Source organism: Capra hircus, chromosome 15, assembly GCF_001704415.2.
Source record: "Capra hircus breed San Clemente chromosome 15, ASM170441v1, whole genome shotgun sequence".
Lineage (NCBI taxonomy): Eukaryota > Metazoa > Chordata > Mammalia > Artiodactyla > Bovidae > Capra > Capra hircus.
Genome location: NC_030822.1, coordinates 28,456,523 through 28,591,069, shown reverse-complemented (window position 1 = coordinate 28,591,069; position 134,547 = coordinate 28,456,523). Strand labels below are relative to the sequence as shown.

Sequence of the window (134,547 nt, the reverse complement as noted above, 5' to 3'; positions counted from 1 at the left end):
ACTGGAGCTTATACAACTTGGGAAGTTCTCTTTAAGCAAAAGAATACAAAATTAGATAAGAAGGTGAATATTTACTTAGAATTAAAAAGAAGTCAAAACAATGTATCTCACAATTCAGAAAAATAGCCTAAGATTTTTTTACTATCTGCTGTGCACACTTCCAAAAATTTCCCCCTAATGACTGGAAATATTTTCTACAGACTAGCTTCTGGTTCTGTAGATTTCAAAACTGTTTCTCCTCTATTGTCCATATACTTCAGGGCAAGGCAGCAGAAAACACATTCATGTCACCAGATGACCTCTGAATATGACAGTTTGATGTCACAATGCCAAATGAGTTGGACTGTGGATAGGAAGATTCCTAGAAGCCATTCTTTATACAGAGGTAGCTAGCAATGATTTATCTCTTCATGGAGGTGATTGATAACCACATAAAGATATTCCAATAAGCCCAAATTAAATTGATCTCCAACTCCACTCCCCCTTAGCCATATTCCCGAAATGCCCATGCCAACGACCTTACATAAAGGGAAGCTGGGATACAAGGGAAATTGGAGTGGAAAGAACTAGCAATCTTGACCCATTGTGGTGAAAGTGTCAACCTTTGCAAATTTCCTGAGAACTTGACAACGTGGATGTATTGCAGAGGCCTCTCCCTGGGCCTGGGTAGAGGCCCTGATGCTCAAGCAGCCTTAGCTTCATGCTGAGTCCACCTCTGGGTTGAGCTGAGATTCAAAGAAGCTGAGGTGCTTAAAATCATCTAGGCTGGTCAGTATGAGGAGACTCTAAGAGTAAATCACAAGAGATACGTGGGGCTGCGAGCCAGGGGTGGAACACCTAAGGGCCAGCGGACTTCCCAGATACAGGGAGCAGCCCTCTTCCCTGACAAGGCTTCTGGCCAATGAGAAGCCATGAGCAGTTGCACCTGTTAGCCCCCTTTCTTCTCACCCTGTCCCTGGGAGTTGGAGGAGAAGGTGTAGAGTCTCCTGCTAGATTCTATGGTGGTAAAACCAGCTGAGAACAGAACTGGAACCAGACTGGACATCCTGATTCCTGGCCGGGAGCTCCTTTGGGCTGCAGACCCATCCTGAGAAACTGCAGGGCAGGCAGATCGCCCTCAGAAGCCACGACTGGAGCACAAATAAACAAGGACAAGAAGCTACGGCACTCTTGCCATTCTTTGGATGTGCTGAATTCTTTCCCCCTAGAACCCCTACATGTGCTCTTCCCTCTATCCATCTGGCCTTGTTCACATCCCACTCCATTGTTAGTCTCTCAGTCTCACTTCATGAAGTCCTGCCCAAACTTCCAACTCAAAGGCCACCACCTCCAGGGACAGAGCATCATATAAGCAATGGGAGGGGGTGACTACCACCTTAGGGAATCAGATAAAAGATATAGATGCCCCATTAAAGATGCTCAGAGACTTATACACAATTGTGCATCTGATTTCAGAGGTTGGGGATCATCTAAAGCCTGGCTGTAGACCTCCAGCAGAGTGGAGAAAAAAGAACAGAATTTTAAAGTCAGTTCAAATCTGGACTCGGCCACTGACTTATGGTGTGACCCTGAGCAAGACTTAACTTCTCTGCCTGAGTTTCTTCACCTGTAAAGTGAGGTTGATCATTCCTACTTCCTGTACCCTAAAAAAGTATGAAGACAAAATAATGATAATATACCCATTCACAGACAGTACACCTGATGATCAGTGTTTGCAAGTTTCCCCCCACTTCTCCTGTCCCTGAAAGAATTTAGGGAGCACACGGGGGTGCAAGAGGACAGTGAAGACAGAGGGAGGAGGCACCAATGGGGGGAGACACGTTCCCTCTGCCCTGCCCTGGCTGCCGCTCTGCCTGTCCCCTAATCTCTCTTCCCCTGTCAGCCAGGGCTCAGCCAGCCCAGTCTTATCTCTCCCCACAGCCAGCCTGGGACAGCTTTTCTCAACTAGATTTACATTTTTATTGATTTTCTCCCTTCCAGCAGTCCCAGCAGCCCCTTCCTTCTGCTTCCCCTTTCGCTATAAAATGGGCTAATGCTGGAAACAGCTCGGGCGCTGGCCAAGAAGTGATGGTTCCGGACTGGATCCGTTGACCATTCACTCATTCATTTATTCGACCACCCACCCAACCAGCAATTTATATGGCTGCTCTTCACCCCTGTCCTGGCCCTGCTGGGGATGCCGCCTTGGGGCCAGGATGGGAAACTCCCAGTATAAGCAGATAAGTTGACAAATAGTAACAAAAGCATGAGTAGTCACTTTGGAGAGAGGAGAAGGGCATGCTATGGATTCTCCCTGGAGCCACCATGGAAGGCTTCCCAGAAAAAGTTAAGTCAGAGCTGGCCTTGAAGATTAGGCAGGAAATCCCCAGGTAGAGGATCTGTGAATGGGCATGAGAAACAGTGGGAAGAGCAAAGATAGGAAGGAACAAAAGAGCAAGGTGTGGGCTTCCCTGGTGGCTCAGGGGTAAAGAAAAAACTGCAGGCGGCACAGGTTCCACCCCTGGTCTGGGAAGATGCCACGTGTCTCGGAGCAACTAAGCCCGGGAACCACCCCGACTGAGCTTGTGCTCTAGCGTAGGTGAGCCACAACCGAGTCCATGTGCCGCAACCACTGAACCCGTGAGCCTAGAGCCTGTGCTGTGCAACAAGAGGATCCCATGGACTGAAATGAAGAGTAGCCCCTGCTCCCAGCGACTAGAGAAAAGGCCACATAGCAATGAAGACCCGGCACAACAGCAATAAATAAAAATCACATTTTTATAAAAAAAAAAAAAAGAGAAAGAGCAAAGTGTGTCTGAGATACGGTACGAGTGATGTGGTTGGGATGTACTACATGTGCAGGGCCACCAGGAGAGAGAGGAGAGCCGAAGCTGGAGATACCTGTGGGGACCAAGCCTTGATTTCCAGCTGAAGGCTTTGGACGTCTTCCTGAGGGCACAGAGGAGCCCTTGAAGCACTGATTGATGGATCAGTCAATTGACTGGTTATTTTAAGCAGGGAGTGACATGACAAGATTTGTGCTTTAGAAAGACTGCAGGCTGCATCATGGGGGCTTTGGAAGGAAACAAGAAGCTGGATGCCAAGAGCTCAGGCAGGAGACTGGTGTTCTAGTGAAGAGGAGATGCAGGAAGCCTTGAACCAGGTCAGCAGCAGCATCCTATAAGTTTGGACATCTAGGATGAATCTTAAAAGATGAGTAGGAACATACCAGGTGGAGAAGTTGGGGGACAGTGTCCAGGGACAAGAAACTACACAGATAAAAGCTCAAAATACAGAGAGTTCCTATCAAGCTTGGGAAATTTCCACTAGTTCAGCAGGACTACAGTGTAGTCTAAGAGAGATCATAGTGAGGGATGATGCTGGAGCAGTTGGTTGGGACCCTCAATTGCTCTCAGTATTCTCTGTCTCCTGAACCTAGAGTCAGGTGGAAGAAGAGAGGGCGCGCTGGCCTTGTGTACAGAGGTGACCTTGTGGGGCTGTCTCCCCTGCAGACTGTGAGAGCCTTTCCACAGTCTGCGAGAGCCTCTCACAGCGCTACACAGCATTACACTTTACAAAGTCCCTTCACACTGATTCTCAGAGCTGCCTGGGAGGAATGTAGAACAAAAACTATTATCTCCACACAATGGCTACAGAAACTGAGGCAGGAACTTGTCCAAGGTCGCTCAGGTATCCCCCTTTTAAACACCAGTGTTTTTACTAATAAATGTACTTGTCCCCGACTCACACACACACAACAGATGTAGTAGCTGCTAACTGATGTGACTGGAACCTTCACCTTGAAGCTGGAGACATTCCAGCTGGGAAAACAGAACCAAGTTCCCTCTGGTTTGGAATCCAGTAGACATGAGGATAAATCCCAGCTCCTCACTTTCCAGGTGTGGGAAGTCAGCTGCATTCATCTCATCCTTGGTTTTCTCATCAGAAAATTGGGAGAAAAAAGTCCTATGTTTCAAAGACTTTGATGAGGGTTTAATGTGATAACGTAGCCCTGTAGCAGTTAACTATTGCTGAGTAACAATTTATCCCTGAAGTTAGCAGCTTAAAGCAACAAATATTTATTATCTCACAAAATTTCTGAAAGAGGAAATGGCAACCCACTTCAGTGTTCTTGCCTAGAAAATTCCATGGGCAGAGGAGCCTAGCGGGCTACAGTTCATGGGGCTACAAAGAGTCAGACAGGACTGAGTGACTGAGCAGAGTGCAACATACAATTTCTGAGGATCAAGAACTCAAGAGTTGAGAGATTCTGGCTCAGAATGTCTCATGGGGTTGCAGTCAAGTGTCAGCCAGGGGTGCAGTCATCAGAAAGCTCAACCAGGGTTGGAAGATCCACTTCCAAGCTCCCTCTGTGATTGTTGTCCGGTCTCCATCCTTTGCTGGCAGTTGGTCAAAAGTTTCAGTTCTGTTTTACACAAGAGGCTCCATGAGACTGCTCATGACCAGGGGCTAACTTTCACTAAATGAATGAGCCAAGAAAGAGAATCTCCTAAGATGGAAGCCACAGTATCCTTTATAATCTAATCTTGGAAGTGACATACCATTACTTTTATCATACTCTTTTGGTCACATAGACTAAACTTGGCACAGCGTGGGACAGGAACACACACAGGTGTGGATACCAGGAGGTGTGGATCTTTGGGAGCTGTTGGAAACAAGCTACCACAAGTGTCAAAACAGGGCCTGGCACCCAATAGGTACTTATTCATTAGTAGCTGCTATTATTCTCCCAATGCTCACAGGCTAGCCAAAGAGACAAGATTTGGACATGAAAAGATGAAAAGCTTGGCAGAGTAGACTGTGAATTGAACTGGGCAATGTTCAATTACATGATGGAAGAGAATCCGCAGGACAAAGGGGTGGAAATAAAGAAAAGCCACCTGGAGGAGGTGGAGCTGAGAAGGGAGGCTTCAGAGAAGAGACAGAGGGTGAGTGTGGCGTGCACTGTTGGTTGCCTTCCAACAGCCAATCCCCTTTTCCTCTTTCCAATAGCAAGGTGCCCAGCCACAGGATGATCCAAGTCATTCATGGAGATGCCTTCCTCTTTGCCAGTGAGTAGTCTAAGAATGAACATGTGACTTTATTTTGGTCAGTGAGATTTGAGGGGATGGTCTTCTTGGAAAGCGCCCCTCTTGGATAAGAGAGAGGCATGAGAGAAGATCCTTTTCATTTCCATGCCCTTTCTTCCTGCTTGGGAGGTCAGGATACTTGGTGCCACATCAGCCACTTTGTGATCACAAGGAGAACCTCTCTCTCAAGGCTTAGAATGGAAAAAGCGTGGGTCATCAGAGACATGGTTGAATAGCCAGACCAACCCTGGCTCCACATCCCTCTGGCTTCCTTGTTAAGGAAATAAAAAGTTTAAGCCATCAGTTTTGGGGTTTTTTTGGGGGGGAGGGGGGCAGTTCTGGGTTTTTGCTGCTTTGCACATGGGCTTCCTCTAGTCGCGGTGAGTGGGGGCTACTCTTTGTCGTGGTGCTTGGGCTTCTCATTGAGGTGGCTTCTCTTGTGGAGCACAGGCTCAGTAGTCGTGGCACATGAGCTTAGTTGCTCTGTGGCATGTGGGATCGTCACAGCCCAGGGATCAAAGTGGTGTCCCCTGCATTGGCAGGCAGATTCTTATCCATTGCACCACCAGGGAAGTCCCCACACCAGTCGTTTTTTGTTTGTTTTTGAGGTCATGTGCTCTGTGTGCTCAGCTGTGTCCAACTCTCTTTGGCCCGCCAGGCTCCTCTTTCCATGGAATTTTCCAGGCAAGAATACTGGAGCAAGTTGCCATTTCCTACTCCAGGAGATCTTCCCATCCTAGGGACTGAACCCACGTCTCTTGCATCTCCTTCACTGGCAGGGGGATTCTTTACCACTAGCGCCACCTGAGAAGCCCTTTTGAGGTTGGAGGAAAATATATTTAAATTGTGAAAAATGTGTAAGAACTAAAAGAGAATTTTAAACTAACTGGAGTCCCTACTGTGTGGAGACAGGGGTGTGATAGGAGATTGGAATTGGTGTCACAAGAAAACCTAAGACATCGTCTTATCTGGGAAAGGAATTTTGAGAGATATGAGAAAGAAAGGAATAAATACATCAGAGGGGGAGGGTGGCTGGTTACATGATACCTGAGTGACATTTCTGACAAAGCAATACAATGAAAATATTTAAATTTCCAGTTGGGCTGATGTGCTGTCCAGTAGAGTGGGGAATGCATGTTTTGAACTCTTCAGCTAAGACTCATGTGATCAATAATGTGGGGACTGAGGTGTGTTATTGTGATGGCCTCTGTTACCTGGAGGAGTGCACACAGGCTTAGAAGGTATGGTCAAGTGAGGATGGACAGAAAGTTAGAGGAGCTTGATAATAAAACAGTACAAAGAATACTTAAAGGAGACACAATACCTTGCGCTGACCTCCATGCTCATTTATGGATTTGATAGTTACCCCAACAGAGAAAGTTTCAAATATACATTCGTTTCAACATATGTCTCAGTATTTCCAAAAGTGTAGTAAGCCTAGTCATGGGAGCACTCAGAATAATTTTAGGTGGTGTGCCATAAACATTTGGCTTTTTGGTGTTGTTTTTAGATTTTATTTATTTCTTTATTTTTGGCTGTGCTAGGCCTTCATGACTGCAAGTGGGCTTTTCCTAGTTGCAATGAGAGGGGGCTGGTCCTAGTTGTGGTGTGTGGGCTTATTTTGCAGTGGCTTCTCTCGTCGCAGAGCATGGGCTCCAGGGCACACAGGCTTCAGTAGTTGTGGCCCTCATAAGCCACCAGGCTTTCTCTTACTTGCATTCTAACTGAGAGCAAAGAATTCCAGTCCCCTCTGAGTTTCCTTTTCCCCAGGAAGGTAGAGTGAAACTGTAGTACATGTAAGGGTCCTTAGCTGGGAGGCAGGAGTCCTTGGTCTAACCCCAGTTCTGTCTCTGAGTTGTTCTGTGATCTTGAGCAAATCCCTGCTCCTATGGGCCTCCAATAATCATAGCTAATATTTATTGACTGCTTGCTGTGTGCTAAGCATTCTGCTAAGAGCGTCCCTTGCATTATCTCATTCAATCCTCCCATCAACTGTGCTATGTCAATATTATTATTGTCTTTATTTTTTAGATAAGGAGACTGAGGCTCAGGGATTTTAGGTAACTTGCCCAAGGTTACAGAGCAAGTTAGTGCTGGATCTTTGGATTCTGAATTCAGGCTCATCTCTCTTCTCAAAAGACCTGGCTCCTAAACATAATGCTATATTGCTTTGCAGTAAAAGGAAGTCTCTGGACAAGATGACCTCTAAGGGCCTTTCTAGCTCAAATATTCTTTGACTTGCTGTCCCATTTCTAGCTACATGATGAACAAACCAGCTTATCCTAGAGAAGAAAGAAATAAGGACTGTCTTTAGCCATCTGAAAATCTGTCATGTGAGTGGAAGATTAGACCTAGTGTATCTCAGAGGACATGAACTGGACTGATGTGTGGACACTACAGGGAGGCAGCTTATATAATGGAGAGCTTCTTAGCTTCCATTCAGCTGGGGGGTGGGGTATGCAGAGAGACAATGACGCCCCTGTCACGAAATTGACCCAAGGCTGTGCTTGATAAACATTTGCCAGAAGTACTGCATTGAGTAGGAATGGAGTAGAATGGCTTAAAACCTGGGGTAGGAATTAAATGGGGTCAAATACTCTAGTATATTCTAATACTCCCAGCACCATAACTGATACAAATAGAGTCAATAAATTGCAGTTTCTATTCCTTTTTGACACTGAGATTCTTGGATTTTAAGATGCTCTAATATGGATTGTTGGCCATTTGGCTTTAATATGCCACAGTTCTATCATTTTAACACACTGTAATTCTGCCCGGCTAACATGCTATGATTTTAATATTCTAACTTGCCATGATTGTGTGACTCTAGAAGCTGCACAGTCTATGATTTTGTAATTTAATAGTCTCTAGCTTTAACAATCCCAGATTCAATAAAATGTCTCTTACCAGCCCCAAAAGCGTGAAGGAGTTGCTCTGCATGTAGTGCTTCCCTGGCTTGGACACACATTGGGCTACCTCTCTGCTCATGCTATCATCCCACTGCTGCCCCCCACCCAGCCTTGGGCTCTCTGTTCCAACCGACCCTCCTCCCTGATTCCTACCTCAGCCTCACTCTGCAGTCTCCACACCCACAAAGCAGGTATATTCACTCTCTATCTTCTGGTGATTGTTCATTAAATAAGAACCTTCTCTGTGCCCAGGCTTATTCTTATTCCAAAAGGAATATAAGAGAATGAAAAGGCATGATTGTAATACTAAGGGCTCAAGTTCCTTGCTTTTAGTTTCAACTCAAACTCACCTCTACCAGAAAGCCTTATTTGATTGATACTGAATATCTAGCACCAAAAACCTTAATCACAAATGTGAAGATCTGACATCTTTGGTTGATTCTAGAGCATATTTTAATTTATCTGTTATCTTGTCTCTCTAATTATAATTCAGGCTCCTCCATAAATGGAGTGTCTCTTCAACCAAACAGAGTTTTCTAGAGGAAGACAATGTCTTCCCTATCAGACTGGAGGCTCCATATAGGCATGGTCTATGCCTCTCTTATATCATACTTGAGCTTGAGTTAAAGGCAGAATCTGGTTTCTCCACCAGATTAATAAATTCCCAAAGATAAGTTCATTTCTCTGTCATAGACTGAGGACTTTATAAAAGCAGAAGATACATCTCCCCTTAATATGGGGAATCTGCAAAGATCAAGGACTGGGCTTTTGCCCTCACACTGGGGGCAACTTCCTGAAATCAAGGGGTTCAGGGTGCTCCCTTCTCTATTTCTTTAACCCCAGTTCAGGGCTCTAGTCTTAAGAGATATTTTCTCTAAATCAGATAGACAAATGAAGAAGAGAAGATTAGAAACTCAAACCTTTCCCCCAACATGTTCAGACCTTTTCTTGCTCTATCCTGGGCCATCTCCTAAGAGCTGCCGTCCCTCTGCCCAGATTGGGCCCCTCCCAGCAACTCAGAACAGTAAGTGAAGATGTCAGCACCTTGGACAGCGCCCAACCCATTACAGGACTCGGAGCCAGCGGAAGCCAAGCTCTTCAACTTCCCCTAGCCTCTGGGTGATGGATTTCCTCGTTTCTCAATTTGATTAAAGCCCAGTAGATAACCAGAGCGCCTTGTTCCTTTCTCTTCTCTCTTCCTGATGAACATAATTAACTCCGTCAGGCTGGGAATACTTGCTCTTAAATACTGCCTGCCCAGCTCCCACCTAGACATGAATCAGGAGCACATAGCCAGAACAACTGAAAGACTCACATTTTTTTCTTGGAGAATGGAGGTGGGAGAGGAAGCTCTCCCTGAAATGTATAGCGGGCTGTGGCTGGAGATGAAGTGTTGTGGTTGGGTAAAGAGAATCCCAAACTGAAAGTCAGGAAATCTGAAGCTTAGTTCTGACTTTGCTACTAATCTAGATAGGATCTACAGCAAGTGGCATGCCCTTTATGAGACTGTTTGTTTGTTTTTTTTTTCATTTTTAAGATGAGGATGTTGGATTAGGCAATCTCAAACGTTGTGTTCAGTGCTAAAATTATTTAAAACAGACAGGGGAAGAGATTTGCCCAAGGCCATGTAGCAAGCTGATGGCAAAGGTGGTTCTGAATTCATGGCTCCTGGTTTCTACTTCAGTGATATTTCCCTTGCATAGAACTCCCCACTTTGTCCACATCACAGACTTTTTGCCTGGGAACAGGGCTGAAGAAGTCAAGGACAGGAGGGATTGAGTTCATTTGTACCAACAAAAGGAAATAAAATTCAAGATATGTGGAAAGGCTAATCTCTCTTCAGAAAGCATGATAAAAATAACTAAGATTGGGGGAAAGGAACACCTGACAGACAGAAATTCAGCCCTAAACTTAGAGAAATCCAGAGACGTTTTGTGTTTTGCCCAAGGCCATCAGCAAGGCAACTGTAGAATCCTCTTAAACAGAAAGAGCGAACTCTTATCCTGATCAAGTGTTGGGGGTGTCCCCATCAGAGGAGAAAAAAATATCAATCAGGAAGTATGTATTAGGTTACTAAAATGTGCCCAGATCTGCACTAGCATCTTTGGCAGGAACATACAAAATGGGACATGAATTCTGCTTTCTATACCTTTGATGTGCTGCTTCTACTTGGAATTACTTTCAATACATCTGTGTATGCTCCAATACTACTGTCCCATCAAGGCTCAAACCAAAGTTTCCCCTGTTGGGAAAGCATCCATAATCTTATCCAGATGCCACTTCTCTCTCCTTTGAACCTCCAACACATTTTCTTTCTTCCTGTTTTATCATACTCAGCATCTTCTGTCTTATCTGCTCCCATCCCCTCCCCTAAGACAACAGAGAGCTTGCATTTTATTCAGCTTTGAAGCACTCAGAATACTCAACACAAGATCTGAGATGTCATAGAATCTCAGAAAGTATTGGATGGATGGATAGATGGATGGATGATGAATATTGATGTATGGGTGACTGAAAAAGAGAGTAGATGAAGGGATGGATGTGTGGATGGGTAAGTGGGTGTATGGGTGGATGGTGGATAAATTTATGGGTGTACAGATAAGTACAAAATATAGGTGGGGAAAAGGTAATCAGGTTGGTCGGTAGGTGGGAAGATGGAAGGTGAATAAGTACATGAGTGATTCTATGCACAGCTAAACAAAGGGTATGTAGGTGGACAGTGTGGTTGGTGAGTGGATAGATTATTACATAGTTAGATAGTTGTGTGGGCGAATGATGTATAATTACATGATTATATGGTAAGATAAATGTCAGGTTATATGGAAAGAATAATTATGGGAAACATGGAGACATTCTTAAATATCATAAAGATCATCATCAGTTCAGTGCAGTTCAGTTCAGTCGCTCAGTCGTGTCTGACTCTTTGTGACCCCATGAATTGCAGCACGCCAGGCCTCGCTGTCCATCACCATCTCCCGGAGTTCACTCAGACTCACGTCCATTGAGTCCGTGATGCCATCCAGCCATCTCATCCTGGGTCGTCCCCTTCTCCTCCTGCCCCCAATCCCTCCCAGCATCAGAGTCTTTTCCAACGAGTCAACTCTTCGCATGAGGTGGCCAAAGTACTGGAGCTTCAGCTTTAGCATCATTCCTTCCAAAGAAATCCCAGGGCTGATCTCCTTCAGAATGGACTGGTTGGATCTCCCTGCAGTCCAAGGGACTCTCAAGAGTCTGCTCCAACACCACAGTTCAAAAGCATCAATTCTTCGGTGCTCAGCCTTCTTCACAGTCCAACTCTCACATCCATACGTGACCACAGGAAAAACCATAGCCTTGACTAGGAGGACCTTAGTTGGCAAAGTAATGTCTCTGCTTTTGAATATACTATCTAGGTTGGTCATAACTTTCCTTCCAAGGAGTAAGAGTCTTTTAATTTCATGGCTGCAATCACCATCTGCAGTGATTTTGGAGCCCCCAAAAATAAAGTCTGACACTGTTTCTACTGTTTCCCCATCTATTTCCCATGAAGTGATGGGACCGGATGCCATGATCTTCGTTTTCTGAATGTTGAGCTTTAAGCCAACTTTTTCACTCTCCTCTTTCACTTTCATCAAGAGGTTTTTAGCTCCTCTTCACTTTCTGCCATAAGGGTGGTGTCATCTGCATATCTGAGGTTATTGATATTTCTCCTGGCAATCTTGATTCCAGCTTGTGTTTCTTCCAGTCCAGTGTTTCTCATGATGTACTCTGCATATAAGTTAAATAAGCAGGGTGACAATATACAGCCTTGACGTACTCCTTTTCCTATTTGAAACCAGTCTGTTGTTCCATGTCCACTTCTAACTGTTGCTTCCTGACCTGCATACAGATTTCTCAAGAGGAAGGTTAGGTGGTCTGGTATTCCCATCTCTTGAAGAATTTTTCACAGTTTATTGTGATCCACACAGTCAAAGACTTTGACATAGTCAATAAAGCAGAAATAGATGTTTTTCTGGAACTCTCTTGCTTTTTCCGTGATCCAGCAGATGTTGGCAATCATGGAGACTTTCTATTGCTAACATCAGAAAAATGACCATGGGGGTAAGCTGACTCTATCCTTAAATTGAGTCAAAAGTGTGCTAAGACCCCAAAAGATCTCAGGCTGATATCAGTGAAAGTCTAATAACATGATCAAAAAAGGTAGTGGTCTTTTTCCCGGGCTTGTGTTGTGCTCTGTTCATCAGGAGGGATGATGACATCCGTGTCTTATCCACATAGTAGATACAGTGAGGAGTAATCTGTCAAGTCTACCAAATGAGGAACTGGTGAAAGAACCAGGAGTATTCAGCCTGGAGAAAAATCAGGGTTGATAATCCGTGAGCCGGCTCCCAGCCGCCTGCGCTTAGTGAGCCGGCTCGCAGCCACCTGTGCTGTGACACCCGGTGTCTGAGGTCAGGGCAGCGGCCAGGAGGAGCTACCCCGAGTCCGAGGCCAGTGGCAGCCGGGAGGAGACACTCCCCGTCCGAGATCAGGGGCGGCCAGGAGAAGCCACCTCGGGCCCAAGGCCAGGGGCGGTGACCTTGAGGAGCCACCCCGAGCCGGAGGCCAGGGGCGGCAGCTGGGAGGAGCCACCCACGTCGAGGCCAGGGACGGCGGCTGGGAGGAGCAACCGGAGGAGTGGTTACTGTGCAGGTGCAGGAGGGCCTAGAGGAGCTATCCCACGTTGAAGGTCAGGAACAGTGGCGGTAAGGAGATACCCCTCCTCCAAGGTAAGGAACAGCGGCTGTGCCTTGCTGGAGCAGCCGTGAAGAGATATCCCACGCCAAGGTAAGAGAAATCCAAGTAAGATGGTAAGTGTTGCAAGAGGGCATCAGAGGGCAGACACACTGAAACCATACTCACAGAAAACTAGTCAATCTAATCACACTAGGACCACAGCCTTGTCTACCTCAATGAAACCAAGCCATGCTTGTGGGGCAACCCAAGACAGGCGGGTCATGGTGGAGAGGCCTAACAGAATGTGGTCCACTGGAAAAGGGAATGACAAGCCATTTCAGTATTCTTGCCCTGAGAACCCCATGAACAGTAGGAAAAGGCAAAATGATAGGACACCAAAAGAGGAACTCCCCAGGTCATTAGGTGCCCAATATGCTACTGGAGATCAGTGGACAAATAACTCCAGAAAGAATGAAGGGATGGAGCCAAAGCAAAAACAATACCCAGCTGTGGATGTGACTGGTGATAGAAGCAAGATCCGATGCTGTAAAGAGCAATATTGCATAGGAACCTGGAATGTCAGGTCCATGAATCAAGGTAAATTGGAAGTGGTCAAACAAGAGATGGCAAGGGTGAACGTCGACATTCTAGGAATCAGTGAACTAAAATGGACTGGAATGGGTGAATTTAACTCAGATGGCCATTACATCTACTACTGCGGGCAGGAATCCCTCAGAAGAAATGGAGTAGCTATCAAGGTCAACAAAAGAGTCCAAAATGCAGTACTTGGATGCAATCTCAAAAACGACAGAATGATCTCTGTTCGTCTCCAAGCAAACCATTCAATATCACAGTTATCCAAGTCTATGCTCCAACCAGTAATGCTGAAGAAACTGAAGTTGAACGGTTTTATGAAGACCTACAAGATCTTTTAGAACTAACACCCAAAAAAGATGTCCTTTTCATTATAGGGGACTGGAATGCAAAAGTAGGAAGTCAAGAAACACCTGGAGTAACAGGCAAATTTGGCCTTGGAATGTGGAATGAAGCAGGGCAAAGACTAATAGAGTTTTGCCAAGAAAATGCACTGGTCATAGCAAACACCCTCTTCCAACAACACAAGAGAAGACTCTACACATGGACAAAACCAGATGGTCAACACCGAAATCAGATTGATTATATTCTTTGCAGCCAAAGATGGAGAAACTCTATACAGTCAACAAAAACAAGACTGGGAGCTGACTGTGGCTCAGATCATGAACTCCTTATTGCCAAATTCAGACTGAAACTGAAGAAAGTAGGGAAAACCGCTAGACCATTCAGGTATGACCTAAATCAAATCCCTTATGATTATACAGTGGAAGTGAGAAATAGATTTAAAGGTCTAGATCTGATAGATAGAGTGCCTGAGGAACTATGGACTGAGGTTCGTGACATTGTACAGGAGACAGGGATCAAGACCATCCCCATGGAAAAGAAATGCAAAAAAGCAAAATGGCTGTCTGGGGAGGACTCGCAAATAGCTGTGAAAAGAAGAGAGGTGAAAAGCAAAGGAGAAAAGGAAAGATATAAGCATCTGAATGCAGAGTTCCAGAGAACTCTGGAAGCAAGAAGAGATAAGAAAGCCTTCTTCAGCGATCAATGCAAAGAAATAGAGGAAAAGAACAGAATGGGAAAGACTAGAGATCTCTTCAAGAAAATTAGAGATACCAAGAGAACATTTCATGCAAAGATGGGCTCGATAAAGGACAGAAATGGTCTGGACCTAACAGAAGCAGAAGATATTAAGAAGAGGTGGCAAGAATACACGGAAGAACTGTACAAAAAACATCTTCACAACCCGGATAATCATGATGATGTGATCACTAATCTAGAGCCAGACATCTTAGAATGTGAAGTCAAGTGGGCCTTAGAAAGCATCACTACAAACAAAGCTAGTGGAGGTGATGGAATTCCAGTGGAGCTGTTTCAAATCCTGAAAGACGATGCTGTGAAAGTGCTGCACTCAATAGGCCAGCAAATTTGGAAAACTCAGCAGTGGCCACGGGACTGGAAAAGGTCAGTTTTCATTCCAATTCCAAAGAAAGGCAATGCCAAAGAATGCTCAAACTACTGCACAATTGCACTCATCTCACACGCTAGTAAAGTAATGCTCAAAATTCTCCAAGCCAGACTTCAGCAATATATGAACCATTAACTCCCTGATGTTCAAGCTGGTTTTAGAAAAGGCAGAGGAACCAGAGATCAAATTGCCAACATCTGCTGGATCATGGAAAAAGCAAGAGAGTTCCAGAAACACATCTATTTCTGCTTTATTGACTATGTCAAAGCCTTTGACTATGTAGATCACAATAAACTGTGAAAAATTCTTCAAGAGATGGGAATACCAGACCACCTAACCTTCCTCTTGAGAAATCTGTATGCAGGTCAGGAAGCAACAGTTAGAAGTGGACATGGAACAACAGACTGGTTTCAAATAGGAAAAGGAGTACGTCAAGGCTGTATATTGTCACCCTGCTTATTTAACTTATATGCAGAGTACATCATGAGAAACACTGGACTGGAAGAAACACAAGCTGGAATCAAGATTGCCAGGAGAAATATCAATAACCTCAGATATGCAGATGACACCACCCTTATGGCAGAAAGTGAAGAGGAGCTAAAAACCTCTTGATGAAAGTGAAAGAGGAGAGTGAAAAAGTTGGCTTAAAGCTCAACATTCAGAAAACGAAGATCATGGCATCCGGTCCCATCACTTCATGGGAAATAGATGGGGAAACAGTAGAAACAGTGTCAGACTTTATTTTTGGGGGCTCCAAAATCACTGCAGATGGTGATTGCAGCCATGAAATTAAAAGACTCTTACTCCTTGGAAGGAAAGTTATGACCAACCTAGATAGTATATTCAAAAGCAGAGACATTACTTTGCCAACTAAGGTCCTCCTAGTCAAGGCTATGGTTTTTCCTGTGGTCACGTATGGATGTGAGAGTTGGACTGTGAAGAAGGCTGAGCACCGAAGAATTGATGCTTTTGAACTGTGGTGTTGGAGCAGACTCTTGAGAGTCCCTTGGACTGCAGGGAGATCCAACCAGTCCATTCTGAAGGAGATCAGCCCTGGGATTTCTTTGGAAGGAATGATGCTAAAGCTGAAGCTCCAGTACTTTGGCCACCTCATGCGAAGAGTTGACTCGTTGGAAAAGACTTTGATGCTGGGAGGGATTGGGGGCAGGAGGAGAAGGGGACGACCCAGGATGAGATGGCTGGATGGCATCACGGACTCAATGGACGTGTTTCTGAGTGAACTCTGGGAGATGGTGATGGACAGGGAGGCCTGGCGTGCTGCAATTCATGGGGTCACAAAGAGTCGGACACAACTGAGCGACTGAACTGAACTGAACTAAACTGATGGCTCAGGAACTGGCTGGCTGTCCTGGGGCATGCCCTATGGCCCCAGAGGCAAAGCTAACTCCCAGAGGAAGTCACAAGACTGAGGTCTCGGCCTCATGGGAGAAAGGACATCATACAATGAGAAGAACTTTCTTGGGAGAGTGAGACTTCCATCTCTAGGGCTGCACAAGGACATCCTCTAGCAGAGAAGCTACAAACTGGAGACGTGCTTCGTGTGGAAAGCAAATAAAGGCAACTCTACAGTCTCTTCCCACCCCCAAATTAAATCATCTGCTTCTCTCTTCAATCCTCAACAATTAGGTTTAGCTGTGTCTTGTGTTCACATTAAAATGTGGGGAATTTCCATCTAGCACTGAGGGTTTGGGGAGATATGAGAGACAGAAATAGGATCTAATGGAACCCTTAACATTCTGTTTGGGTCTGGGGTATGAGGAATGAGGAGAAACTGAAAATGTCCTTTCAGAGGCCCAAATGACAAGGGAGGGGGAGAATCAGAGCCACCCAGAGCCAATCCATGACCTAGATTCTCTGTAATTAATGAGCCTACGTCACGGACGTGTTGGCTTCTGATCAACACTGTCTCCCCAACCCCGCCCAGCTCTCCTGTATGAGAAGATTAAATCAATTAGGAGGAGGAGGAGATCTGGCTGGCGCTGGTTAGGAACAGTGGATAATTCACTTACATAACAGGGGATTGAGGTTTAGACTTGGCCCCTCAGTAGTGGGTGTGGATACCAGACCCCAAGCTTTTGGGAAGAGACCTCAGGGGTTGTGAGTAAAAGCAGAGGGGGAAAAGAGGGGCTGCAGGGCAAAGGGCAGCCATGAGCCCAGATGGAGGCCCATATTCCATCTTCCTGCTGAGAACTAACTCCCTGTCCTCTGGTCTGAGAGAGGGACAAATTGAAAAAATGACCCCCAAATGAGGGTGTTCCAGCCACCAGGATTTTTCAAAAATGAAAATCTGACCAAGCCTTTCTCCTTAGCCTGGCATTCAAAGCCCTGCAAATTTGCCAGCTGCATCTCCTGTCTCCAAGGGGTGGGGGTGGGTAGAGAGGCAAAAACTACCTCCTAGTTTTTCCCTCTCTGCCTGGTCCTGGCTAGGCACTGGAGGTACAGAGAGAAACAGACCGAGAAGTATGGCCTAGGGGAGGGGACGTAGACCTACAACGTTCTATGCCAAGTGGTACAACACAGGCCCGCATGGGCAGGACCCAGAGAGGTCACGATGTGGAAGACTTCCTGGGGCCAGTTCCAGAAGGCTCCCCAGGGAAGGCAGTAATTGCACTCACTGAGCCTTAAAGGAAGGATGGATTAGTGGGAGTTCACTGCGCTGACCTGGTTGAGGGAGGGCCTTGGGTGGAGGGAACGGCATGTACAAAGGCATGGCAGTGAAACAGCTTGGCACACATTCAGGGAACTAGTTGGTTGTCTGGAGTCTACAGCAGGACGTAGGAATGGGGGAGATGAGCCAGAAGAGGTAGCTGGTCCCAGTCTCGCTTCTGATGGCATGCCAAGAAGGGACAGAGGCAAGGACCCCAGAGTCTCTCTGATCAACCCTCGCTTCCTGAGCACTGACAGTGTACCAGGCCCAATGCTGGGACTGGGAGCAGATGGGAGTGGGGATAAAGAGACGAATGAGAACCAGGTCTTGTCCTCCAGGAGTTCTAGAAGTGCACACAAATATTTCCCCTTACCAACCTCATAGTCCCAGCTTGGCTCTAGGTAGGACTCAGGCCTGGCTGATGTCTCTGGAGCTCTGCTTGTTGGCTGGATCTGCCTGCAACCCCTTGCCCAAGGACTGAGATATCCAGGCAAGCAGTCTTGCTGGTCAAAAGTGACCTGGCCTCTGGAGGCCTGCTCCTGACACTTAACTCCTGAGGACCAGTCCTGTGGCAAATAAGGTCCCCATGAGCAAATTCAGATAAGATAGGGGAGAGTGACCAGCTGAGCTGGTGTCCTAGGGAGGGAGGCAAGGCATGGATCAAGAAACGTAAAAGAGTTAGACTCGAAGGGTTTCAGGAGACACTCGGGTTGTTATCTTGGGTCATGCCATCCTATGGGAAACAGGAGGATGTAAGCTCAGGAGCTGCAACAGTTTCAAGCTCCTCAATTACAGGATTCACTGGGTGGTGGCCCATGGAACCTTAGGAATTCAAGTGGCCCACACACAAGCGGTCTGTAGGAAGTGGCTGGTGGAAATCCTTCCCTTCCCTGTTCTCTCCCTTCCTTCAGTCTTTCCTTCACCAGCTCTCAGTACCTCTTCTCTTCAAGCAGGCTCTGGGTTGAACAATGAGGCACAGACCTAAGGTCATCCTATTCTTTGTCCAAATGACCAGCATTAAGCACAACATTTCAGCACATCCAGGACTTGTCTGCATTTAAAATGCTGGCTGGGAATTGAAGCTAGGGCCTGAAATTTATTCTACTTTTAAAAGATTTAGGAAGTAACCTTTGTGATTGCAAGCAAAAGAAACTTACTGAAACTAAGCAAAACAGAAAAAAAGAAAAAAAGATTAGCAGTTCCACTGGGCAGCTAAGAATGGTTGAGAAAGCTGGAGAACCAAATGAGCATGCAGCTGAACTCATAGCCAGGGTTATATAATACCACAGGAGCAAATGGCCCCAGCACTTCCACCAGCCTGCCCTTTGAACATCACCACCGTACTGCGACCCAGACATGGCACTGCTACGTGATGTAAGCACAAATGAATGCCAACGAATCTTCTTGCCAGCCTCACTAATTGTCACACCAAAGCTCTGAGACAGGTACAAACTGGCAGGAAGTGGGAGTGGGAGAGAATCTGGCTCCTTTTGACTTTGAAATTGAAGATTGGGTCCTAGTTTCCACAAGGACTCACCTAGTGGGAGATACACTCAAAATATAATACAAAGCAATGGATTGGCCTTAGGCAGCAGAAAATGTGACAAATGCACACTACACCTTTACTGAGGAGTCACCAAATGCTGGGTGTGTTCCACGAGTTCTACACAAGCAACTCTGCAAAGCGAACTCTCTTTCAATAGGACATTGGTTGATCCCATTTTATAGCTGAGGAAATTGAGATTTTGGAAGTGAACTAACATTCATTCATCTGGTAAGTGACGGAACCAGGATTCCAATACAAGTGGATGGTTTCGTTGTTATAAATATATTATGCTGTCTCCAAAGTTGTAACTACAGAGAATTTGTGTTTATAATTCTTAATGGGAAATAGATGGGGAAACAGTAGAAACAGTGTCAGACTTTATTTTGGGGGGCTCCAAAATCACTGCAGATGGTGATTGCAGCCATGAAATTAAAAGACGCTTACTCCTTGGAAGGAAAGTTATGACCAACCTAGATAGCATATTCAAAAGCAGAGACATTACTTTGCCAACTAAGGTCTGTCTAGTCAAGGATATGGTTTTTCCAGTAGTCATGTACGGATTTGAGAGTTGCGCTGTGAAGAAAGCTGAGCACTGAAGAATTGATGCTTTTGAACTGTGGTGTTGGAGAAGACTCTTAAAAGTCCCTTGGACTGCAAGGAGATCCAACCAGTCCATTGTAAAGGAGATCAGTCCTGGGTGTTCTTTGGAAGGAGTGATGCTAAAGCTGAAACTCCAGTATTTTGTCCACCTCATGCGAAGAGTTGACTCATTGGAAAAGACTCTGATGCTGGGAGGGACTGGGGGCAGGAGGAGAAGGGGACGACCCAGGATGAGATGGCTGGATGGCATCACCGACTCGATGAACGTGAGTTCGAGTGAACTCTGGGAGTTGGTGATGGACAGGGAGGCCTGGCATGCTGTGATTCATGGGGTCACAAAGAGTCAGACATGACTGAGTGACTGAACTGAACTGCACTAAATGTTTTTGTTTTTTTTTTTTTTAAAGCATGGGGCAAATAAAAATGACTAGAAGTAAATGCTCCAATATCTTCACACAATGATTGATGGGCTAATAAAATTATGAATAATTTTTCCCCGCTTTTTAATGTTTTTCTATACTTTCTTTTTTAAAAAAAGTATAATTACTCTAATAATTATAAGACAAAATAAAATGACAATAGTTTAAAAGATTCTACCAGTATTAACAGAACCATGGAGAAACCATGCATAGAAAAAAGACTGGAAGGAAATTTGTCCAAAAAGTCTCTAGATAGTGGGATATGGGTCTGCTTTCTTTCAACTTCCATTTTTCAAATTTTTTATAGTGAGCACACTCTGAAACAAACAGTAAAGTAAGTTTTATTTTAAAACAGTGTAAAAATGGTATTAGCTAAGAGATGGTACAACCCCGTCTTAGTCCTTTCAAGTTCCCAAGTGTATGTTAGTCACTCAATAGTGTCCAACATTTTGTGACCCCAAGGACTGTAGTCCGCCAGGCTCCCCTGTCCATGGAATTTCCCAGGCAAGAATACTGGAGTGGGTTGCCATTTCCTTCTCCAGGGGATCTTCTCCACCCAGGGATCAAACCTGGGTCTCCTGCATTGTAGTCAGATTCTTTATCATCTGAGCCACCAGGGAAACCCTTCAAGTTCCCATAGTCATGTCCTATAGTGGTTGAAAGCTAAGTTGGTTCTGGGTTTTCTGGAGCAGCCTGGCAGTCCCTTGCAGTGTTTGCTACCAGAGTTGGCACAGCTGGCATGCATCACAGTCACCAATTATCTCAGGCTGAACGCTCTGAGCCATCATGGGAATAACCCAGCATTCCCACCTCTTGTTACAATGTACATGTTATCAGGCTCTACTAACCTCTGAGGATTTAGCTCAGGGGGCTGGGCTCTTCCTCTCTGCTGGTTTTCTCTCTCTTTTCCCAGGCTTCAGGGTTCACCTTTCTTCCTATGAATGGGGTGGGGATGCTCAGTCGTGGGAAGTTTAGGTCCATCAAAGGTGCCATCTGTGTCTCCTGGTCTGAGTTGCAGGTCCCCTATCCCCTCTCCTCTCTGCACTACCCCAATGCCAAGTGAGGTTTGGTCCTGTCTGGCCCCTGTCTGGTGGCAGAGTCAGTCTTCCAACCTCAGGGAGACTCTAGACTATTCCTTGCCTTAGGAATGTCCCAATCAGGGCTTCCCAGGTGGCTCAGTGGGTAAAGAATCCACCTGCAATGCAGGAGGAATGTCCCAATCAGACGGAAGAGGCAGTGTTTTTCCACTAATGGGGAGTGGAATGGGGAGACAAGACAGGAGAGAGTAGGAGTTTATTCATACAGGAAGTAATCAGTCTCAGCCAAGCTTGATTCCTAAAGTTTCTGCCAGGACCCCACTACCTCCTTACCCCCTCCTCCAGGTTGGACAGTCCCAGTCATAGCCTCCTGGGCCCTCTGCTCCCTCCCCTCCCCCACCTCCCCAAGCACACAGGGGTTTCTTGTGCCCTGTGTATCATCCCCGGCATCCTCCGGTAAGTCACACACACCACTACCCCCCACTTCTACTTCCCCCTTCCTGCTCCCCTGGGCAAAGAGAGGGAGCTAGATCATCGGACAGGTCCTCCATCTCAGTGGGGACATTCTTATCTCACTGCCCCTTCCTGGACCTCTCCCCTTCCACCTTCCTTCTCAGTTTCTTCACCAATCCGCTCCCTCTTTTTCTCCCTCCTTGCCCACACTCTTCTTGCCGAGCCCCCAGAATCTCCAGGTGGAGGCCCACTTGGCTCCTGCAGGGGCCAAGCTGCCGCAGTAAGGGATGCAATAGGGTAGAGTAGAGGTGGCTGGGGAAGGGAGAAGGGCCCAGGCCAAGGCAGAGGCTGCTGAGGCTGGGCAGGGCGGGCAGCCAGCCTGAGAAGCCTCGGCCAAAGCTGCCTCAGCAGCTCCTGCTAAACTCCAGCAAGGCATCTACGTTCACTGCTCACTCCGCTCGGGTGGCCACTCCAGAGCTGAGAGGCTCTGGGGGAGGGAAGCATCTGCTGAGGTCAGCACAGCCTCCAGAAACCTCTTCAGCAGAGGAGGAGGCCCCAGAGAGTCCCAGCCCCACCTCTGGACCGAGGGATAAGAGGAAATGACACTTCCTCCTCCTTAGGGAGTGTGACTTGTGACTTAGTTTCTGGCAATCTAGAATCCAGGGCTGAGAGGGTCCCCAAACAACACCTGCTCGATATAGGAATCTCTTCTACTCCCCAGTGGCTGCAGAGCATTCCCAATGTGCCTTCTGGGGTGGGAAGTACCTTCCCTCCTACAGCAGCCCAATCCACTGGGAAATTGTCCACGCTCAGTTATCAAACTGCCACCAGTGTCTCCTCTGTGCCAGGACCTGGGCTGGGCCCTAGGGATGCAAGGATGAACATGGCCCCTGCCCTCAAGGAGCTCTCCATCTAAGGAAGGAGACAGACATTGAGCACTCACAGTGCTGGGGAAGCTGTGGGAACCCAGAGGTGGCCCAGCAAGGTAGAGTTCAGGAACTGCTTCCCAGGGCAGGCAGTGGATCCCAGGGCAGACAATGGATCCCAGGGGACCTTGAATAACCAAGTAGCTTCAATTACTACTAAATGCCAACAACTCCCAGCCTTGCAGGTCCAGCCTTGACATGGCTCCCGAATACCAGGCTTAACTATCCAACTGCCCATTCAGCATCTCCACTTGGATGTCTTGGCATCTCTAACATATCAGGATCAAGGCCAAGTTCACCTTCTCTGCCACCCCACACCTGGCCTTCCCTCTCTCAGTGCATGATCGCATCGTCCACAAGCTGGACACCCCAGAGCCATCCCTCCCTCAGCCCCATACCCAGTCTGTCACCAGGCACCAAGTGACAAACCCTTTGCTACTCCCACCCCCACCACCCAGCCCAAGCACTAGCATCTTCCACCTGCATGCCCCCAAGAATATCTTCAGTTGTTTTCTCACACTTTCCCCCCTTGTCCTGAGGCGACAGTGGTCTTTCCGAACAGCACATAAAATTGTCACCTTTCTGCTTAAAAGCCTTCAGTGGCTTCTTGCATTTGGGAGAAAGGTTAACATCTTGAACAAGGCCTGCAAGGCCCACAAGGCCTGGCCTTTGCAGACCTCGCCAACTGTATCTCAGCAACCCTCTCCTCCGTCTCTTGATCTCTTGTCTCTGCCCCACCGCCAGCCTGGGGGCCCCACCTCAGAGACCTTTGTACATGTCATTCACACTGCCTCCCCCTTGGGCACAAAGACGTGGTGTACCATCCTTTCCTTTGCCAAATTGACTCCATGGATGTCTGTTCTTTGCATGTTCACCATCGCTGAATGCCAGTCTCTGGCCCTTCTCACTTGAAGGAATAGATTAAGGACACAGCCAATGGTCACAGAGTAACTGGCAGATTTGCTACCCAAGGTCTCAGAACCTCTCAGCATTCCCAGAGGCACAGCCCCGACTCTGGCTTCCAGGTGCCTTCCAGAACTCCCACTTTTACTCTGCTTTCTCCCTCCATTTCTGGACTGGGGGCTGGGAGTGGAGGGTGGGCAAATCTCACCATCCCCTCAGCCCAGACACTTTCTGAGCCTTACAGTGAGCCCAGAGGGGCAGAAATGTAGTGCCCAAGTTGGTGCCCTCTGCCTGGGCTTGCAACCCTGGGCTCCCTGGGCTCCCAGACCAGCCAGCCATCCTCAGACCTCAGGCCAAGTACTGCCTTCTCTGTACAGTTTTCCAGGACTCCCTGGGGCAGGAGAGCTGTCTTCCCCAGGCTCCCACAGCACTCAGTATGCCCAGAACTGCCAATTTGCCTGTGGTTGTGTTGGTTTCTCTGATCAGCTTACTCGGGTGCTAGGTATATCATCTCTGCACCCTGAGTCTGGCTTCAGGGTGATCTCAAAAGAGAATCTCACCTAAACAGACATTTCTCCAAAGAAGGCATACAGATGGCTAACAAACACACGAAATGATGCTCAACATTGCTCATTATTAGAGAAATGCAAATCAAAACTACAATGAGATATCACCTCACACCGGTCAGAATGTCCATCATCAAAAAGCCTACAAACAATACATGCTGGAGAGGGTGCGGAGAAAAGGGAGTCCTCTTGCACTGTTGGTGGGAATGTATTTGATACAGACACTGTGGAAGATGGTATGGAGATTCCTTAAAAAGCTAGGAATAAAACCATATGACCCAGCAATCCCACTCCTAGGCATATACCCCGAGGAAACCAAAACTGAAAAATTCACAGTACCCCACTGTTCATTGGAGTATTATTTACAAATGCATGAATGTGGAAGCATCCTAGATGTCCATCGACAGATGAATGGGTAAATAAGCTGTGGTATACATACGCAAAGGAATATTACTCAGCCATGTAAAGGAATGCATTTGAATCAGTTCTAATGAGTTGGATGAACCTAGAGCCTATTATACAGAGTGAAGTAAATCAGAAACAGCAAGATATAGAATGCTAACGCATATATACAGAATCTAGAAAGACAGTACTGATGAATTTATTTGCAGGCTAGCAATGGAGAAAGAGAAAAAGAGAACAGCCTTATGGACATGGGGAGAGGGGAGGAGAGGGTGAGATGTATGGAGAGAGTAACATGGAAACTTACATTACCATATGTAAAATAGATAGCCAATGGGAGTTTGCGGTATGACTTAGGAAACTCAAACAGGGGCTCTGTATCAACCTAGGAGGGTGGGATGGGAAGGAAATGGGAGGGAGGTTCAACAGAGAGGGTATATATGTACACCAAAGGCTGATTCATGTTGATGTTTGACAGAAAACAACAAAATTCTGTAAAGCAATTATCCTTCAACTAAAAAATAAATTTTAAAAAAAGAAATAAGAGAGAGTCTCAGAAAAGCCTCAGCTCTAGAATTTGGGACTAACATCTCATAAATGTGGACTTTTGTCTTTTCGCATCAAGTGCTGTTAAGTGAGAAGGTGGAGTCTGACCAGCCTTAGTTTTGATAGGGACTAGGCATTTACCTGGATGAACCTGAACCTACAGTCATCACCTATAGGCCAAGTCAATTCAGATCATTTTGAAACCTAGTCTGGCCATCTGACATCGTCACACTCCCACCCACAGACTAGATACACATTTTATTTGGCCTCATCCAAGTCCTTCAAAAATACATCAGACCCACAAGTCAACCTGGGGGATGGAGCCTGAGCAGGGCTCTAGTCTGCCCTCCAGGCTGCCATTGATCTGCTAATCAGTACTCCTTCACCAGCTAGCCAGGCAGCTAGGGATTCCCCTGGAGTGTCAGTCACTATGTGATCCTGCCCCTCATCTTGCCATAAAAATACCTTGGGAGATGTTCCAAATGCCTTTTGGGTTTTTTTTTTTTTCATGATTATCGTTGACTTCCAGTGTTGTGTTAATTTCTGCAGTACAGCAAAGTGATTCAGTTAAACATATATATTCTTTTTTTATATACTCTTTTCCATATGGTTTATCAGGGTACTGAATATAGTTCTCTGTGCTATGCAATGGGACCTTGCTGTTTATCAGCTCTCTATATAAAAGCTTGCATCTGCTAACCCCAACCTTGCACTCCATCCCTCCCCCAAACTCCTCCCTCTTGGAACCACCAACCACAGAACCACCAGTCTGTTCTTTATGTCTGTAATTCTGCTTTTGTTTCACAAATAGGTTCATTTGCGTCATATTTTAGATTCCACACGTAAGTGATATCATATGGTCAAATGCCTTTTGAAATCAAGATTTTGTCAAGACTCTGATAGACCCACTGATCTCAGGTTCTCCCAAAGGAGGAGATGGGAGATTAGTCTGAAAGTAAGTCTATGCTGGGTCCTGATGACCACTGCATTTTCTTCTTCTTTTGAATGATATAAAGCATTCTGTTTCTGCTCTCTCTGTTAGTGTTGTGAAATCTGAAGAATTTTTAGTCCTCAGTGAAAAGTTACACTTAGAAATGAGCAAATCAACCCAGGCTACTCGCTTACAACAGTTGACTAGTGGCTGAAAACAGCTCAAAACACTTAAATTAAAACCTCCCTCAACCACAGGAAATTTGCTTTCTGGATGAATGAAGGTTTTCTATAGGCAGGTAAATTTCTGTCCTGCTGTTCTGACTCACGATAAATGTGAAATGGTAAAATTCAAATAATCGCTGTCTACTTATAATACTGAGTCAAACATTCACTTGTTAAACTACACTGTGCCTTCACAAAAGCTGAGCTGTATATTTTAAGAGCTAGCGAATAAGCTGGGCCGATTATGATTTTCAAAGTTTTGTAAGATTATTGAGAACACAAAAAGCCAGTACAAGTGGGAGAATAATGAAATCCAGCAGGAATAATTTGTAATTAGAAAACCCCATGCAATTCTTCAGCCAAGGATAATGGTGATCCATCTTAAAAACACACGTGTCCCATGCTGGGCACTGATGAGGCTAATCAGACACACTCTACTGATGTTTTTCACAATACTGAGGGCCCCTAATTGCTGGTGGGTGCAGACAGGCAAGCTTCTCACTGCTCTTCTCAGGAGAGCATGATGATTAAGAGCAGGCCTGGAGCCAAAGAGCCTGGGGTGGAATCCCAGCCCTCCTCCTACTCTGTGACCTTAGGCAACTTACTTGCTCCCTCTGTGCCTGTTTCCTCAACTTTAACATCGAACTCGAGAACCACTATGTTTCAGAGTGGTGATTGTGAAGACTGAACCAGGCTTTGAAGTCAGCCTGACCCAAAATAGATCTCTCCTATTCTCCAGTTGCTACCGGGGTGCTCATAAGACAGGGCCAAAGGAAGCTCCTCCCCTTCCCCACCCTACTGGCTCTCTCCTATGTGAGGGGCATTCGGCACCTCCTGGAAGAAGCAGCCTGCGTGGAGGGGTGCTGCACCCACAGGGGTCCTGCCCTGATGCCCAGTGTTCCTCCCCTCTGCAATGCTCCCCCTGCCACTTTGGAGCACGGCCTGGCCCTGGCCCAGCTGGCCTGCTGGTGATCTGCCCAGGCTAAGCGGGGGTGGCTCAGCTCCAGCAAGAGCTAAAGGCTCCTCATTTTGTCTCTGCTTCAGCTTAACCATCTGGGGTGGGCTGGGGGGTAGGAGGAGCAGCAAAACGGGGAGAAGAAATGTACCTCTTCCTCATCTCCCCCCTTGGCTGGGACAGGCCGTGTTCAGTCCAGCACTGTCCTCAGCCCAAGGGAAACCCCACCCCGAGGGCCCTCTGCATGGTGTTCCCGGGCATGGGGGTGATCTGCCTGTCTTGGTGGAGCCTCCACTGTCCCTCCATCTGTCCTCCTCTCTAAGTCCTTCCCCGGTTCAGCCTGTCCTGCCTGTTGAGTCCAACAGCTCTTCTCAGCACTTGCCACGTGCCTGCCCCTCCCCAGGCTGGGCGCTGGGGGCACAGAGGTGACGTAGACCAGGGCTCTGCCCTCTGAGTGCTCATTTTATAGCACCCGAGCACGGGTTGCAAAGCCCACAGCCTGAACTGGACTCCCCACTGGGCCCCTTTTAAGCTGTGTGGTCTTGGGTCAACTACTTAACCTGAGTGTTCACTTCTTTATTTAAAAATTGGGGCCAAAGTACCTCCATTTCAGGGCCACTGTGAGCATTAAACACAACTATGTATGTAAAGCGCTGAACTCAGTGCAGTCGGCCTTCCCTCCCTCCCTCCCTCCTCCCTAGAGCCAGCTGCCTCTTCCAGAGGAGAGGGCCACGACTGCTGTGGATGGATGTGATGCCCTTCCCCAGCTGGCGGGGCGAAGAGTTCGGGGTCGGATGGGCCCATACACAGCCCTGTGCTGGGAGGTGCCGAGCACAAATCAGGCACGGCTCTGCCTGCCAGGCGCTTTCTTTCAGAAGTAGACTCAGCCCTCTGACCTCCTTTTTTTCTCTCTCAGTGGCTAATTAGGGCCAATTGTGGGCTCCTTTTTAGCCTTTCTTTTTCTGAACTTCCAACTGGCTTCTCTTTTCCTTCCCCAGGGCAGGGCAGGGGACACACTGGCAGAGTCAAGCTGCAGCCGCCACCACAGTCAGGCCCTGCACTGAGGAGGGAGAGCTGTCTGTCACAGGGCTGCTGAGTGCCGGGTGGCTCAGTAGAAAACTGCTTCTTGACTGTGTGGGCTGCTGCCTATTTTCTGCCCCGAGGTTCCTGTCCTAAGTCCAGGAACATGTGGGGCAGCCAATAATCAATGTTCTGGCAAGGCTTCAATGTCTTGCTACCCATCTGCAGCCTTCCATAAAGTGATGAACTCAGAGAGATGCCCAGGAAATCAGGCTCTTATTAGGGTTGAGAAAAGCTACCCCTACCACACCTAAGGTTGAATGCTTTCTCTACCATTTTGGGATATAGTTGGGAAAATCTAGGGACCTAGAATATGACCCACTGGGGGAAGCCAGCACTAAGTTGTCATGGTAAATGGTCAACATGCATCTGGGAAAGTAGCAGAGGCTCTGGGATGGCAGGAAACCACCAAGGCTAGGCTAGTGTGGCGATAGATGGTCTGTCTGCACATAGCGGGGCTCCCTGGGGGCTGTTCCATGAGCTGGGAGTTCCAGCACTCCAGTGGTGGGAAATGAGTCAGCCCCAAAGGGGGCTTAGCCCGCTTTGGGGCTCAGCCCCCTTTGGGGCTCAAACATCTTCCATCATGAAGAAAGAACTGAAACTACAGTGAAGTAAAGCTGCTCCAGCTAGGTATAGGGGGAGGGTGGCAGCGGCTGGAGCTAGGCAGGGCTGTCACTTACCAAGAAGCACAGATCAATGGAAAGGGTAGGCAGGTCAGGGCGATGTCACATAGGAGCTCTGAGCAGAAGCAGAGAAAGACTCAGTGGGGTGATGGGGGTGGGGGCAGTGAAGTCATCAGGATGCCTTCTGAGGAAAAGAATGTCACCATGAAATTCAGGAAATCTGGTTCAAGAGGTAAACTGGAGGTGGGCTCACCCACAATCTTGAGCGTGAAGGCCTGTGCTGCAGTTACCTCCACATTCCAAGTGGGTGCTGGGGGAGTGATGCTGTAACCACCCAGGCCAAGGTGTCCTCCAGGATCCAGCTCCAGCTGGCGGGAGGCTGCCACATGTTCACATCACGCCTCCTCACCTGGAGCTGGAGCCTGCTGCCTGATGGCTCCTCTGCTAATGGCCTCCAGGTGTGTCCTTGGGCCCCTGGGGGGAGACATCCTGGAGGACACACCCCCTCCTACCCAATTCCCACCCCACCTGGTCACCTTCAGCCACAGAACCTGGGCTGGCCTGGGGCAGGCCACGGTGCAATGGTACAATCCCTCCCCAGGTGGGAGGCGTATCAAAGGTCAGACTGCTTCCTTTTCTGATTGGCTACTGATCTATGAGCCCCCTCTTCAATGTCACTTCTGGCTCCCTGGTGTCTTCAGGACTTCAGCCTCCAGGACCCAGGGGTGACTTGTAAGTTGTCCTATGGAATAAGATGGCTGGATGGCCTGCATCTCATTGGGGAGAGGGGCTATCCTGATGCCTCTTTGTTAGACTAAGTGCATCTGAGCCTATGGGTCTCCATGACAATGGGCCTGTTTCTGTATATCTGTAATTCTCTCTGCATGTCTATCTTTGTAACCATTTGTCTTATGTTGGAGGCTATGTGTCTATGTGTGTCTCTGTACATTTCACAGCAAAGATTTCCTTGAGTGAAACAACAAATTCCATCAATGTTTATTGTCTAATAAATGGAAGCCCATTATCACCCTTCCTGCTTTACCTCCCTAAGGCCTTAAATTTTCATTCCAGGGTTATTTCCAGCCTAAGTGGGGTGTGGGAGGGATCTGATTCATGCTCTTCTGGACTCAGGAAGGTGAGAGGCCCATGGCTGATGAACTGCAAAGCAGCAGGGGTGCCAGAAATCACTCTCCTGTGGCTTGGAGCCGGCCCCGAGCTCCAGACACCTTGTAGTCACTGGGTCTATCTTCTGGGTATTCTCCTGGTCCAGGCTCTGCTCCTGGACATGAGCTTATATTGACCACCAGCTTTATCATCACCTCCACCACTATCATCACCACCACCACCACCACCACCACCACAAGCACTGCTGTTACCATCAACATAAGTAGTATGCCATAGTCACGGTCACCATCAGCAGCACTATTTCATCACTAATGTCAGAGATTTCTAGTTACTTTTCAATAACTACTTCTCCTCCTTCCTCAATAATAAGGACCACAACTTTTTGCTGGAAAAATTGCCTCCTCCCCCCCCGACCTAGTTAAGACTAAAGTTCCCAAGCCCCTTGAAACTAGTTAGATGTGCCCATGCCAGTGAATGTGTTGGATGAAATTATGAGAAGTAACCATAAAAGGAAAGGGCACCTTTATTTATCTTTTGCCTCCGTCTTCTACCGGATGTGATGGCTGGTGCCCTAGGAGCCATTTTGTACCACAAGAATGAGGACTACACCCTAGGGCAAGCCGAGTGGGAGGCTGGAAGAAGTACTGATTTCTCATAACCATAGAGAAACCATTCAGACTCTGAACTGCTACATCTAGACTTCCTTTTATGAAGGGAAAAAACCCTCCTATTTCCATATCATTTTAGAGATTGTTGTTTTGTGCATTCTGATGCCTACAGCTAAATCTAATCCTAATCAGTATACATCGCCTCATATTAGTTTGCATTAAATAGTTCAGGCCAGTGATCTGAATATGAAGGATGGGGCAAGGTGAGGAAGACAGGACATGAGGGGTGATGCAAAGAGAGATAGGGAAATAAGGAGGGAGACTGAGTGAATTCCAGGACATGGGAGAGACTTCTTCCCTTGGGAAGTAGCCATTCTGAGGCAGATAGAAGCAAGGATAGGCATTCAGCACCATGGACAGATCACAGAACTCAGTAAGGTGGGATAGGGCAGAAAAGATGAGAAAAGCTTTGTGGTGGTTGTTTTTCCTCAAGGTATGTTCATTAACCCTCACTCTGTACCAGGCACTGTGCCAGGAATTGGGATAAATATTACAACAAATTTCCACCATGTCCACATTTAGTTCCTAAGACCAGAGCAAGCAGATCAGCATGGGAAGGTTCTCTAAGAATTAAGAACTGAGAAACCAACTGAGGAGTGGAACAAGAAGACTCTGTGACATGATGGACAGATACTGAAGAATCAGGGACCCTTGAGCAGGGGGCTCCAGGTTGGAAGAGAGTGAGTGGATCAGTTGCTCTGTGAATTAGAGGGCAGCACTGAGCCAGAGTTAAATGAGTTCTCAGGACCCTTCTATTCTTCAGGTACTGCATCAAAGAATCTCCGATACTATGATTGTAGGGGTACGTGGAATCGGTGACTAAGATTCTACAAATTTAATGCTAAGGCTCTGAATCAGTTATCTACTGCTGTGTAACAAACCACCCCCAAAACTTAAAAGCTTAAAACAGAAATCACTTTATCTGTTCACAATTCTGTGAGTCAGCAATTTGGGCTCAGGTCAGCTGGGTGGTTCTCTTGGTCTTATCTAGGGTCATGCAGGCAGCTGGCATCAGCTGGAAGATCATCTGGGAGCTGGTTGGTCTAGAGGGCTTCAGCAGAATGGCTCACTGCTGGTCTCTTCCCCTAAGAGGCTTACTGGGGTTTCTATGCCTGAAGATCTCAGCGGAGCAAGAAGAGGGGAGGCCTCAGGGACAAGCACCTTTTAATCCTCTGCTTGCATCACATTTTCTGATGTCTCAATTGCCAAAGAAATTCACATGGCCAAACCAAACTCCGTGAAGGGACAGCATTAAAGTATGGATACAGAAAGACAGGTTTCATTGAGGAATATTAATATAACAACCTACCACAAGCTCTAAGTGCTTCACCACCATTCGTACTACCAGCAGCATAAGAGTCTTATGTTCTGATTGAAACAGACCATGGTTCTATGGCTCCCAGAGTCTGTGGTTCTTAAAATTCAGTGTTTTGATTCTAAAATTATGTAATTTTAGAAGCAGAAGCTTTGGTAGGGCTTCCCTGTGGCTCAGACAGTAAAGAATCTGCCTGCAATGTAAAGAATCTCCTCTGCAAAGACCAGAGGATAGCCAGCTTTGATCCCTGGGTTGGGAAGATCCCCTGGAGAAGGGAAAGGCTACCCATTCCAGTATTCTGGCCTGGAGAATTCCATGGACAGAGGAGCCTGGCAAGCTACAGTTGATGGGGTTGCAAAGAGTCAGACATGACTGAGCAACTAACACATACATACACACACACACAGAAGGCCTGCGGAGCTCAGGAGGATCATGAAGACCCAAGAGGACGCAAGGGAAGTAAAACAAAGCAAGGTCACTCCCAGATTAAGTGGGAACCCACTTGCCTCTTCCATTCCCATCCCTTGGCCCCCAGTTTCCTTCTAGAGCAGGCTGGGATGAGCTGGGAATCAAAAACCCTAGACTATATGCCCTCTTCCATCATTAGGGTCACCTCATCATGAGGTGACCCAAAGCACAGCTCTTAATCTTCCAGTGTTCCCATATAACCAATGCAGATATCAATCCCTGTCTTCCAAATGACATAGAACAGAGGTGAAGCCAGGAGAACCGGGCCCGCTAACTTTCATTATCAGGACCTTGATCCTGACACAACTTAGGAAGAGGGTTCTGCTCCCACCTTCTCAAATTATATCTACAGCCGCTGAGAGCCTTAGTCTTAAAGAAGCCAAAATTCAAGTACTATTGCCCTTGGTCTGTCCTGACCTCCACCTCCAGAAGAAAGGAAGGGGAGTGGGGAGGAAGGGACAAAAGAATCCAACTCTGCTCTTTTCCCTTCCCCCCACCCACTCCTGTCTCTGACTTCCACTGGAATCCTAGCGCCAGACCCTGCATGGCCTTGAGCCTCAGTCTGCTCTGGCCTTTAGCCTTCCCCCAGGGAGAGTATGGAGGCAAAAAGTAGCTCCATGAGAAGAGACCTAGACCAGGGCACCAATTCATGAAACATAATAGCTAGAGGGACCAGTGGCAACCCACGGGTTGAACCACCATGAAGCACAGGTGAGGAGACAGAAGCTCAGAGAGGGACAGGGACCTGCTCAAAGTCACACAGCCAGCCAGCAGCAGACCAAGACTTAAAGTCAGATGGGGTCAGTCCCCTTTTCTAAACTTCAGTTTCCAGTTCCAAACTTGTGATAACAAACCAAGTCCGGGGCACCACTTAGAAACTCTAAAAGTGAAAGTGAAGTCACTCAGTCTTGTCCGACCCTTTGTGACCCCAAGCCTACCAGGCTCCTCCCTCCATGGGATTCTCCAGGCAAGAGTACTGAAGAGTACTAAGAGTACTGGGTTGCCTAAAGCACTGTGCAAAGCTGATAAGGAATCAGGTTTTCCTCCATGGCCTGGCAGCCTGAGTGGGGGAGGGTGGGCTGAGATGTGGGCAGGAGCACTTATGACTTTCAGAGGATTCATCCAATTTTATTCTAGGCTTTCCCCAGAGGCCCTGGCCACAGAGTGGAGGAGGAGGGTATTAAATATCTGAGTTATTTAAAAGCCGGTTGCCAGTCCCTCAGAAGCAGAGTGTGGCCTCTGCTGACTCAATGGAGAAAATGGATCTTGGGTCTATGGATTTTCCTGTGTCTCGTGGCAGTGGGGCGAGGGGGCGGGGGGAGTGAGAAATGGGAACAGTAAAGCCTGCAGTGGAGTTTTCCCCTCCCCACCAGTGCTGGAGCTACAGGAGAGAACCTGGGGCCTCCTCCACTACCTAATGACTGAGCTTCATCATGTCAGGCCTGCCGGGCTGCTCCTCCACTTGCCTCGGAGGAAGGGGGAGCAGAGGGAAAGGCAGGCAGCATGAGGGTGGGAAAAGCGGGAGCCTGGGTTACTACTACTACAGCATGGGACTCTGGAGGAGCTGCAGGCCATTCTAGCGCACTTTATAATTAAAGGTGGGGCCAGCTTCAAGGTCACATATTGAAAAGATGGGGGCACCAACTTGGGCAGCTCCAGGACCCTCATCCCTAAAAGGCCATGGGGCACAGTACTTAAAAGCCTTCCAAGACCATCCCCTGCACACACACATACACCTTTGCAAACAGGGAAACAGAGCTGGAAAGACAGACTTGCCCATAGGTTCCAGTAACACTGAGTCTCCCCTAAGGGACAAAATGGAGCTGGACAAAATGGATGGGTAAGAGCTACCTGCTGGGTGACCTTGGGGAAGTTGAACACCTCTCCAGTTTCCCTATAAAGGCTTAGTGGAGCATACAGAGGGTAGGGCCTTTGCAGGGAGAAGAGGATGTAGGAACTGGGGCTTAGGGGACGGACAGCTTCTTAGAAGCCTGAGGGGGGCTCTGGGACCTAGTGGGGTAACAAATTCAAGAATTCAGGTCCCTCAAGGCTGCCATGGGTGATTCACAACCTGGCGCATGGCAGACGTGATCATTCTGCCTGGGTGGAGCTGGGGTGATCTGTTTGCTGAGTCCTAAGGAAACCCTGAGGGCCTGAGCTCTTTGCCCACAGGTTCCCCTGGGATCTGACCCAGTCACATTCCCTAGAGAGAGAACCTAGGATGGGGAGGGCTGCGGCAGAGAAGATGAGCAGGAAACCTGAGCTCCTGTCAGGCGCGGGTTCCAGTTAGCTGTGCAACCTTGAGGAAAGCACTTAACCTTTCTGCGCAGCTGTCTCCTGGTGTAAAGCAGAGGTGAAGGATCCTCACCTAGCCTGCTTCACAGGGGTGGACAGAGCCAGAGATTTTTTAATCATTATTTCACTTAGTAAATGTTCGTTGGTGCCCTTTCCATGCTGAGTTCTAAGCTGTGTGCTGACAACGCAAGATATTAGACTTGTCGTGAGCTCCAGCTGCTGACAGTCAGGGGGCTCAGGACAGCTCTAGCCCTCTGATCACTCAGTGAAATTCAAAGGAGAGAGAAGGAAGCCAGGAAGGCTTCTTGGAGGAGACAGAACTCAAGTAGAGCCCTGAGGGACAGTAGGCTAAACTGGAGGAAAAGAATCAAGGGGAGAGAGCACCCCACGAGAGTTAAACAGTGAGCAATCCACTGGATGCCTCAGGGAATAAACACACAGCCTCAAGATGCATTTACTGAATGCGTTTATTGAACACCTACTACATACCAAACACTGATACTCCCAAGACGCAGAAGGCTGTTCCTCCAGAGAACAGAGACCCCCCAAATGGCTCACAGACTTGGTTCTAAGGGAAACTGGACAGAGCTAAGGAACACCTGCAGAAAGAGGGGAGACAGGGGAGAAGGCAGGGTAGAGGCATAGAGAGAGACAGCAAGTGGAGACTCATTCCTTCTACTATCTGCCATGAATTTGAGGTGTTGGGGGATGAAGGGAGATGGAACAGAGCCAAACAGCATGGGAACTAATTAGTCCCAGAAAAGGGCAATGCCTCATCCAGAGTCATGTGGGTGCTAGGTGCCTAGACCCTAATATGGCTTTTCTTGTTTCAAAACATTTTCCCTTCACATTATCACAATTGCTCTAAAAGGGCCAGAAATGACAAATTCAGAAGCCCACCTACTCTGCAGAAATAGAAGCTGACAGCCCAGAGGTGGAGAGAGGTCCAAGGTCACACCAGACCTTACTTGCCATCTGTTCTTGGCCTCAGATCCCTGGGGTCAGGAAGAGATTTTTCTGCGGTGCTGGCCACTCAGACACACCTACTACCTTGGACAGGGCCCTGGGCCAGGTGCTGGGGTCTGGTTTCCAGGCAAAGGCCTGAGGACCACAAGTTTTTTTGACAAATCCCTGGCCTCTGGCCTCACCATCCCATTTATAAAACACAGTCATTGTCTTGTTTTCTGTCCTTTGATGGTCCTAGGTTCTCTCTGGGCCTCCTTTCCTCAACTGAGGTGTCTAGCAAATGCACACACATCCCCACCCCCATCACCAAAGCTGTTGGCTCCCCTGCAGGGCTTCCCTTGGAGGCCATCAGCCAATCAGAAACCAGCCACTATGGGGCCTGAGAAGGGAGAGCGGGCCTTGACGGCTGGCCTGTGATGTCTTAGTGGCTGGAGCCTGAAGGGGCACAGCAGGACAGGAAACCAAAAACCTTTTCATTCACTCATTCATTTACAAACACTTCCTGCACAGTCTCTTGCGCTAGTCAGTGTGCCAGAAACACAACAATGAGGAAGAGCCAGTGCCTCCCATTGGGGAAGATGTCAGAGCTGGGGCTTGGAGCTGACATGGGCCAGGGCTGGGGTGAATGCAACAGCTGAGGGCCCAGCATCCATGGCATGCTTGAGCTCTTGTGCCATATAAGAAAAGACAACACACCCTGTTAACTCCATGGACCAGGGGTGTGGTGGAGGGCAGGAGTGGGCTCAGTGCGTTGGCCGACCTCTGGATGCATGTGCTTGCATAAGTCTGTTAAGCTTGTCCCTCTGAGAACACACCCAGGCACCTGCATGGGCCCAGAAGTATGAACGTTCAAATATGTACATGCTTATGAATCTATGGACACATACTAGAATGCACTCAAATCTATGTTCACATGTACACACGTATGAATGCTTCCGCAAGTACGTGTAAGAAGCACATCTGAGCCTGCCTGGAACTGTGCACAAGCTTATGCAAGCCTTCCTGTGCATGTGTAGGCACACACAAGTGAGCATGAGTGTGTGTATGTGCTCACATGTGGACACACCTAGGCCTGCTTACGTGTTAAGTTGGCTTCTACACATACATGTGAGTATACAACCCCACTTCTGAAAAGACATGTCCAATATGCATGTGCAAGTTGCTATTCTCATCTGCCAAACCTTGGGAGTGACAGTAGGGACAGGGGAGAGAGTGGGAAGGAGGAGAGGTCTTCCTCCCACCCCCAGCATCAATAGCCCTGGACTTCAGTATTGAACCCTGTCTCAGACCCAGGCCTCTCCTTAGGTGGTATTGATCTGTCAGTTGATCAGTTAAATGTACTTTCAGGGAAGGAGTGAACCCAGCAATCCCTAATTTCAGGAGAAACAGACTGCTTCTTAGGTTGGGGGGAGCCTTTATCCCAACCAGCTCTGCTCATACCAGAAGGGCCTGAGGATCAAATGTCAACTGCTACAGCCTGAATAATTCATGCCAAGGCCAGGAGAGCTCCCTTCTCAGGAGCCTGTCTCTTTAAATCAGGCCTGGAGCTTCCCTGGAGGGGTGGTGGGGGAGGGCGGGAATCCAGAACAAAACAAAGCTATAAACAGCTCAGCCTTGGTCCCTTCTGAGACCCCCTACTCCAACAGTGCAAAATCTGCTTCTGGTCTCCCCACATCTGGAGCCCCAAACCCTCCTACCCATTCACAGGTGGGGTACCCTGGAGAGGAGAAGGGGCAGCTGATGTCATCCAACAACCCTAAGGTCCTGAGACCCAGGACAATCAAGCAGGGGTCCAAGGTGCTGGGGCAAGGAGGGGGGCAGCAAAGAGCTTAATCACCACGCCCACCAGGTCCCAGGGCCTAGGAGAGTGCTTGGGGGAGGAGTCCAGCCTGGTGGAGAAAACCAGATGGAAGAAATCCTGGCGGAGCAGCCAGTGACTTGGGGGGAGGAGGGGTGGAAGGAAGAGGGGGGTTGTCTTGATTTCCTCGGGTAGATGGGGTGGGGTGGAAAAGATGGAGGTCTCCTGGAACGTGGAGGGATGCTGACAGAGCCAGATCAGATGAAACTGGGGTCGCAGAAGAGGGGGCTGAGGCTGGGGATTTTCCTCTCCTAGCACGCCCTCTCCTTGATCACAGGAATTAGGAAGCAGCTGAAAAACGAGGAACTTTCCCAGCTGACCCCTCATCCCTGCCTGCACTTGGAGGAAGAACTCTAAAACCCTGCCCCTAAATTCTCCCTTGGAGACGCTGACCCACCTGCCAGCTCTCCCCAGCCCGGTCCCACCCCGCCCCACACGTGCCTGAGAGGTAAGAGGAAGGAGCCAGCTTCAACGCGGAGGGCGGGGGAGATGAGAGGGAACTAAGTCAGAACCTCGGACAGTCAAACTTCACAGCAGTCCGGGAGCCGAAAGGTGAGGGGACAAGAGCAGCAGCCCACAGCCCTGGTTCTCGGGAGCCTTCCACCCCGCCTCTCCGCTAGGAGGGCGCGGAGACACCGCTGGGGGCGGAGGAGGCGGCTGGGAGGCGGGGAGGGGGGAGGCAAACCCTGCCCACTCGGCTCTGAGCCCAGAGCGGCCGCGGAACTCGGAGGCCGGTGCGCAGGGCGAAGAGGGCACCGGGGGCGGGGGGGCTCCGCTCCCTGCCTGTCCCCTCTCGCCCCAACCAGGAAAGTGAAGGCTCCTCGGACTCTAGAGCCAGCGGACGGAAGGACCACGACCGCCGGGCGCTCGGGCTCAAGGACTTGCCCCACCCGCCCCCCTCCCCGCCCCCAAGGCGCTCCGCACTCACTGGTGAGCGCCGCGACCCGGGCGCTGGATGTGGGGGCAGCTGCGATGGCCCCGCGCGCGGGACAGCCGGAGCACAGGGGCCCGCTGCTGCCGGGGCTGCTGCTCGTGGCGGCGGCGCTGAGCCGACCCGCCGCGCCCTGTCCCTTCCAGTGCTACTGCTTCGGCGGCCCCAAGCTGATGTTGCGCTGCGCGTCCGGCGCCGAGCTCCGGCAGCCGCCGCGGGACGTGCCGCCCGACGCGCGCAACCTCACCATCGTGGGCGCCAACCTGACGGTGCTGCGCGCGGCCGCCTTCGCCGGCGGGGACGCGGACGGGGAGGAGGCGGCGGAGGGCGGCGTGCGCCTGCCGCACCTGACCGCCCTGCGCCTCACGCACAACAACATCGAGGTGGTGGAGGACGGCGCCTTCGACGGGCTACCCAGCCTGACGGCGCTCGACCTGAGCCACAACCCGCTGCGCACCCTGGGCGGCGGCGCCTTCCGCGGGCTGCCCGCGCTGCGCTCGCTGCAGCTCAACCACGCGCTGGCGCGGGGCGGCCCCGCACTGCTGGCCGCGCTGGACGCCGCGCTCGCTCCGCTCGACGAGCTGCGCCTCCTGGGCCTGGCGGGCAACGCGCTTAGCCGCCTGCCGCCCGCCGCTCTGCGCCGGCCGCGCCTGGAGCAGCTGGATGTGCACCTCAACGCCCTGGCCGGCCTGGACCCCGACGAGCTGCGGGCGCTAGAACGCGATGGCGGCCTCCCGGCTCCGCGCTTGCTGCTCGCGGACAACCCCCTGCGCTGCGGCTGCGCCGCGCGCCCCCTGCTGGCCTGGCTACACAACGCCACGGAGCGCGTACCCGACGCGCGGCGCCTGCGCTGCGCCGCCCCGCGGGCGCTGCACAACCGGCCTTTCCTGGACTTGGACGAGACGCAGCTGCGCTGCGCCGACGGCGATGCCGACGGTCGCGGGGATGAAGTGGAAGTCGCCGGCCCCGAGCTGGAAGCCTCCTACGTCTTCTTCGGGCTGGTTCTGGCGCTCATCGGTCTCATCTTCCTTATGGTGCTCTACCTAAACCGCCGCGGCATACAGCGCTGGATGCGCAACTTGCGCGAGGCGTGCCGGGACCAGATGGAAGGCTACCACTACCGCTACGAGCAGGACGCCGACCCGCGCCGCGCGCCCGCCCCGGCCGCGCCCACCGGCTCACGCGCCACTTCCCCGGGTTCGGGCCTCTGAGCTTCGGCTGTTCTGACTTGGGGACTGCCCCTGCCAGCTGATGACCTTACTGAGGCCACCTCGCCCGAGACCGTGGGTATGGGGCACCCGCGAGCTTGAGGCTTTGAGACCTGCCCCTGCCCTGAGACCTTTGGATTATGGCATCTCCCCCACCCAGAGGCCTGGAGCTGTACCCCTTCTCCCCAGCTTCTGAGAGCTGTCACCATCGAAGACCCAGAGACACCCTCTTCTGATTCCAAAACCACCCCCATCCACTCATCCCAGGCTCTGAAAGCCCTCCTGAACCACCCGAAGCCCCTTCCCCCTTTCAGGACTCACTCGGAGACCCTGTCCTTCTATCCCAAGCCCCTGAGACTGCTTCCACCACCCTGTGCGTTGAACCCAGACCTCTCAGCAGGAAACACCCCCCCCCCCGAAACTACACTCCATCTTGCAGCCCTCAGCTCCCTTCTAGTGCTCAGGGGCCCTCACATCCCATTCTAGTCTCAGAATCAGAGCACCCCCTTCAGAAGGTTTTTGTGGACTTTGAGCCTTTTTTCTTTTACCCGCTTATCCTGCATACAGACCTACATCTGGGGGCTCTGAGGGCTGGGCACCCTCCCCCTATCTGGAGATGTATTTCATACCACCCACCACCTCAGCTCTAGCTCAAGCCCCTCCTTGGCCCAGGCTTGGCACTCAGCTCCTAACTCTGCCGTCACAGGGACAAGGACACCTCGTTAAACCCTTAGTGTGGAGCCGATCCTCAGCGTTTCCCACTTTGGGTTCTCATACCCCAATACTCAGTCCTTGTTCCCAATTTGAGACTCTCAGCTCTTTACCCCGATCTGAGTTAAATCCCTTTACCCAAGTTTTGGGCTCTCAGTTCTCTCTACACCCATCGCTTGCACTCAGTACCCACACCTGCCACTCACTGGGTCAGGTCCAGTGAGGACTCCATCCCTGGGAGATGCCCACCCCCCTTTCCTCTTAGGATGAGCTCTCTAGCCTTGAAAAACAGGCAGGTGCCAAGCACCGCTCCCCCCCAGCCATGCTAGCAGATCCTCATGAGAGATCCTGGAGGAGAGAGTCCTGGGGGTGCAAAGTAGATGGGCTGGCCTTAGAACCTGGGTCAGCTCACCTTTGTGCCCACAGAGAGGGGTGGAAGAGGAGGCTCTGAAGGGCTGGGAGCTGTCGGCCACGTCCTCTTTCCCACCCATGTGACTCTTCTCCCCTGAAGTTTCCTTGCTGCCACCTCACCATCCTTGCCCATCCCCTGCCCCATATGACTTCTGGAAGAGGAAGGGGGCCTCTCCTCCTGTCTCAGGCACAAGCCCTCCTGTCCAGGGTCAGAGCCTCAGCACCCTGCCTTCTGCATGATCCCAAAGCACAATTGGTGAGTGGGAGGGGGCTGCCTCTCCCTGACTCCCACCCCTAGGTCAAGCAGAATGGCTGGCCTGTGCTGCCTCTGCACACAGGAAGTCACCCTCCTCCAACATACTGGCTTGAGGCCTCTCCCCCTAGAAATCTGGATCTCCTTCGGGCAGTTTTCTATAAAGTCTGCAATAACCTCAGATACTCTGCTCTTGGAAGTGGTGCCGTGTCATTCTTGCTGACCTTGGTCACTGAAGGCGGGGAGGGGACACTCAGAGCATTTTGAACCTTCCTGAGATGAAGCAGTGACTCTTGATGTCTTTTCTCAGACTGGGGGCCGGGGGGAAGCGGGCTCTGACGGCACATCGTAGGATTGGGGCTAGACATATGGAGGGACTTCCCATTGGGATGGCATGGCTCTCCAAACCAGTTTTGCTTTTCATCCTGAGGTAGAGTTATCCACAGCCAGGGTGGGACCCTATGCTTCCTCTTCATTCTCTTACCCTTCGACTCCTCAACACTCGGTGGAATGGGGGGTCATGGGGGTGGTGTCGTTAGACTGACAAATTAACTAGCGTCAGATGAGTCTGTCAAGGGATGAAGTCCAGCTACAGAGAATCAGAAGCAGTTGATTCAGGCAGGCAAGAGGAGGAGGATGTGTGATCTGCTGCTTTGGCATCATCTCCTTTGTTGAATTGGGCTTCCCTGGTGGCTCAGACGGTAAAGAATCAGCCTGCAATGCAGGAGACCTGGGTTTGATCCCTGGGTTGGACAGATCCCTTGGAGGAGGGCATAGCAACCCATTCTAGTATTCTTGCCAGTGGAGCGTGGCAGGCTACAGTCCATGGAGTCTCAAAGAGTCGGACACCACTGAGCGACTAAACACAGCACTTCTGTTGAATTACTTGATCCTCCCTTATGTCCTGTGTCATGCCATGCTCTCGTGGCTACAGGGCTAAGACCTGCACCTTGAGTATATGAGAGGCTGAGGGGAGGCAGCCTAGCAGTGTATGTGTGTGTGTGTAAAATAGCCCCTTGAAATATGTGGACGAGAAGATAGGTGGGTTCTAGGCCAGTGGGGTTAGGGCAAGAGGCTGTCGCCTCCTCAAGGTCCCCAGGCTGGATTATTTTACATTCAGGGTCTCAGAACCCTGGAACTGCATGGCGAATATCTAGAATTCTGGCATTTTAGAATCTTGAAGTTCTAGAATATGTGTCTTCTAAACATTGAAAGGGACCTCCAAGGTGATGTGGGAAACCTGGTAAACTGTGTCAGCAAGGAGCACCCTCTCTCTGGGAAGAGCCCAATCCCTCCCTTCCACTTTAGGGCCAGAGAAAGCAGCCTGGGACTCCTTGACAGTCCCAGCTTTGCTGTGAGGCCAGGAACACTCCCCGCCCCAGCTGGCTTTTCACCAAGTGAAAAGAGTCATGAGTCTCCTTATATTCTCCCAGCAAATTTCCTACCCCTCTTCTCAGTCATCCCTCTTGAGAAAGGGTTAAATTATTTGGAAGCATTTCCATCCATCTGTCAGTGGCCTTCAAAGAATGCTCTGCCAGTCCTGCAGGACAAAATAGTAATGGGTTTCTAACAAGGTTAGAGAACTATGTCTCTAACAGGTCACCCCTACCCTCAGTTCCAAAGACATGTCCTCTGGCACTGTAACCTAAGACTGCAGTAAATCCTGGCATATAAAACATGCTACTAGCTGTGGCTCACTGTCAGCAAAAATCTTGGAGGGTTTTAGATGAGAGCTGATGCTAAGCTAAACATCAAATCAATAGCTGTCAAAAATCAACAAATTGAGTACCTAAGTTATGCCAGTTGACATTTAACCTTAGTGTCATTCACTGATTCCCATTAAATGTTGTCTCTGAGCTGCTTCCCTTCTTGCAGTCTTGCACTGGCCTTGGGCTTTATGGGACAATCAGCAGGTTCCCAGGGGCCCCAGCCTCTTCTGCAGATCCAGCCATTTGCTAACTCTCTACTGAATACAACTTTGCAGTCCTAGAAAAGCTAATGACCCAGGGGAGAAATTATATTCAATCAAATTCTAGAGAAACGAAGTCACAGGAAACTGTGTGCTCAGAGTAGAGGCCCCTGTACCCAGCCTAAGGAAACTTCTTAAAGTCACATTTGAACAGGGTTTTGAAGGATGAATAGGAGTTTGCTGAACAAAGACAGATCAAAAGAATCAGCTTCTGCAAGGGTGTGGAGGCAGGAAGATCTATTAGTCTGAGAATTCAAAAAAAAATGTTTATGGCTGGGATAGACAGGAAGATGTTTGTGGGTAAGATGGTTCTGTGCTCCCCTCGCTCTCCACTGCACTAGAGGGACTTCCGCCCTCAGAGGAGAACTCAGGGAAGCAGGGAGATGCGATATGTGGGCGAAGAGAACTGCATGCTTCTCTCGCTTGTTCCTTCCTTCTTTTTGTGCCCATCCTTTTTGTGGCAAGCCTCACGCTGAGCACAGGAGACATAGGAATCAGCTAAGCTGTGCCCACAGGAGGCCAGACGGGCATGGGGGTAAGGCAAGGGGCTGCAAAGAGTCCTTGCAGGAAAAGGTGAGATGGAGGGGTCTGGCTAGTTCTCCCCTGACACCCTGATGCACCCCCTCACTGCAGACCCTCTCAGCAGCACCAAGGACCCCCCGAATGGCCAGCCTCCCCCTCTAATCAGATGCTGCGAATGCTGCTGGAAGTTTGAGGTAGGCAGGGGACTACAGGGCCCAAGTGCTGGGGGTAAGCTTCATCCAGGATGTGCCCTTAAACAGCGGGTAGGGTAAAGCCTTCCCTGGTGGTCCACTGCATAAGATTTCATGCTCCCAATGCAGGGGACTGGGATTCCATCCCTGGTCAGGGAACTAGGTCCCACTAGTTCTGCAACTAAAACTCAGCACAGCCAAATAAATTTTTTTTTTTTAAAGAGCAGGTAGGATAGAGAGCAGGGAGAAAGGGAGAAAAAAAAAGATGTGTGACTGTCAGAAATGTGACAGACATGAGGCGGCTCTGAGGCAAGAAACCTGTCAGACTTCCTGGGGTTCGGTGACCCTGTAAAACCTGAAATTTCCTCTCAAAAACAGAGGAGAGCCACGATCACCATCTCCTTGAGAAGGCATTTACTTCTGCGCCCCCATTCCTACCCAGGCCCCTCAGTTCTGGGATGAGGGCCCAGCTGGAGTCCAGAGGGCTGGGGTTCAGTCTGAGCTCAGCATGATTTGCCATGTCATCTGGTTCCCTGGTCAGTCAGAAACAGAGGTTAGGCCCCATTGTGTGCTTGGGTGCTGGGGATTCAGCAATGAACACCTAAGAGCCAGCTTTTACCTATTTGGTTTGTTCCACCCCTGACCATGGACACCCCCTGCCCTTCCCTGGCTCCAGGTTCCTTCTGTCCAGACTGGGGCTGGACCTGTGACCTCCAGAGGCACTGTCTGCTCTCACTGAGGCCCATCTCCTTCTTCATTAAGTCTGCCTGGCAGACTCATGGCCCTAATTTATGGGCATGGCCTTTCCCGGACTGGGAGAGGTGACCGGGGCAGTTATTATTCCTTGGGTAATGCGCTTGGCTGCCTCCAGAGTCCCTTCTTGTCTCCCTCACCCCTCTCCTGCCGCCTCTACCCTCTTCCTTCAGCACTGCTTCGTGTGACTTGCTCGGGGGTGGCCGCTCCTCTGGAGTCCACCTCAGCTAACCCTCCTGTGTACTGACGGGGAAGTTGAGGCTCAGCGAGTGCAGGAGCCCATCCAGGTCACGCCGGTTGCTAGAAGCAGAGCAGACCCACAGCTCCGGACGCCCCCTGGGGTCTTCCCTTGCCCTGCTGTGGGTCTGAGTATCTGGCAGGGCTTCCCAAACTCCTGACTCTGTATCTGTGCCTCTGAGGTCATTGCTTCCTGTGGCCAGGCCTGTGGCGACCTGGAGATAAAAAGCCAACAAAGAAGGGATGGGGAGCTCTCTTTAACCTCTACCAGCAGCTTCCTGCAGGCCTCAGAAACCCCCTCCAGCCCCCTACCAGCAGAAACCTCCTGAGGGCTCCCTCTCAAAAGAAGGGACATCTCTTCCCATCTCTGAGAGGGAAAAGGGGTTTGCTCTGGACCCCCAGGCTCCAAGGTCCCCCCTGCCTGAAAATCATCCTTTCTGAGCCTCTCATCTCTGCTAGCACCTGCTGAAATGGGCCACATCCTGTGCTTGGTAAAGACAGGGTCACTGGGATAGTGGAGGCAAGGGGGGGTAAGTCCTAACTGAGGTGACTGTCCAAACTAGGAAATCTTGGACAGCAGAAGGGACCTCTATTAATAATTATGCTGGGACAAGAAGTTAGGACAGTACCAGGCTGCTGGCCCTGGACTCCAGTGGCTAAGACCTGGAGGGGCAAAGAAGTGCTAGACTGCCAGTCTGCAGCACCGGACTCACTCCCTGTCTTGTGTCCTCGACCCTGTCCTCCAGTCATGCTAGACGACTTCTTGAATGCCATTCTCCAGCCATACCAGGCTACTCCGATTTTTAGTACAAGAATCTAGCTATTCCAGGCCCCCCACACCTTTGTTCGCACAGTACCCTCTGCCCAGGATCCTTACCCCCAACAGAGAGCAGCAGGACGTTTCAAGAGTCCCCTCTGCTTTCCTGACCTGTCTTCCTCCTGTCGACAGACCCCCAGACCTCCGTGTGGGCTGATTTGTTTTCTGGCCCATTGTCTGCACCAGACTAGACGCCCCTACCCCAGGGGCTGGGCTCGGTTCCCTTTTGGGTGCCTGATCCTGGTGCACCTAAATACGTGAGCACTGCCTCTGCACCACAGAAATCCGAAGCACGGAGGAAAAGCCATTACATGGGGCTCGTGGCCTCCCTCTGCTGCGTGTCAGATGTCCACACCCTCTAACTCCCACAACCTCTCACCTCATTGAACTGGGGCTGCAGTTACAGAAGATGCCTGTGCGGCCAGCTCCTTTTACTAGTCAATAAAGTGAGAAAACAGAAAACGGGGCTTTAGAATCTATATGTAACACATAATTTAGCTTTAGTTTCTAGACTTTGACTTTTTAATACGATTATCGCTTTCTGGTCCTCCGTTTGGGATTCTTGAGCGTCCTATCTGGGCAACATCTGCCTCTGGCTCTGGCTTGGTTCCTTGACCCAGGGAGCAACAGGGACATCTATTGGCTGATTTGTGTAAGAGCCGAACCAGTTTTTAAAAATGTTTTCCATACATGTGCCATCTGCTGGTGGACATGGGAATATGCCTTCTTTCATTTGGTAAAATCTTGCCTGGAGAATCCCAGGGACGGGGGAGCCTGGTGGGCACAGAGTCGGACACGACTGAAGCGACTTTGCTGCAGCAGCAGTTCAGCAACTATTTTATAAAGTGCCTACTATGTGCCAAGCACTATGTTCGACAGAAGCTAGGAGTTTTTCTAGGCACTTTACGTATATTACCCCATTTTAGCCTGATGACAGTTCTATGAAGTAGCTATTATTTGTTTTTGGCTGTGCCAGCTTTCTCTAGCTGCGGGGAGAGGGGGCTGCTCTTTGTTGCAGCGTGTGGCTCCTCATCGCGGTGGCTTCTCTGGTTGCACAGCACATGCTCTATGCACTCGGGCTTCAGTAGTTGCGGCACGTGGGCTTGGTCATCCTGCAGCATGGAATCCTCCAGACCAGGGACTGAACTATGTCTCCTGCATTGGCAGACTGCTTCTTAACCACTAGACCACCATGGAAGTCCCTATGAATTATTATTATTCCTACTTCACAAATGAAGAAACTATGGCAACTGAAGGAGAATTTGCTAAAGGTCACAGTGTTGATAGGGGTCAAGGTAGGCTAAGAACTCAGAGCCCATGTGCTTGGACCATAAACAAGTAAACAAACAAGATACTTTTTATGAGGAAAATAGAGTGATGTAGGAGTGATGGGCAAGGGTGTCCTTTGAATGGGGTAGTCAGGCAGGCCTCTCTGAGAAGGTCTTACTTACCCTGAAGAACGGGAAGGAAGGAGCTCTGCAAAGAGCCTGGGAAAGATGAATCCAGGCAGGAGAAACCGAGTGCAAAGGTGCTGAGACTGAATATTAAATATTGAGTGGGAAGCCGGTTCTGGCCATTCTACCCCTAAATACCTTGCCAATCAGTTCTTCCCTACCTGGTCACAGCCTCTGCATCTCTAAGCCAGATCCCTTTCCCAGCTTCCTCCCTGATCCCTCTGCCTCTGGCCTTCCCATCCTCTGCAATACAGCCAAAGTGACCCTAAAAATGCATAAATCTGATCCATCACACTGTCCTACTTAAAACCTGTCCCACTACCCACCTTCTGAATAAAAACAACAACCAGCCCTTTGGGCTAATTATCTGTAACCTTCCTCTCCATGGCTGTGTTTGGTCCCATCTCCCGTTAGCTCTTCTGGTTCCCTTCATTCTAGCCACATCGAAGTCCTTACAATTCCCTGAAGGTCTGTTTTTCTCACCCCTGAGGCTTCCCATGTGCCACCTCTTCTATTTGGAATGCCCGTAGCTTCTCCTCACTTGCTTAACTGCTTCTCATCCTTCAAAAGTCAGTTGAAGGAATGCCTTCCCTAGGAAGCTTGCCTTATTTCCTACCCTACCCACCCCTCCTTAGTGCTCCATGGCATGACATGAGTGCGTGTCAGCCCCCATCCCCAATATCCCTCAACATCAAGTCCAAATCTTTGTCGTCATGCCTTATATTCTTGTGAATTTGTGAGCTCCTTGAAGGATTATCTTACTTATCTTTTTGTCCTCAGGATCCAGCATTAGCCCCAGCAACTGGTACAAGCCCTATAAATATTGTTTGTAGTTTGTGAGCTATAAATTGTTTAGTTTACTTTTTTTTGCTTTTTATTGAGATACATATTTGCATAGAGTAAAAATACACTCTTTTCTGGCATACAGTTGATTTTGACAATCAAAATATGAAACAGTTCCATCACCCTCCAAAGTACTTCCTGCTGCCCCTATGTAGCCAACCCTTCAGATCAAACTCCAGCCACTGGCTACTAGTGGTCTGTTTTCCATCCCCATAGTCTTGCCTTTTCCAGAATGTCATATAAATAGATGCATATATATTTGTCCTTTTAAGTCTAGCTTCTTTCACTAGCATGATGCTTTTGAGACTCATCCTTATTGTATGTATCACTCATTTGTTCATTTTTATTGCTGAGTAGTATTCCATTGTGTAACTATACAATAGTGTATCCATTCACACTAGCTTGAGCATTTGGGATGTTTTAGGCTATGTGTACATCCATTATTTACGTTCACATACAGATTTTTGCAGGGACAGAACTTTTTATTCTGGGAGTGGAACTTCTAAGTCTTATAATAAGTATCTTTAATAGTGGTAAAGAACCTGCGTGCCAGTGCAGAAGACCTAAGAGTCACAGGTTCAGTTCCTGGGTTGGGAAGATCCCCTGGAGGAGGAAATGACAATTTACTCCAGTATTCTTGCCTGGAGAGTCCCATAGAAAGAGGAGCCTGGCGGGGGACAGTCCATTAGATCGCAGTGTTCAACACAACTGAAGCAGCTTAGCACACAAGCAGACTTATCACTGCCAAATTGTTCTCCGAAGCATCTGTACCATTCTGTATCCCTACCAGCAGTGTTCCAGTTCCTTCACAGCCTCACCAGCTCTATTTATGGGAAAGAACAATTAGATAGCCTTTGCACCTTTTTGGAAAATCAGTTGATATGTGCTGGCCTATTTCTGGATTCTGGAGTTCATTTCATTGATGTGTCTGTTTTTTTCACCAGAACCACCCTGTCTTAATTACTGTAGCTTCACAGTTAAGTCTTGAGATCAGGGAGTAAAAAACTCTAGTTGTTCTTCCTTTTAAAAATTGCCTGGCTAGTCTAGTTCCTTTATTTTTCCATATAAATTTTAGGATTACCTTGTCTATGTCTGTAAAAAAAAAAGATCCTGCAGAGATCTTGGATTGCATTGAATCTATAGTCAGTTTGGAAAGAATTGCTACCTTAACAATATTGAGTTTTCTAATCCATGAACATAGTACATGCCTCAATCTGTTTCAGTCTTCTTTCTTTCATCAATATTTGCTGGTTTAGAGATGTACACGGAGTCTGTGCACATATTTTGCTATACTTACACCTAAGTATTTCCATTTTGGTGCTATTGTAGGTGGTATTATCTTTTTATTTGGCATCATCTTTTAAATTTCAAGATCCAGTTGTTTAATGTTACTATACAGAATTACAATTGATACTTGTATATTGAGCATGAATCCTCACTGAAGGCTTCCCGGGCAGTGCAGTGGTAAAGAATTTGCCTGCCAATGCAGGAGACTCAAGAGATGTGGGTTCGATCCCTGGGTTGGGAAGATCCCCTGGAAGAGGAAATAGCAACCTGTTCGAGTATTCTTGCCTGGAAAATCCCATGGATAGATGAGTCTGGTGGGCTATAGTCCAGGGGGTTGCAAAGAGTCAAACACGACTGAGCTACTGAGCACAGCATGTCCTCATTGGTCATTCATCCTCTTTTTCTGGTTCTTTGTAGGGTGAGTAATTTCAGATTGTATCCTGGATTCTGTGAATGTTATATGGTGTAGACTCTGGGTTAATGTTGGGTTTTGTTGTTGCTGTTGTTTTAAGAAGAAATCAACTAATTTAGTTTCAGACCCAAAGTTGTGTCTCACCTTCTGTTGGTGGTGGTTCTAATTTCAACACAAATCCACAAAAGAAGAGAGAAATAAAAGGGAAATTTAAACCACACAGATTACTTTTCCAAAGTTTTGCTCCTCTGGACCACCTGCCTGCTTTTGTTTGATTTTCAGCGTCATTAGGTAGTTGTGTTGTGTATTTTTGTCCAGAGTTTTTATGTAATCGGTAGGAGGAGAGACAGGTTCTAGTGGACTTTGTCTCGATCAGAATTTGAAACACCTATGCTGAAATTTTTAAAAAACTAAGAGAAATGAAGTCTCAAAATACCATGAAGACAGTGACAGAAGGAGAAAAGCTCAAAACTAAAGAGACAGTAGTAAACCCCTCTTCCTGCTCAGGTGTCAGGGCTCCTAAATGGTGGTATCCAGGCCAATAGGATTATTTCTGTTTTTTTGATGAGAGATTTAAAGAGCTGGTCATTTGTCTATTTGGTCTCAGGTCTAATCTCCTGATTTTCCCCTGTTCTATATTGTAAGGCATTGACCATTGCAGGCAACATTTCCCCAATTCTGTGAATATTAGCTTCTAATTAAGAGTCTGCCAATAGGAGTGCAGGAGAGAAGAAATCAGAGTATTTCTCCTACTCTCTCTGCTTTGGAAGCATCCCCCGCCCCCCTCCTCCCCCCACCCCCACCCCCCCAAGGAACAGAGGTCTTCCTTCTATGGTCTGGATTCACCAGATACCCTCTCCCTCCACATCCCTGCTGGGCCTCCTTGGTCCTTGGCTCAGTAACACCACCTCCTCTCCCTGTCCTTCCACCCTACAGGCGGTAGTCATTTCCTATTGTACCTGGGTTGCCCTTTTCAACTCTTGCAACATTTTTATAACCAGTTTCTTTGTAAATACTGGCATAGACTTTGTTTATCTGGACTTGGACTGACACAGTCCAAGAGGGAGGGCAGAATCAAAGCTCTAGCTCCTGTCTCCTGACTCACACGTCAGCCTTTCCACCACCCTTCTCTAGCTGGAAGAGAGAGTCAGAGGAAATAGACCAGCTTCTGGCCAACCAGGAGGGCAATGCACTGATCTAAACTACACATTATTTTACAGGAGTGTAAAAAAATATTGTTTCACATATATGACCAATTTCCTAGAATTATCATCTTGTAATCCAGCAGCACCTTCCTTTCATATGAATACACTATCCTGTCATTTAGGACTCTGAATCTTCCTCACCTGTACCACCACTCCTCCAGGAGTTCTTTTGAAACAGGCAGTGGGGAAGTCATACAAAATCCAAGTGACTTTGGGAAGATCCAACAGAGCAGGAGAAGAGACCTCAACGAGAACCAGGCTGGGACTGGGGCAGGACTCCAGCTGAAGAGGCCAGAAATGCCGAAGAGAAGACAGGATGGCTTTATCCTAGGAGCAAAGCAGGAGTCACGGGATCCAGTGGTGTCTGAGACGGGTCAGCTCACCAGGCCCTAAGGCTGCTACGTGGCAGTGAGGGGAGGAGAAGCCGTGAGGAGCCCAGTTCGAGTAGGAGCTAACACCAGACCCAGCCAGTCCAGGGCGGCCGAACAGCATTTTCTGGCCTATGTCCTGCCGTGGGCTTATGAGACAGAAATAAAAGCACAGTCGGCATCTGTCACAAAAGACCTTTAATGGTCTCCTACTTATGGTTCTTTTGTTCGTTTGTCCTGTTAAGAGTCCATAAACTGTAATAACTTATCTGACATAATAAGGAATGCCACAGGTACAACAGATGAACCTGGAAGATGGCCCAGAAATAAGGGTATCATGAAAGAATCACTTAACAGAAGGACCACAGACCTGGAGACCAGTCTCAGTCAGTTGTCACTCCCCACGCCCCAGCTGAGCACCGGTTCCCACTGGGAAGGAAGAGGCAGCCCCCTCCCCCAGTAACTGTGGCTGGACCCCAACACTGAGCAGAAATGCTCCAGGAAGATGTCATCCTACACGGATCCCAAGTGCTCTTCGATCTGCAGAGCAGGCCATGATGCATCCTGAGTTTGTGAGTCCCCCTCCGTACCCACCTCTCCCATGACCCTTGCAGGAATCCCTCTGAGGCGGGCAAAGCCTGACACTATCTCCACCTTACACAAGCGGGAACTGACGTCAGGACCTCAAGGGCACACTTGGACTGAACACAGAATAGCACTTGGCACTTTTCCTCCCATGCCACGTGGCTTGCTGTGTCCTAAGTCTCACATTTTCACCTGGGATTCCCTGGGGGGGGGGGGGCCAGGCAGGATTCTGTGTCAAGGGCTGGTCCAGGTCTCCCTAAAGTGCCCCCCTCTCAGTCAGCCCTGGTGAGGGACCTGGGCAGAGGGGCAGGCCAGCAAGAAGAGAATTCAGGGGATGGCAGGTGGGGGGACCAGCCTCTCTTCAGGGACCCGCCTGTAGCCCACACACTCAGTTGATTGCAAATGTGGGAACAAATCCTATTAGAATTGCTTCAGGGAGATTTGCTGCTTAAAGGGCATCTGGAGGAATCCTGCCTTCATAGGAGGGACTTTGGTCATAAAGTCATCCCTCAGCATTTCTTTTTTGAAATCTGGACTTTCCTCCATCTGGCTGTGTATCAAAGAGGAACCCAACTCTATTTTCTCTTCCTATCACACTGCTCCTCTCTCATCTCATGGGCCCAGGTCAGGAAAGTCAGGTGTCACACTGGGGCACAGACACAAGTCCTGGGGTGGGACTGGGCCTCTTTGCTTCATTCACGGTCCCCCACACTGCCTGGGAAAATATCAGGGACAAGACCCATCCTCACAGCACCAGGCCCCCGCCCAAGTCAAACCCAGGCCAGAGCTTCAGTGGGGGTGAGCTACAAAACCATCAAATGTTTGCATGTTTTTTACATGTGTGTACGTGTATGTCTGTGTGTGTGAATAAGCAAATGCTTGGGCCTGGGTCTGTGATGCAAGTTCCAATACGAAGATACTTTGAAAAGCAAGAATAGAACCTGTGCTTGCTGGTCTAGGATCAAACCTCAGAATGGTGGTTTGAAGTTTTTTTTTCAAGAGAAGTTTGAAGGTGAAACCTTGATAGGCAAGACAGATGAAAGAAGAGTTGTTCTGGTGGAAGTAGGAATGAGGGGGTGGGGAGGGCTGGAGACATAGCCTTTGCCTCCACCCCATCTTCCCACCTTAGCAGCCCCTGACAGAGCTCTGTGGAATACAGGGGTTCCACAGCACTTGGTTAGAAAACAAGTGCTTCAGAGTCTATGGATCATGGGTCCCGGGGACCTGTGCTTTGACTTCCCTTTTGGGGTGAAGAGTTGGAAGAGAGTGATGGGTGGTGGAGGGAGAGGATGCTCCCCCTTCAATGGGCCTCTCCCTGGAGCCACTGTGCAGTGGGCCTGCAGGGGAGTGGTAGAGGTGGGGATCCTGCTCCACAGTTAGGCCCCTTCAGTCCTGGAAGGAGGACAAGTGGTGGAGCTGCCTGGGCCAGGATAACAAACTGCCAGGCCCAAGGCAGGCTTCCGCGTGAGGGTGGGGAGAGTCTGTTTTGGTCCATGTTGACTTTAAAAACATCAGAACGATTATAGGCCTATGTCCAAAGGACCCTAGGAGAGTTCAAGACTGGGGCCTAATGCCTTCCTCCAGGATGGGTGGAGGATGCTCAGTCCCCAGTCGCTGGCAGGAGGGAAGCTGCCTCTGTGGGCTGCTGAAACCACCAGGGATGAGTCAGCTGGGACTCAGATCTCAGAGTTAAGAGGCCTGGGCTTTCCTTGAGCCCAAATCCCTCCCATGTGTCACCAAGAAGTGACAATTGGCAGCTCTGGTTGATCCTGGAGGGAGCCTGACACTTTGAAGGGGCAGGCAATTTCTATTCCACCTCACCCTTGGGGTTCTTCAGCAGGGTAGTGGGGGGTTCAGCCCCGCTAGGTCTGGGGGCCGGAGGCTCTTCCTAACCTGGGATCTGATCCAAGCCTTCCTGGCCTCTGAAACCAAGATGTACCCAGCTCCCCAATCACTGACACTACCCATGTCTCTCTGTTTTGGTTGCTGGGATCACAGCCTGGGGGGCAGGCATTCCTGAACAGTGTCTGAATTTCTTTCTCAGCTGGGTCATCAAAGCCAAACTGGCCTCCTCTCATTCTGGTTGACCTCTGCCTAAGTGAGACGGGAGCAAGAGATGGAGGGGGTAGGTGGGAGGGCTCAACTGGCACCACACTTCTTGTGTGACCCACGGCCTGAGCAGCCATTTGCAGATTACAGAGCTGATTTTCATCTCCTTTGGGCCTCACAAGTCCCTTGAGTTGGGTGGGAAAGAAATGACAGTCCCATTTTACAGTTACAGAAACCAAGCCGAGGGGGTTGAATGAGACATTCAAGGCTCCTCGGCTGCGTAGCGACAGCCAGTGGGAAGAGGCATCGTGGACTTCTGGGCCAGGGTACTCTTCACTGCACCATATGGTACCAGCTTGTCAGTAATCCCCCAGCGAACCAAGACCCAAGTGAGCTCACCTTGCTGGTCTGGGCTCTGAGACTGAGGAGGCCGGTGTAGTCCAGCCAAAGAACTCAGTCCTTATCTTCACAAGGACTGCACTCCTCTCTTGGTTGGGAAGGTGAGGAAGTCCAGCTGACTCTCTGCCTGTAGACTTTCACTCAGGTCATGCTCTTTCTTCCTGCCCAGACTGCTATCTACATGCCACCCACTGCAAAATCTCAGTGTGGAGAGATGTGGTCAGCACAGGTCACAAATGTGTGGACAGAGCGCGCCAGGACTGTGGGCTGGTGCCTGGAGCTGAGTGGGGCTCCCCACCCCGTTTCACTCCAGGGGTTCACCGGGACAGGCTGACTCCAGATGGAGAGGGGCCCTGCAGAGAAGGGGCTGCAGCATTGGGTGGGGTATGGAGCCAACCAGAGGCTTGGAAAGATAATCTGGGCCTTTCTCAGGAAGAAGCCTGAGTGTTCACTGTGCTATGCATGGGTATGCAGGTGGGCACTCAGCTCAGGGACGTGTGGGGCTGAACTCCAGCCTGCGACCACTTGGGAAGCTGCGCATTCCTAAGGGGGTTGAATCCACCTGGAAGAGGCACTGTTTCTAACTCACATCAAGGCACCGTACGGGCTAGCAGCAACCATGGAGCCCTGAAGGCAATGGCCCCTCATTACTTCCCCTGTAACTTCCCCTTGACCACTTTCTGAGGACAGGGGCTGGGACTGACCCAACTGCGTCTCCAGTGCTTAGCACCAAGTGGAGAAGTTGTCAACCAAGCATGGTTAAGCCAAGTGAACTTGACCACTGCTCTTCTGTAGTCCTGGGCCCAAAGAGGAAATAAAAGGTTAAGTAGGCCCATGATGCTTTTTGCAGCTGGAAAATTTCAGTTCAGCACTGTGATAAACCCAAAATGGTCAGTGTGATTTTGAGGTGGAAGGAGATTAAGAAACCAGCCTGACAAAGCTTTTGTGTGACTGCGTTAGGGACATGGAGAAAGGTCTATTTGTAGGTAAGTGATCACCACACATCCTAAAGGGTCTTGTACCAGCCCCAAAGGTTCCAGAAGGCAACCCTGAAGAGCGTATGCTTGCCACACCTTGTTCCAACAGTTCATGAACTCTCCAGCTGCCCAATGAGGTACAAACTGTCCAGCAAGCTCTGGGAGGGACTGGATGCAGCTGGGACCCTAGGATTGACTGGGGGAGTGCGACTGTCCCAAGCTGGCTTGTTTCTGACCTGGAGTGGGGGTCCCTGGAGTGAGATTCAGCAGGGAAGGGCGGGGGTGCAGTGCCAGGCATATGAACTGGGTAATTTCACCACGGAAAAGGGTTGCAAAGTCCATCCCAGGAGGGGCTGAACTGAAGAGCTGAGATCCAGCTTATATAATAAAACTTGGCCATCTCCCTTTTCACAAGTATGGGACACAGACAGAAAGGAGGAAGAGATCCCCTTGCCCTGCTAATCAATACATCTGCTTGGGTATGAGGCAAACTTCAGGACATCCAAAGAGGGTGTGAAGTAGTACCGTGTCTATCGCAAGTTCTCCTCCCCTCCCCCTGCCACGCCTCAGCAAATACAATACCTTCTGTAATACTTGGTCCCTAGGGCCAAGCGGCTCATGCTAACTACAGCCACAGCTTGACATCAGGCAACCCCTCACCCTGGCCCGGTCTAGGGACCTTAGAAGGGCCCTTCTTCAGCCTGGAGTGGGTGTAGGGTGGTGGTGCTAGGTGCCCTCTATTGCCCCGCCACCCCTCGGGTTCAGTGAATCCTCACTGGTGGCAGACAGACCAGAATCAGTGGTTCTGGCTCCACCCACCAGACCAGAAACTCTAATGTTCACAAATTCTTGGCGGCAGAGCTGGGAGGGCCCCTTGTGATCATCTGCTCGAACCCCTTGGTTTTCTAGGTGAAGTACTGGGGCCCAGAGATGGAAGGGAATTTGCCCAAAGTCACACAGCAGTGAGCATCAAAGGTCTGAGAAAAACAACTTTTAACACTTTCTGCCTCATCGTCTGCCTGCCCCGTTGCCCTGGAAGTATGCCCCATGTCCTAATCACACCAACATCAGCCCGTGGGTACTGCACACCCATGACAGTGGGAACCACTGTGTGTGTGTGTGAGTGTGTGTGTATTGGCGGGGGGTGGTCATCAGCTCCCCAAGGAAACAAAAGAGTCCCCCTTCCTTTTAGGTAAGGACAACTCAGTGGACCTTGCTTCCTTCTATGGAGGGACCCCCTTTGACTGTGGGCACGGTGGTCTCAGGGGCTCTCTTCCAGTCCAGCCCTGGAGACCTGCAAGGGCAGGAAGACATTGGTGGCCTCAATCGTTCTGGCCCTTCAGCCTTGCTTCCCACCAGATCGCTGATGCCTCTTAAGGAAGGGAGCTGGGCAGACTCTCATCTTCTCACCCCACCCCCATCTCAGAGTCACCCTTCAGGACACCTCCTCAAGACCTTGGTGCTTTCCGAAGGCCCCTCCCTTCTCTCTGTCGCACTCTGTGCATATCTGCGGATGACACACAGGCAAGATACAGGCAGCTAGGATATTACATCCTGATGATACTGACATAGACTTGGGCTACTTCACACGACTTGCCTTAGACTAGGTAACTGCTGGTAAGAAAGTCAGCCCAACTGCTTTGCTCCATTCCTGGGGTCTACAAACCTTCACCAAGGTCACTGTCAGTCACAGAGGGACGGGAGCAGGGACGAGGGAGGAAGAAGACAGGTGTTTGGTGGGTCCGAACTTTGAGCAAAACTGTGTGGAAAATCTATCCATGGGCCTGTCCCCTCCCAGCCAGAGGAGGGTGGCCTTCAAAGCGGTCACGTTTTAGCTGCCAGAACTGTATTCATCACCCGGGACAGTGGCCACATCCTCTCACGTGTCTTGAGCCTCCATCCCCACCCCGCCAAGCCCTTGTGCCCCATCTTCCCCTTTCTGCTCCCCATCCCAAGTCAAATTCTAAGGCCAGAGCCGTGCTGGCCTGTCTGGGGGTCAACAGGAAAAGAGGAGGGATGGAGAAGTGATGCAGTGAGAGGGTGAGGGTGTTGCCTGTGGCCCAGTTGGCATGGTGATGGGGGCCAGTCCTGAGGCCAGGGGTTCCCATCGTGACCTGGAAGACCGCTGGGCCCCCTGGTAGAAACTGGAAGAACAAAGGGTGGGGGGGGCCAGGACAGGAAGAAGACGAACAAGCATCCTAGCGCATGAGAGTGGACCTGGAGCTGCCCGGAGGGAGGGCGGCCCCAGTCTATCTGTCGTTGAGCCGCGGAGAGTCGGTACCATCCTCCTCTTCCTCCTTGTCATCCTTCATGCCTTTTAGTCTCTGGCGGGCAAAGTCCTCAAACACAATGTCGTCATCGCTGGTGGGAAAGACAAGGAAAGCAGGCATGTTTGCAGGGCAGGGAGAGGGGGCTGACTCAGAGGGGCCCGAGGGCCCGCACAGCCCAGCAGGACCCAGAGGCCGGCCTCTGCGACTGGTCTTGGATAGAAAGGCCTGCCAGGCCAGCACATCTGGATGCCCAGCAATGACAGTGGGACCAGCCAGTTGCAGAAATACCAGAGGGAGGCCTGAGTTTGCTAAGGGCTGGAAATCGACCCAGCTCTTGAGAAGCTGGGGTTCAGGCACACATCAAATTGTGGGTGGGGGCGGGGAGTGAGGCAGGGTTAGGGCCAGAGGAGGAACTTATTTCCACAAAGAGGCCAGGCCGACAGCAGTTTCACAGCATATTCTGAGTCCCCCAAGAACACGCCCCCACCCAAAGAACTACCCTCAGGAAGCATTCCTGTTTTCTGAGAAAACCCCAAAGGCCCTTTCTCCAAGGAAATGTCAGCTCACATTCTGCCCTGAGGGATCTTGGATACACAGGGTCTGTCGGGACTGGGGTGGGGGCTAAGCAAAGCCCAATAAGGGTGGGGAGCAGAAAAAATATGAGTGGAGAAAGAGGGTGCCTGAGAGGGGTTCCAGGGCAAGGGCTGCCTCTAAGAACAGTGAGCTCCCTTCTACCAATAAAACATGTCCACATGGGCCCACTCTCCAGGCCCCAGCCCCACAGAATTTAGCCAACTGCACGGGGTATCCTCCATGGGCTGACTTAAGACCCGACACATCTCCTGGAGGACAAAGGAAGCATAGATTTGGAGCTGGAGCGAGAAGCTGCTTGGACCTGGAGGTGGTTCATGTTTGCCCAGGTCCTCCCCTCTGGCCACTGTCCTGTGAGGTGACAGCCTTTGACCACAGGGCCATCCATACAGGTCCTCACGAGTCAGAAACAAGAAGATTCCGAGAACCTTCCCCACCCTACAGCCTGATTCCACTGGCTGGACACCAGCCAAGTAGGAGGGTCCCAGCCCAGGGCCACAAACCAGCCCTGTGACAGCCGAGCAGGTGCTGTGGATGGACGAACGGACTGACGGACTGACGGACGTGCAAGGACGAGGGAGGAAGACAGACCCCACCAAGGCAGGAGGAAGAGGAACAGGCACCGAGGGTCCTTCAAGTCACATGCAGGCAAGCGGGTTGCTGAAGAGGCGAGCAGAGGCAGCTCTCAGCAGACGGGTTAGACCGCTGCTCCTTGAGGGTTAATTAGCATAAATGCATATAACCAGGCAGCCCCGCCCACCTCCCAAGGCCCACCCCGCCCACGTCTGCAGGCAGGGTTCTGCTTACTTGGTGTCAAGTTCTATGAGATTGGTATCTACTGGCGTCTCGTGCTCTGGAACTAAACACAGGGCAGATGACCGCCCACGGGTTACTGGCAAGTGAGTGAGGGGGCAGGTGGGCACAGGTCCTCACCCCGGGACAACTAAGCTAAGGTAGGGAAGGGAAAGTAAAAAGCGGGAGTCAGGAAGCCAGGGCTGGTCCCTGGTCTCAGAAACACCTCAAATCAGCTTAAATGCAGGGAGGAGGGTCCAGGGAGAGCCAAGGAGGGCCAGGGAGCAGTGCCAGGGGAACGGAAAATCTCTGGACCCTGCTCTTTTTCGCATGTCTCCAACACAACTTAGATTCATTTGCTGCATGCCTGACTCACTAACTCTAATATAACTATTTACTCACATTTTCACATCTCTGAACTTGCGGTTTGTTTTACAGTCATTGGCATGTCATAGTTTAATTATGAGGACATTTTTCTTTCTTTGTAGTACGTGCTACAATGTCTCTTTTGACTGAAACAGTCTTAGGTTTAATGAAATATGACCAGTCTGGTATCACTTGGAAATATCACCGGGATGGTGTGCCCAGATATCATCCTATCCATGCAGGCCCTTCAACTGTCCCTGGATGCGAGACAAGGGCTCCTGACATGGCCCTTCCCACCACCCTCACCACCCCCAGCCCACAGAGAACAGAGCCAGACCTTTCTGTCTACTGGGGAGTGAGATACAAATAGGAGTGTGGGCCTCACAAAAGATCCTGTGAACTGGGGAAGAGGGGTGACCCTGGGCTGAAGGCTGACTCAGTGAGAGGCGGGATGACAGGGAAACCCTATCCCAAGAACCCACAGATTCTGCTTACCTTCCCGATGTGGGGGTTCCTCTTTGGGCTTGGGGTGCATTAGGGTGAAAGGCAGTTCCACGGCCACATCGCTGAAAGAGACCCAGACAGGTTAAGCCTTGAGTCCAATCCCAGACTCAATGCTCCATCAGTCTGAGGACTGGGAAAGGTTTTGTGATCAGAGGATGTAGCTCTGGACCAAGTGGCAGGAAATCTGGCCCCAAGCCCCAGTCCCACCACTCTCTGAGCATCAGCCTATCTGGGATACCTCTTCTGGCTCCTGAAAGAAGTGGAAATTTCCCCTTCCCCGAGAAGGCTCCTTGAATTCCCATGAGCTGGGAGGTGGCACGGGGCAGTGAGCATGCTTACCGGGTGGCTCCAGAGGGGCCCCAAGATCCTGCGGACCTCCAATGGTCACAGCCCAGCCTCCCCTGCCACTGCCCTTCCCAACTTCCTGATTGAAACTCCTCCCACCTTCACTCTCCTATTTCTCAACATCTCCAGGGGGGCCTATGACAGTGCCCCCTGCAACCTAGATGATGCACTGCTGAGGGCAGTTTAATCAGATTCAAGCTGGATGGGACCCAGGTCTCAGTTGTCTACACAGAGTTGTCTACACTGTGCTCAGAGCCTTGAAGCCCTATGGGGGTTTAAGGGTGGAAGAAGTGGTGCTACTGGCTAGTGCTTCTGACCAGGCTTCTCTGCCCTTGGCCCTGATTGACAGAATAATAACAAGAACAGATACTGACAGGGTGCTGACTTTACACCAAGCAGTACTATAGAGTCACTCTTTTTAATCTTCACAACAACCCTACTATTATACCCAATGTACAGATTGGGAAACAGAGACCAAGGAGAAAACATATCTTGTCCAAGGCTCTACAGCTATTAAAAGAAAGTGACAGGCTGAGGATTCTGACTCCCTAATTCACACCCTTAACCCTGTGTGATAACAACTCAGAACTGAGAAGGTGATTCCACCCACCCTCTCTCTCCACTCTGGACAAAAGCAGCCTGGAAAGCTCCTCTACTCTGCAGGGAAGTGTCACCCTACGAGGCCCTGTCAACCTTGAGCACCTCCAGGCACATCACCTTACTGACTTTGCTGCCAGGGCCGGGTTGAGGGGAAGATGGGGCAAGGGAACCAACTATACAACCAGGAAGGGATGTTTCCCTAGCCCCTCTATTCACTAAGGAGCAGTTTACATCTTTAAGTCTCACTGAGCTCACCTAGAAAACAGTGCTAACTCTACTCACCTTCTAGAACCACTTCCAGGAGGTAATGTAGGTAAAAGGCTTGGTTAAACTGTGAGGCTTGTGCCTGCCAGAGTCATGACTTCCCCTCAACAGGGACATGGAGGTTTCATAAAGCTATTGAAACAATGTGGCTTTTTTGTTTGACTTTGGTTTTGTTTTTTGCTTCCATAGAGGACAGCTTCTTCAGTTCACTTGGAAAAGTGAGCTATCAGAATGGAAGCTGGTGGAAGATTGAGACTGCCATTCGGAATATGGATGGAAGAATGTGGACCTTAACCTTCCTTCCACCAGGTGACAAGCAATCATGGGCAGGGAGTGTGTCTGATTCCTCTCTGGGACCTCAGTCTCCCTCATAAGGCTGGGCTCAAGTCTGGGTTCAAGAACTCCTTACTGAATTAAATTGAATCAAGTTGAACTGAATTAATTTCACTTCTCCTAACGGACTAAGGTTTCTTGGGATGAGCAATATTAGCTTCCTGGGACAGGAGGAAGCAAAGCCACTGGGTTTGGGGCACATGAATTTGTGGAAAATGCATGTGGATCCAGCTGGTTCCAAGGAGTCTTGTCTACAGAAGCAGAGCTCCTCAGGACTTCTTAGCAACACTCAGCCAGCAGTTAGTTCTCATTCATGTAGAAGGGTTTGAAAGCCACGAAGCCTGAGTTTATCCAAAACATCCTGTAAAACAGACTGACTGGGGGCCACTCCCAGATCACCGAAGCCCACTTTGCTGTCTGCAAAGGTCCTTGTCACTTGGATGGGATGGAAGAGCAGGGCAAGGTTTGAAAGGAGAAACTGCAACCCCCAGCCCCTCCGGAGAGAGTCCTAGTCCCCACACGTGCCTGAGCCTGGCAATCAAAAAACTGAGTGCCAAGAGTCCTTCCTACCCAGGGCCCATGGCTCTGGACAGTCAGGACAATGCTCTCTGGGCCCTTCAGGAAGGTGGGTTGATCAGGTTGAAGGGAGGGGCTTTACCTGGATGCAAGATCTCCCAACAGGCTGGGTGGGTCAGAGGAGGCGAAGAAGTGGTCAGGAGAGAGTTCAGAGAGGAGGAAAACAGAAAGCAAGTTCATTCACCACACTTTGGGGTAGATTAGACCCAGGGACACACTGCACCCACCCCAGGTATAACCGCTCATCAGGGATATACAGAAGTGGTGTGAGCCCTGCCAGGGGGACTGAACAGGCCCAGTTCAGCCAAACTCCCTGCGAGGGCAGCCCCACGGTCCTCATCTGTAAAGGAGACACACAAGTTCAGCCCTGTGCTGCCGGCTCTGGGGAAAGCTGGGGCTACCCAATGCCAGAAGGAAGTACTTTAGGATGTCCTGAGGATGCCTCAAGAAGGAGCCTGAGGCACAAGACCCCAGGGTCTTGCAAGAGTCAGAGGACACAGGATTTGAGATCTGCAATTCTGAGATGCCCTGTAATACATGGCCAGTATTATACACCACCACCACAGGAGGCATTATTCTAAAAATAAAGGAGACTTGATGTCTAATGCTACTAGCTTTCCAATCTTTTCAAAGAAATTTATGAATTAAAAAAAAAATTCCTCTGACAAATTAGAAATCCTAATTCTAGGTTGACAACAACCTATTGGCTCAGTATATGGGGAAAAGCGCGAGTTCTTTCTGGGCTTCCACCCGACTCTGCTCTGATCAGGGAATATGTTTGGTTTACTGTCGTTACCCCAGCACCCAGCCTGTGACCTGAGGTTAGAGAAGGAGATTTCGGGAAATGTGTGGGGAACTGTTTTGGCCTCTGTTTCCCTGTCTGTGAAATGGGACAGTCAGAGCACCCTCAACCCAGCTCTGGGATTCTGAGCTCCTTGAGCCGCTTCCCCAGCAGATCAGCCTGGGCATAAGTGGGGGTATGGTGGGTGCTGTGCCCTGAGATGTGATGAGGGGCACAGCACCCCTTGGAAACCCCACGGCACAGACTCTTAGGAAGTTCCCGCCACCTCCCATGTGCCCAGACCAGGGACAGGGAAGAGGAGGAGGAGGAGGTAAAAGAGGAGGAAGAAGAAAAGGGGGAGGGGAGAAAGAGGGGAGGAAAAGAGAGGGGCTGAAAGCCTCTGAAGCAGGAAGGGAAAAGGGTGCAGGAGAAGGAAGAGGAACAAGGCAAGATCCAGCAAGTAGGCAGAATGGGGCACTGGGTGTGGCCGTCAGGGACCTTCCCGCCCGCCGTTTGGGGTCTGGGCTGGGCTGGGCTGGGCTGGAGCACTCACCCACCACGAGACACCACCAGCTTCACCTTCACTTTGTAGGAAACAATGATGCCCAGGATCTCCCGGTTGGCTCCTTCCCTCAACCTGCAAGGCGACGTAGGGAAGCCGGTTCATGGGTCTTGTGAGACACGGCAGGATGGGGTGCGCCAGGGTCTTGTGAGACACGGCAGGATGGGGTGTGCCAGGGCAGCGCCGAAGGTCCCTCTCCTGACCACTCAGCCACCAGGTGCAGGCGGAGCCCAGTGTGTGAGAAAGGCGAGGCCTGCCCTTGGGGAGCAAGAACTCAGAGCACTGGGCCCCAAGTCTGGCTGTGCTGCGCTGGGAACCAGCTCCTTCCCTCCCAGAGCCGAGTCCCAGCAAGGAGGTGAGGGGTGGGCTCTTCCTGCAGGGTGGCTTCCCTTTCTCTTGCTGATGGCAGAGACCAGAGGGCAGTGGGCAGACGAAGGGAGGGGAGCCTGCACAGGGAAAGACCCTGCAGGAGGTGGTGCGCTCACTAGGTGTTGAAGGCAAGTAGGATTTGAGTCAGGGAAGAAAAGGGAAGTGGGTAGCACATGCAAGGGCAGGTGAGACAGCGGTATGGGCTAGAATCGCGAGCAGAGGCGCTGCAGAGGTGGGTCAGGCCCCAGGAAGGGCCAGGCCTCAGCAGACAGGGCAAGAGGGGTCCTCATAACCCCCGGTGTCCATTAGAGCAGGGTGGCCTCAGAGAGGCAGTGGTGACCTTGGGGTAAGATCCCTGGGATCCCTTCCTTCCAAGACACCTCCATATGTGGTTGAGCCCAGCTCACCACCCTCATCTCTCTGGACTCCCAGACCCTGTCCTCATTCATCCTCTCCTCCCAGGACCCTTCCAGAAGCCCCTCCTGCCCTTCCTTCCTTCTTTCCATCCTTCCTTCCAGCCTTGCTCTGCCTCAGGGACACACTCTATCCAGCTGAAGACACGACCAGGTCAGGAGCAGCTGCCTCCTGCACAAAGCCTCTCCATGTCACCCTCCCCAAGGCAAGGCACTGACTAAGGGTGCCAGGTGGAGTGGTCCATTGTGTTCTCTGGGCACCCCTGGAAAGGGGGGAATTGGGCGACAGCTTCCCTGGCAGTTCAAGCTCATGAGGACAGGCCCTGGCAATGGTCAGCGAGTGGGTAGCCTGAGCCTGTGCTGGCCCTGCTGGGACCAAGGTGGGTGTGGATCCATTTGGGGGAGGATGGTAAAGAATCTGCCTCCAATGCAGAAGACCCAGCTTTGATCCCTGGGTGGGGAAGATCCCCTGGAGGAGGGCACGACAACCCACTCCAGCGTTCTTGCCTGGAAAATCCCACAGACAGAGGAGCCTGGCAGGGTGCAGTCCATGGGGTCACAAAGAGTCAGACACGACTGAGCGACTAACACACAGTCGGGAGCCTGGGACTAGGGAGGGTGGGTCCTCACAGGGTGCTGGAGGCCAGGTTTGTGTCCTCGTGTTTGAGCTTCCCGTCCAGGGCGAGGCCCCGCTTCTCTCGATTGTTGGCCAGGAAGGGGGTCAGCGTGTAGACTTTGCAGAACGTAGAGCTGGGCGCCACTGTGTCACTGGAAAGAAGGGGACTAGTGTGGAGATGCCCCCAGAGCCACCCCCAGCCTCACCCCCGGCCCACCCAGGACACAGAGCCCAGCCCTGCTCTAAGCCTCCCTCCCCTGTGAAGGGCCCACCCTTAGGCCCAGCTCTGGCAGGGAGACCACTGCCAACCCAAAGGGGACATCTCTGCTCCACAGGCAAACAACAGGGACTCTGGGGTGATCCATCAACTTCATTCGTGGTTTCTAAGCAGCTGCAAGTTTTTAAAAATTCATTGTACTGTTTGGCCCTGCGCTGTATGACTAGGATAATTTTTTTTAGTGGAGAGAGGGTGGCCTGTTTTTCCCCTAACGTATTACTATGAAAAAATTTCAAACATATAGGAAAACTGAAAGAATTGTGCAGTGATCACTCACCTCCTAAGTTCTACAATGAAGACCTTACTTGCTGTATCTCATCTCTGTCCATCGTGTGTAAGGTGTTTGGGTTGTTCAGTTTTTACCTACTTTTGCTCCACCCCCTAGCCCCTTTACAACAATAAGAGAGCTGGGGTGCAGCAAGCCTTGGAGCCCCAGCTCTGCCACTGGCCAGCCCTGTGAGGTTGAGCAAGTCACATCTCTCTGCCCCCACTTCCTTCTCTGCACACTGGGGGCAGCGGCAACCCCAATTCAGAAGGCTCCAGGCAATCTAGGTTTCCACAGCCCCACTCCTCGCAGATTCACTAGCTCTTATTTTGCATTCTAGTTTTAGTGGGTCTTTACCCTGACTGAAGCATGTATTTCCTTGTAGCTAAACCAAGTGGCTGGGTGGTTTTTAAAAAAGCTATTCAGGGCCAACTACTCTGAGCAGCAAGTCTAAGGCCAGACCCTCTGCCAGGTGGAGAAGAGCTACTGGACCTGTAACTGGACCCAGGGCTTCTCTTTTCCCCAGCTGTTTCCACCCGTCCAAGGCTGGGCTTGTGCTCACTTACTCAGCCTCTTCCATGGCCACAGGGCACTTGTACTGGGCTGTGTTGAACAGACAGATGTCTGCATACTGGCGCACTGCAGAGAAAGAGGGAAACAAGGTGGGTGAGTCCAGGGGTCCCAGGCTCTCTGAGTTGGGATGTTCAGCCCCAGCTAACAGCCAGAGGCCACCACGAGTTTCTGCAGGAGATGGACCCCATCCTCCACCCAAAGGGCAGCCTGAACAGGCCCACTTCCTTCCATAACCAAAAATCTCCCCCTCAAGGACAGCTCTGTCGAGGGAACTTAGAAGAAGGGCTTCAACAGTAAACTCATTACCTGGCCAGTAAGCAGCCTGAGTTACCAGCCTCAAAAGCCTTACCCTTCAGCGTAGAGCAGGCCTTAGTCTTCCCTTCAGGCTAGTGGTTATTTACAGGGCTGTTAGCAAAGAGAGAGCCTTCGGCTGCCCCCAACCTCTGGAAGGAGTCCCCTTGCCCGTCCCCTGGACTGGCCCTCTGCCTGGGTACCCGAGATCTTGATCTTCTTCACTGTCTTGTTGGTGTTGTTGGTGACATGGACGTTGACGCTGATGGGTTCTCCGTGGTAGTAGATCTGGGAGGTGGAAGAAGTAGCCGGGGAGAGGGGAAAGATTCCAAAGCTTTAGTTGAAGGGGAGGGAGATGAGGCCCCACACACATTTCCTGGGGTTCCCCAGGCCTTGGCCACTCTGACATTGGCCCCAAGCTCATCAGTCACTTCCCACTGATGCTAAGCCACCAGGCATGTTAGACTTAAGTTCCTCTGTGGACCTTGAAAGATAATTGAATTAGAAGGTAATAATTCTAGGCTCTGGGCTTCCCTGGTGGCTCAGATGGTAAAGAATCCATCTGCAATGCGGGAGACCTGGGTTAGGAAGATCCCCTGGAGGAGGGCATGGAAACCCACTCCAGTATTCTTGCCTGGAGAATCCCCATGGACAGAGGAGCCTGGTGGGCTACAGTCCACGGGGTCGCAAAGAGTTGGACATGACTGAGTGACTAAGCACACTACAATCCTGGGTTGGTCACCAAAAGTAATGATAACAGTAATACTAACAATAATAAAGATGAGAGTGATAAGGCCTTGGACAGGCTATCTAAGCCTCGGTTTCCCCCGCTGTCCATTGGAGGGGCTGGAGTAAGTGATACATCAAGCCCCTGGCCCTGAAACCTCACTGAAGCCTCGATTTGTATCTTGGCCCAAGCACTTGCCTTCACTGTGCCCCCAAGAGGGAGAGGGGGTGCTCACACTTCAAAGGGGGATGGGGATGCAGGGAGACGGCCAGGACCCAGGACTCTTCAGAAGGCACACTGACTTCTGAAGTCAACCGCATCCTTCAGGCTCATGCCCCTCCTCTGTCACCCCTTCAGTCCCCAGAGGCTTCCCCAAATCTCCCAAGAGGTCTCAGCTTCCCTGAGTGCTGTGGTCCTCGGGCTAGAGCCAGAAGCTCCCACCTGGGGAATCCTAGAGGGTGTGAGAGAGCTGGGATCTAAGGCTCCAGTCCTGGGAGGGCAGCCCCACCCATGCCAAGCCCCAACCTCCTACCTCCTTGTCCAGGGAGGCCTCCAGATGCAAGGGCTTGTCCGACATGAGGAACTGCCTGGTGGTCTCCGCCGTGGGCTGGGGGCCAGGCCTCTCTGGGGCATACTGAACCTTCCGGATGACCAGGCGCACAGAATTCCTAGTGGACGTGGGCAGAGCAAACGATGACCAGAGTCCCCCACCTCCATCCCCTTCCCTTGTGACCCTCACATCTTTCTCTTGCTCAGGAGATCGCCATGGTTCTCATCTCCTTGGACTCCAGTCCAAACTGCAGACATTGGCATAGCGCCCTGTTACCAGCTGGTCCCACTCCAACCTCCTCCATCCTGGGAGTCCCTAGCATCCTCTAGATCCTCACTCTCATGCTTGATGGTCCCTCTAGCACTATTTCTGAAGCTTTGCATACCTTGGGTCACAACCTATAACACTCTCTTCCGGCTTCTCCCCTCATTGGCTTCCTTCTGCAAGGCTCAGCCAAACACCTGTTCTTCCAGGAAACTTCCTGGATCCATCCACTCTGATCTTTTCCTGGTCTGAACTCCCACCACATCAGAGGCCAAGCCATCCCATGGCAGTACTGTGTGTGGATCTGTGTTTTGGTAGCCAGCAGGATGCTTCCCGGGTGGCTAGTTGGTAAAGAATCCACCTGCAATGCAGGAGACCTGGGTTTGACTCCTGGGTCAGGAAGATCCCCTGCAGAAGGATCTTGCCTGGAAGATTCCATGTATTCTTGCCTGGAAGATTCCAGTACTCTTGCCTGGAAAATTCCATGGACAGAGGAGCCTGGCGGGCTATAGTCTATGGCGTCACAAAGAATCGGACATGACTTAGCAACTAAACCACCACCAGCAGGATGCTAAGAAAGAGCACTTTCTGCATCCCTTATGTCGCTAATGGTATGAGCCCTTTAAGGGAGGGGTTCCCAACCTCTGGTATCTAATGCCTGATGATCAAAGGAGGAGCTTATGTAATAGTAATGGGAAAATAGTGCACAATAAATGCAATGTACTTGAATCATCCCCAAACCATCCCCCACCCACCCACCCACCAACCTTGGTCCATGGAAAAATTGTCTTCCTGTTCAGAAACCTGTTCAGCCAGAAACCAGTTCCTGGCTCCACAAAGGTTGGGGACTCCTGCTTTAAGGACAGAAGTTTTTGTCTAAATTGTTCATTGCTGTATTCTCAGTATCTAAGACAGTGCTGGCTACCATATAATAAATACTTACCAAATAGCTATTAAGTAAAAATATACACAGGGGACAAGGGCCCCAGGAAGATACAAGGGCATGGAGAGGTGATGGAACTCAGTGACGGGCGTGTGGATTCCATCAGGGGGAGGGAGGCCAGTACAGAGAAAAAAGACTCAGTGAGAGGAGGGACACTCAGAGACGAGGTGGGGCTCAATGAACATGATGGGCTCAGGGAGGAAACGGGGCCAGGAAGATTTGGTGAGGGGATGGGGACTCAGTCAGGTGGTGTCCCAGCATTCCCATTTCTCAAATAAGCCACCTCCATTTCCTACAGCTGGATAACCAAGGTTGAAGTCCTTGCTCTTGGACTTCCCTGGCAGTGCAGTGGTTAAGACTTTGCCTTCCAACGCAGGAGGTGTAGGTTTGATGCCTAGTTGGGGAGCTAAGATCCTACATGTTTCACGGCCAAAAAACCAAAACATAAAACACAGGCAATATTGTAACAAATTCAATAAAGTCTTTAGAGATGATCTACATAAAAAAGAAATCATTTTTTTTTAAAGCCCTAATTCTCCCCATACTAATTATATGACCTTAAGTAAATGAACCTCCGTGCCTCAGTCTCCTCATCTGTAAAATGGTGACGATAGCAGGACTGACTTCTTAGGGTTGCTGTGAGGATTAAATTAGTTTGTACATGTCCATCACATTGAACTGTGTCTGATGCCTAATAAACTGGTAAGTGTGAGTTGCTCTATCATTATTAGTAAATTCTGGTGTGGACTTAAAATGTCAAATTGGCAATAGGTTGAGAGTGCTGGCTCTCAATGTTGCCTCCCCTTCCTTGCTCTAGGTAGGCTACTTAGCACAACCTACACCCCTCTTCCTTTCTCTTGGTCGCAAGTCTTAAGAAGAAACGGGGAACAGAGAAGCAAGGGACAAAGGTCCCATCTTCCTACACGCTGTAAGTTGTCCAACTGGAGTTGGAGAGGTGCAATGCATCATATGACCACCAGGCGGCAAACTCAGCCCACTCCCTAAGAGGATGCTGCGTCCTCTGGAAGCCTGCAGCAGGACGCAGAGTTGGGGACCCTGGCCAGCCTTGCCAGGAGGCAAAGCAAAACCCGACCCCGAGAGGGACAGGTATGAGAGCAGGGTTGGGCAGCTCACCCTATAAATCAGGGCCAGCTATTTCTGGCTGCTAGCCTGGTCTGTCTGTCTGCCCAGGGCTGTGTCTCTCCAGGAAAATGCTTCCCTCTTTGAGACATGGCAGACCTCCTCTGTCTGCCCTGGGTGGGTTCACTTTCTCCACTTCCCTTCCCTGTTCAGAAGCCTCCATTGACACCCCTTACCCCACCCCCACAACCTCCTGCTGATGACCTCCCAGGAGAACTGGGAAAAGGGGGTCCAAGCTGGCCGGGAAACATCTTGCTCACTGTTTAAAACAATCTGAATTTCAGATTTTTTTCCAAAACAAAATTAAAGGACATGCAGTCTGGAGAGGAAGAGATTAGAAGCAGGGCGATAAGGGAAGTGGGTACAGTGATGCAAAGGAAAAAGTGCTGAGGCCTGAGTCAGGGTAATGGAGCCACCTCCCCCAGGAAGCCCTCCCCACCTGCCAGCCTTCCCCAGTGCCCTTGGAGTTTCCAAGGCTGGAATGCAAGGCCCCTCCTCTCCCACTTCCAGGCATTGTTACTTCTGTCTTCCTCCAACTGAACCGTGCCTGTCCTGTCTCCCTCCCTCTGCCAGCAGGCAGCCCACACCCACACGGATAGAAGCTGCACCCTCCTCACCGCTTGTGGATCTTCTCCTCCAGGTTCTCCGCACAGAAGGCTTTCACTTCGTAGTCCACACCGCAGGCCTGCAGGGGAGGGTCGCTGACCTCAGTGGAGAGGGCCGGCTCCGCTGAGCACGGCCTACCCACCCTCTCATTTAACAAGGCCGCTGGATGCGAATATCAGGTTCCCAGGCCTGATGCCCTCGTCTGAGTAGGAGCCCTGCACTCAGCCTGTGCGGAGCTGCCTCCCTCATCTGACCCTCCCACAGAGCAGCTCCCTGACCAGCTGGGCTCCAGAGTCCTGGCTGTCTGTCCTCAATAAGGCAGTTGCCCAGAAATAACAACAAGCCTTTCAACAGCCCTATATAGGACCACCCCCACCCCCAACCATATAGACCCTGCCCTGGGCACCCCTTCAGCATCTTGCCCTACCCTTTGGACCAGATGATGAGGTACATCCCACCACATCCATTTCACAGATGAGGAAACAGGCTCCGAGCTCCGAGGCCTGGAACACTCGTGGGGTCACCTATGTCCGAGCCTCTGTTTCCCCACCTGTGAGACAGTGATGACTGCACCTCCACACAGGGTTTGTGAGGCCGGACGATTTGCCAGAGAACATTTTGCAGCCAACACCGAGGCCAGCGTGAGTGACTTGGGAGAGGCCCTGGGCACATAACTGAGTGTAGGGGATGAGGGTGATGCCATATGCGCCGCCCTGTCTGAAAAGACTGCTTATCTGAGGTGGGATCAGCCTAGCTTACACACAAGGAGGCTTCTACAGGGAGAATTCCAGCACCCTCCAGACAGAGAGAGAGCTGGGGACCTGGGGACACAGTGTCCTGAACCCAGAGAGATGCTCCCTCGGGGGTGACCCACCTTCCCTGTATCTTCAGGTCCCGGCTGCAACGTCACAGAGCATGGGAGGTTCGGAGGGATCTGTTAAGAGGACAGAGACACCTGTCACGTTCACCGCCGACCTCTCCATGCCTCCCACCCCCACACACGTTCATCAGGCCTGGGCCCCTAAGGACTGACCACGTCCCTTCCATCAGACTAGGCAATTCACAGGACAGACCATGTTTACCCCACCAGAACATGCTAAGCCATGCCTCATGTTACACTAGAGGCCCCTGCAATAAGGCCAAGGATTTCAGTGCATCGCAGCCCGCCCAGAACAAGAGCTGAAAAGGTCTTTCTATGATGTGCACTGTTGTAGGTAGAATAATGGCCCCCTGAAGATGTTCACATTCTAATCTCCAAAACCTGTGATAATGTTACCTAAAAGGGCAAAAGGGTCTTACAGTGTAATTTGGTGAAGCATCCTGAGATGGGGAGATTACCCTGGATTAGCCAGGTGGGCCCACCATAATCACAGTGTTTTAGCAGCGAAAGCAGCATCACAGTGATGGGATTCGAGAAAGACTGGACCGGCCATTGCTGGCTTTGAAGATGGAAAAGGGCTGGGCCAGGGGCCAAAGAATGTGAGCAGTTTCTAGCAGCAGGAAAAGGCAAGGAAGCAGTTTCTATCCCAGAGCTCCAGAGAGAATGCAGCCCTGCTGACACTTGATTTTAGCCCATGAAAGCTGTTTTTGACTTCCGACCTTCAGAACTGTAAAATAACACATTTGTATTCTAATTGGCAGGTTTAATTACTGCTAGGTTTGCAAGGGTTCATTACAGCAGTCATCATATGTCTATAACAGAGAGGATGGCTCCTTATACTGTCTCCTTCTCTGACTTGCACAGTCAGGGGATTTCACTGAATCACAGAATCAGAGTCTGAGAAACAGGAGGTCTGAAAATCCAGAATCCTGGAGTGGAAAGGCGGCTGCACAGGGAAATCCAGTACTTGCGTTCTTGTTTGGGAGTTGGGTTGAAGCAGGGTTAGTGGGCAGCCAGTATGAAGGAGGAGACAGCCTTGCAGTGACCCGGGGGCCAGAAAGGACTCCTTCTTTCTCTGCAGCATCCCCCTCGACCCCTCCTTCTCCCACTGATGACCTGGACTTGGGAGGGTCTGGGTAGCAGTGCAGAGGTAAGGGTGACACCTCTGGCAGTGGCCAGAGAAGAGACACTTACCAGGCAGCATAAGTGCCAGTGCCCTGGCCCCAGGGTACACTGGGGAAACTGCATGGCCTGGAGCTGCTGCCCCAGCTGCCCCCGTGTGCCTGCCCAGAGGGCTTGCTAGAGGTGATGCTTCTGGAATGGGGCCCCGGGGGCTGGCAGTCCCTGACCTCAAAGGTGAAAGGGTAGGCATGCTCGCCCAGCTTCTTGATGAGGCGCTCCTGCAGCCGGGTCAGGGGCTTCTTGTCCTCGGGGGCCGGCGGGAAAGACTGCACGTTGGCCACAAACAGGTCCTTGCGAAAGGTCAGGCCCAGGACATCCAGGTCCTCCCGGCCATAGCGGAAGGCGCAGGTCAGCGTCACATAGACTGTGGGAGCAAGGCGGTGCTGAGGAGGGGCCAGGAAGGGTAGCAAACATGCCCCCCACCCAGAGTGCCAGCTGCAGCCCGGGAACTGGCTCCCCTGCCAGTCTCTCGGAGGCACACATCTGTCCCAGAGCTCCTGCGGGGAGGGCAGTGCTGCCCTTGGGACAAGGGTGTCAGGTGCCTGGCCCGGGGAGGAGGCGAGGGCTGACTGCTGGATGGGTTCGTTCCTTCCCTATCCCCACTGCAGTCCAGGGCGTGTGTGCAGAGGGCCTGACAGGGTCAATGGGGGCCTGGAAGAAGCACGCTGGGGAAGATTAGAGGGCGGGGAAACCAGTGCTAGGTGGTGTCTGGAAGGCCCAGTGTCTTGTTCCACTCAACCCCCACCTCCCGTCTTCCTGCTGACCTTAGACAACCCCTTGACTGCCTCAGGAATAAGTCTTCTCTTCTGTACAATAAGACCCTACCTCCTGCTCCGTTTGCATCCCCCAGCCTTGCAACAGTCACGATGGGTTGATGTAAAAGGGCTCAGACATGAAAAGGGTCTCCCAAAGTGGGTACAGGTGGGGCTGCCCCAGGGGGCCGGAGCACCTGCTCTGATGCTGACTGGAGCCGTCACGGGAAGAACCAGTGGGGAGGGGCAGGGATGGGTTTGTTGCCTCTCTTATTGCCAGTGTTCTGCCAGAGAGTCAGAAAGGCCCCAGGCTGGAGGTCAGGCTGGGGGCAGGGGCCACAGCTCACCTCTCCTCTCCTTGAGATACTCCGGATCCACAAGAACCACTCCATCTGGAGGAAGGACAGGGAATGAGCAGACATGACCTCAAACTTCTGAGCCCCAAAAAGTGAAGTGAAGTCGCTCAGTCATGTCCGACTCTTTGTGATCCCAAGGACTGTAGCCCCCACGCTCCTCCATCCATGGGATTTTCCAGGCAAGAATACTGGAGTGTGTTGCCATTTCCTTCTCCAGGGGATCTTCCTGACCCAGGGATCGAACCCAGGTCTCCCGCACTATAGGCAGATGCTTTGCCGTCTGAGTCGCCAGGGAAGTCTGAGCCCCAAACACCATGTTAAATTCAAACCCAACCATTTGTCTGTTCACAAGCATCACAAGGGCTTCCCCAGTGGCACAGTGGCAAAGAATCCACATGCCAAGGCAGGAGACATGGGTTAGATCCCTAATCCGGGAAGACCCTACATGCTGCAGCGCTGCTAAGCCTGTGTGCCACAGCTACTAAGCCTACGCTCCAGAGCCTGGGAGCCGCAACTACTGCGCCCTCACACTGGACATACTAAAGCCCGAGCGCCCCAGAGCACTTGCTCTGCAACAAGAACACCACCACCATGAGAAGTCTGAGCATCGCAGCTACAGAGTGGCCCAAGCGCCCTGCAGCTAGAGCAAAGGCCAAACAGCAACGAAGACCCAGCACAGCCAAAAATAAATAAAATCATTATAAACAAAAGCATCATGAGAGAAATGGGAAGGCCAGCAGCCAGTGAATGTTACCACCATGGCCCCTCCACCCATTGACCCAGGCTGGCCTGACAAACCCAGCTCATGACTATAGGCAGGTTATTTAACTTCTCTTTCTTCATCTGTTAGTCAGAATAAGAAGATGAGTTCAAAACCCCAGTATCAGGTATATTGTGGAATTCAGAAGTTTTGAATTATAGAAAGGCCATGTGGTCCCTCTTCTGTATCTTCTCTAATGCCTTCTGCCAGCTCTGGGGCAGCATCCCTTGTCTAGCCCATTAAAATCTCTGCAGGGAAACTACTTGCACCAAGAGGTTAACTAAGGCATCAGTCACCTCCCATCAGTCCAAGCCAGGCTGCCACTAAATGAATTCTGTGTCAAACTCATGAACAATTAGGTGCTCTGGGGGCTTCTGGATTCGGGATTTGCAGACCTGCAGTACCCACCTCACAGGGCTCCTGCGAGGACTAAATGAATTAATACGTTTAAAGTATTAGCCGGTACCTGGCACATGTGACCATGGAGAATGTCCCAAGGCCTGACCTTGAGAGTACAGAGTCCAGTTGAAGACAAAGGATGCTCTCTCTGCTCAATGATGTAAGGGAGAAGTTTTTCTCACTGTGGGTCATTTGATCAACTTGGTATGACGCCCCAGGACTCACTGGGATCTACAGGGTCTAGCACAGGGCCTGGCATGAAGTAGGTGCTCTGTGAACACTGGCTGAATGGTGCTCAGGGTGCCTACGTGTACTAGGGGAGCCAGATCTCTCCTGCCCTTCTCCCCAGACCCCGTGATGCCCAGCCCCCGTGACCCCATTACTATTCTTAAAGGCAAATGGGTGTGAACAGCCCTGGCCTCAGACAGCCCATAGGAAACTGCCTTGGCCACAGGGGGGCAGGCCACAGGTGAACATGGGGATGTTTGCTCCCCGCCTCCAAATTCATGGGGGAGATGGAAATGGCAGAGAGGCTGGTGAGCTTCAGAGAGCACCCGACAGGCTGGGAGGAAAAGTAGGGCTGTCTGGCTCCAGGCCAGGAAGGGACTCAGAGTAGAGCTGGACACTGCAGCCCACAGCCTGCAGAGCGACCCCAGGGACTTGCCAGGCCTCCCGCCCCAAGGTCACAAAGACCTTCCTCCTAGCGAGCTGACACCTGGCTCTCTGCTCCATCTGCTCCCACCTGGGCTCTGGAACCACACGTCTGTCCTACCCTCTTGGCCCCAGGACAGCTCCCAGGCCACATTTCCTGTGAACTTTTCCCCCAAGCAACACATCCCACTTTCTTCATCTGGACTTAGCCTCCTGCGGTTTCCAGGGCCCAGCCTCCCAACCTGTCACCTTCTTTGGTCTCACCTGGGTTTGTTCATGTCCCTCTTCAATCATTTAACCTCTCTGGGTCTCACTGTCCACATCTGTAAATTAGGGTTAATCCTAGGCCTCCCTCCCTCAAACAAATTGTAGGAAGAGACAAGATTGAGGTTCTTTAAGGAAAGCTACAGTTCTTAGAATCCTAACCGGAGGTGATTTTGCCCCCCAAAGGGATATCTGGCAATGTCTGAAAACATTTCTGATTGCCATACTGGGATGGGGGGCCTCCCAGTGTCTGATGGGTAGAGGCCAGGAATGCTGCCAAGCATCTTTCAACACATGGGATGGCCCTGCCAGCAAATGATCCAATCCAAAACCTCAGGAGTGCTGAGGCTGAGAGAAGCCCTGAAGTGGAAAAAGTCCTTGGAAGGTGCCTTCAGCCACAGCCCAGCCTCCTGGTAAGAACCCCATGTCAGTGAAGACAGCCTCCATTTCACAAGCCCCTAGGTTTTCTTTCCATCTCCCCACCCTTTGCCATCAGAAGGGAGCAGAACGAAGTATCTGTGGAGCCAGACTGCCCAGGTTTGAATCCAGGCTCCTCAATCTACTAGCTCTGGGACCTGGAGGAAGTCACTTAACCTCTCTGTGCTTGGGATGGTAATAACAGTAGTTCCCCCAGTGTTGGGTACACAGTTAAGCCTCATGCTAAGTGGCGGCTGCGGTCATCAACATCCTCATCGTCCTTATCGTCAGGATGCTTGCCCCACTTCCTACCTCTGTTCTTCCCACAACGTCCTTTCACAGGCCCCTCAGCAGAAGAGGAAAGCAGCTGCTTGGTTAGTCTTTGCTGACTAGAGCCAAAAGCCACACACATCCTATTCTTGGCACCAGGCCCCTCTGGAGACCTGCAGGATATTCCTGGGCCACTTCAATCTGCCCTTTTCTGGGAGGGGTCAGGCCACCGCTCCCCGCCCCCCGGCCTCCAGGGACTCACCCACGGGCTCCACAAGGTCAATGTGGTCCACAAAGTCCCGCTTTCCCAAATAGACGGTGAGCTGGGAAAGAAAGGTACAGAACGCGTTAGCAGCTGTGGGCCCCTGCCCCAGAGCAGACCCTGGAAGTTGCCCCTGAACTCCCTGGACCCAACCCTAACCCTCATCATCGAAATCCTAACTGGATGTGGACCTGATCCCCAGTCCTAATACTAGGAATAACAAGGCCTTGTATAAATTTTAAAGCACCTGTTTATCCCAAAACCCTGCAAAGAAGTTCTTGCTCCTATTTTGCAGATGAGGACACTGAGGCCTGCAGGGACCTTCACATCAAGCACCACTGAGTGTGGAGTGGCAGCAGCAAAGGTGCTTGCTGAGCGGGAGTGCTGGGCGCATCCCTGAGAGGAGGGGGGACCCTGAGCAGGGCCAGTGGCACCGGGAGGTGAGGGGGCTCTGAACACTGAGCTCTGAGTGTTCCCCACCTCTGTGCAGCCTGCAGGGATCCACTCAAACAAGGACTTGTTCTCCAAGGCTGTGAGCCTGTGCCCTGCTGGTTGCCAGCCTTCAGGGGAGAACCCCAGAGCTAGAATCCAGAGCGTCATTCCAGATGGTCTGTGCTCCTCCACAATGCCTCCATGCTGACAACTGACCCTCCATCAGATTTCTGTCTCCACAGCCACGCCTGACAGGATTATGCACCAGCTCCTTGGTTATCTACTGCCTGGAGCTCCCACAGCTGGGACCTTTCTCCCCACCGTAGCCAGACTGGTCACCCTAAAACGCAAATCTAACCATGGAAGTCTGGTCTGAAAACACTCTGATGGTTCCTCAGTGTCCAGAAGCAAGAAGACAACCACATTCCATTCCAAATGTCAACTCTGATTGATTGGTAGGGGCTGCCTGAGGCCCTGGGTTGAGAAGAACCCAAGATGGAATATCACCTCAACAGGAAAAGGTGGCCAGTGATTGGTGATGTCTGCTGTAGGCACAGAAGGGGGATGTGAGCACACACAATGATGTCATCTGCCAGCCTGGGCCAGGAGTCCAATCTTCTGAGCCCAACTCCAAGGCTCCAGGACCCAGCTCGGCCAGCCCCCCACCTCAGCTCCTGCTCCCTCTGCTCCTGCTTGGCACCCAGATGCCCTGTGATTTATCTTCATGCCTCGCATGCTCTTTTCCTCCCTACCTTGCCTGGGAGTGCATCTCTCCTCAGGAAAACCATCCCTGACCACCCAGGCTGGGTCTGCAGCCCCCACGCACCCCTCTATCACACACTTGCACTTTATATTGATCAGGTTTTCTATGTCTGCCTTCCCCATCTGGCTGTGCCTTATTTTTATCTCAGTACACCCTACTCCAACTCCCACAGGCTCAGCCCAGACCTGACATGGAATGATGTCAGTCATACCCATTTGCTGACCTGCGAGGAAATCAGGATAGGGCCTGGGGCTGTGTTAAGAAAGAGAGTGGGGTGGGCCCTGGGAGCTGCCCCAGATAATAGGGCTCAGTAGAGGCTCCAGGGGCCGCTCATGCCAAAGGACTAGGTTTCCCTGAGGCCCTTGGCACTGGCTCTAATTATTGCACTCACAAGGCAAGGCAGCCTCTCTGGGATAGGCTGTGTTTCCCCATACCAGAGCAGGGGTGCCGTAAAGTCCAGGGGGGTTATAGCTGCCCCCCTCAGTTTGCTGAGAGCATCCCTGTTACTGTAGCTGAGGGAGGACAGAGCTGTGTCTCCTCCTCAGACAGGATGTGCCAGTCTTTCACAGCAGTAAAGATGCCCAAGAGAGAAGGAGAGTTTGGGGGACAGAGAGGAGCCGGGGTGGGGCTGCCACAGACTCACCTTTCCATTGGGGCTTGCCTTCTTGAACACCCTGGGGAGAGAAAGAGTGGGAAGGTCAGGTTAGCATATTCTGCCCTGGGGGAAGGTGCCTGCAGGGCATCTCTCAGTAGGACCAGAACAAGGGGCCTGGAGTGACTTGCAGGCTCCATACAAGCGCTGAGAGCCGGAACAGTGCCCAGCACCATCGGGTCTCCCCATCTCCACCATTCTGAGAAACCGCGCCAGCCTTCATAGCTCCCCTGGGCGCCCTTGACAGCTCCCTTGGTCTATTCCTCACCCAGCAGGTGGAGGGAGTCTTCAAAGACAGGTCAGACCACCCCAGCTCACGCAGAGGCACAGCCTTATGTGTCTGCCCGCCTCCTTTACCTCTCAGCATCACCTCTCCCACTCCCCTCCCGTCCACTCCAGCCACAAGCCTGCTTGCCTTTCCTCCAACACAGCAAGGCACTCCTTGCCTCAGCAGTCAGTCCCTTTTCCCTGGGACGCTCTCCCTGCACAGATCCGCCTGCATCCGCTGGCCCAGCCCCGCACCTTATGTGATGAAGCTTCACCCTGCGCCTGCCCAGGAATGCCAGAGCTCTCGCTGTACTTGCCCTTTTCCCACAGCACTCACCGCCCCCTAACCCACTGCACAGCTGACTCTGGGGTTACATGTACCCGTCTATTAGCTCCACAAGGGCAGGAGTCTTTGTCTCTCGTCCTCTGTTGCATCCCAAGCCCCTAGAATGGCACACCTGGTAGGTATTCGATACACCTGTGTTCATGAATGGCAGGAAGCCAGCAGCCAGTAAATATTAGTTGAGAATACGAATGAATGAATTAGGGGAGGAAGCAACTGAAGCACGAAGCCAGGAAGGGAGGGGATGTGCCTGGGATGGCACAGCAGAGCACAGGACTCGGAGTCAGGCAGAGGTGGTCCCCTGCAGCTCCTCCTGGTCTCTCCCTGAGCCTGGTCTGGGAGTCCCTCGCCTGTCCCCCATCATCCAGCCCCAGAACTGCTCTGAGGAATGTTGAGAGGGGAGGGAATAAAGGCAGAGACAGAGGGTGTTAGAGGAGGGCAGGGAGGGAAGGAGGGAGAGGAAAGGGGTGCTGGCCCTGGAGTGTGACCGTAAAAGACGGAATGAGAGACCGTAAAACAAGCAAGCAAGAGAGGAAGAGAGAGTCACGGAGAGAGAGAGCAGGCAGAGCCGCAAAGCGGCCACTAAGAGGGGCAGGAGGTCCAGCAGGCCTCCAGGGCGAGGCGGGGTGAGGCCCAAAGTGTCAGCAAGTCCTCCCAGAAGGAGACTGAGGTTGTGGCTCTGTGCTGCCTCCATAGCACTGCCCCCCATCACTACCACCCCTTACTTCTGGGGCCCAAGGGGCCACTGATGGGTCTGAGCTTGGCTTGCAAATAGGAGCCTAGCATATCCCTCCCCCACTTCCCCTAGGAGTTCTGGGTTTTCTCCTCCTCGGAAATATTTATCATTGTTTGGAGTGTGAAGATGCCACAGTCAGCTGGGGCGTAATAACTACCAAAGTGAGAAAAAAAAATACAGATGACACGATTCGAACCAATAACTCACAAACTAAGGCTGGACCTGCAGAGGAGACCAGGGAAGTGACATGCCACCGAAATCCCTGCTGCTTCCAGAAGCCTCAGTCCATCCCTCGGGAGCCCCGGGTCAGAGGGAAAGGAGAGGCCACAAACGCCTGAGGCCACAAAGAACTGAGTCAGGAGAAGCCATCCCAGTGACCCCTGAGAGGGACTAGGGGCACCCTGGTGACAAGAGGCGGGGGGGGGGGGGCAGGGGGCAGCTAGGAGGAGTGATAGAGAAACAGGGAAGGGAGGCGGGTAAGAAGAAAGCAAGAAGGAATTAACACTTAAAAGAAGAGGGAACTAGCATTAGTTGAGTGCCCAATTAATTACTTCTCATTACAGCACTGTGAAGTGAGCATTGTAATTCTCATTTTACGGATGATACACTTAAGGTTCAGAGAGATGAAGGAATTTTCCCAGAAGCACACAGCAAGCAAAGGGCTAACAAGTCAGGATTCAGACCCAGTTCTGCCTGGCTGCCTTCTGACAGTATACAAGGAGATAGGTAATTTTATGTTCAACCCCGCTGCTTTCCTAAAGCAGGTGTTTTCATCAGCATCAGGAATAACAGAAAAGAGAGGAATTGAGGACAGGAGGAGGGGGACACAATGAAAGAGTGAGTAAGGGGCAAGGAGGCGAGTGAAGGCAGGAAGCCCGGCCGGCCCAGCACTGGGGGACGTACCACTGCTAACTCAGTCCCAGGCCACACTCTCTGGGAGCAGGATGCTGATGGCTTCCTCAGGCAACAAAAGCAGCAGCTGCCGTGCCCTCTAGGCTTGTACACCCTTGTCATGGTCATTTCTCTGAGTATTTTCCCCAGAACACTGCTGTGGATCCTTCCACAATCCCATTTCAGAGATGAGAAAACCAAGGCTCAAACAGGTGAATGATGGCTGCTTGTCTCCAAAGCCTGTGTCCTTTCCACTCTATCCCACAGCCAAACCATCCCTGAAACAACTCCACTGGCTTCCTGACCCCAACGCTGTCAGAGAAAAAGGCCCGTGTAGGGGTGCTTCCAGCTAACCAGGACCCCACCTGTGCAGCACCTCACAGATGGCTTCTGCCTGTCCACTTGGAAGAACAAACACAAATATGCAAGACTGAAGCCAAAGGCAAACTTGGGACTGTGGGATGCCTGGGTTTGGTTCATCCCCAAGTCCCATCAGTGCCCGGCAAGCCTGATCCTCAGAGCCAAAGCTGGGTCTCCTACAAGAAATGCCAGCAGCGTTCTAGCTGAGTAAGGCTCCCTGGAGACAAGGAATAGAAACCCACCACGCAGAACTCAAGAAAAGGAGACAGTAAAGAAAAAAACCTCACGGGAAGGATATGCAGGCAGGACGCGCGGGGGCTGGAGCCAGGAACGGGGAAGCCATCCACCCCTCAGGCAGCGCCTCTCTGTCTCCACCTTTCCCCCTGGAGACGCACGTTCTCCTGCCTGCGCTGCTCTCCTTGCGGCTGCTCCATTGTCTCTGTGGACCAACTCTCTCTGCTTACTCAGGGCTTTTCTGCCCCTCCATCATTTTGGCTTCCATGTGGCTCTCACTCTGACCCTGTTTCTACTCTGCCTCTGATCTGCTTCCCACTGTTAACTGGCTGAATGGCCCAATTCCAAATTCCCAGGAGAGGGATTTGATTGGTCAGTTTTGGTCACGTGTCCCACGCCTGGGCCAATCAGCTAGGTGAAGGGTGTGTCATGTAGCTCATCAGGCATGGTCAGAGTAGGGTCGGTAGAGCAATGTGTTTCAAACCAGGGGTCACAATCCATTTGTTGACACTGAAATCAACTTATAGAACTGTCACTAGCACTTTTGCTGTTGTTGAATGAAATAGAAGATATAAGAATAAGGTGCAGATGGCAAGTAGTAGATATTATTGTATTTACCAATATTCCATCCCTTCTAAGGCTGGGCATATGTGTGGATCAAATTTCTCTTGTGAGGTTAGATATGCCCATACAGCTTGCTCTGGCCAACGAAATAGGAACAGAAATGCCATATGTCACTTCCAGCCAGAAGTATTTAAGGGCTGGTGCATGATGACCCCATGCTGTTTATATTCATTTTCTATGGAAGCTACAATAAATTATCACAAATTTAGTGGCCTACAACAGCATAACCTTAGTACCCTACAGTGTTAAGTTCAGAAGTTCACTAGGTTAAAATCATGGGGCTTCCCAGGTAGTTCAGGGGTTAAAAAAAATTCAAAATCTGCCTGCCAATGCAGGAAATGCAGGAGATGGTGATTTGGCTCCTGGGTGGGGAAGATCCCCTGGAGGAGGAAATGGCAACCCCCTCCAGTATTCCTCTATGACTGAGCAACTGAGCATGCACGCACAGGTTAAAATCAAGGTGTTGGCAGGGCTGCATTCCTTTCCAGAAGCTCTAGGAGTAAATGTGTTTTCTTGCCCTTTCCATCATCATTCCATGTCTCAAGGCCTCTTCCTCCATCTTCAAAGCCAGCAACACCAGGTTAGGTTCTTATCACATTGCATCACTTTGACCTCCTCTTCTGCCTCCCTCTTCCACATTTAGAGACCCACTGCATGAATACATGCAGCTCCCTACTTTAAGATCCACTGATTTTAGGAAACTCAATTCCATCTGCACCTATAATTCCCCTTTGCCAAATGATATAACATATTCAAAGGTTCCAAGGATTAGGATGTAAACATTGTTGACGGGGTGGGCGGTGGGGGGGTTCTTCTGCCTACCATGGCCTCTTTCCTCTGTCATTGAAACCAGCAATGATCTGGATGGGGAAGCCTTCAGAGACTAAATTCCAGGGCTCTCCTGCTAAATGACAGACAGCATGAGAGAAACTTCTTGAGCCACTAAGGTTTGGGGGTTATTTGTAACTACAGCAGACCAGCTTCACCTAATTTTTTAAAAATTTAAGTATCATTTAGTAAAATTTCTGTTTCAGGTGAACTGAGTTACAATGTAAAATGAATATCATGGTACAAAATTTTAAATGTTTAAAAAGCATGCCGAAAACAAACATGCTCTATCAGTGTCTGTGCAGCCTGTTAGATCCTATTTTCTGATTCTGCTGCTTTTCTGTGAGCTACCAGTCCTCCCAAATATCTACTTGTGCCTGTAGGGAGAAGCCTGCATCATGAGGGACCCAGAACAAAGTACCTTCCTGGATAGATTACCCAACATTCAAGAGTTTATCATTTTGTACAGTACAGCTAAACAATGGGATATTGCATAGCACTGAAATTATGCTTGCATCTTTCATAACATGGGGAAATGCTTATGATAGAATATTAAGCAGAAATCAGCAATCAAAACAATATGTTTGGCATGAGCTCAAATTTATACTCAATAAATATCCAAAAGAAAGAAGGAGAAGACTGGAGGTTGTTAAGATGGCAACACTCCTCAAACTTATCTATGAATTCAATGCAATACCTATAAAAATTCCAGCTGGATTTTTTGCATTAACTGACAGGCTGATCCTAAAATTCATATGGAAATATATTAGTGAAGACAATCTTTTTTAAATATAATTTTTATTGTAATTATTTGCTTGAGTGTCTCTCTCACTTTGCCCTATTTTTTCATCTGTTTTGTTCTGGCGTTTTCTTGAGGCATTGTGGATCTTAGTTCCCTGACCAAGGATCCAGCCCGTGTCCCCCGCAGCGGAAGAGCAGAATCCTAACTACTGAACCACCAGGGAAGTCCCAAGACAATCTTGGGGGGAAAAAAAACCAACAAAGTTGGAAGACTCAGACTTCCAAATTCAAAATTTACTACAAAGATACAGTAACCAAGACTGTGTGATCTTGGCATAAAGATAGACACAGAAATCAATGGAACAAAATTGAGAGTCCAGAATTAAGCCCATATATTTACAGTCAATTGATTTTTAACAAGGGAACAAAGAGAAGACAAAGGAGATAAAATAGTCTTTTCAATGAATGATTCCTGGACAACTGGATATCCATATGCAAAAAAATAAACCCCACAACCTCACACCAGTTCCGTCCCTGAATGGGGAACTAAGATCTCACATGATGCGAGGCCCAGCAAAAGAAAGAAAGAGAGAAAAGGGAAAAGCTATAAAACTCTTAGAAGAACACATATATATAAATCTACATGACCTTGGATAAGGTAATGGTCTCTTAGACATGACATCAAAAGCACAGGCAACTAAAAAAAAAGTAGATAATTGAACTTTATCAAAATTAAAAATTTTGGAGTTTCAAAGGTCACTATCAAGAAAGTGAAAAAACAATCCACAGAATGGAGCAAATATTTTCCAATCATGTATCTAGTAAGAGTCTAGTATCCAGGATATATAAAGATCCTATTATGACTCAACAACAAACAGGCGAATACCTTGATTAAAATCAAGCAATGAGTTTGAATAGTCATTTCTTCAAAGAAGGTATACAAGTGGCCAGTAAGCACATAAAAAGATGATTAGTTACTGGGGAAATGCAAATCGAAGCCACAACAAGGGTATTCCCTGGTGGTCCAGTGGTTAGGATTCTGCGTTTCCACCGTCAAGGACCCCAGTTGGATCCCTGGTCAGGGAACTCAGATCCCGCAAGCTATGAAGCGTGGCCAAACAAAAAAGCCACAATGAGATATTTCACACCCAGTAGGAGACCTATCATAATAATTAAAAAAAAAAGGACAATAAGCCTGTGTTATCAAGGATGTGGAGAAATAGGAACCCTCACGCTTTGCTGGTGGTTAGCAAAGGGGTGCAGTCACTGTGGCAAACAGTCTGGCAGTTCCACTCAACAACACTGAGCTAACATATGACCCAGCAATTCCATTCCTAGGTAGAGACTCAAGAGAACTGAAAATGATGTCCACACACACAAAAATGTTCATAGTGGCATTATGCATAACAGTCATACGCCACCAACTGCTGAATGTGTTTTTTATCTGTGGCATATATATTCAATGGAATATTATTCAACCATAAAAAGGAAGGGATGAAGCACTGATTCATGCTACAACATGGATGAACCTTGAAAGGATCAACATTATATTTTAAGTGAAAGAAGTCAGACACAGAAAGCCATATGTTGTTTGATCCCATTTATTTGAAATGTCCAGAACGGGCAACTACACAGAGACAGAAAGCAGTTTGGTGGTTGCCAGAGGCTGGTGGGAGGTGGGATGGGAAGTGATTGCCAATGGGTAGGAGTTTCTTTTTGGGGTGCTGAAAACTCTGGAATTAGTGGTGATGGTTATACAACCTTGTGAAAATACTAAAAACCACTAAAACTGCAAATACTATGGTATGTAAGTTATATCTCAGTTTTAAAAACAAACCCAATAAATGAGTATAAGGAAAGAAAATATGCCCAAATATTAACAGGGGTTAAAGGATATTCCATCCGTCCACCCACTCACTCCTTTATATTCCTTATTTTTCCATGTTGTACAGTGAGCACCAATTACTTCATAAAGATGCACGGCTTCCCTAACAAGATACATCTCCAGTCTTAATGAAAAAATATCGCAAGTGAAGTGGAGAAAATACGGATCCTATCATTCTGAATGGATGTTAGAATCTCTGATATTGCAACTTTGCAATCCAGAGTCCATGTCTCTGTGATTCCTCAGACCCTTCCCCAGACCTGCTGTGTCAGCTGTTACAACTGTGCACCGTGCCATCTCCTCAGTGTTCTCCTTCTCCAGGAAGCCTTCTCTGACTTCCCTAAACTGGGATTAGATGTACCCTGCCTCCCACACCCGGTGCGTCCCCATCGCAGCATTTACACACTGTAAAAGTCTGTTTACTAGCCCTGTGCTTCCCTAACAACTGGATCCCTGGGGGCACAGCATGATGCCTGGGCCACAGGAAGTGCTCAGTAAATAAATACAGGTGGAATGCTGTCCAGTGAATGCCCTAAGAGGGAATTAGTCACGAATGAGGATGAATAAAGTTTCAAAAGATGGGTAAGGATCCTTTGCCAAGGGTGAGTGGACTCCACAGATTTCTCCTATCTGTGCTTCTCTTTGGCTGTCAGGATCAACAGGCACTGGGTTTAGAAAATACTTCACAGGGGCAGGGTCTCAGCCAGCATCAGGGTGAGCCAGGAAGATAACTGATACACCCAAATGGGCCTCTGCTCAGCTCTGACCAATGACTCTTCCATTTATCATTCCCTTATCCAGTAAACAGTCACACACTCCTACCACTGCCAGGCTCTGCAGGCACCAAGATGAATAATTCATGGTCACTGCTGACAAAAAACTGTGGTATAGCCAAGTGAGACAAACCCATCAACCACAACGGCCACCATGCATTAAGCTTTCACTGTAAGCCAGGTGCTTTGCTAAGAACTTCAGCATATTAAGATATTATTCCATCTAAACATTCCCATTTTTCAAAGGAGAAACCTGAGATTCAGAAACCCTAAATAGCTTGAAGTCTCAAAGCCAGTACCAGAAAACTCATACAGGAGAGAAACCCTATGAATGGGCCACCTACGGGAAATCATTTAGCCAAACATGTCTTACACAACATCAGAAAACTCATCCGAAGGAGATTATCCACGAATGCGGATTCACTGCCAGAGAATTGAGAGAGCACTGGCAACAATTCAAGCCTTTGTGAGCATCCGAAAATTCATGCTACGAGTACAGTGAATGTGGGGAAAACTTCAGATAGTAATCTCAATCAGCAACAGAAATCTCTTCCAGGAGAGAAATCAGGTGCCAGTCACTGCTCTAAGTGTGTCTTAAACATGAACTCACTTGTTTTTCCAACAACATTTGAGAAGGTATGGTTATAATCCCATTTCTCAGATGAGGAAACTGAGACACAGAGAGTCTAAGTCATTTACTCAAGGTCACAGAGCTAGTAAGGGGCACAGCTAGATACTGAAACCCAGGCAGTCTCACTCCAGAGATGACACTTTTCACCACTCACAATACTACGCTATAGATGGGATTGTGTGGTTCTGTCTGGGGGACCAGGAAAGGCTTCGAGGAAGGCAGTATCAATGAGGGGGATCTTCAAGAACACACACAGGTATGGAAGAGGTGATGGCACTGCTCGTGGAGGCCTGGGGAGGGCAGCTGAGTCCACTCAGTGTTTGGGAGATAGTGGGCAATCTGAAGTACATCCCAAGTGCCTAGGAAGGGTACCAAGGAGGAGTATGGGCCTGAGAAGGGTCCACTCCCCTCCCTGCTAGTCACAGAGCATCTCCAGACCCCAGGCCCTGGGCTAGGTGTGCAGGGTCTCGGATGCCAGACTAAGGAACTCAGACCATATCCAGAAAGCAATAAGAGCCATAGACACCTAGTGGGGAGGAGAATGGCTGGGGCTGTCTCTTGGACGCAGAGATGCCATAACCCCACCCCTTTCCCTATCCCTGCCCCTGATGGCAGTCATGGTCAGCTGGGCAGGGTGGGGGCCTGCAAGGGGGCGTTCACCCTCAGGTACACCCGCCCTACATTCTGACCCACTTTCCTGGGTGTGAGAACAGCCATCAGGGAGCAGGGAGGTGTGAGGAGCAGGTGGCTGTGGCAGCAAAGAGGTTTCTAGGGCCCTTATCACACTCTCCCTGGTAGTGGGGTTATTTGTGTACAGGCTGCTCTGCTCTTCCAGGACTGAACAGCCCTCCCTGCTTCGGAACACTGCCTTCCTGTTTATCCACCATCAGTGCACCTGCTTCTCAGGACAGCCCAGGAGAGGGGCAGGAGGCAGGAAGATAGGAAAGGTCACCCCTGTTTCACAGATTTGGGGAGCGTGCAGCCCGCTTTATTTCCCAGATGGAGAAACTGAAGCCCAAGGGTGAGAAGAATCTTGCATCCAGGCCAGGAGACTAAGGCCCAGAGAGACTGGTGTGCCCAGAGTCGAAGACCAGGAGGAGAGCCCCAGGCTGCTGGTTCTCTGGGCACAGGCCCGAGGGATGAGGGGCAGTGGATGGGGGTCTGGCCAAGTCGAGCTCCAGGACTTCAGACTTCTCACAGGCTCCGAGGCACACAGCTATTGCTTCAGCCTCCTGCCCACATTCATGTGTCCACTTTTCTAGCCATGATCCGTATTTGTGAATACTTTCAGGAGCTGCAGAGTGAGGGAGAAGAAGAGCCACCAGGTGGCCACGGAGGTGGGGTTGGGGGGTAAGCTTCTAAAAGAAGCCTGGCCCATTTTCTAGTAACCCATAAAACCAGAGGTCTGAAAATCAAAGGCTAATAAAAATTTCACCAAGCAGGCCGACAGCTCGATCCCAGAGAGCCCACAGACCACATCTGAATGCTGTCCCGCCTTCTCGGGGGTCGAGAGGCAGGAAGGGAAGGGTGCTGGCAGAGGAAACAGTGCGGACGCTGAAGCAAGCAGACCCCGCCTGGGTCCTGTGTGACCTTGACTTTCGCTTCCTCTCTGAAGCATGCTTTCAGTTGTCTGGAAAATGGGGTTGATGTCTACCCCACAGGTGAAGGCGTATACAAAGCCTTGGGACCTAGTAGGGAATGATAAAGGAAAGCAGATGTCGTTGGTACGGTGATAACTATTGTTATTATCACTCTGCCTTCCCTCCAGAGCCCAGTGGAGAGTTCTTGCCCAGATGTCCCTTAGGTGGGTCAGGATGGTTATGTTACCTCCATTGGAGAGAGAGAAGATTTTTTAGTTGGCTGTCTCCCTTCCTGTCTCAGATAGAAAACAGCAGTTTATGATATTCTTTTCCTAGTTTAGACCCTCACATTCCAGAAATCTCCAGGGACACACCCTGCTATTCCCTCTCTCCGCAACAGCCTTTCCACCGGTTCCCCCACTGCAGTCCCTCCCATCCTTCCTGCTAAATACCACCTCATCCAAGAAGCCTTCCCTGACTGCTTCAGCTTAAAGTGGCCTTGCCCTGACCCCTTCCTCCTTCCCTCTTGCCACTTATCTTGGCTACTCCCCTCCTTGCTTTTTGATTCTTTTTGTTTTTCCAATCTTTGAGCCTGACACTGTTCTTACCTCCAGGAGATATAGGCCCCTGTGTCCTGTCTCCAGGGCATCTACACTCTGGAGCAGGGGGAGAGACAGAGAGATCCTCCACCAAGAAACAGAACCCTCTGTTAGAAGCACAGCAGGGGAGTGGGATGATTCAGTGTATGGTGTGCCCAGCTCGGCTTCAGGCACACAACCGCCTTCCTACACACACACACACACACACACACACACATGCACACACACACTCCAGGCACACAACCGCCGTCCTACACACACACACACACACACACACACACACACACACACACACACACACACACACAGTCTCCCTTCCCCTCCTCCACTCTGTCCGTGTCCCCTCAGCACCCACACAAGCCTGCACATCTCCGCTCCCCAGTGGACAGCATGGAGCTGATATACTGACAAACTCCAGAGAGCAGAAACCCCTTTCTCCATCATCTTCCTTGGTATATAATTGGTGCTGAGTAAATATTTTAAATGAATGAATAAACAAATAAACAAAAGCCAACTGCTGAGCTTGAAGATGGGTAAAAGCAGTACCTGAGCCTAGAGGCGAATCAGAGGTGGACAGCCTGGCCACCAGAATGAGACATGGGTGTGCGCGACCTTAACAGGAGCACATTCCATGCAGGGCGGCCCCAGACATGCAGCAGCCATGATCTTCCCTGTGGGAGGACTTTATCCAAAATTTTATTTGCTTCAGGCTTTTGGGGGGACAGAGTTGTTTGTCTGTTTGCTTGTTTTTCCAATTTGAACATATAAACTTTTGGGAAAGAGCATATTATATTAAAACTAAATATTGATTCAGAAGTATTACTTTCCTCACCATTCTCACATTTCATGGAGCATCAGAACAATTCAGCACAGTGGTGGATCTCCAACGCTTCATCAACCACTCTGGGGACCAGTCAGGGGCTGAGAGCCCTCCGCAGTCAGAGAGCCCTCTGTCCAGACTGACAGCTACAGCTTAGGGTAGCGGCTCTTTCCAGAGAAAGAATTGCGGAGAGAAAAACCTAGGCCTTACATTTAGCCAGACACAACGGTCAGGATGTGCTGAAACTGGCTGGTACAGGCTCATTCAGAGCCAACTGTCACACTTGTAGGAATTCTGTCATCTAGTTGTTAAACACAGCCACTGCCAATGGCTGTCTACTGGGGTTTATATAACTGTCCACTGGGTTAAATTTGCTCCCCCAGGGGACATATGGCTGTGCCTGGAGACATCTGGATGGTCATGACTTGGGGGAGGGGTGCTACTGGTGTCTAGCGGGTGGAGGTTAGGGATGCTGTGCATGCAATGAAGCCCAGCCCCCTCCCTGCCCCCAACAAAGAACCTCAAGGCCAAATGTTAACCGTGCTGATGGCGAGACAGCCTGAACCAAGATTACAATTAAATAAACTATATTAAAAACAGAGAGGGGGAGGCTTCCTTGGTGGTCCGGTGGTTAAGAATCTGCCTGCCAACGCAGGGGACACGGGTTCCACCCCTGGTCTGGGAAGATCCCACATGCCATGGGGCAATGAAGCCCAGGGGCCAGAGCTACTGAGCCTGTGCTCTACGGCCCAGGAGCTGCAACTACTGCAGCCCCAGTGCCCACAGCCTGTGCTTGGCAACAAGAGAAGCCACCACAACAAAGAGGAGCCCCTGCTCGCCGTAACTAGAGGAAGCACTTGCCCAGCAACAGAGACCCAGTGCAGCCAAAAACAATAAATAAATATGAAAAATATTTTAAAAATCAAGGGAAGACATACTCAGAACTTACCACTTACTATCTGTTATTTCACTGAATTTTACTATAGAGTCCCACTGTGCATCTCTTCCCAACTCCATGTTCAGTGACATCACATTAGTAGGGTGAAGTCCTTGGTGGGAGAATCTACACCACAGAAACTGGCAAACGCTATAAACCCCCCTCACCCCCCCTTTTTCTGGACGGCCAGTTGTTACCAGTGCACCGCTGGGGGCGACCTGAGTAGAGAAGGGAAATCCACAGGTCTGGTGGACGCTTCTGAGTTTTCAGCCCAAGCAGATGACTCAGCACCAGCCTCCCATATGCACTGCGGAACAAGGATCTGAATGTGGCCATATGGACAAACTCTACACACCACACACACACACACACACCACACACACTATGCCCACCACACACACACAAAGACACACATACCCCACACACATCTACAGACAACACACCTATGTAAAGCACACCACATTATGCACACACGCCATGCACACCTGCACCACACACACACCATGCATGCTTCACACCTCATACCACATGTACATCCCACACACACCAATACTAAGCACACTCCACGTGCACACAGGCACCACCCGCCCCATACACACGTCATCTACAGCTCTCGCAACATAAAGCACATACGCACCACACAAAAACACAAGTGCTCCCCTGGCAGCCCTCTAGCCAGCAGGGGACTAACTGAAACCATGAGAATGAGAGAAGGCCAAGCTGGAACTTTCACGGCGATCCAGCGGTTAAGACTCCACACTGCCACCGTAGAGGCCGTGGGTTCGATCCCTGGTCAGGAAACAAAGATCCCGCATACCTCACCGTGAGGCCAAAAAGAAAAGAGGATGCCCAATCTGACTGACCACCTTCTTTGATGTCTAGCACCTCTGCAGTAATTACTGCCTCCTCATCCAGAGGCCCGTCTTTCCCACAGACCCCTACACCTAGCCTGCCAAAGCAAAGGTCTCGACGCCTGCCAAAGCAAAGTTCTCGACACCCGCCACGAGCACCATGCAGTGACTCCATCCCAGGCCCGTCTCTCTTGGCCACTGGAGCCCTGGCTGAGCGGTCGCCCTTCCCAGCCCTGTACCGAGCTCTCTGCTGCAGCCTCTGGGGCCTGGCCTCCGCCCCCTCCCAGGACCCATGACAAGCAGTTCCCTTGGTGACTCTACCCACCCGGCCACTTTAGTGCCACCAGATGCTGTTAAGCCAAACCTCCGTCTCCAGCCAGACCCGCTCTGACCCCACAGCCACTAGCCTTGGGACATGCGTACTCCAATGTCCCCAGATTCCTCAGACAAGTCCCAAACAGACTTCCTGTCTGCCCACACCTGTTCCTCGCCTACACTGTCCCCGCCCACCCCAGAGGTCAGCACACAGGAAGTGCTCAAGGTGAATCCCAGAGATAAGGGAATGCACTATGTAAATTCTATAAAGAGACGACAAAACAAACTTCCTCATGAGGCAGATAGGAAGTCTTACCCCATTTTACAGAAGAGAGCCCTGAGTCTCGGTGGAATTAAGGGACCAGCCCAGGAGCAGAAGCTGAGGCAGGCTGGGGGCTGTGTGGGGAGGAGGGAGGTTGTGGAAGACCCAGCGCGGGGGGCTGCAGGCGGCCGCAGCAGGCCAGAGCAGGCCCAGCAGGATCCAGGATCGGCTCTCCCCAGCCCCGAGTGAGTGGGTTAGGTACAAAGAAAAGGAAAAGGCGTTCCTGATACGCGTCCTGTTTCCTCTTCTCTGGGCTTCTCAGGTCTTGGAGGGCGGATGTCTCTGGGCTCAGAGCGCTCAGCCGGCCCACAGACAGGCAGAAGGTGAGAGTCTCCCAGGCCCTTCCCACCCCAGCAGTTTAGCCTGCAGGCAGACAGGGGCTCCCGAGTGACCCTCGAGTTTTGCTTTCCAGCCGGGAGGAGGGTGCCCGCTTACCCCCAGTGAGTACTCATCACAGCTAGCCACCTCCTTCCATCAGACTGTCACATGGGAAGCCTCCGGTGGCAGCTGAAGTGGCGGGTGGGTAGAGTCACCAAGGGAACTGCTTGTCACCTGTACTTGCTAGGGGAGCCCCTCTGAAGCACCCCCTTCTTCCCTGCCCCACAGCAGCCTAGCCCAGTATTCTGCCCAGCTCTCTCTGTGGCTCTTGCCTGTCGACCAGGGCTCCCCATGAATCAGGCCAGGAAGGCAGGGAGCAAAGGCAGAAGCCGTCAAATGGGGCTTCTTGAGTGAGAGAACAAGATGAACCTCCCCCATCAGAGAGACAAGGGGCCTTCCTGAGGACAGAGGTCTTATCTCCTCTATCAGATAAGAGTTCCCTGGAGAAGAAAGTAGCCCCGACTCCTCCATCAGATAGGAGGCCCCTGCAGACAAAGTTAATGCCTCCACCCTCAGACAAGGTGCTGCTGGAAGGCAAAAGGGCTACGTCCCTTCGGTAAGATAAGAAGTCCCAGGAAACAGAAGCCACATTCACCTCCCCACCAGCCCCGCCCTCCATCAGACTGGTGCCTCTCCTGAATAAGACCATGCCTCCTCCATCTGACTATAAACCCCAGAGGGCAGAGAACGCCCTGTCTGCTGCCTCCTCAGCAGTTTTCAAAACAGACTTCATTTCAGTCTGAGACACAGAGAAGGACTTCCCCCTAAGGCAGAATTGGGGGAAGTCTCGCCCACATCTTCTCTTGCACAAGACCCCATGCCAACTTCCCATTCATGCCCATGACTGAAAGGAAATCGTTCTGCCATCCTCAAGACAGCCGTGTGTCTGGGCAAAGGTCAGCATCTGTCTGTTTCAGTCAGGAATGTTGACTTCTTGAGAGATGGTGATGGAGCCGACTGGGAGAGCCTTGACAAGAGGATGCCCAAGACAGGCCGTGGCCCCAGATCTGGGTGGAAGTGACCAGATGTGTGGGCTGGATGGATCTATGCTCCTGACTCTGCCATGAAACGGGCAAATCTTTTCCCTATGTGGCCACTAACACTCCCCATCCATTTCCAAACTCTGTCGGCACCCACTGCTGGCTAAAGTGGCAGGAGGCAACAGGGAGGAGGGATGGATATCACTGCCCTTCCCCAAGGGCCGCCCCTGAGCCTAGTGCAAGTTGCCTCTGTGATCATCTTCCCTACATGTGCCAGCTCCAGGGAGCTGCTATTAGTTAGCATCGATCCACAAAGTGCTTTGCCGACACTTTTTATGAGCTCAGCCTCACCCGGAGCCCTGGGGGCTAGAAGCAAAAGGCAGAAACTGAACAGGAAGCCCAAGTCCCTGGGCAGAGCCAGGAGCAGCTGAGCCCCAAGATCAAGACCCAGACAAGCCCAGGACCAGCCAGTACTTAGTGACTGTTAGCTGAAGAGTATTGGCTGAAAAGCAACCTGACTGGATTTAGTAACTGTATCTGGGTATATTTTCTTATAAAGAAATAGTAGTAAGTATTTTCAATATAACATATTGTTATTGTTATTTAGTTGCTAAGTCGTGGCTGACTTAGCAACTAAATAACTTCTGCAACCCCATGATTTCCCAGGCAATACTGGAGTGGATTGCCATTTCCCTCCCCAGGGGATCTTCCCCAACCAGGGATCAAACCCACGTCTCCTGCATTACAGGCAGATTTTTTTTTACCACTGACCCACCTGGTCAGGTGCTATTCTAAATATTATATTTAACTCATTTAATCCTCACAAGCACCCTGTAAGGTAGGTACTCTCACTCCCCACTCTATATATGATGAAACACAGAGAAATTAAATTACTTTCTCAAAGTCACAGAGCAGAAATAAGAAATAGAAGCAGTTCAAACCATCTACTTGATATATGAGGAAGTAAAAATAGAGTAACAACACTTCTGGGTTTTAAAAGAATTAGATACTGTTGAAAGGAACAATTTATCCTAAGTGTGCTCCAAACCAAATACTTTCATTATTGGTCATCCTGCGGTATAGTTCCAATGTAAGAGGGTCTCTGAAATAGCTGCGTTACAGATGTGAAATGCGCACCTGTCATCTCAAAATCATGAAGAAGTTACCCTTCTTTTGAAACTTTTAACTGAGTAGTTTTATTAAACTTGAGAAAACAAACCCCCAAAACCACAATAACAATATTTTAAGATTTATCATGTATTTTTTGTCATATGCTAAGTATTTGATCTATTCCTCCTGTTTAATCTTGAGGACAACTCAAGTAGGAAAAAAGCATTATTCCTTCTAGGGGCCCTTTACCAAGCCTCCAGGGTGAGTGCACTATCTCGTACACCTCCTGTGCGGGCGTGATCCAGTGGGAGTTTGCCCCCCAGGATGGGAGCTGCTCCAGGGCAGGGAGGACTGTGCGCAAACAAGGGGCAACATAAAGGAGTTATGGGCTGGGGTTAGGCAGGCCTGCTGCCTCATCAGCCTGTGCTTTAGCCGTCTAGTGTTCAGTGAGGCGCTGGCACACAGTTAGAGCTCTGTCAGTGGTGACGATACTTACCATCATCACTACCCCCCACGAGAAACACACTTGTTGGGGACAGGTCCCTGATGGACAGGGTTCAGCTGGATCACTGGCTCTCAGTGAGGGTCACGTTACCTCGTATGGATCTGGGCAGCAGAGAGGAGGTGATGGGTATGAAGAGTTTCTGGGAGGCCAGAGTGCTGGGCAGAGACCAAGGCCTGGTATTACTGAGCATTTTTAAGACATGCATTTCCATTACTTCCAAGAACACACAGGCTCTCAGACGAGGTGAGCACAGTGAGGCCAGCCAAGAGCAGCTGCGCTCGGTGAGACAGCAAGCAGGGAGGGGCATTCTGGGGCATCTCTGAAACTCTCCCCTTGGTAAGCCCCCTTCCACCTGCTCCTCACATGTCTTTGGGGGTAAGGGTGGGTGCAAGAAACCTGCTGGGAGGATCAGTGCTAGGCCTTAGCCACCAACCTGTCTGGAGCGACAGCTCAGTACTAGCTCCACCTTCCCCAACCTGGAGACTCTGGTCATCTCTCCTCAAACCCCAGGAAGACCATGCAAATGTTGAAGGAAATGGAAGAGAATAATTGGGAACAGATCTCTACCATGGCACTCCATGGCTCCTCACCTCACCTATCCTCACCTAGGTAAGACCACCTCCAGGGTGTGGAGGGGAATGAGTGGGCTGATGTCTGCCTATGCCTGGAACATAAGCCAAGTTCACCGCATGGTAGGACTAGGGCACTGAGAGGCACCAGAAGTGCCAGGATGAACAAGGCTGTCCAGGGCTCTGGGGAGACAGGGGGAAACAGAAAGGAGGTGGAGGCACCTTTGGCCACCATGCCGCATCTCCCAACATGTATCCGCCCTCTCTGTGTATCTGGTGGGCCTGAGGCACTGGGATATGAGCCTGCTGGGGATCCTGGAGTGTGAGTGAAAGCTGCTCAGTCATGTCCAACTGTTTGTGACCCCATGGACTATACAGTCCACGGAATTCTCCAGGCCGGAATACTGGAATGGGTAGTCTTCCCCTTCTCCATGGGATCTTCCCAACCCAGGCATCAAACCCAGGTCTCCCACATTGCAAGCAGATTCTTTACCAGCTGAGCCACAAGGGAAGCCCCAGAATACTGGAGTGGGTAGCCTATTCCTTCTCCAGCAGATCTTCCCGACCTAGGAATTGAACTGGGGTCTCCTGTATTGCAGGCGGACTCTTTACCAACTGACCTATGAGGGCAGCCCAGAGTGTGGTAGGTGAGCTTATGGAATACGCTCCTTAGGGCCTAAACAGCCTCTCCCCCTCCGTTGGCTCAGGTTTCACTCTCTTCCGGAAACGTCATGGCCAACATGGCCCTTTGCTATCCTGATTATGTGTAGGAGGTCCTGGGCAGCAGGCATGAGTATGCGCATCACAGAAAGTGAAGGGCTCTTATGCATGGATGAATGGCCACCTGCTTTGGGCAGAGTCCCTGAATCTGACTGAGTCCATCATGGGAATCTGCTCGATTCTAAGGACTGGACTGTCGCATGGGGACTTTGCCAAGGCCAGACTCCAGGAGGTCAGCTCCTCAGCGCCTTCACCATCCTGCCTCTGCTTTACCACAGCCACTGTGGCCTTAAGAACTGGAGGGGCCGTGGCGAATGCACTTCCTGCAAACAGCGGGGGAGGCCCACTGTGAACAACTATCCTTGCATAAGGCACCCACAGAGGGTTAGAGAGACGGTAACTCGGAGCAGGGAGCAGCTTCGCCTTCCCCAGGGGGGCAGGGGGCTGCTGAGAGAGCTACAAAGAGCAGGTGACACCGGAGCTAGGACTTGAAGGGTAATTAAGAATTTGCCAGGTCGTCAAGGTGCAGAAGAGAGAACGTCAAAGTGATGTGCGTATGCATGGAATCACACATCCTTATATAGCAGAGTGTACGTTTCAAAAATCACCATCTCATTTGAGTCTCTCAAATCCCCTAATGGTGTTATTACCCCCCTGACACACACACACACACCCACACCCACACATGCAAATAAGAAAAGAGAAGTGCAGTGAAGGCAGATGATGAACCAAAAGGTGACCAATTTCTGGGCAGAGGGAAGGGGCGGGATGTATGCTGGCTGAAATGGCCCTCTTCTCAGGAAGGAGAAGGTATTCCTCTCTGGCAGCAATCTCTCACTTGCAGTTCCTGCTGGCCTGTGGCATCCCCCTCCCATCGCCAGCATAAATACACACTCCCCCGGACCCCAGGGCCTCTCAGAAGGGGCAGCTGGCAGACACACGGAGGAGCAGCACGGGCCGGGGCTTCAGCGGAGGAGGCTGAGGAAGGGCTGGCAGTTCTCCAAGGCTCGGCCAGGAGGCCCGGCCTCACCCTCTCCCACTCCCCCTGAGCGCTGATAACCTCAGCTCTCCCTCTGTAGATCTCTGCCCTTCTCTCCGAGCAGCTGCCGCCAGCCTCTCCCTCCCCTCCCTCCACCCATCGCCCTCCCCAGGGAGCAGTGAGCTCAGCCTTTCCCATCAGCCATCCCTGGGAATGATGGGAAATGCTCAGCAGGCCAGGAACTGAAAGGAGGCCTGCCTCCGAGAGGGAGGGGAGAAGGGAGGCTTTTCTGAGGGCTGTCGGGGAGCATCCTCAATTCTGCTGCTTCCTATGAATCCCGGGCTAAGGGTACAGTCTGCCTGACCATAAAACACGCTCGGTAGAAGGTGGGATCCAACTGCTACAATGGGCCTCTTTTTACAGCTCGGGAGCCAGAGGCCCAGAGAGAGGACTGAAGAAAATGTGTCTAGGGACTGACTGCCATGTCCCAGGTACTGTTTGATCCTTTCACATTTCTCGTCTCATTTAATCCTCATAGCTACCCTGCAAGGAAGTGACAGGCTGGATCATGGCCCCCTGAGATGCTCACATCTCAATCCCTGGAGCTGTGAAGCTGTTACCTTACATGGTAAAAGAAACTCTGCAAACATGATGTTAGTTAAGGATCTGGAGATGGGGAGACAACCCTGCTTTATCTGGGTGGACCCAGTGTAATCACAAAGGTCCTTGTAAGCAGGAGGCAGGAGGGTCAGAGGGAGAAAAGGCAAGGTGAGGATGATGGAAGCAACAAGAGAAACTGGAAGATGCTGTGCTAATGGCTTTAAGATGGAAGATGGGGCCAGAAGCCAAGAAATGCAGGCAGCCTCCAGAAGCTAGAAGAGGCAAAAGAATGGGTGCTCCCCTGGAGCCTCCGGAAGGAACGCAGCCCTGTGATAGGACTCTGACATCCAGAACTATAAGAGGATAAATGTATGTTGTATTAGGCCACTAAATTTATGGTAATTTGTTACAGGAGCAAAAGAAGACTAACAAAATAGGTAACCCCATTCCCATTTTGCAGATGAGGAAACTGAGGCTCAGAGAAGGCAAGTAATGTTCCCAGGTTCTGCATGCTTCCCTCCATACCACACTGGGTTACCGAGCATCTCATGAGCTCTTAAGGCTGGGAGCCCCCTGGCCAGGGCACCAAGGCTAGGAGAGAGTCTGAGGAGGAGGCAGAGGTCTGTTGCTTGTAGCGTCAAGACCAAGGACAGAGGAGAGATCTGGGGAAGGTAAAGCCCTGCCTGAAAGGGGCTGCATTGTGACTGGGGGCTTCTGGGGCCAGTGGATGAGTCCTACCCTGCCCCAAACTGGGAAGCAGGCAGGCATGTGACACAGAGGAAGGGCCCTGGCTATAAAGCTGGGCTCGGGGAGCTAAGTGTCTTCAGGATTAACAGAGATGAGATGAAATCCCCCTATTGTCTCTCTTTGATCTTGAAAAAATCCTTGGGAGAAGGTTCCATATCCTTCTTCCTACATTACTGGTGTGAAAAAGGAGGTCCTAGGGTTTCGTGACTGGCCCAAGTTCTCACAGCGGCTAAGAGTAGAATCTGGGTGTTCATAATGTCCCATATAACAAAAAGCATCAAACCATGATGAACGGCTTTGAATGCTGCATGCCTGACACTGCATTAACTATCATTGGCATTTTTCTCAGTCATGCTAGACACAGACTTGATCAAGTCCTTTCTCTGCCTCAAACCCCTTAACTGCTCCCCACAAGCCCTTCACAATCTGGCCCCTGCTCAGCCCTCCAACCCTTACTCCACCACACTCCCTTGCACCCCCATATCTTGCAACCACACTGTCGGTCAGTCCTCTGGAGCCATCAAACTTTTTCCCAGTCCCACAGGGTTCGGCACCCCTGCCCCCTCTGCTCCAGGCCACTTGTGGTGGAGAAACCACGGGTCCTGGCCATTCCTACTCCTCCCTGTGGGGAAGAGACAGAGAACAGGGCCAGGGGTCAGGATGACAGGCCTGGGAGGCTACAGCTTAGAGGGCATGGGTAAGCTGGTATTATTCCACACAGCAAAGAAACAGCAGCCTGGAAGTGTGTGGCAGAACTCCCCTGGGGACAGGCCCTCCCAGAGACACAGACCATAGGCCACTGCAGCTGAAGGAGCCTCTAAGAATGGCGGGTCCCATCCTTCAGGGCACAGAAAAGCCTGGACTTGACCCCAGTTTCACAGTGTGTCGCTATGAAGTAGGAGGCAAAGCTTTGGGTTCTGCCACTCACTAGCTGGGTGAGCCTGGCCAAGGAGAGAGTCGCTCTGGTCCTCCCCTCTGAAACACGAAAGACAGTGCCTTTCTCCCTGAGCACACGGGAAGCGCCTGGTGCTGTGAAGACGGCGATAAATGAAAGCTGTGTTCACTGCTGAGAGAGCAGGACCTGAACTCAGGATGCCCACAGGGGAGCTCACGCCCTCTCTGTGACACAGCTGGTGGGTCTGATTTAACCTGGGAGAGCACTGGAGAGGTGGGCGCTCAGCTGGCTCCAAAGCCACTGCTTCTGGGCCCTCAATGCTGGTCAGTCCTTGATCATCTCCAGAAATGGGCTTGTCAGCCTCATCTGTCTTACAGTTAAAGAAAGACTACCCCAGGTGAGCTAGCTTAGGCTAGAGGGGCTCCTAATTAAAAACCTGGGCTTCCCTGTGGTCCAGTAGTTGGGACTCCACATTGCCAATGCAGGGAGCACGTGTTCAATCCCTGGTCAAGGAACGAGCATCCCACATGCCATGCAGCTCCATCAAAAGATTAAAAAACAAAACAAACAGCAAAACCAGGGCTCCCACTTGCACACGGGCAGAGGGAAACAGGAATCAACTCTGTACCGAGTGCTTCCTGCTGGTGGTGCTGCGGTGGGGCTTATGTGTGTTCATCTCACTAGACCATCACCACTGCCCACCCAGAGGGGATTAGGAGGCCCGTCTACGGAAGAGGGAGCAGAGGTTTCCAAAGGGTGAAGAACCTGGCCTGTGGCACCAGCCGGCAAAGCCACGTTCCCACTCGGCTCCAGGAGGCCTCTGGGCAAGGGTCCATCTCTACTGCAAATTACTGAGGTTCTAGGGCCTCTGTGAAGGGAAGGGACCCAGACTGGGAGATGCGGCCCCACAGCAGCCTCCTGCTCCACCCGCGGCCTCTGCGGCCCATGTCCACCCTGCAGCCCTCTCACCTCACCTCAGCCTCCCCAGAGACCTGCGGTTAAAAACTGTGAAAATACCACAACACTGTCCAGCCCCACACCAAGTTCTCAGCCAATCCAGCTCAGATTTTTGCTCATCTGGCACTTCCTCAGAGTCCCAGGTGATGTTAGTGGTAAAGAACCTGCCTGCCAATGCAGGAGACATAAGAGGCATGGGTTTGATCCCTGGATCAGGAAGATCCCCTGGAGGAGGGCATGGCAACCCACTCCAGCATTCCTGCCTGGAGAATCCCACAGACGGAGGAGCCTGGCAGGCCACAGTGCATGGGGCCCAAAGAGTCAGACACGGCTGAAGCAACGTATCACACGTGCACACGGAGAGCCTTTGGGGACCCCCAACTAGGGCGGATCCCCCCCAGCACCCCCAGAGCACTCTCACAGCGTTCATCTCTTGTGTCTGGGTCCCTGCTCCAGCCCGGAAGCCCCATTGAGCCAAAGAGAGTGTATGTTTGCTGTCACAGCATCTCGAGAGATGCGGGCCACGTGGCGTCTGGAAGTTACCCCATACTAGCCTGGGCCAGGCCCCACGCCAGTCACACTTAATCCTCACCATCACTCTGGGCAGTGGAGATTATCACTCCTCTGTACAGATGAGGACAGCCACGCTCAAGAAGGAAGTGACTTCCCCGAGGACACTCTGCTAACCTGGAACATGCTAGGACCAGCTTTAATAATCTGTGGTCCGAAGTGCAAAGTGAAAACGCAGGGCCCCTTGTTCAGATTTCAAGACAGAGACAGAAGCGCATGAAACCAATCAAAGGTCCTCCTGTATTCAGGGCCCTGAGTGAAGGCACAGGCTACACGCCCCGGAGGCTGGCCCCTCGGGCACCCATGTGCTCTGACTCCAGGCCCAAAGCCAGGCTCCTCCCACTGAAAGGCCCTTGGGCATCAGACAGTGGTTCTTACACTCAAATATACATCAGAATCACCTGGGAAGCTTGCTGAAAACCAGCTTGCTGAGCTCCACCCCCAGGATTCCCATTCAGTAGGTGAGAGGTGGGCCTGGGAATCTGCATTTCTAACCACTGCCTTTCTAGAGGTGATGTTGCCAAAGCTGGTGCTGTGGCCTGAGCACAAAACCACTACCCTAAGGAATGCATACGTAACTGGGGCGTTTTGAATCCAGGGCCTCCAGGAAGGAGAGGTTTCAGGTGAGTTATCAGGGCTGAGGGTGTCCAGTATCCTTCAAATCATCCTCAGGCCTCAGTCTAAAGGCCCAGCTCTGCTAAGAAGGAGAAAAGGATGGGGAGGACAGGGAGAAGCAAGGAGGAAAAAAGGAAAGCTTTGCACAGGTTACTTTGTTAATTGTTGTAACAATCTTGAGAGGTAGCATCTATTATCTTTATTGTAGAGGAAACAGCAGCGTAAAGAAATCAACAATTTGCCCAGGGTCATAGCCAGGAAGTTATGGACACCACGACTGAACCTAGTTCTAGCTTACGAGTTGTCACAAAGCCTGCTTCAATCAGCTAGCCCTGATGTGTTCTAATCTCACGACCAACTTGGCCCAAGGGAGCAGAGCCAGTAGCCCTGTAGATTCATACAGTCCCAACCGCTGAATAACTCTGACAAGCCCTGGCACCGCCAGGGCCCTCCACACATGGTGCCCTTCAAGGCCAGGCCTAAAGCACAGACCTGGGACCCAGCCGAAGGGGCCAACTTCTGACAGCATTTCAGCAGGTCAGGGTGCCCACTCCCAGACTGGAGGTTCCTCCCATATCCAGGCCCTTTTCCCCAGTCTCCTCTCTGGTCACTTACTCACACTCTAAGCCCTAGATCACACACCACCTGTCCTAGGATTTGCACAGGCTGTGTTCCTTCTTCCTGGAATGCACCTGCAGGTGTGTCCAACTCCTATCCATCCTTCAAAACCCCAGGTCATCTCTGCCTCCTCTGAGAAGTCCTCCCTAAGCACCATCCTGCCACCTTCTGCTTCCCTAGCTGCTTGCCAAACATTCATTGTACAAATATTTACTGAGCATCTGCCCTGCTGCAGACTCAGTGCAAGGTGCTAGGAGGCAAAGGCCAGACCGCACTCCATGAGGTCAGGATACAGGTCCGCTTTACCCCATGAGCCTCTGCCAGGGGGGCAGACAGGGCAGGGGCTGGGTGAGCAGAGAGGGTTCTCCAGGGAGTGATGTCAGCGCAGCCGGAGATTTGGAAACGTGAGGACATGAGAAGTAGTACAAACTCTACACTCCAGGCCCCTGCCAAGTTGTGGGGAGCAGCTCCCTAATGCCCTTGGCAAAGCAGCACAAAACTACTACCAAATGAACGTAAGACATGCTATGAGCCTCTGTGCCAAGGGGCTGTGCTGACTGTGGGCTCCCCAGGAAATCAAAGAGAGGGGGAAGGGATGAACCCCAAGTAGGAGGCAGCCCTGAGTGGGCCCCTCTGCCTCCTCCACCAGGAGATGTGGGCTTTCAACAGCGGAGGGAGGAGGAGGCAAGGGTGCCCTCCCTCTGATGTCCTTGCCCTGTGGACCCCTCCTCTGGGGGCGGAAGGTATTAAGGGCACACTCTGGAAAGCCACAGCCCGCAGAAGCCCCAGGCAGGAGAGGGATGGCTGCGGCCTGCCCAGGGAGGGGAGAGGCTGGAGTGGAGCCAGGCTGGCAGAGGAAACATCTTGAGAGGCAGGAGGGAGGAAGGGAGGAGGAATGAGAAAGGAGGAAAGAGCCAGACATGCAAACACCTCCGCCTCCTCTTTCCAACCAAAACAGAATCCCCAGCAGACTGAGACCTGTGGGGAAGGAGACAAGAAACGAAGCTGGGGCCTCAGAGGGGCGGGTGGCTGGGAAGGCGCCCAGGGGCTGGAGCCTCTGGAAGTTCAGTAGCCCTGTGAAGCACGGGGTAGGGGCGGGGGAAGCCCCCTCCATCACCAGAGCCCACCCAGCTCTGTGCCCCAGGAGCCAAGGCTCAGGGAGGAAGGGGATGGGGACTCGACCTGGTCACTCCTATTGCTCCTTCAAGGACCACTCAGGTACCAACTTTTCCCAAAGCCCCTGGGCTCCACCCCACCTCCCTGGGCTGGGCTGGGCTCCAACCCCAGACAGAACACAAACTCAGAAAGTATTGTGCTGCAAAACTGATCTGATGGGGGAGTCCAGGCCCAGTCCTTAGAAGGCCCACAGACTGGTGGGAAACCCAGGGAATTCAAAGGAGGGAACAGTCCCAGGCCGGTGGGGCGGCTCTGGACTCCCAGACGACCAGGACCTGGCAAGCACCTGGGGCCAGTCCACAGAACCTAAGGGAGGTCTTTTCCTCTAACAGGACACATGGCTGGGATGGTAGTCAGGACAGAGGAAGAGGGAGGCATCATCTCTAACACACAGCCCCATGACACGCGCGGGCACACACACACACACGCTCAGCGCCAAGAGCTGAGGGGTTTCCAGGGACCTGGCCTCTGGGCCTTGGACAAATCAATCCCCTGATGTCTCCAGGTCTCTCCACTCCCTCACCTGTACCATGCAGGCGCCTGTCCCCAACCCCTTCCTCCCAGGGAAGGATAGACCTCCAAGTGGGTGAGAACTGAGGCTTCTGGTATGGCTTCAGCACTTAGGAGAGAACCTTACCCCCACCCCACCCCACCCCACCCCATCTCTGCTGGCACCCTCCTTCCTCAGGCCTCCACCCGTGGTACAGAGCCTGGGAGACAGAGGCTGCAGACAGAAGAGGAGGCGCCCTGGCACCCAAGAGGGAGAGTGGCCCCAGAGCAGTTCCACCTTCCATCTGGGGGCCCTTCTCTCCTTCCTCTCTCTCTGCTGGAGGAAAGCCCCGCCTCCCCACACACCCTGGCCAGCAATGCGATGACCTGCGTCTGGGTTTCCCCTCATCTGACTGACTCTAAGCTGCTGGAATGCAGGGGTTTTCTTTCATTCATGTTTTATTTTATTTTATTTTATTTATTTTTTTGGCCACACTGAACAGCATGTGGGGTTTCAGGTCCCCAACCAGTGATTGAACCAGAGCCCCCTGCATTGGAAGAAGGAGTCTTAACCACTGGGCCACCAGGGCAGTCCCTCATTCACTTTTTTATCACAGCGAACTAATCCGCCTCAGTTGAAACCTTCACTCACTAGAGGACATCAGTCAAACGACTCCCCTTCCCTCAGCCTATTTCCTCTTCTAAAAAGAGGGGACAACAATAGGGCTTATCCCATAGGATTGTTCTGAGGAATAAGTGTGCTTAGCGCCTGCTACCCAGTAATACATATTTTGCTGGTGTTGTTAAGTTGCTCAGTCGTGTCTGACTCTTTTGTAATCCCATGGACTGTAGCCCACCAGGCTCCTCTGTCCCTGGGATTTCCCAGACAAGAATACTGGAATGGGTTGCCATTTCCTTCTCCAGGGGCTCTTCCCCACCCAGTGATCAAACCCACCCCCATCTCCTACACTGCAGGTGAGTTCTTTACCACTGAGCCACGAGGGAAACCCTAATGCATGTCAGCTCTCAGTATTAATCCTCGTAATCAACAGATATTCAGCAAACCCCGTTGTGTGTCAGACACTACTGGCCACAGTGACTAGGGCAGATCCACGCAACGGCCCCCGCCTGTATGAAGTTTCCCTCTGGTGGGAAAGGCAGCGGGGCCTTGTGTTGCCCAACTCTGGGAGGGTGCACAGCACAGACCATAGTGCCTACGGCATCCCCTGTACGTGTGCAACACAACAGCCCCGCAAGAAAGACAGCAAACAAGGGGGCCAATAGTACACACTGACTCTCGGGCTCCATGCTATCAGGGGCAGGTCTCCACCAGCGTAGGATGCACGCCCATCAGCCTGAGAAAGTCAAGGCTTCCCTAGCAAGTGACAAGTGAGTTAGGAGCTGAAAAAGAAGCAGTGATGTAATTCTGAAGGGGGCCAGGGTGGGATGCTGCACCGAACCAAAATGAAACAAAACCTTCAGTGGGAAGGCTCTGGGGAAGGAAGGCACTGAGGGAGACCGGTAGGCGAGGCCAGCAGGGGCAGGGCAGCAGGTGGCCTCGGTCAGGAGGTGGATTTCACTGTCATAGTGATCAGACAGCGGCAGGGTTTCAGTGAGGAAGACATGCTGCAGCTGTCCTTTAATGAGCTTGCTTCGGCCACTGGCTGGAGACTGGAGGGCAGAGAGGCCATAACGCACACAGGGAGACTAGTAAAGGGGCGGAATTAATAAGGAGGCTGCCCCGGGTTCAGGTCCCGGATCTGCCATTTATTTGCTAGAAGAGAGATCGCAACAGCATCTGCTTCCTTGGGTTGTTGTGAGGATGAAGTATTTTTAATATACCTTTTGGCCATGCAGTACATAAGATCTTAGTTCCATAACCAGGGATTGAACCAGAGTTCCTTGCCTTGGAAAGAGGCTTCTTAACCACTGGAGCACCAAGGAAGTCCCTGTTGTGAGGACGACACACGCGATTTCATGTGTGTAAAGAGCTTTGGACAATACCTGGCTCATGGAGAGTGCTATAGTTGATATTATTCATCTATAGTTGATATTATTCATCCAGGTGAATTGATAGTTGATATTATTCATCCAGGTGAGAAATGAAGGTGGCCTAGATTAGAGAGGCAGCCATGAGAGAGAAAGAGTGGGACAAAGCCAGACGCGAGGGATAAGATCACCAGGTCTCGCTGGAAGCACTCAGTGGCCACAGCCCCATGCCAGCTGCAACCACAGGAGAGGCCCTGAGCTAGAACTGGCCAGCTGAACTCTCCCCATCTTCATGACCCATAGAAACCGGGAGATAAAGAGATGAATGTTGTTGCTTGAGCTACTAAGTTATCGGGTGATTAGTTATGTAGCTAACGATAATAGGAACACCTCCTGTTGAGAGTTACCTAGAGGGAAACTCCTTTCCCCCAGAGGGAAGAAGGTGGCACTTAGGGGCAGGGAAGGAAGAGGTGGTGGCGTGAGCCTGGGGCCTCTGAGGCCTCCAGCATTCTGCCCTCCAGAAGCGGTCGGATGACTCTAAAGCTAATCATGCCGACATTATTTACCATAGCAAAAAACCGGAAATAACGTAAATGCCAAATAAGGCGATGGTTCAATAAACTGCTGAGCAGTCACATGAGGAACTCTTATGTGTCATTAACAAACACGGATATTAGGATAAGTTAATGACACGGGAAATGCTGAAGGAAAAAAGCAGTAATCCAAATGTCATACACAGCTTAAGCACAACTGTGTCTGAACACAGGTTCATGCATGCACACGAGGATACACACATAATAGCGAGGATCGCAAAGACCAAAAACAAATTGTTTTGTAAAGTTCTAAGTCACAAGATTACGGATGCTTGCGATCTTCTTGTCCAAATGTGAAGCATTTTGTGTTTTTAAAATAATTCCCGAACGATAAATGTCAGCTCTTTTAAATGACCCCTCAAAACTCTGGTCACTCCCGTCTCTAGGATGACGGCCTGGTGAGGCTGGTGAGGGTAAGGGCTGTCACCTGCTTTGGTCATGCTGGTGTCCCAGTGTTAGAACAGTGCCAGGGACGTGGCAGGCACTCAGCCAGCATTTGCTGAATGAGGGAGTGAATGAATGGCACGTATCAGAGGCAAGGCGTCTCTGTGAGCACAAAGCAGCCTCTCTCATCAGCCCTCAGGCAGGAACCAGGTCCCACCCCACTCTGTCCCCAGGGTTCAGCACAGGGCCTGGCACAGAGCAAAGACCGATGAATGAACGAAGGGCTGAATAAAACGAACCTTCTGGCAAAGAAACCCTCCCTGATCACAGTGTGCCGAGCTCTGCAGGGCCGGCAACCGTGTCTATGAGAATGAGATGCCTGTGTCTGTGAGAAATAAGGGGAATACGAATACATCGGGGCTTTCCAAGACCCAGAGAGCCTGGCTTGGCCTGGCTCTGCCCCTCCCCTCCTCTCCTAGTTCAGCTGCCTGCTTGGTACCTCCTTCCACCACCAGGGGGGCAGTTCTGGAAGGCCCGACTCAAGATACTCAAGACATAGCTTTGTTTTTAAAAGGAAACTGAGACAGCAAGCTCCTTCCTGGAAGGACTTTTCTGTCCTTCTGCCCTGAGACAACCTCAGTGACAAGCATCTGGGAAGGGAAACCAACAGTGGAGACCGGGCTGGGATGAGGGGCAGAGGGCAGGTGGCTGGAGAGCCAGGAGGTGGGGGGGTAGGGGGGGTGGGGAGGGATCCAGATGTTGGAGGATGAGAAGGGGGAACAAGCGCTCAGCAAGATTTTGCTGGGGGTGAATGGGAGTGCAAGTGGCCAGGTGATTGTGTGTGTGTGTGTGTGTGTGTGTGTGTGTGTGTGTGTGTGTGCGTGTTGGTTGTCCCAGTGAGGGGGTAGGGCATATGACCGTGCAGAGGTAATAGACTGTGGATGGCAACAGAAGAGGTGCCCACAGGGTGGCAGCGAGAATCAGATGGTTTGAGTCTAGGAGAGCTGTGGTCAGACTTTGCCTGAGTGATTACTCGGGGGTAGAGAATACTGATGGGGGCTGGTCATACCCAAAGCAGGCAGGAGCCCAGTCCTTGAAGGCTGGAGCTCAGGAAGGACCACCTGTCCCCCCACTCCCTGCCAACCCCTACTGCCCCAGAGGCCAGCCCAAAAAAAGACTGTCTACTTTTTATAAATTAAATCTCAGCAGATGTGATACCTTAGGCCCATCCCAAAGACAGGCTGGTGAACTATGTGACTCAGAGGTCTGGAGGCCACAAGAGGCTGAGAGGAATCCCAGGGCACGGCCAGCCTGCCCTCCTCCTCGACAGGTAGAGGAACTGAGGCCCCGGCAAGCCCTCCCTCCAAGTCCAAGGCGTGAACCCCCAAACCCAGGGGGAGTTTTCACAAGGAGACCTGTCTGATCCCAGGGGAGACAGTGGCTGCTTAGGCAGCTCCGGAGAAGTGGGAAGTGATGAACAATTTTCATTAACAGCTGAAGCTGCAGGCGCGGCCGGACGTGAGGGAGCTCCTGAGAGCCGACCCTGAGTCACGCTCACAGCTGTGTCCCCAGAATGCAGCCCCGAGCCTGGCTCAGCAGGGGTGCTCAGTAAATGAACAAATAAATAAAAATGTGAATGAGCCATAATAAACGTAGCTAACACTTATGCAGACCTTACTTTGTGCAAAGCACTATTCTAAGCGCTTCACAAATATTAACTAGTTTAATCCTCAAGAAAACTGCTAAGCTTTCCATCATAAAAGATTTCAGTTCAGTTCAGTGGCTCAGTCGTGTCTGACTCTTTGCGACCCCATGGACTGCAGCACACCAGGATTCCCTGTCCATCACCAACTCCCAGAGCTTGCTCAAACTCATGTCCATCAAGTCAGTGATGCCATCCAACTATCTCATCCTCTGTCGTCCCCTTCTCCTCCTGCCTTCAATCTTTCCCAGCATCAGGGTCTTTTCCAATGAGTCAGTTCTTCTCATCAAGTGGCCAAAGTATTGGAGCTTCAGCTTCAGCATTAGTCCTTCCAATGAATATTCAGGACTGATCATAAAAGATTTAGATTGCCATAATAAAAACTTAATGATTCTCGTTTTCCAGATAGGGGAGACTGAAACAAAGAGGGGTTGAATAACCCGCCCAAGGACACATCTTTGCCCCCAACCATTCTTATTCTGGAACCTTTGGTCCTAACCAGGCTCCCAAAGTGCCGCCCACTGGACACCTTTCCTGTCACAGCCCCTCCCTCTACCCATCCTTTCTCCGGCAGCCTCACCCCTGAACACCCATATCTCATCTCCAGGGCCTCCTCCTCACAATGCTGTTTTTATTATTAGCAATTAAAACAATAATTTATTGAGGTGAAATTCACATAACAAAATTTACCAGCTTGAAGTCAACAATTAGCAGTATTTACTGCAGTCACAATGCTGTGCAGAACTACCACCTCTACTCCAGATCCAAAACACTTCCATCACTCCACACTAAAATCCATCACTCTCAAGTGGTTTCTTCTCCCAGCCGCCCCTCCTCCCAGGCCCCAGCAACCACCAATGTCGGCTTTCTGGGTCTATGGACGTATCTATTCTGGACATTTCATATAAATGAAATCACACAGTACGTGACCTTTGTGTCTGGCTTCTTTCACATAACACAACGTTTCCAAGGTTCATGTTGCAGCATGCATCAGTACTTCATTCCTTTTTTTGACTGAATGATGCTCCGTGGTATAGACAGACCTCAATTTGTTTACCCACGCATACACTGATGAACATTAGGGCCACTGGTTTCCACTTTTTGTCCACTGTGAATAGTCACTCGCTGCCTTTTGAGCCTCACCACAGCCCTGAGGGTGAGGACTATTGTTTCACCTCAGTTCCCAGAAGGTCCATTCCTGGGAGAGATAGTGCCATGGACTGAAGGCCCCTGCCTCCCAGATCACAGTGTCCTTCCTACGTGTCCCGTCAGCTGGTCACTTCTCCCCCAGGTCACACGTTTCCTGGGCATCAGTTACCACGCATCAGGCTCTGGGCCAGGATCGGGCAACATGCAATGGATGGCTCAGCTTGGGCCCTAGTCTCCACCGTGACCTGAAGCCAAGGGGTTCCAGGATCCAGGCATGCTATATCCAAAACAGGTACCCTTTCCTCCCGGGTCTCAGCTCTCCTCTCTGCAAAGACAGAAGATGGCCCCCAGCAGAAGGCTCCAGAGAGCTGCCTGGTGGGGCTGTGGAGGGGAACAGGAACTGCTGGGCTGGAAGAGGGGCCTTTAGAAAACACAGAACTCACAGTCCCTCCGTGGGGCAGGGCCGGGGGATCAGGAGAGCAAGGAGGGCTTCCCTTGCCAATCAGCCATTTCCCTCTCAGACATGAAAAAGGGACCCTGCTATTCCTGGAGATAAACCTTTTCTGAGGTTTCTCAGACCAAAGGCGGGGGCCAAGGTTCTGGGATTCCACATTCCAGGTTGGGATAAGGAGGCTGACCTTAGAGGCTACTTCCATTGGAGCCATCTCTTGGCATAAGATGAGGTGGTTATGACCACTAGAGACTCAGAGAGGCCGCCCCCTTCCTAGCCCTCCAAGAAACCTCGTTCAGCCAAAGCTGGTCTGTTAATGGGACATCCTGAGGGAGTTTCCAGCATTCACTGGGGACCAACAGTCTCAGCCCAGTCACTAAGAGTCACCACCGCCTCTTCACGCCCCTTCACGCGCGACAGGGGCCGACACAAACACGATGAATGAACGACCAATCGATCAAATGAATATTCATTCCCTCAGTGATTTCCCACTGTTTGTCCTCTCGTCTCTAGTCTATTGCTCTACACAGCTGCTATGGGAACCCTCAGATCCTGCCCCTCCTGCACGCTGTGTGTCCTTGGTCAAATTCCTTAATTTACACGAGCCTCAATTTCTTCCATATTTCTTCATCTGCAAACAGGGACTCTACTTGTGGGGTCCTGAGGAAGATTAAAAGAGAAGGCAGATGTCCAGCACCTCAAAGGCTAAGGTAGGGGCCCAGGAAAAGCTGCTGAAGGAAAGTTGTTTCTCTTTAGCCCCACCCCTCACCCCATCCCAGCCCTCCCAACCCTAATCCTCTAACCATTCTCTGCTCTTGAGGCTGGAAGAAGGAGCCTAGCCCCTGGGCCGGCCCCTGGCTGGATGTAAATGTTTATGCCAAGCCCAGCCTCCCAGGGACAAGTTATTTGCTTGGCTAGTAATTAATTGCAGAAGGCCCGGTTGGGTAATAAACTCTACTGGGGAAACATAAACAGTTTGCACAGAGCTCCAAATCCATTGTGAGACCAGTGCAGAGGGTCTGTGAGAAGTGGAATGTTCTCCCCAGTCTCCTCCCAGCCAGAGGCAGTGAGGTCACTGAAGGTCAGAAATGGGAGGACCCTTTTTTAAAAACAGGAACTGATGTGATGGAGTCCTTCCCTTGCTCCAGGCCCAGTTGATCACTTGATTATCTGGGACCACCATTATGCTCACTTTAGAGATGAGGAAATTGAAGCTGAAAGAAGCAGGAAGACTTGCCCCAGCTGGAAAGGGGTTGGGCTGGGAGGGATACCAAGCCTGAGCTCAGAGAAGGGAAAGAAAAGGACAGCCAACAAAAATGTATGTGTGTCCCCTGTGCCAGGCACTAGGACCTGGGGACACAGCTCCCGTGGCCCCTTGCATTCCAGTGGGGAGAGATGGATCTTAAAGGCTGACCAAAGACTGGTTTGATTACATGAGTGTTAAGTGCTTGGGAGAAAAGACAAAGCCTCCAGCGCAGAGGAGTCCAGCAAGTTACAAGCAGCCACTCAAGCTCTGCAGAGCAGATTCCACACAGTAGGCCTCGCAGGAGCACACAGTGGATGTGCACTGAGTTTCCGGCTAAAACTTAGCCCTCTTTTCTTGCGGCCAGTGCAGCTTCTTGCCAACCAATTCAAAGTGCATTGAAGGTGCTGTGCCAGGGCTGGAGCATAAAGGTGGATGAACTAAACACAACAGATGCCCCCAGGGAGTTCGCAGCCCAACTGAGGGCTCTCTCAAAAGGGTAAAGGATGGAGTGCAAGACATGATGATGAGGTTCACGGGGCAGAAGAGAGGGACAGTCAGCATTTATTGAGCACCTACTGTGTGCCAGGCACTGTGCTTAGCCTACATTATCTCATTTAGGCCTTACAGCAACCCCGGGGTGTTGGGGGAGGATATTATCACCTCCATTTGGGCAGAGGGTGGGGGAAGCATTATGGCTTGCCTCTTGCAGGATCTTAGTTCCCCGACCAGGGATCAAACCCAGCCCCTGGTAATGAAAGTGCCAAGCCCGAACCAGCGGACTGTGAGGAAATTCCCTTATCAACCCTATTTTGAAGATGAGAAAACTGAGGTTCATAAAAATTATACATAACTGTCTCAAGGTCACAGACATAACAAGCAGTAAGGGTGGGATCTGAAGCCTGGCCTGATACCAAAACCCATGTTCTTTCCTCATAGCTCCCGCCTGAGCTCCTCCTTCCCCGACTCCCTGAAAGGGGCACTGAGGTTGGAAGTTGGAAGGGACAGGATGCAACCACCACTCAGCCACCTTTCCCCAAATCTGCAGGGGGAAGCAATGCACCCTGCCGGCCTACCTTCCTTTCTGAGCAGGAAAGGTCAGCTCAGCCCACACAGGCAGCTTTTCTCAGGCACAAACTCAGCTAGGCACCTCACCACCACCAACCACCTCCCCTGCACCTGTGGGAAAGGACAGTCCAGACTTCCACCCTGCCCCTCCCACACAAAAGGGCCACTCAGTTGACAAAGAGAGCTGTACTTCACAGCTTATAAACCCGTTAGCCCCTCTTAGCTCATCTAACCACCACCCCCTGCCCCCACAGCCTGTATCCCCAGAGCCCAGCACCAGGCATCGTACAGTACAGGTGAACCTGACAGCTAGCAACGCTATCCCAACAGAAGGGATGGGCTCCCCGCATCATGTCCATCCAGCTTCTGCCAACATTTACTGAGCTCCCATGACAACCTTTCCACAGCCTTTTCTGGTAAGAGCTACGCCCATTTCACAGATGAGTAAGGTTGAGGGCAGAGAGACCTTTCCAGTCTGTTACTGACAGCAAGAAAGAGCTATGAGCTTATTGTTGTTGTTCAGTTGCTAAGTCATGTCCGACTCTCCGCAAAGCCTGGATGGACTGCAGCACACCAGGCTCCTCTGTCCTCCACTGTCTCCCAGAGTTTGCTCAAATTCATGCCCATTGAGTCAGTGATGCTATCTAACCATCTCATCCTCTGCCGCCCCCTTCTCCTTCTCCTATGAGCTTGGCCTGGCCCAGAACCGGCTCTCCCAGACGTCTTTCAGGTCCTGCCTCAGCAGAGAGGGCTTTAAGTGATGACCAGGTCCACAGCGGGATGAGAACTCCCTGAGGACGTGCAGTGACGTGACGCCAACCTCCTGGCACAAAGGACTCCTGGTCAGAGCAGGGGCAGATCCAGGCTTGAAAGGGACTGAAGCTCATGTAGTTTGGAAGCTCTCTTATAAAAAACAAAAATATCTTCTTCCTTTTGCACATTTCTCAAGCCCTCTGAGCCCGTGGACCATTGCTGGGCCTTGGAAACGGCCCTGGAGCGTGAAGGCCTGAAGTTGAAGCGGCACCAGCCTCACGGTGAATCCGCCTCTGGGCTGGAGGAAGGGCCCAGAGGCGATCTGAGCACAACCCGCCTTCACAAAGGCCCTGCCTCCAGCCCAACAGACAGACGAGGCTCCGGAACATTCCTTCTTCTTGTCCCGCGTCCTGCTGCTACTAAACCCTGCCGTGTCTGTCTAGCCATCTCTCTCCTGCCATGGTTCAGAAGGAGCAGAGCCACCCGAGCACAGGGGCTGGCACAGGGTTTGTGTGGTCACATGGAGAGCGGTGCCAAGGCACACCCCAGAGGGCCCCTCTATGCCTAGTGGGCAGGGCCTGCCTCCACCTGCAGCTGGAACCCCGGGGCCGGCAGGAGCAGCTCTTCTGAGACCCCCTCCTCCCCAAATACTTAGAGGCTATGACATGGCTGACAAGTGTTCCCACCTCCTACATCCCACTGGGCCCACACAGCAGTCCTGCAAGTTACAGAGCCAGTTTTATTGTCCCCATTTGTAGACGTGGACAACCAACACCACCAGTTATGCACATACTGGGCTTCCCAGGTGGCGCTAGAGGTTAAGAACCCACCTGCCAATGCAGGAGACACAAGGGACACGAGTTTGATCCCTGAGTCAGCAAGATTCTGTGGAGGAGGGCGTGGCAACCCACTCCAGTATCCTTGCCTGGAGAATTCCATGGACAGAAGGGCCTGGCAGGCTACAGTCCATAGGGTTGCAATGAGTCAGACACAACTGAAGCATCTAAGCACAGCGTAGCACACGCGCATAGTAGTGTTAGACACACCACAGAGACTTCCACAAGTGACATCCCTCAAACGCCCTGGCAGGAGGGGCTGCCTCCCCAAGGAACAGGCGGGGAAGCGGAGGCCCCACTCTCTCTGGGCCTGAGCTGGCAAATGGGGCTGCAGTCCTGCTCTCCCACCTCCAGGCCCAGGCCTCCACTTCATCTGGAGTGGACATTTCAGGACGCAGTGGACAGACTGGCCAAACAGGGCAGGTGGAGGAGCCACGGCCTCCAGCTTCAAAGGCAACGGAGAAACTAGGAGCTCATGACAGGCCCACCGAGTGAAAGTGGCTTCAATGACTGCCTTCTCCCTGGATGAGTCTGACGAAGAGCACATGGGCCTTGGAAGCCGGAAACCCACTTGAAAGCAACAGCTACAGACTCAGGGCCTCTGTGTTCCCTGCAGAGCAGTAGAGGGCCCTGTGCCCGCCTCCCACCTTCTACCTGCTGGGCCTTCTAGACCCTTCACAAGATCACTTCTCGTGCCACAAGCCAGCCACTTAATGCAGGCTTTTGCTCTCCAAGTCCTGACTCTGTCCCTCATGATTTATTCATCCATATATCCATATTCTTGGAGAAGGCAATGGCACCCCACTCCAGTACTCTTGCCTGGAAAATCCCATGGAGGGAGGAGCCTGCTAGGCTGCAGTCCATGGGGTCCCTAAGAGTCGGACCTGAGTGAGCGACTTCACTTTCACTTTTCACTTTCATGCACTGGAGAAGGAAATGGCAACCCACTCCAGTGTTCTTGTCTGGAGAATCCCAGGGACGGGGGAGCCTAGTGGGCTGCCGTCTATGGGGTCGCACAGAGTTGGACATGACTGAAGCGACTTAGCCGCAGCATATCCATATTCTACAAACCCTTATGGAGACCATGGTATAGGGTGACCAACTAACAGTCTCCATTCACCCAGAACTGAGAGTTTTCCCTAGATGTGGGACTAAGACAGAGCAAGAAAACTGGGATAGTTGATCACTCTAATGTACTGTGTGCCTGGTCCTGTGCTGGGCAGAGAGGACACACTGGACACGTTCCCCACCCTCAGGATAGTCTGCAGTCTGAGAGCAGTGCTCGCTCCATGATGGACCACTGTCAAAGGCACTTGTGCAGTTCCTCATACACATTACAAAGTGCAACCTTACCGGGAGTGTGTTATTACCTCCATGGTGTGCATAGGAAGGGCTTCCCTGCTGGCTCAGTGGTAAAGAATATGCCTGCAGGATAGCAGACCCAGGAGACACAGGTTTGATCCCTGGGTCAGCAAGACCCCCCGCAGAACAGCATGGCAACCCACTCCAGTATTCTTGTCTGGAGAATCCCATGGACAGAGGAGCCTGGAAGGCTACAGTCCATGTGGTTGCAAAGTGTCAGACACAACTAAGGCAACTTCGCACGCACGCATGCATAGGAAAACTAAGGTTTAGAAAAATGATGTGACCAGTCCTCAAGTCCCGGAGCTATAAGTGACATGCCAAGACTTGGACTCCAACAAGACAGATAAAGGGAAGGACAGGCTCCAGCATGAACATTAAGACGGAAAAATACAAAGACATGTTTCATTTAATCAGTTTTTGTAGCCCTAGTGTTTGGCATCTCCTCGAGGTTCAGAAAATGTATATGGAAGGAAGGGAGGAAGGAGGTGTATACCTATTTAATCATCTCTAGGCTAGGAGATCTCAACCCTTAGTAGAAAATGTATGCATTTCCCTTTCCACAGTTTCAGCTGTTTGCTTTCAGTCAGGCTCAGGAGGGAAGTGAGAAGAAGGAAAGAGTGCTTCTCCTTCAGGTCAGCAGCCCAGGGTTCACTTCCTCCAGAGAATTTTCCTTGACTCACTCATTACCCAATACCCAATTTTGGCCCCCATTTCTTTGAGTATAACCGCTGTGTGTGTGTGTGTGTGTGAGTGCTGCTTGTACTCCGTTTCAATGCACTTCTGCAAACCCAGACCTTACCCAGGTTGGCCTCACCCACATCAGTAGGTACTCAATGCAGCTCAACTGCACTGCATTTAGCTGAACCGCACTGAGCTCAGGTTCAACCTTAAAATACAAGGGAGATTTCACCAGGCAGGAGAGGAATGCATTCCAAACAAAGAGACTGGCTTGAACAGACACGTATGTGTAGAAAAAGTACAAAGGCTGTGGGGAAAGATTCAAAAAAGTCAGTGTAGCCTGAAAGCTAGCTGTGTGGTGGGGAGAATCGGGATAGGAGCCTGAGAGGAAAAGGCCTCCAGTGCCATTGGAAGAATACGACCTTCTCACAGGAAACAGAGGAAACAGATCAGTGTTTTCTTTGGCCGTGCCACGCAGCATGCAGGATCTTCCCTGACTGAGGATCAAACCTGCGCCCCCTGCATTGGGAGTGTGGAAATCTTAACCGCTAAACCACCATGGAAGTCTTTATTGGTTTTTAAGCTGGGGAAGGACAGGGTCAGATGCAAATTTCAGAATGAGGGGAGGGTTTGAGGGGTTTAGACCAAGCAGAAGACCACTGCAATAGTCCATGCCAGATGTGGGGGTTGGACTGAACTGGTGGCTGTGGAATGAGAAGAAGAAGGGCACTTTGGTGATGGAACCATGTAGCTATCCATCACCATCAGGCTGAGTGCCCTGAGGGTTAAGAGAAGGTTTCTCTTCTCCATGGAGTTCGGAACCTTCCCCACCACCACCCCACCTCTACCATCCGATGAAAACTCATCTGTGCCAGAGCTCAGTTTAGGACTGGGTCATGGCTCTTCATTCGAAAGTTCTACTAAAAAACTTTATTATTAATTTTTTTGGCAAAGTTGACTCTGCAAAGTTGTGAGCATCAGAGATGGCCGAAATGTTTCAGGTATGCATACCAACTGAACGGAACTGAGGGAGTCACTGCTGCCAAAGTGAACACTCTAAATAATATGCAAAATGAATATGTGCATATTAACCATTCCATTATGCCGTTGTGATCATCTCTGTCATTTTTAGGATATTAAAATCTGTTTCAAAAAAAGAAAGTTCTCCTTACTGAGTTTAAAAATGCTTCCAGGTTTCTTCCACTGCCCTGGAGCTATAGAGACCCATAATGAAATCAACCTCCTAATGTGCTGGGTGCTTTCATTAGCATAGATACAGAAAGGATGGAAACTTTATGCCCAGAGGCAGAAAAACTCAGCACACAGACACAAAACTACTGATATGGAGGGAAGGTGAGAACCCCAAGAGCTTCCTCTCTCTACAACGCCACTACTTGGCCTCCGTGTTCCCAGATACAGCCCTTGGAGCTGCAGACACGTGCCCCATCCCCACCCTATTACCCCCCAAGAGTAGAGCTGTTTCTCATAAGACATGGTTTCTCTGCTCTTTCATGTCCATCCTCCTCTGGGAACAGTCATCAGACCTCTGCAGGGTCTTCTCAGCTGGAGTGAAGCCTTTGCCCCCCCAACCCCCGCCCACCACCAGAGGAGACCCAGGTAGCTCCTGGTTTCCATGGAGGGCTTGCTGGGCCTGGTGTCTCCTCTTACACCTGCCCCATTTCTTCTGTTCAGGCCCGAACACTCACTCTGATGTCACGTGGCAGAACTTTCATTTTTCACCCCAGATTTTGTGTCCTCCAGCAGCACCACCACACCCTTACTGACAGCAGAGGAAGTAAGTGTCTGACTCGGGTGCCTGGCGCATAGTGGGTGCTCAAGTATCTGATGAAGGAAGTCAGTCCCCGCTGAGAACATCAGTCACAGGCACCGCCAAGACAAGCGTCACTTCTGGTTCAAGTCAAACTCACCTTCCTAAGCTTGCTGCTATGACCTCCCTGCTTCTGCGGAGCTGCCTTTAACTCTTATCCACTGGGCTTGCTCTGCCCTGGCTATAAATGAATGGGCTTGCTCTGCCCCTGGTATAAACGAATTCCCATCATCCCACTTCTGACAGCACTCTGGTATAATCTCTTCCCTCTTCCCCAATGATAGGAGCAGCACGAGGGTGGAGACCTGTCTGTTTCCTCCTCATACCTCAAGGGCCCAGCCCGGGCCTGCAGTGTGGCAGGTACTCACAGAGGTGTCTGTCCATAGGAACCTCCTTGGGAGGGCAGGGTTGGGGGCGGGGGCACTGACCGGGAAGGGCATAAACCAACTGTAAAAAAGCTTAGCCCAGAGGAATCCCCATGCTTCCTGTCATGAGGTCCCTGACACCCCAGAACCCAGGACAGCCAGGCCCCAGTCTGTGAGAAAGGGCATGGTCTTAGCACCGAGATGGGAGCAGAGCCGCCTCGTAAGTCAGCTGCCCACTGGGAGAGACACGCCACGGCGGGGCCAGGGGCAGAATGGGTGGGCAGACAGCTTCAGGAACATGCCTTGAGTGGAGGTCTGGGCCTGGCACCCAGTAAGTGCTGGGGAAATGTTTGTGGAACTGAGTTGAACAAACTGGAAAATGCTGATTATCCGTTCCTCTAGCTGCAGAGAGGTCAGCTTCCCTCTGGGGCACTTTGCAGGCAAATTATCTCAGGACACAGCCTGTTTCCTCTAATGAGGCTTCTCCCCTTTGCAGCTCTGCCCCCAGGAGCATGGGAAGGGGGGCAGTGCGCAGAGCCGACCCAGAGCCTGCAGCCGGGCAGCGCATGCAGCTCTCCTCCCGAGATGGTGTGGGCAGCGCCTATCACCGCCCTCGGCAGGGGCATGGTCTCAATGACCTCTTGGGCCCGGGGAATCAAAGCAAAGCAGCAAAGCAGCAGCTCCCGAGGCCTCTCTGGGGAGAATGGAAGAAGGAAGCAGGGAGTCCGGCTGAGTTATGTAACCAGCTTCCTTGGAGTCAGAGGCCCTGGCTTGTCACAGCCCAGCACTGCGGGGAGGGGCGCGGGGAGGCGGAGGCGGCTTTGGTCCCCTCCTTTGCTGCCTCTCCTCCAGACCTCACAGACCTTCAAGGCAGCCACTGCCTTCCAAGTGCCCCGGCTTCAAGCAGGCACCTCCCGCTAGGGGTTGAGAACCAGGAAGGACTGTTGTCTGAGTGTGTGAAACAGAGGTCTGCTGGCTTCCCTGGCAGAAAATCAGGGCCTTGGCTCTATACCCGGCCCCTGGGGGTGGGGATAAAGGAGAGAAGCCTGGGACCCTCTGTGACGCCCGCTCCTGTCCCCAGCTTCCTGACCCCCAAGCTCTCCCCACTTCCCCGTAGAGAACCCACCATAAATGAGGGGCCAAAAGGGAGGGGGGCCCCATCTGCCCCAGCACCAACTGCTCCACCCTCCCCTCCCTTGGGCAATCTCACTTCCCTTTCCAGCCATCATCTGACCTTCTCCTCCTGCCCAGCACAGCCCCCCCCCCCACCCCACCCCACCCCCCGCCCCCGCACACCCAGCAGAGCACACAGTCCTGGGCAGGACAGGAAGGGGGAGGGGATGCAGGAGAGAGGAGGCAGAAAGAAAAGCTTGAGTCCACTGCCAGTGTTAAGAGTCACAATGACTTTTATCAAATCCCTACCCTCTCTACCCATAGCAACTACTTGCAATAGAGGATATTATCTTTATTTCATAAATGAGAAAACTGACACCCAGAGAGTTTAAGACCCTCACCAAAGGTCAGGGAGCAATACTGCTAGAAAACAAAGCCAAGTCTCTGTGATTCTGAGATCCATAGTCCAGACCTGTGGCTTTACCTTCAGGGAACCCCATTCCTACACTCGCAGGGTGCTTCTTGGGACATTTCTAGACTGTTGGAAAGGACACTGCACAACCTTCAACGGTCACTCGCCGAGGACACTAGTTTGGGAGCCACGGGACAGTCGGGAGAACAGAGCAGGGACGAGGGCACGACAGAGGCCGAGGACTTGCCCAATGCCATCTACGTCCTTCCCTCATGATTAACCTACAGAGCCTCAGTCTCAGGCTGGATCAGTCCCGAGCAGCCCCTTTCAGAAGACAGGGCTGCGAGAGGCCAAGCTACTGGGCAGAAACACAGTCTGCTGTTGACGCCTCCTCCCCTGCAAGCTGTTGAACTGAATCAAAGGGTTCCAGGGACCTTCTAGGCCAACCCTTTTGCTGCTTGACACACGGAGAAACTGAGGTCCAAAGAGGAAAAGCAGTTCGTCCATGATGTCACAGCAACAGTGACCAAGTGGGATCCCTGCCTCCCAGACCAGATGGCTGCTCTGATTCATCTCATTCGAGTGCGGCCCCCAGACAGCACCCTCTCTCATCTGGCTGTCCCTCTCCCTGCCTGCCCCCCACCCTCTCTCCCCATCACCTGCTTCTTTTCCCAGCTCGGCTCAGCAGGCCCGGTGTCTGAACTCTCCCTGCGTGGAGCATCCCTCTCCTTCCCATGACTCTTCACCACCCCTCTTCCTCCTGTCTGCTGGACCGAGAAGCAGTGTTCGGGTGGTTTAATTAGCTGATTATGACCGCAGCCTGCTGGATCCGGTGCCCAGAACTCTGTCCTCAGTAATTAGGTGGGTTCTGAGTACTTGCCCAGTGGGAAGCCGTGGGGGAGAACTGTGCTCTGCCAGCAGGCCGAGGGAGGGCTCTCCAGGTGCATAAAGAGCTCCTTGACCACCGCTGGGTCATCAGAAGCATGGTCCCCTCCTCATGTTAGGTCAAACCACACTAGACATACTGTAGCCAGATTCAGATGTCCATCCTAAAGGGTGATGGACTACCCAGACCCAGGAGAGGCTCCATCAATGTCTGAGGATGGGTGTGGGGAACAGAGCCCACCCTCTCCAACCGGCCAGAAAGTGATGGCTGGGCATGTGTTGAGGAAGTAGAATTTGGACAAGCAGAGAGAAGAAAGGATAACATTCTTGATGGTAGGAGCAGGAGGAACAAAGGCACAGAGGTTGGAATGAGCCACCGACCCCTTCGCCAGGTTGCCTGAACACACTTTCTCCTAGCAAAGGTAAAGCCGTCATCCTGTGCCTTCCGTCCTTTGGATTACAGAGAATAATTGAACGCCTGTGACTCTGGGCCATCGGTAGACATTTCAGAATCAGCAATGGTGTCCTTCTGTCCTCACCCACCACACTGCCCTCCCCAAGTGTATCTTTTCTCGGTGGAACACCTACATTAGCCTCCTTCACTGAACAAATATTTATGGAGCTCCAGGTCTACACAGGTGCAAAGGGACAACAGACTTGCGCCAAGTGCCCTTGGTCTCACACAAAGGACATCATGAGTGTGCAAAGAACCAGGACCTACAAAGAGACAGAGGCATGAATGCCAAAAGAAAGAGAGAGAGAATTAATATACAGTTTAAAAAAAAAGTCACAAGGCACTTGGAGATTAGTGAGGGCTTCCTAAAGGAGGAGGTCATGAGTGATCCATGAGTGATCCAGGCTTTGAAGGACAGGAAGGGCATTGTGAACCAGCCTCACTTGTGCCAGGGGCATATCTCCTAGCTGTACCTATTTTAACTCATGTAATCCTTAAGACAACCTATAAGGCAAACATCATTACTACCCCATTTTATAAGTGAGGGAGTTTCAGCAGAGAAGGGGTTAAATAGCCACCAGAGGTTGCCAGGCTGGGAAGTGGCAAGCTGGCATCTGAAACCAGGAAATCTGGTTCTTCCTAGAGCCTAACCACTATGCTAATCAGCCTTTAATATATGCTAATCAGATCACAGAGGAGGCTGTGGGCACCTGAGGAGGGCATGGCCTGGGCAGAGAAAATGAAATGTCCCAGGACCTGCCTGCCTGCCAGTTCCTGCAGGTGCTTCGAGGGGTGGAAGGCTGCTGAGGCAACGACCTGGTCCCACAGGGAAGAACGCAACCCACAGCCATCTAGGCCCAGCTCCCCAGTGATCTCAGTCCCACTGCTGTGCGGTAGAGGCCTGAACTGCCCACTCCCCCATTTCTGTCCTCCAGAAGGAAGGTCACCCCCAAACCCACAACCAGCACACAGGAAACACTGACTCCAGGAGAAGAGCTTCACACCCTCTGGCTGATCTGACTTCCATAGGGACAACAAGTTTCAGAGAGGGTGAATGTTGTGCCCAAGGTCACACAGCACTGAGAAAGCATTAGAGCGAATCTCTGACCCTCCTGGGACGGCACAGCCTAGCAGTCCACTCCCCACCCTTTCTGTGGTCCTCTGCCAAAAAGCATCCACGCCCACTGATTATAATGGCTGAGAGGGAAGAGGGCGAGGCTGCAAAATGATGAGGATGACCAGTTTGGGGCCAGAGTCTCAGGGCCAGGATGAAGGGAGCACCTGCCTTGTGTGGGGCCACATTCATTCACCTTCTGGGCCTCGGAGCGCACCTGGAGAGAGAGGCTGGAGCCAGCATCACCACTGAACCACTCAGACCTTGAGTAAGGAGGTCCCAGACAGGACCCCAGCACCCCCACCCCCACCCCTGCTCCAGATCCCTCTCCGGTTACAGGAGGACCCCCTGACTATGGTCTCAGCCAAGCCAGACCCAGCCCCAGGCAGGGGAAAAGCGACTCCAGGGCTGTGGTGGATTCAATCACACAGAATTCCAGGACCTGTCTGGTCTGATCCCTGGGGCCAGGCCTCCCGGGGGCCTCATCTGGCACTGGGTCTCTTGGGAAGGAACAAGCAGTTCCTCTCAAGTGGGACTAAAGACGGGGCCAGGTCCAGGAAGGGGGTGGGGGGGTGCGTCTCCAGAGAGATGGCCCTGCCAGGGCCCCTTGGGAGGGAGGGGGGAGGGGGCTGGGACAACAGTGTCCTTTGTTCCCCTCGCTAAAGCAGCCACCCTGTCTTGTCCCACCCCTTGTTCTATATCCCCCTACTAGGACTCAAGCCACCCCCAGGGTAGGACCCATCCTGCACACAGGAGGGAAGGATGATGCTCAGGACCCATCAGGGTCCCTGTTCTAATCCCAGCAGGGCTCATCTTGAAGACATGTCCCACCCCCAGAAGTCCCCTGCCTGATGCTGGAGTCAAGGCTCCCACCTGCAGAAGCCTGTCCGATGGGGGAGAACCAGGCTTCACTTGCAGGAAGCCCATTCTGATAGGAGTGGTACTCTTCTCCTTCAGGACTTCTCAATCTGATGGAGGCGATTCCCCAGCACCAGGTCTCATCTAGGAAATATGGCTTCCATCCTCAGCATTCCCTAATGGGAAAGACCTAGGGAGCCCCTGGGCTGACAGCAAAGGCAAGAAGGGAGGAAGCAATTCAGTCCAGCCAACACATCCCTGCCAGGCATCTCCTATGTACCAGATCCAGAGCTGGACAATGAATGAGCCAACAGGAAACAGAAATAGCCCCAAATCACAAGGAGCTCACCAACTGGGGAACAAAGACACGTGAGGTATGAAAACCTGAGTAGAAAGTGCCTTGAAACCTACCCACTTCAGCACCCAGACCCCACTCGCCACGGCTGCTGCCTCCCTCCTCACCTGCATGTGGACCTAGGCGCTTCCTTTTGTTCAGAATACCTAAGCCTTCCACATGCCCCAGGACCCAGTTCAAGGGGCATCTTCTCCCAGGAAGCCTTTCTCAAGACCCTTTGCCCAATTCAGCACGGCCCCTCTCTCTGGAGCCAGCACAGACATTCCCTGCTGTGACCATCTCACACCTCTGCAGTGTCCCTCCCAGTCCTCAGCTGAGCCTCACCTCCCAGGTCCCCACACCCAGAGCCCCCAGTGCCCCCGGCCCAGGGCCTCACACCCTTCTTCCAAGAGGCTCCCTACCAGCTCCAAGCAGAGAAAAACAAGGTCCTTCCCTACTCTCCTCTGGGTGAAAGCACAGAGCAGCAAGGCAGATAGGCCTGGGTTCAAAAGCTCACTGAATGAATGGCAGTGCACAAACTACTTAATCTCTCCTAGTCTGTTTCCTGGTAGAGAAAATGTCCTTGCACTAATAGAATCAGAGGGAGGACCATGAGATCATGCATGTAATCCCATGCATGCATGCACCCATTGTGGCCCAGCTCTGCCCTCATAGTTCCATCAAAACCCCTCTCAACAAGGTACCAGCCACTGCCTTCTGCCTAAATGCCAGGGGTCTTTCCCAGTTCCACCCTCTCCTGGTCCTTCCCTGCCCCGTGGCTCCCAGGACACAGCTTCCCCTGTTCCTTTCCTTCTCCTCCCTCCACCCTTACACACACGTGCTCTCCAAAGCCTCAAATGCCCCCAGCCACCCTCTCTTCAAACTCTATATCCTTCTCCCTGTGCCATGTCATCCACAATTGCCAAGTCAAATACCATCTCTAAACTGAAGACTCTCATAATGCTTGCCTCCCATGTCCATCCCTACCCTGAGATCTGGACCCATCTATGCAGAAGACCCCCGATATCTTCCTCAACTTCCAGCCTGGCTCCCTGTCAAGCTGCCACCTACTGCAGGTCTCATTAGATGGCCAGAATGGTCACTGCAGAGGATGGCCTGGCAGAAGCCAGAGGCCACTCAGGGTGTGCTGACTCCCGGCCTGTTATTCTTCCATTGCTGCATCCCCAGTGTATGGCACACCCTCAACTCAGGACCCCTGAACCCATGTCAATGGGAGGCTTCAACCCTGGGCAAGGAGGCCCAAACTCAGAAGGAACACAGCTGTGGAGAGGTCTGAAGTCCAGAGGCGAGCCTAGAGCCAGGGATCAGACGATGGGTCAGGCTCAATGCTTCCACTCCCAGCAGTCCCATAAGTGACCCTGGCCAAAGCCACAGGACTTCCCCCATGTTCCAGCCAAGATGGGTCACACAGAGCTTAACCACCGAGACCACAGCCAAGTTTCACAGACAGCTGGTGATTACGTGTCCCCATCACACCCACCCTCCTTCCTTGCCAAAACAGAAGAGTTCATAAACATCTGTAGAAAAGGAAATGTCACTCCATCCCATTGTGTCTCGGGAAGTCCTTCTTATCGTCTAACTTTGATCCTTTACATTGCCAGTTGAGTTGGTAGGAACAGGGAGAAACAGAAGGGATGCTTGACTTGAGAATGGGGCTGCCAGCGAGGTTGGGGAGGTCACCTGTGAGCCAGACAATCCCCTCCTTCTGGGTGAAAGCACAGAGCAGCAAGGCAGATAGGCCTGGGTTCAAAAGCTCATTGAATGAATGGCAGTGCACAAACTACTTAATCTCTCCTAGTCTGTTTCCTGGTAGAGAAAATGTCCTTGCACTAACAGAATCAGAGGGAGGACCATGAGATCATGCATGTAAACCTGGCACACATCAGGCACCAGACGAGTACGGCTAATGGACTCTATCTCCTTGTTCATCTTTCTCAGCTCCGTTCTTGCCACAGCCTTAATTCAAATCTCACTTTCTCCCAGGCTCCTCCTCAGCCTCCCCACTGGGCTCCCTGCATCCAGGCCTGCCCCTCTTTCAGTTCAGTTCAGTCGCTCAGTCTTGTCTGACTCTTTGCGACCTCATGGACTGCAGCACATCAGGCTTCCCTGTCCATCACCAACTCCCAGGGCTCGCTCAAACTCATGTCCATCGAGTCGGTGATGCCATCCAACCATCTCGTCCTCTGTCATCCCCTTCTCCTGCCTTCAATCTTTCCCAGAATCAGGGTCTTTTCCAATAAGTCAGTTTTTCACATCAGGTAGCCAAAGGCCCCTTGCCACTGCCAACGGCATCCCTCTGCAACACAAATCTGCTCCCATCCTTGCCCTCCCCACACTCCTCTCTGAATCACCAGGGTCTTCAGGAGAAAACGTCTCCTTAGCTTGACATCCCAGGCTGTTGATAACCAGCCTGTGTTCACTCTCACCCGTCACCCTAGCCCAACCCGTAGGCGGCACATGTTGCCTCTTGTCTCCAAACCCTGTCACATTCCTCACCCCACGTCAGGAATGACGTCCCCAGCCCCACCTTCTTGCTCTGATGCCATCTCCTTCTCAGGAAAGCATCCCTCACCATGCCCCCTGCCAAAACTGTGCTGGGGACTCCTCCTTTGGCCTCCCACAGCACATGTCACCCTGTGAGATAATCACTCGCTCTGCTCTCAGTCTTTTGGAAACAGAGTAGAGCCATTCATCTCTGAACCACCAGCCCCAGCACTCAGTCAGTGTTTGCAGAATGGCTGTCTGATCGTTCCATGAGCGCTTGTTAGAAGAGTCAGCACACTACCTGTATCCTATCCTATCCAGATGTTCTCTCCTCCGCTCTTTCCCCCCTGACCCTGGAACTTCCTCAGGCCCAGTGACTTTCTTATTCATTCTCGTTGTCACTTTCACGTGGGGGTGGCGAATCTACGTGCAGAATGGACGCACGACTCCTGACCCTTCAAGTATTAGACATTTGCCGTCTCCTCATCTAAGTCAGAGACAAAGTAGAATCCCATGCTTTACAGAAAAAGGCAAGGCATGGCCTATTATTGATTGTGTCTTTCGATTTCAAATTACTCAGGAAATCTGTCTGGAAGGGAGAGGGAGGCCTCCTGGGACTACAGGGGAGCCCGGGAGAGAGAATGGGGCCACCATCCCATGGACTACAGCCAGGTCTAAGCACCAGGCTTCCAGCAGCACTTCCTCCCCTGCCAGGTGTATTCAGAAAACACAGGGAGGGTCCTGAAAATGTTAGGTATGGATAGCTACGATTTACAGGTGGGAAAGCTAAGGTCCTCAAGCTCCCAGTGACTTAGAGACACAGCAGGGAAGTCATGGAAAATACCTAGCTCCAGAGATAGGGTCTCCAACAGGTGCCCACCCTGCTGACAACCTATGCCAGCAGGAGAGCAACGACACTTCCCCCCAGTCACAGAGAGGCTAACCAAGGCCCAGGAGGGGCTGAGTCACCCTGATGGCGAAGCAGCACAAGAGGGACGACGGGGAGGGGGAAGGGCTTCTGGCTCCCTGCAGGGAGAGAAGTCCCACCTCCATGATCAGGAAGATACTGTCACTGGGGTACCTGGACGTTGTGGAAGAGAGTCACACATGCTCCTCTGAGGACAAAGACCTGGGTCCCGGGTCAGCTGACTGCAAGCGGGCTAGCCATCAAGGTGAATGCAGATGCCTCGCCATCTTCTGCAGCCTCCACCACCAGCTGGGCCTCCACCCACAGAGCCAGCCATCAAACCCGGACCTCAAACCAGGGTCCCACAAGGGGCTTGACAGTGCCCAACAGTGAGCTCCAGAGAAACGGATCAAGTAGACTCCAGCTTCTGGCCCCTCTTGACCTTAAGCAAGTCAGGGTAACCTCTCTAAGCTCTGGTTCCTTCTCGGGAAAACAGGAAGAGTAAAGTTAACCTCCTCGCAGAGTGGGCAGGAGGCAGTTTTTAAACCTTCAGAGCACAAGTTATCTCTGAGCCTCGGTTTCTTCTTCTAGAAAATGGAGCTAATCTCTGCACAATTTTTCTCAGGTTGTTGAGAGCGAGTGTCAGACAGCAGTGAGTGTTACACTGCTTTATCAGTGGTCCCAAAATATGATGGGCACGGGGGCTCTTTCTCTCTATGAGCTCTGCGGGGAAGGAATGGGTCTTGCACACCTTTGTACCCCACCTTATGCCTCATACATGTCAGGTGCTCTGTAAATAGTTATTGGAAGTAAGGAGAGAGTAGGGCAGGGCATAGACAAAGAACAGACTGGGGAGAAGTAGGGTACAAAGACAGAAGGGAGTAAAGGAAGAAGAGAATGAATAAGAGGGTCCATGTCGAAGGGGTAAGAGGAGATACGGGAGAAATGTCCATCTGAACTGAAGGGAGCTGGTGGAGCGAAAGGGCGGATCTAGGGTGACAAAGATGCCTGCCTGACAGGGGCTTGTCCTGGGCCCCAGCGCCCCTCCCTTTTCTGTCCCAGTTTCCCATTTCAGAGGCAGACCTCTCCCTTTCTGCGCCAGGGCAGGCTCCTAGGGAGACCCAAGCCCCCTCTCCCCACCCTCCTGCCAGAGGAGATCTGCAGCCCTTGGGGAGGTCAGAGGGAAGGGAAGCATTTCTCCCAGGCTCCAGGGGGCCTCCCACCTGGTGTGGTGTGTGCATTTCCACTTCTCCACTTGTGGGGACTGGGACAGAGGCCCACTGGGCTGTTGGCATGCGATTCAGGGTGTCTGTCTGGGCATTAGTCTGATGTGTGTCTGCGGGGGTCCGCTCTAGTGTGGTCTTTTGAACGCTTTGCTGGTGACAGACACGCCAACATAAGTGTTCCTGTTGGTAAGGGAGACAGCAGGGTGTCTCAGTGACAGTGTTTGTTACCATTTGCCTAAGTGTATGTATCAGGGTAGGTCAACATGTGTACACGAGCATGAAGGTGTGCTAGCGCTGGTATGTTTGAGTGTGACCTGTGTGTGCCCCCACACACAAGAACGTGTCAGCAAGAATGTACTGATGAGTGTGTGCCAGTGAGTGTGTGACAGTGTCACTGGATGTGCTGACATGTGGCAGTGAATGTCAGTGTGTGCCAAAACAGAGCGCCCATGGATGAGCGTGCCTGTGTGTCCATGAACGTGTGCCATTGTGTGTCAGCCTGCCCCCTGCGTCCCTGAGCCAGGCAGCCAGTGCTGGGTGTCAGCGAATGAGTGCGTGCGCGTGTGTCTCCGCGGCCAGGTCCCCGCGCCCCCAGCCCTGCCGGCGACCACACGGGAGACCTCGGGTGGAGCAGAGCCGAGAGCCGCGGAGCCAGAGGCGGCGGGGTGGCTGCGCACGCACAGCCGGGACACGGACTAGGACCCCCTCCCGCGCTCTCGCCCGGCTCGCCCCCACGCGCGCCGGACCGGCCGCCGCCCGCACTCACCGCGTCCCTTTGTCGCCCATGGTCCGAGGCGGCCGCAGGGAGGTCCGCGGCGTCAGCGCCCAGGCTGGAAAATCCCCGGCCGACAGGAGGGGCGCGGGCCAGCCGGTTCCCGGCTCCTGCTCCGCCTCCTCCGCGCTCCGGGCCGCCGCCCCCGCCCGGTCCCGCCGCGCCGCACAGCGCCCGCCGCGGCCGGGGCGGGGAGCCGGGGAGCCGGGGAGCCCAGCACCCGAGCGGGGAGGGCCCGCGGGGCCGGTGTGCGCGTGTGTGCGCGCCGCCCAGCCAGCCGCTGGGCAGGGCTCAGGCGCGTCAGGGCCCGGAGGTCGGCGTTCAAGGTCCACACGGGTGCTGCCCCGCGTGTGTGTGTGTACGTGAGGGCGCACGCTGGATGGGTATACGTGCGCGTGTATGAACGCGAGGGTGCGGGTGCGTGTGCACCGCTGTGTGCGCTGCCGAATGGGGTGCGTTCGCCTGGCTGGAGAGGGGTGCTCGTCTTTGTGCAGCGTGCGTGTGTGCAGGCGCGCTCCCCTGCGCACGCCGCGGGGCGGCTGGGGGGCAGCCTTTGCGTGTACGGGGGCGTGGACGCCGAAGGTGCGCCTGCAACCCCAGGGCGGAGCTCCAGGCGGCTCCCCGGGTCGGGTGGGGGGTCGGTGGGAAACAGGGGGCCTGCGGTGGCGTTCGCCCGACGCCCCACCCTACCCGCACCCCACCTCCCGGCCCTTCTGGAGCGAGAACACCCTACCACACCACAGGGACAGGAAGAAGGGGCTCAGGGGGCTGGCGCAGGCAGTGTCAGCGGTGGGGAACTGATGAGGGTGGGTGGGGACCCGAGGCGAGCCGGGGTAGCTGTGGTGACGGCCCGGAAGAGGAAGCATGGTGGAAAGAGGAGATAAGGAAGGGGGCCTAGGCCTGGCCGGCTGAGGCCTGGGAGTCTGACCTGGCTGAGTTGCATAAGGGAAGAGTCCCTACCTCGCTAGCTTCATGGCCTGTTGTGGGTGACCCTGGACCCCAGCCCTCTCAGAGCCAGTCTACAAACATGTGAAGTGGGATATTAACACCAGCTTGCGGAATCGTCCGTAGAAGTTCGCTGGCCTACCCTGAGTGCCTGACGCACAGTAGGCATCCGGTGAATGTAAGCATGTCCTTTTGCAGGCTTCTCTGGTGTTCTGCAAAATCCTGCCTGGGACCCTGCTTTGTCTGAGATCCATTCCCCGTTTGCAGGTGGTGGGAGCGTGTGAGGTCCTTCCCACCGCCTCACTGCTGGGATTTGGCTAATTGACCTTGTTAGAGCCCTAATATTGGTATATTAATGGGAGGAAAGGAAGCTATCATTTACTCTGATGTGATTGTGGGTCTGTAAACATCTCCTGTAATTATGCTCAGAAGCAGTTACCTATGCTGTTTATACATAATTGGGAAAGGATATCCCAGTACAATCACTATAATTGTGTTCAGATGGGCAGATGGTTGAGGAGGGGCCCTGTTGATGGGCAGACAGCGTGGTCCAGGGTCTGGGCAATGTTAGGAACTGGGAGAGTTGGATTAAGGCCCAGAACCTCCCTCCTGGCCTTGGCCTCTGGGCTTCGCCCTCACTCCCACAGGGGAAGGAGAGGAAGCCACCTGCTGTTTCTGCTGAGGTTGGGGGACTTGAGAGAAGCATGCCAGAGACCAGCATGATGACAGGAGGCTTATCAAGTGAGCCAGAGGGGACTTTAACCACTTTGGAGGGGCCAGGTCCGCCCGTTCTCTGCATCCATTTCCCCACCTAGAAAACATCGGTTCAGCCCTGCCAAATGATTTCCAGGGCCTCTCCTCATGATGATGCCTAAGGCACCTGGATTTTAAAATTCAGCCAAAGTCTGCATTTGACGCAATAAGTCTTTGTGTTTAGTTAACTATGAAGCATAAGATCATAATGTTCCATGGGGCTTCACTGGTGGTCCAGAGTTTAAGAATCCACCTTGCAATGCAGGGGACACCGATGTGATGCCCGGTCTGGGACGATCCCACTTGCCATAGGGTAACTAAGCCCTTGTACCACAACTACGGAAGCCTGTGCACCGAGAGCCCACGCTCCACAGCAAGAGAAGCCATTGCAATGGGAAGCCAGTGCGCCCCAACTAGAGAGTAGCCCCTACTCTGTGCAGCTAGAGAAAGCCCATGCCCAGCGTGAAGACTAAGCACAGCCAAAAATAAACGCATATATATGCATTTAAAAAGATAATGTTCAAATTACTTCCAAGTAAAACAGTCCAGAAAGATGTATCAGATGGTTTCAGGTAACTCCTGAAAGAGCTCCCACATAGCTCTTCCGAGCTCAGTATGGAAAACATGGCTCTAACGTTCTAGGGACATTGAACGTTACAGGGTTTCAAGTACATCCCCCTCTCCACTAACCTATAAACATCATGAGGGGGGTGTATGGGTACCTGGGACTACTTGATGCTCACAATTCTATGAGATCGACATTCTTTTCCTTTTTAAAAAAAATGATATTCGCAAACTGATACTTGGAAAAACTAAGTATTTTCGCCAAATCCATTGCCTCCTCTGAACCTTGGCCTCTGATTCCTCCTCGCCACTGTGTGAGTGCATCTTCAGTCACTTCAGTCATGTCCACCTCTTTGCGACCCTGTGGACTGTAGCCACCAGGCTCCTCTGTCCATGGGATTCTCCAGCTAGAATACTGGAGTGGGCTGCTGTGGCCTGCTCCAGGGGATCTTCCCGAAGCAGGGATTGAACCCGCGTCTCCTGCATTGGCAGGTAAGTTCTTTACCACTAGCACTACCTGGGAAGCCCTCTGCTCCTAGCCCTCCCTAAAGTGAAACTAATATTGGTAGAGTCAGAATCTGGCCCTTGATTCACTCTTGATTCAGTAACTGTTTATTGAATGTGCCATGCATGATTCTAGGAATCTACAAATCATGGTCAGTAAGACAAATGAAACTGTCATTTCAGTGAGGGTTCCAACTGAGAGAAGAGTTTACTTGTCAGGACCTTTGGATAATATAGTTATTCCTAGCAGAATTAAAATTAATAAAAATGTAGTAGTGATGTGGAGGAGACCTCTATAAATATAAAAAGTCTAATTTCAGGCAGTGATAGGTGTTATAAAGGAAACAAAAGTGATAAAGAGTGTTGAAGGCAACTGTCCTAAGAAAAAGGTTCTTCAAGGAGAGGACCTCTGTAGCTGAGGACTCAGCCGTGTGTATTGTATGGGGAGAGCCAGGAGAAGAGCCACCCAGGCAGAGGGAGCAGCAAGTATAGAAGCTGGGCTTTCCTGAAGCACAGGAGCAAGGACAGGGTACCTGGGTTTCTGTGAACAGGGAAGAGTGGTGGGGATTTTGCAGGGCTTGTCGCCGAGGCTGAGGAGTCTGCGTAGCCGGTGGAGGACTTAGGAGATGAATGACTGTGCCTGATTTACATTCTTAAAGGTCACTGGCTGTTGGATGGAGATGTTTTGGAGCAAGACAGGAGCAGAGGCGGGGCATCCCGTTATTGGACCAGGTCAGAGAGAACTGCTGGTTGGCCTAAGGTGACGCAGCAGAAATGAAGAGAAGTGAAGGGGTTCATCTGTGTTTGGAGGTAAAGTCAACAGCTCCTGCTGCAGGATGGACTGTGGATAGTGGATGGTCCAGGAATGCGCTGAGATTTGAGGTGGGTCTGCTTGTTCCACAGTCCATGCAGCCCACCTCCCCACACATTTTTCCAAGGGCGCTGATGCTTGAGAGGACTGGAGGCCCCCTTCCTTCCTCTTTTAGTTTATTTGTAATATATCCTCTGCTTGAAAACCAGAGTGAGTTTTCTAAAGGGTAGATAGATTCTGTAACTGAGGTGGTCATCTCTAAGTATGTCCCAACTTGGGCCAGTCACATCCCTGAAATTTATTACTCACAATAATTTTTTTTATCAAGGAGAGAGGGAGGGAGAGATGGAAGGAGGGAGAGAAGGGAAGGGACGAGAAGAGAGAAAAGAACTATTTTTGGTTTATAGACGAGAAAACAAATGCTCTGGGAGGAAAAGCGTCTAAGCCAAGGACATAACAAATAAAAGAGCTGCAGCTCACACCTAAAATCTCTGCTTAGCTGGTCAGGTAGCTGAAGGTCAGACTGAATGAAGTGTGAGTGGGTCGGTGGGTGGATGAGTTTTCAGCTCCCTCCTCAACAAAGGATGTGAGGCTGACTGGTACACACCTTTGAGGTCTTAAAGGTGAATAAACTTTTCACCTAAGGAGCTTCCCTACCTCTGCCCCGAGCAGAAATCTGCATGTCATCTTTGACACCTCTATTTCCCCCACTCAATCCATGTCAAGCTAGTCCTCTACTTCTACCTCCTAAGTGTCTCCCAGTAAGCCTGAGATGTACGCAGGAGCAAGACCATGCTGATCCTCAAGGGTTGTGTTAAGGAATTTGGTCTTTATCCAAAGATCAATAAAGAAGCTTTGAAAGATTTTAAACAGAGCAGTGACATGCTCAGACATGTGTTTTGAGGAGATGGCTCTGGGTGCTGTATGAAATATGGATTGGACATGGGCCAGAGGGATGTGGAGGAGGAGATCAATTAGGAGGCAGTGTCAGCCATTTAGGGAGGAATGATAACTGCATTCCAGGGAGAGGACACGCAACAGCTGCAAAGCCAGAAGGGAGGAAGGAAAGGGCATGACACTGGAAGGATTCAGATGGATCTCTGGCCAAAACACAGAGAAGGGAGAGGAGGAGCTGCAAAGGAGGATGGGGGCCATATCCTGAGGAAGCAGGCTTACAGATGGGTCAGCTCCCCAATAAAACAGCAGGGGCTGTTACATTTGTCTAACAAGATCTGCAGATTGTCCAACAAGATTGCTTTATGGTGAGATTATGATGGAGGACAATTCAAAGTTCCTTTTTTTAAAATTTAAAGATATTTTATTTTTGGCTGCTCTGGGTCTGCACTGCTGTGCACAGGCTTTCTCTAGCTGCAGCAAGTGGGGGCTGCTCTCTACTTGTGGTGCTAGGCTTCAGTGCAGTGGCTTCTCTTGTTTCAGAGCACGGGCCGCAGGGCGCTGGCTCAGTAGTTGTGGTACACGAGCATAGTTGCCCTCTTGGCATGTGGAGTCTTCCTGGAACAGAGATAGGCCCTGTGTCTCCTTCACTGGCAGGCAGATTTCCAACCACTGGACCACCATGGAAGTCCTCAAGGTTCTTACTTATGATCATAGAAACCAATTCTGATTGACTTACTTATACAGTGAGCTTATTGGCAAGACAGTCATGTAGCTCCCACTGCTGAATGATGGATTCCACAACTTATATCCCCACTATTGCCATAGCCACATCTAGCCCTCTTGCTGCCTTAGAAACAAAATATGGCTACTTCCACCTCTGTCTCTAGATGGATTCTTAGCTGGCTCTGCTTCTTTGAGTCTGCAAAGACCCCATGCATCTGATTGGCTGAGCCTAGTCATGTGCCCTTGCCTTAAGTCATGTGATCCTACCCTTGCTATAAGGACACTGAGAAACTGTGCAGTTGGCATTTGTGATTCCATACTGCAAGGCAGGATTTCCCTTACTCCAGTACCCCAAAAGGGGAGGATTCCCCAAACAGGAGTAAGGAGTTTCAAAGCTGAGTAGCCAAAAAAATACGAATATTTGCTTTACTGTGAAATACAGTAGAAGGAACTTCCTCAACTTAATAAAGAAAAACTTTGAAGAGCTTACAATTAACATGACACTAAAGTTGAAAAACTTACTGAATGCTTTCCCTGTAAGATCAGGAATAAGGCAAGGCTTTCAGTCCTCACTACTATTAAATTCGATACAAGAGATCCTATCTATCACAATAGGAATAAAAAGAAATAAAAGGCACAGAGATTGGAAAGAAGTAAGTGGAGCTGTCTATATTTGCAGATGATATGGTTGTTAGCATAAAAATACTACAGAATGTACAAACAGCTGCTGGAATTAATAAATGAAGTCAATATATAAAAATCAGTTGTGTTT

The 134,547-nt window shown here is 51.2% G+C and overlaps 2 protein-coding genes and 1 non-coding gene across 7 annotated transcripts; 1 reads left to right on the top strand and 2 right to left on the bottom strand.

Annotated features, from left to right (window-relative positions):
• On the top strand, positions 37,988-41,004 carry TPBGL (trophoblast glycoprotein-like). The gene has a single exon (XM_018059342.1). It carries the CDS (start codon positions 38,282-38,284, stop codon positions 39,449-39,451), a length of 1,170 nt encoding a protein of 389 aa, XP_017914831.1. The 5' UTR covers positions 37,988-38,281; the 3' UTR covers positions 39,452-41,004.
• Positions 51,062-129,257, bottom strand: ARRB1 (arrestin beta 1). 5 transcript variants are annotated; one of them, XM_018059339.1, is made up of 16 exons: positions 128,573-129,111; positions 77,941-77,971; positions 76,103-76,163; positions 73,071-73,115; positions 72,139-72,335; positions 70,784-70,843; positions 69,921-69,988; positions 66,939-67,074; positions 65,883-65,967; positions 65,382-65,454; positions 64,288-64,425; positions 62,867-62,950; positions 61,615-61,638; positions 59,406-59,476; positions 58,560-58,611; positions 51,062-57,252 (listed from the first exon to the last, which is right to left on the bottom strand). In XM_018059339.1, the coding sequence occupies exons 1-16, from the start codon at positions 128,590-128,592 to the stop codon at positions 57,141-57,143; spliced, it is 1,257 nt and encodes a 418-aa protein (XP_017914828.1). In that variant the 5' UTR covers positions 128,593-129,111; the 3' UTR covers positions 51,062-57,140. The 5 variants fall into 5 exon arrangements, with proteins under 5 accessions (XP_017914828.1, XP_013825202.2, XP_005690041.2 ...); XM_013969748.2 differs by lacking the exon at positions 128,573-129,111 and adding an exon at positions 91,681-91,700; XM_005689984.3 differs by lacking the exon at positions 128,573-129,111 and adding an exon at positions 80,834-81,069.
• MIR326 (microRNA 326) lies at positions 113,207-113,308 on the bottom strand. Its single transcript, NR_129701.1, has one exon. It is a non-coding gene; the product is annotated as a microRNA 326 (primary transcript).

What these genes read in the sequence shown, in the direction of transcription:
- ARRB1 (XM_005689984.3), bottom strand. Translation starts at nt 80,889, where the DNA reads ATGGCTTCCCCGTTCCTGGCTCCAGCCCCCGCGCGTCCTGCCTGCATA. An exon ending in GAAGAAGATCAAGATCTCGG is followed by an intron (nt 65,455 to 65,882) that starts GTACCCAGGCAG and finishes CTTTCTCTGCAG; the next exon opens with TGCGCCAGTATGCAGACATC. An exon ending in TTGGGAGATCTTGCATCCAG is followed by an intron (nt 59,477 to 61,614) that starts GTAAAGCCCCTC and finishes GGTCTCTTTCAG; the next exon opens with CGATGTGGCCGTGGAACTGC.
- TPBGL (XM_018059342.1), top strand. Translation starts at nt 38,282, where the DNA reads ATGGCCCCGCGCGCGGGACAGCCGGAGCACAGGGGCCCGCTGCTGCCG.